The sequence below is a fragment of the Ascaphus truei genome, chromosome 4 (genome assembly GCF_040206685.1).
Source record: "Ascaphus truei isolate aAscTru1 chromosome 4, aAscTru1.hap1, whole genome shotgun sequence".
In the NCBI taxonomy this organism is placed as follows: Eukaryota; Metazoa; Chordata; class Amphibia; order Anura; family Ascaphidae; genus Ascaphus; species Ascaphus truei.
Window position 1 is genome coordinate 111967172 of NC_134486.1, and position 144179 is coordinate 112111350.

At 42.6% G+C, this 144179-nt stretch overlaps 2 protein-coding genes across 11 annotated transcripts in view; both read right to left on the bottom strand.

Moving 5' to 3' along the window:
• Positions 1-1652: 1652 nt before the first annotated feature.
• On the bottom strand, positions 1653-49084 carry FEZ2 (fasciculation and elongation protein zeta 2). Of its 3 annotated transcripts, XM_075596455.1 has the most exons (10): positions 48433-49084; positions 28710-28818; positions 20720-20836; positions 19429-19573; positions 17180-17448; positions 13070-13150; positions 10620-10695; positions 9129-9194; positions 7020-7048; positions 1653-6075 (listed from the first exon to the last, which is right to left on the bottom strand). In XM_075596455.1, exons 1-9 carry the CDS (start codon positions 48792-48794, stop codon positions 7038-7040), a joined length of 1236 nt encoding a protein of 411 aa, XP_075452570.1. In that variant the 5' UTR covers positions 48795-49084; the 3' UTR covers positions 1653-6075; positions 7020-7037. The 3 variants fall into 3 exon arrangements, with proteins under 3 accessions (XP_075452570.1, XP_075452569.1, XP_075452571.1); XM_075596454.1 differs by lacking the exon at positions 7020-7048 and having other exon boundaries at positions 48433-49083; XM_075596456.1 differs by lacking the exons at positions 7020-7048; positions 13070-13150 and having other exon boundaries at positions 48433-49081.
• Positions 49085-132499: 83415 nt separating this feature from the next.
• MAP4K3 (mitogen-activated protein kinase kinase kinase kinase 3) overlaps positions 132500-144179 on the bottom strand; it is a 264180-nt gene continuing 252500 nt past the window's right edge. For all 8 annotated transcript variants that reach the window (XM_075596465.1, XM_075596462.1, XM_075596466.1 and 5 more), the window contains 5 exons: positions 141330-141398; positions 140701-140793; positions 139262-139332; positions 138177-138232; positions 132500-134970 (listed from right to left, as the gene is read on the bottom strand). In XM_075596465.1, coding sequence (XP_075452580.1) covers positions 134883-134970; positions 138177-138232; positions 139262-139332; positions 140701-140793; positions 141330-141398 — 377 coding nt within the window. In that variant the 3' untranslated portion in view covers positions 132500-134882. The remainder of the gene's footprint in view (positions 134971-138176; positions 138233-139261; positions 139333-140700; positions 140794-141329; positions 141399-144179) is intronic.

The window sequence follows — 144179 nt, forward strand, 5'->3', positions numbered from 1 at the left end:
TCGAAATTAAATGTTTATAAACGGATAGGGCAGCTCAGCAGATGGATCACAAGTATGGGTTACTTATAAGAAACAAAGAAAGAAAAATAACGTTTTACCTATTGCTGCTATTTATTTGTATACTTGCCGTGTCAATTAATATGCTTTTGCTTCTAAATTGTTACACAGAGCTACTTAGCATGATGTCTCACAACACAGATGGTCCCACGAAGATGGTCTTTAAATAGTCAGTTTAACTTCTGGACACCATTCTAGATCTGTGTGTTGTTGGACCGGTTACAATTATAGCAGTATAGGAATTTATTATATCTACAAACACAGTAATTATATGTACAATGTAGTAAAACATACACTTGCAAATGTAAACCATAATAATGATTAAGCATTTCATTCTAGTTTCAAACAAGCTCTAACCAGGAATATTAATTAAGCTAACTAAGCTAATGTGTTACTGCAACAGTAGGGTCACATAAATAGGGGGTTCTTATGGAAAATGGGCATAACAAACCCTTTGATAATAATCATTAAATTGGCAATAGTTCAGTTTTACAGTTGTAAGGATTACACAGAGAAGGAAGAACTATTTGCCACATTCCATGATGTACAATGTTGATAATAAATGAGACACGTACATTGTATTTAAACTTCTCTGCCAACTTTGTATAGCTGTTCAAAAAACTATAGACTACTTGTCAAATGCTTTGAATTAGATTTTTTTTATTTTTTAAATGTAATCAACGTCGTGCCCATTTTGTACATGGTGACACGCGACATGTAATTTTTCATGCAATGCTCAACCAAGGGTCTTAACTAACACCTCCATCAACTCTACATAATTTAAGCCTAAAGAGGGATTTGAATTTTAAGGAAAAAAAAAATAGCTGTAGCCAATAAAGATTTAGCAAGTACACCAGATGGACAGCAGCAAAGGGGCCCCCATTAAAGAACAACTTACTGATGATCTGTGATGATGGATTTATTGTGAAATACATTAGAAGGGAAGTTATCCTGAGCTGAGGTCTTCTCATCAGCCGCGCTGCTGGTCCCCAGACCCCAAGACACAAACAGAAACAGTCCCAAATGTAACAGCAGTTTCTTCATAGTTTTCTCCATGATATACTGATTGTGAGTGTGTGTGTGCGCGCACACAGCTCTGTTGAGGTGGTGTTTAAGACAGCTGTTGAATTTCACACAGGATCTTATAGCACCTGGAAATTGCCTTGTACAGGATTATGGTTAATCATCTAACGGATTAGATCAACCAGAAACTCCTGTTTTACATCATAAACTGCATTTTCAGATGTATATACAAACAAGAAATACAATTGTAAATGTTTCCAAAAATAAATGAGAAATAGGATATTTAGAAAACGTCACATGAATGTCATAAATTCATGTTAGAACGTGAAATATTGTCTTCGTTATTGAAACCATATGGGATGTTTTAGTCTATTAAATTTACTTTTGTTTTTATACGTATAGGCTGAAGCGGTGATACCTTTAACACCGGATCGAGTGCGATACTCTGCATCGGAGCTTGATTAATCGTCCCCCAAATCTCCTTCCCTATGTGTCTGAATTTATCTGCTATTCCTTACCTCCCTATACCTCTGTCATGACATCTTACAGGATCAAGAAAGAAAAAACAAACATTTATTAGTACTGCATTAAATCAGGATTTATTTTGGTTTGGCGTCAAGTTCCAGTATGAAAAAACAATAACCAATTAGTGATACAGATGTAATTCAGGTTACACAATGTAGTAATAAATTAAAAGGAAAAAAAAAAAAAAGAAACCTGACCAACCCTCCCCCCCTTAACACAGATTAATAAGTAAACAGCCGCATACAAAATACTTTCTATGTACAAACCTTCTGGAGGTATTTAACACTTAAAAAGTATGCTCACGCATTATTTATTCCCTTGGCGATTTAAAATCAGTTTGATAAAGTTAAAGGGAACCAGTTATACAGCGCAAATAATCTAAGATGTTGTGTGAGGCTTGAAACATATGTACAGATGTAGCAGCGGTTATTACTAATCGCTGGTGAGTTGCGGCTGGACAATGCGCCAATGGGATCAGCTGCCACTGAAAAATGAATTAGCCACGTCCAAAAAAAAAAAGGGGGGGGGGAGGGTACGGGATAATGCATTATTGCCCTTGCTGGCACGCACCAGCGGTAACAATAGCCCATGCTATATCTGTATGTATATAAAAGCACATGGGCTTGGTTTACAAACTCAAGAGCGGCAACCACTCATATTAGTTTTATTGTGCAGAAGAAATTTAACAGCATACATGGAGATTTTTTTTAGGCTCGTGCAATAAAATAACCCTGCTTAGTACCAACAGAAGAATGAAGGTCGCGTATCACGGGTAAAACCACTGAACAACATAAGCTTTATATGAGTATGCAGAGATAGCAGCAACACATTAATAATTCATAGAAATATTTAATACCTTTATATGAATGGAGCTCATTTGTCATGCACAGCTCTGTTTATCAGGGACACTGGGGTATAAATGCCTTATTGCACAATTCAAAGCTGTTTGTGGATGACCAAGCATCTTGAAGCCAATATACAAAGAATCAATCAGATCTGCTTATAAATTCTGCTCAGTTGAGGTTGTATAAAGTAAGGTAATTAAATAAAGCTATTAAGAAATACTTCTGCCATTGTCAAAAGCAAGCTGGCTTTCTAAACATATTTGCTGGTTTTTCATCAAGTGCTTTGTTTGATTTTATTTATTTTAATACAATAAAAATGATGCTTTCGCTAAATTCGCATCAAGGAAAGTTCTACTTTAACATTAAATAAATGCATTTCTCTGTAGTGTGTTCCCATTTACTCTTGCAGTTTTTATGTTCTCGTATTCGAGCTAAAGGAACTATAACCCCAATACCATATTAAGAATTTATTTGCAAAAAAAATGAATTGAAGTAGCAATTCATGAATGACTTTTCTAAAAAATACACCTGCTAATGCAGCGGTGTGCAAACTGGGGGGCGCGAGACTGAGTGCGATGGGTCGCTGGGTTAACAGAAGCCCCGCGCGCTTCACGAAGGCACTTAAATTAAGTGCCGGGGGAGCTGCAGGGCCTCTGTAAACCTAACTTACCTTGACACCGGCGGCCTCTCGCACGCGTCGCCATGGCAACGCAGTGAGGTCATGTGACATCATGACGCCGGTGAGAGGGGGGGGGGGGGCGCGCGCAGGGAAAAGAAGTTTGCACCCCCTGTGCTAATGTATAGCATGCAATACAACTCAAAATTGTGATTTTACTTTTACATAAATGTCTGTAATAAGGCAGCCAAAAAAAATAACACCTACATTTTACCACAGCTTGCCAACAGTGCTATAAACACTACTCTGATGTAATTATATATATCTATATCTATATCCATAGCATACAATAAATTGCAAATGAACAAACCCTATTCATCTTGTGTAATGGCTTTAGAAGTATGATTCATATATACTAAGCAGTGTTATGCTATAAAATACCACCTTGTACTGGAAGACCCTGTACAGTCCATTCAATGCACCATATGGGGTCTTGGAATGATGGAAGGGGTTTTATGGCATAGCACTATAAAGTAAATATGGCTCGCAGCAAGAGGGCCCCATAATGACTGCATAGAATTGCTGTGCAAGTCTCACTTATCAGTGAAAACGACTTAAAATGATTATTTGTATTGTATTTGTATTGTATTTATTGTAAACATTTACGCCCTTAGGAAGTTGTACATTAAAAAAACAAAAGTTTGTGGTGTTGCATACATTTGTTATATGTATCCAAGATCTGGAGTAAGTAGTGTTAAAATCTTATATGAACTCGGCATTGTGTTATGTCCAAGCAATTCAACAAAGGTGGTAAAGAAATATTTGGTGAATTTTCTATTCAATTTAAATCAGTTATTTTATGAAACAATAACGTATCTAGGAAAATACACATGTATTTGATGCCGCTAAACAGTTAACTTCACTGTGAATATACAGTGCTTACATGCTTTTGATGCAAAAATGTAATTATTAATTGGATTTAGGCAAAGATCTTGCCTTGCTCATTTACTCAGACAGACCAGAAAGCTCTGAAAAATGCATAAGTGCTTTGTGCAATGCTAAGGAACAAATTGTTCATCTAACACAGAGTATTTTAATAGTCTATAAGAACAAAAAAGTAATTAGATAGTTTGTTATGGGTGTTTCAGCTACAAAAAAGCTCTTTCAATTAGCTGATTTTTAGTAGTGAAGCTCAATCCAATTTTACCTACGGGCCTTCTACTGTTAGAGGAAACCATCAGTTGTTCAGCAGCCAGCTTTCTCCATTGTTTAGGGAGTGTTGAGGGGGAGGGGGGGAGAGGGGTGAGGGGGAATAGTTCCAACCAGCCCCATTAACTTTATTGGTTCTCTTTAAGGAGAGAGTGGGATAAGGGTAAATAAAACACTTGGATTGACAAAACTATCCTATTCAGAAGCCCCTAAAAAAAAATTAAACTGTCCGGCTTTGTGGGGTTGTACTTTTAAACGTCACTCATCCATCCCCCATAAAGCACAGTCATGCAGTGCATGAAACAGATTGTAGGAAATAATGGGAATACGTTAAATTGTTGCAAGATTTCCAGCAAATTATAACCTCAAGACTCATTTCTAGAAATGCCTCAAAATACTGTTAATTCATATTCAACTATTTTTTAACATAGTTTATACAATCCACTTTAACTACAGTATTGTTTCTTTATAATAGACTGGTACAGGTTTACTCTGAAACATGGCAGTGCAGGACATTCCCTTCTATTGGGTTTCAGACACAGTCAATTGTTTCCAACAGCTTGTCAAACTTCAATTGTTCGTCTAATATACCATTTCGGTGGCACAATTAATCACATGCCTTTTCCAACTAGCTACACACATTGTACTGACGATTATATTTGCAAGATTATAAATAAGGTAAAATAAAAGGTATTTAAAAAAAAGTAAACATTTTAAGTTGGTTATTTTTAGGACAACAATCTCAACTGGAGGTGCATTGTCAGGGTATGAGGCATACTCTATAACAAGGATCTGTCAGGTAGCCAATAAACCAATTTAGGCAGCTTAAAAACATGTGTCCTGCTTGAAGCAGAATTAACTCTTTATAGGCCAGTTGATACTTGAGCAGATCACCAATTAGTTTTCTTGTATGCCCGCTTTTCGAAAACCATTATAAAATAGGCAATAGCATTTCATTTTGGGTATAATTGTATCAAGCAAAAGCCAAACTGGCGTGTACAATATGAAATAACACTATTAAGCAAAACGAAAACAGCCACGTAAACATATGCAACGTACTCTGGTGCTTATTGTTGATAACCTGTTAAACATGTCACAAAACAAGCTACGCAAATTGAGAAGTTACGCTGTATGATAGATTCTTCCTTTGCAGGTTCCATTTCATCATTTCTGTTGCGTTTGTAAATCTGTTACTTTAAAAGTTTGCAATTTACGTGAAAATAATTTACCAGTGCAATTCGCATTTGATCCCTTTTACAAGTAGAAATTAAATAAAATAGACAGTATTACCGTCTGTTGGATAAAACTGCATGATTAATAGTTATATTACACATCGTTTCTCCATCATAAAAGCAGTTAAAGAAAAAAATTAGTGTTTATACTTGTATTTACTGTAAAAATAGATTTCAACAGATAAAAACAGGTTAAAACTGTACATTTGTTCTATACTCATAAATATAACATTATCCTATTTGCTGCTGGAGGAGCCTGCCATGCACTGCTGTGGCAAGCAATTGTATACACTTCATCTGCAATAGTGTTAACTAGTCTTATAATACTTTGCTATCACAGACAGGATACAGCTGAATAATTCTAATCACCATGCTCAAAAATACACATTTTGTTAATATTTATGGGATGTTGATAAACACAGCTTCAGCTACAAGGCCTGTGGATATAGAGCACTTCTAAATGATCCATGAAAAATGCATCCTGTCAAAGAACACAGGAAATGTTGTCCCAAAGCGCGATAGTCTTGTGACCCAAAGGAGGGGTGAACTGCTCAAGTAGGACACAGAACTGCAACAAAAACAAACAATGCATTTTATCAACATGATAGGGGGGGATGAAAACACAGGGAAGAAAAATCTAGAGATACAGAGGAAACAAACTAGGCATTGCTACCTAAATAAAAGAAAAAAAGCAAGTCTATTACTACACAGAAATTAGCTTAATAAAGGACATGTCTTTGAAATGAGTAACTTCACTGTCAACTGTGCATAGTTTGTATAAAGGTCTTCCTCTTTTTTTCTGAAGCACCTACAATTTTATGTTTTTTTTAAAGGTTCTATGAGAATGAGGAATACATCATGAACTGAACAAGTGCACCATCCATTATTAATGGGGTCCAATAGCACTGCAGTGAATAAGTCGACTGTTGAACATTAGTCTCCCCCCCACCCCACCCACTAGTTTAACAGATATGGGGTATGGCCCAGTTACCAACTGAAGATTCAATAGCATATAGACATAAGATATCAAGACTTATGTCATGTCTAGCTCAACGAGCTCAGGCACATGGGCTCCCATCTCCATCATTCAGTTAAAAGTGACTATTTGTGCTAGCTGTCTTTCCCTCATGATAACAGGACAGGCATGTTTTGCTTGCCCTGGAAAACTGGAGACCCCTACCATGATTATATAAAAGCAGGAGCGCCCAACCCCCTCCAGGAGCCCCCATCCTCACCAGGTTTCCATGCATACCACCCATCATTCAATTAATATCAATTTTGGGGCTTTCACTCGTGTGCAATTGCATTGGTCTTCCTAAAACCTGGTGTGGATGGGGGTTACCAGGGAGAGGGGCTGGGAAACACTGTTTTTAAGTAATTATGACAGGTCACATATATAAAGGCATTTTGACAAATGCACTGGTATGTGAAGACACCATGTCGCACATACAACAGGTTTAAAGACATGATCTTCATAGTCTCATTTCTATTGCATCTCGATACTACACAAACCTCATAGCCTTCCAGCTTTTACACCAGTGCTAGCACAACACAAAAACAAAGAAGTCAGGTGAAACAAAGAACACAATAATACACTGAAAATAAATGGAACTAGTTTTATAGAGGTTGAACGGCCCTTGCTCTAGATCTTATTCAAAAATCACAATTCTGGAGGTATTTATTTTGACTTCCTAAACTAGGGGACAAACACTGATACAAAATTACTATACTCTAATTTAGTACTTAATCACAAATTAAAATCGGGATTTATTCATGGAGTATTACCTTACTAAGAACAGTAAAATAATTACAATAAATTGTGTAAAGATTAGTCATTTCGAAATTGCAGAGCAATTGAGCATCAGTATATTTTAGTCTATGCTCAAAACTTATGTTTTATGTTACTTTTTTTCCCCCCGATCTTCCTTGAACTCAAAATATTGAAGTAGCTGAAGTTAAAACACGGATACCGTGTTAACAGCCCGATCACCAATGCTTTGTTTTTCTGAAACGCAGACTGACATACTTATTCATTTCTAATACTCTTCCAAAAACAGGACATCTCCCAACACTGGGCACCTGAGAGGCAGGACTTTTTGATTGTCTAAAACAGGGTCGTGTAATATGTACGTCAACAAAAATGTGGAAGTGGCTATAATTAGATACAGCGATTTGCCACCTACCACTTCTATCCAGCAATAATGCTTTAACCAGAGGTCCTATTGACCTACCAGGTACGTTATGGATCAAATGATCATTTTCCAGGGGACGATCAGGGTAACCACTAATAATCTCCTGCGTTAAAGTGGGTTAAGAAGCAGCTACGCTGTGTGGTTTGCTCCTATAACACTTCCCCTGTTGGACAGACCTGCAGTACAATACAGCACCTTGCACTACACTTTCAAACCAGTTCCACTCAGAACTGTTCATTTTGTTTTCTTCAGGTAAAAAAACCAAAAGCTAAATCCCAGACTGCAAGCACAATTTCTACTGATCATGTGCTACTGTAAAATGCACCAGTAGCTATCTAAAAGAAATACTGAAGCAAGAACTGTTCCTGCAGGTCCTCTTAAATGGCAATTCCTCTCTCCTTTGTATACTGCTTTATAAGTTAACCATGGTCACTTCAACTTTCAATCTGCTGCACTATATCTTTATTTAGGTGTGAGTCCCCAAGTAATAGAGTAAAAATCCAAGTAGTAAATGTGGGTGCGTATTAAATCTTTGACATGTGCTATTGTTTTGTTCGTAGTTAGAATTTCATGAGAAAAACATTCAATTCAGAAACGGTTAAAATGGTATTCACTTTACTACACCTCCAATATACGCTAGGAAAATAAAGGGAAGTCCATATAGCAACAGATACTTACTAATGCTGCTAACAGATGCCAAGCTATACACGTAAAATGTTTTCTAATATCTAGCAAGGCCAATTATCATTTATTTATAACAGTACAATGGTGTCAAAAGGATATAACAATAAAATAGCAAACATTAACACACATTGGTAGAGTAGGTAAGGAGCTTACAATCTATAAGGAAGGGTGAGTGGAAGGCTACGGGTACAGGGGGAGACGGTGGTTGCTGTTTCGGATAGCTGCTTGTTATTTGCGGGAGTTGGCATTGGGGAAGAAGTAAACGGGATTGTACAGAGAAAGCCGAGAGCAGGGTAATGTGTGAGGGTAACCTTGTATAAAGAAAACTCACAGATCAATCCCTAGTGCCTGCAAATATATATTAGTTTAATTTATTATCATCAATAATGGACTACGGTGCAAAGGGACATAATTTGCCAAAAACTGAACTAATCTGTGAAGAGAGATCTCCACACCAAGGTCCCTACAAATTGCACTCAAAGTACATTGTTTTTAATGTGTGAGGGTGGAAGGGAATAATCAGCAGACATATGCCATCCATGACAGTTTGCCACGCTTTTGTCAACTTGTGTTATGAGTTTGTCAACTGTATTCAGTAATAATCTGGAGCATTTTATTTAAAAATGACAATAAACTCTCCAATGCCTTTACAAGTCACAATTTCATAACCATTAACAAAAAAGTAAGACAGGCTTCTGAGGTCTGGAAAACATTAGCTTCCCAGCCCGTAGTTTGGCATACTCACCCTTTAAAATGTAGTCTGTTAGCAAAGTTGGCACTTTCTCACTGTCGTCTTTCATTGCTCGAAGAACTAAATAACAAAGAGAGCATAGATGACGACTGCACATTTCTTGCAATAGAAGTTATGTTGAGGGAGCATTTCCATAACATTACAATGCGTTATTTCCAAACTGTATTTTTATTTCAAACCTTATAAATGTATACTAAAATAAAACCAATTTGAACTTTGTGCAAATAATACTTTCAGTAATTACAGTTAGCATGCCTGGGAGAGTTTCGTTACTATGGTGATGGAATAAAACTAAAAGCCTCTTTATACTGATGCAACAAGGTAAAAATGGGCCAGGAGTGGAGCATTAGGAGCAGCAATCCAACCAAAATCATTCATTTTACCCGGGACTACCCCAATGAAGAATTGCCATGGCTCTTATCTTCAAGAGCCCCTAGGATTAGGTTATACTGAATCAGTGAATGGTTATTACAAAGAATGGGTCAGTAGTGGATCTGCCGTGAAGAACGAAGACACATCTGCTGATTCACTGGCACAACTTTGTTCACAGCCATACTCCCCCACCCACCCACCAAGGGTTCTGGAAATGTTTCATTAAAAAAACAGGGGGGGGGGGGGAGGTAAAGGGAGTGAGAGAGAGAGAGAAATCCACTTGGTCAACAAAGTCTTGTGGGAATGAGCAGTGAGGATTCGTGTTTTGAGGCAATCTTTCTGTGATTGCAAAGGATGGTAATAAGGAACACAAGCTTAGTTACAGTGGATTTCAGGGAAGAGATGAAATTACAAGGAACTTTATAATAATTTTTTTTTTAAAGGCATTCCCATTTAGAGGTGTTCTGCATTGATTCTTGACCGAACTGTGCATTTTTTAATTCTTTAAAACCAAGGGGTTAAACTAAAAGCATAAATTGAGATTTACCTCAATTAAATCAAAGCATAGCAAATTCACAGCTTTCTAGCCATCTCCTAGAGCTTGCTTGGCAAGTAACCGAACAATCTTAGTGTTAGAAAAGGGACAAAAAGTGTTATGGGACGATATTATTATTATAGCATGTTCTTGTATAGCGCTGCTAGTTTTACGTAGCGCTTTCCAGAGACATTTTGCAGGCACAGGTCCCTGCCCCGTGGAGCTTACAATCTATGTTTTTGGTGCCTGAGGCACAGGGAGATAAAGTGACTTGCCCAAGGTCACAAGGAGCAGACACAAGGAACCAGTGCTTCAAACTCAGTAATCAGTGCCAGTCAGTGTCTTTACTCAATGAGCAGCTCCTTCTCCCATTTAATGCAATTATTACATTTTAAATATGACTGCAATAAAATTGGGGGGGCGGGGGGCAAGGAGGGGGGTTACAGTTTTTTTTTTAGTTTCCGACAACATGCCCACACTGAATGGACTGAAGGCTTGGTAAATATGAGCCTATAGATTTTAGGTCTGTAGTTTTGAGGATAGGTATAGGATAGATAGATATATACATACACACTTACTTTTTGTTAATATCTGGAGGTCTTCGACAGATGGGGGCCCATTTTTCTTTTCATAAGGAATAACTGTGGTCAAGTACTGTTGAATAAAACACACTGTTATGATGATGTAGATATTTGTAATTGTTTAACATACAGAAGCATTCATGCTGGGTTTTAAAATACAAAGAATGTCGGTTTTAACATTTGAACATATCCACTTCTTACACTTATTTTAAAACGAATTGTGGTTCATCAACAGTGGCTGTGTGTGATGCCTGAATTTGGGAAATACCATTAAACCTGATGTGTCTCATCAAATGCTCACACATGTGGCTCTATGGCAAATTTGAGCTTTTTGGTCACAAGAAATTTTGGAGAGGTCTAATCAAGCATGACCCATCTAAAAACATATGAACACACCACCCAGGACCTCCTCTTAAAGACAGAACTAGTCTTATTTAATGTATTCCTTTATTTTTTTTTACAATGAAACACACTGAACTGTACATCTTGTTTTGTTACATAGGTTCTGCAACAAATAAAAATGTTTAGTATTAAAATAATCTATTTTTGACACCAACTCAACTGTTCATGAACGAACAGAAACGCCAAACAAGATTGGCAGAAAATAATGCAGTTTGTAACCTCTGCACTTTATTTATGTAACCTGCCAAACAGGACTTGCATGTGGTCTATGCTTCAGCCAGACTTTACAAGGGGAATGAAATGTCACATACAACTCAAATAAAGCAGGTTATATAAAAGAAAGTATTCACACAGAAGAAACATGCACCAGTGGACATCATTGACTAATATTCACTTGAACAGGTTCACGAGGTTTGTCTTCCATACAAATGGCAAATATCGACCTGGGGCAAATTCTAAACTGGTCAAAACTTGTTACTAAAGCAGAATAAAATCTGTGATTACAAACAACCTCAATCTATAAAATGTTTTTTTTATAGCAATTATCACAGTGCAATAAAAATGTGTTTTAGTACCACATAGCAACGATCAAAAAGCATTTTTACCACCAAAACAGCAGATCTCACCTACACAATCAAAACAAGACCCTATACCAATGTCACTGTGACCACTTTCTCAATATAGTGCCTTATCAAGCATACATTTCTGAATGCGATTTGATTTTGTGTGCAAAAATACCCCACCATTACTTTGTGGTTCCAATAAACCAATTATGCAGGAAGTATACTTTAAGGTGTAAAGAATAGCCATCTTATCATGGTTAATGGATGAAAACATTCTAAATTAATTCTATTATTTAAACAAGTCTATTATTTCAGTCAGGGGACTCCAATTTCTATTAAAGTCCTGTAGTTGGGGAATTCATTATCGGTTACAACAGAACAAAAACAAAAATATAAAACAAGAAAACGATTCTAGGTGAGAAAGATTTGGCTTTGCTGGTCATTTCTAGGTTTTACCATGGCTTGAGGGCAAGACAGCATCCCAAAACAAATAGCACAGTTATTTGGTGCCATAAGCGAGAGTACAACTTCCTAGACGGATCTCTACTAAAACCCAATGTTGAATAGTAAGTAGCGTTATATTTGTACTATAATATCATATCATTTGATCAAATAGAGATAAGCCATCTAGAAAACAGAAGATCTGTCCATGAGCAGAAACTAAAGACTACTCTCTGAGGCCAAAGGGCAGTTAAGGTAGAATAAGATTGCTAGTTACAAATATATTCAGGCTCAGTACTATTTGGATTTTGCCCCCAAAGGGTTGCAGAATTAACATGGTGCGCACCCAATGTCTTTGGATGAAAGATTTGACCATCTTCTCCACTCCCACAAGTGCAAATGTACTTCCTTGATAATTGTGATAGAAGACACACCGGGTATGTTTAACAAGAGATATCTTCTCAGTAAGGAAATATATAAAGTTACATAAAACGTATGTTAAAAAATTGACCTTGCTTACTGGCATACATGTGAGAACGTACTTGTAAATATTGCACTGGGGAGGTACTCAATTTGCATACCTCTGAATCATATCAGTATAAAGAAATAAGCCAGTAGAGCTCTACATTTTACCCCCTAAATGTAATTTACTATTTAACCTAACAAAGCAATTAAATAACTTTTTTATAATAATTAGAATATGGGAAAATGGGCAGGTGGGAAAAGCATGTGTTTGTGAAAACTACAGAATTTACCCTAGTGCATTATTACAATAATACTTAAGTTGGTGACGTTCAACGTGGTTTCCATTTCCAGACATAATAATAATAATAATTCCGAAATGCTTTAAAACATGAACCTTCCTTATTAAGTGAATGGTAATGGCTTACTTGATGGACAATATTAGAAATATTACCCAACTTGCATTGCACCAAGAGCCATAACCATTCTAAGAACGTCAACAAAATGCCAGAGTACGAAAAAGAAAATCCCAGAAAAGAAATGACAGAGAAAAGGAGAAGAGAAAGGAAACCCCAGCACCTGTTTCTCTCCTCCCGAACTCCCAAACGTCTGGCGAAAGCTATTCTGTATGACGTTTGAGAAGCCTTCCATGCTGAAGCGCTATAGATATCAAGATACAGCAAGAACCAGACAGAGAAAGGAAGAGAAAATAAGCTGTTAGTAAGCATTTCTATAGAAGACATGAGTGAGATGAGCAAAGATGACTGACACACACACACACACACACACACACACACACACACACGCTGTACAAAGAAACAATGACAACAGGATAGAAATTGACCAGAAACTGGACAAGGTGAAAGATTCATTATTTTTGATATTGATAGCCCATAGAAGGCAGAAATCCACGAAAAGAAACAACTCAACGCGTTAAGCTTATCTGCATTTCTTTCATTGCAGAAACAGATTTCCATCAGTAGATAACCTTTTATGACTTTACAAGGTCTATGAAAATATTATATGGTCCCAAACAATGTGTTGAACGCTAGAAAATTCCTACACGTCCTCCTTTCAACCCTTTTCCTACTTGAGGGCAGTTCAGGACAACGTGCTACAGCAGTGCTCTTGAACCAGTTCTCCAAAGGGGCCAGATCAGAAAACATTTGGGAGTAGTAGGGCCACAAGCTTCTAGTAAATGTCACTTTTGATCCAACTCAAGATCTAAACATGGTTATATTTCAAAATTTTACCAGCATAACATCCGTCATATATATATTTACATTACCTTAACTTACAAGTGTGATTCAGTGTGGCAAATAGCACTTTGCTGCCTAAGCCACTAGTATGAAATTAGCAGAAGTAGAGAGTCCAGGAGCTACATGAATGCCCTTTGTGGGCTGCCAGTTGAAGAGCCCTGTGCTACAGGAAAATCAAGCAGCAAGACGGAAAATATTTGTATGATTAAACAGAAACCCCCCCTCCAAACCCTGTATCGTTTTCTTATTTTCACACAGAATGGGAAACGCAGACGTGAACAGCACTATTTTCAGTTCCAGAATTCCTCGGTTTCAAAGATAACTTGATTTAAAGCTGATACTTTCCAATTTCACTGAAGGAGAAAACAAAACTAATGCCAAATCTTGGGCCAATAGATCTATTGGATGACCATTTAAATTCCATTTAACAAACAGGAACACCCGTAACTGCACCTGTATGTCGAAGACCAATGGTGTCCTTGGAGCTAAAAAATAAAAGTGCTGTGTGGCTCCAGAGAAACCCAGAGTTAAAATCCTGTTTTTATATAAAAAACAGGGTGGAGGTGAGGGAAAGAGTTTGTTGCACTAAGGCCGCGATTATAGTGCTGGCTGCGGTGAGCGGTGCCAAAATCAAATACATGGTGTCCAATGTCGCTGCGCATAGTGGGTACGACCACGCGGAAGCGTGAAGGACCAGCTGTATCCAGAGACGACAAAATAATTTGTTTTAGACGTGACGGCCGCGTCACGTGACCGTCGTGCGCGCCACCTCCGTCACTATAATCGCAGCCTAAGCTTGCATATCTTATTCAGTGTTCTCATAATAATGAGAAGTTTTAAATACGGCTACGCCTATTCTAATATGGGGTTTATCTCACCTTTTAAAATGTATACATACGTGGGTTCTATATAAAATAATATTGAAGTGCACTCATTTTATAATTTGTTTGCCTTTTTTGTCCCTATGAACATAAAAAAAGTTTTTGCATTGTGTTTTAAAAATAAAGATTAAATGAGTTCTCTGTACCACCTTTTGCGGTGTACTGTGGCCATCCGCTTGTCAATGGTCATGTTAATCTAATATTGTTGAAATGAACACTGTAGAAATGGATGACATATGGATGAAATGGACTGGGGAGGGTCTCTGGAGATGAGGTTGTTGGTGTGCAGAATCCATTTTGTCTGTATTGTATGGTCTTGTGTGTCTCATGCTGTTTTCCTGCAATCATTTAATGTGAGAAAGTATGTGTATGTATCGGTTTTGTTACCAGGACTCAAGGCCAAGGCGGCCTATGGCTCAATGCCCAGAAATGAGGGAGAAGCACGTATTCTGCAGTTATACAAACTTAGAGATAAAAATGTATCCTAACACTTCTTGTTCATTGTATTAAGAATGTTTTAATACAGTTTTTACTCATTTTAGTGACCTTTATTATGATTGGTTTAGAATGGGGAGGAGATATTGTATTCTACCTAGCATCTTATTTTAGACAAAGAAACTCATGTGTATAAAAAGGCTGCATGGGCCCTCCCTTTGCAGAGTCTTGTGACACTCCTGTATGATCATTTCAGAATATTACCATAAACAAACTCATTATCTACGACCCGTGTTAGCTCTTATCTTCGTGCATTTGCAAACAACGACAGTCATTTTTAATTTGCGCACCAATCTACTAGCTCATGGAGCACCACTTTTTCTCAAAGTTCCAGAGTAAAATTTTTACTGTTTGGGATGTGTTTTGATATATTTACTATATCCATTTTAAAAATTCAACGTTCGTTAAAATCACGTTTGTACACGTTTTCCACATAGGCGGCTATGCCACATGTATGAAAAAGCTTGTAGGGGCTTTGCCTAAAAGTATGTACAAGCAGGGTGTTTTTTTATTTATTTTTTCTCTCAACAGTTTATTGATTAAGTTTGTATGGGGTACAGAAAGAAAAAATAAAGAGGGAGGAGTATGGGGAAATTACCCATAATATACACGCCACATGGACATACAGTACGTACATACAGCTGAGGGGAGGGGGGGAGAGAATAATGCAACAGTTGGCACTCACGTAAACCCCAAAAGGTCCTGATGCTTGTCCGATATAAATTAAATAGATATTATTACCGGACCTGCATTCGGTAACTATGAGACAGCACACAGATTTTTAGTATTCCATAATGCGTATTGTGAATACAAGGCACCGCAACCGACATTTTGGTCCAACGTAGAGGGACTTTCATCAGGGTTGTGCAGCTGGGGGTCACCCTTGTGCCGGCTAACAGCAATCAGCAATGTCATCAGGACATATTTTTTAGGTTTTTCGTGCGCCAGAAACCAGTCCCCAAAAAATAAAATATTCAGGAAAGTTGTGATATATACCTCTATATCTTCATCTCAGAAATCGGGATTTTATTCAAATCAAGGAAAATAAAAAAATACAAATAAAATATTTAATAAATAAAATATTTAATTAATTCCCCTGCTTGTACAGACTTTACACAAAGCCGTACAAACTTCAGACAAAGACCATACCAGCTGAGGAAATAAAGAAGGCTTTATTTACCAATTTTTCTGCCGGTTTGAACTTTTCTGTGTGTCCAAACAAAACTTATATGGATGGTGTGTACAATCCGTACACAAAACTAACTGTAACAAACAAGGCAACAATAGAACGTCATTCGATTTGGTTGCAATGAGCTTTCCGATGGTCTACAGTGCCACAAAAGCATTTCAGTTCCGATGTGGAGGTCCCCTTTAATCCTTGCAAGGTACAATGCTCACATTTTCACAACGACAAATCAATACTTTCCGAATTCCTCCTGTTCCTCTTATCACACGTCTTAAGCATTAGCTGCTTGATGAGGGAGTTGATACAAAAGGATGCTAGGTCAGGATGTCTTATATACCCAGATAATGTTAATTACATGTGGTCTGTTACAACCGCAATGTGCTCATTTTGAGTTGATTGTGCCATTGTGTTCTAACTCTTCATAAGCTGGGCTGGTCTGAGAACATTCTTATATTTCTGTGGTAGCAACCTACATGTGTATCACATTGAAACGGCTTCCTTTCTGATATTTCGGTTGTGTCACACATTTTTTCACAAATGCATTTCAGCTATCAAAGCACATCATCCTGCTATTGTATAAAACTACCATCTTTATTGTAACATCAATGTACAGAGATTATAGAAATTTTAATACATTGTTCACCAAGATACCATGTTTTCTACCAGTGTATATTTTGGTATGATAAAAAAAAAAAAAAGTATTTATTGGTAAACAATGTACTGTACATTTGACACTGTTACATGATGGCAACAAAATGACATTTTGAGTGAGAAGCCTGAATAATCATTTTAGAACGAATTTCAGAGCCCAATGTTTATCGTTCTGTGGGCCCCATCAGTAGCAAAGAGGCCAACTATTTATCCTTACCGTTCCTGGCATGTGACTTCTTTCTTGCTTGCCATTCTGAGGATTCACACTTTTCAGCTTTTTCTTCTTTTTCACATTCTCTTTGTGCTCTTTCTGCTTATTCTGTACTTCAATGAGAACAGAAATGAAGCTGTTTTTCACTTCCTTCTCAAACTCAAGCTCATCCCGCAAAGCCAGCTGTTGAACCAGATCTTCTGAGTAATCCTTAATAGCGGTCTCAATTTCTTCCAGCAGTTCATTTAACTCTGTAACAGACATCACCTTCACCCCTTTGGGAAAATAAAATTAAACAGTTTACTGAAAAAAAAGTGCAACAATATCAAACCAGACAAACATTTAATTATTCTTTATATGGCTTGGTATAGAAGTATGTAGTATGCGTCTGATAGGAGGGAGGTGATAGAAGATCTATATATTGTGCAAAGGCCCTAACGGAAGTAACACACTTTTGTCTGACAAAACATATGTATGTGTACAGACACGTAACAAGATTGCGATTTGTCTCAAATAGCCAAAAATCATGTTTTCAGAACCATGGGCCTCATGCAGAGAGCATCGTTATTTCAAAACTCGCCATTTTTTGTTCAATTTCCCTTAGAAAACGGCATAAAATGGCGAGTTGCGAAAAACGCGCCATTTTTTTATTTCTATGTTTAAAACTCGCCTCGCGGCTGGCGAGAACCTCAATCGCGCCATTTTTAAAACTCTCCGAATGCAGAGAGGTGCGAACGGCAAGTAGCGGCTGTTCGCGCCAAAAAAAGGCGCGATTCTCGCATTTTTGCCGCGCCACGAAAATATGGCAAGATGGCGCTCGCCGCCTATAGTAAAGGGGAAAAAAAAGGCGCGATTTTGTTTTTACACGTTTCTGAAGCGCGCATCTCGCCAATTTAAACTCGCCACACGCATCCATGTTAAACATAGCAGAATTCGCACTTTTCTGCATATGGAGAATAAAACTCTCCAAAAAAGCTACTTTTTATGAAATTCGCCATTTTTAAAATTCTATGCTCTCTGCATGAGGCCCCATGTTCCCAAACTAAAAATGTAAATGTTCGAATATTAAATAAAATAAATGTTATTGTATAAGCTACTATGCCACCGTTTACACAGCCTTCCCCTCCCCTTAACCCTTATTATTTTTTTATACATGATTTGAAAAGGGGGTCCCCCAGAGCTAAACGGCGCTCTTAGTTCTGAGGTCCCTGTCCCAGTTAGAGTTCTCCCTGGTTATCCGACAGGTTCACGGACACCTGAGATTTGGTGGCCATATTATAAAGGGGAGAACTCCAGTAAAGACACCAAAACGTATCTTGGGGACCATTGGGGCAAGGATCCCGGGAGCTAAAAATTGCACTCTTTAGGTCCAGAATATTTTCCGGTGTGGGAGAAAATTTTAACCCCAATAATTTGGATGGAGCTGAACGGTTTTTCAGCACTTGGAAGCAGCTTCTCATCATATGGAATATAGGCTTTTGAGAGATTTTTTCGAATACATGCTAATTTCTGCCCGTTTCAACTGAAAATACGCTGCTTACATACAACTGGTCATGTTTGCCACGAACACTGGAGTTGCTTCTAAAATTAGAGCACTTTGAAATCACATTTAGTACAGTAGCCCATGGCTGTTTCTCTCTGACACAGAGATACAGTAGTTCCAATCATGCCTGCATGTCTCTAGGCAGTTTATGCTCAAGAACTCAGTGGTTGCTGTAATCAAACTCTCAGAAGATTTGTAATTTTGCTTTCATATCTGAAATACCTTTGCTAAAATAAAAGTAATGTAGCAATTACAAATAAAAAATAAATAGAAAATAAATTTTTTTTATTATCTGACATTTAAAATTTTGGTTATTGATCATTTTAGGAATTTTTGAAGAAAGTTATCTGCTGGAATAAAATTTTTAATCACATGTAAATGTTTTAAATGTGTTTCCTTGTGGGTTCTTATTTTATTCAAAACAAAAATTTATAGAGAGTGAGAAAAGACATTCTGCAATAGTTTGACTCTATAGGTTTCCATCAGTGCAAAAATGTATGTGGAATAAAAAAGGTGTCAAGTGGTCGACACCCATATAAAAAAAAAGTCTATTTTTATGCACACAAGTCAAAGCGTACACAAATATTCAATGCTTTCATCGCATGGGGCCAACGTCGAATTACACAACTAGCAATAGTAGAGAAGCGTTTTTATACAGTAGAGGAGGTCTTCAGACAAATGAAATAGGCAAGAGGCTAAATACTGAACTTACTATCATCATAACTGCTATTTGTAGAGGACTTCTTGAGCGTCTGGATCTCCTGTGAAAGCATAGAGAGACGGTCTGACTGAGTAGGTGTTTCATCCTCTTCTGGATCAGGAGATTCCTGCATCATTTCCTCAATCTCTTCGATAACCTTCAAAGACATTGAAGCATGGCACTCAAAGTGGAACATTAAACAGAACCTATTGGTAAAGACGAAACCCCCTGTAGTATATTCTCAAGTCAAAAAGATCTACGCTCAGAAAAGATCATGGTATTTCCTGATCTACCAATGTTCTTAAGATATTGCTACAGAACATCAAATGTTGGGAAAGATTCTGTTTTAAACACCCAACAAATGAATATTGCAGCTGAAGTGTGGTCCTGTGTAGAAGGAAGCATATCGGCATGAATTAAGTCCCATGCACTATACTTGGTGCCACCACTGATTAAGGTGCTCATAACTGTGCCAAGTTACACACCTAAGCTAAGGAAAGGTGATGGGAAGCTGCTCAAGAACAGCACAGAGGTAATGTATTAGTTTTAGATTGGTAGTGGCTACTGCAATTTAGTAAACAGACCATACTCACAGCTACTGGTTACTGGAATAAAAGAAAGGAGGGCAACGTTTTTGAACCAAGTAATGACAGAAATCTATGTTGAACATAAAATGGCACTTGAGTTTCATATTTTTGAAAAGCAGAAAAGATTTTTCTAAATTGTGTCTGCATGTCTATGAAAACTATCCTGATATTATGTAAAACTACATTGTTAAAAACACATTTCTAACAATGTTAAACTAGTAGATCCTTATTCAAGTGTATAGGGATGCCACACAGAACTGGCTAATAAACTGATCCCAAGTACACAAGCATGTAAAACAGAAGAGTATATTCGAGTTGGGAAAAAACAAACTATAGTTTAATTAACATTTCAGAGCAACAATAATAATTCAGCTATATATTTTGCTACATTGGTTATGCCTGAATACATTTTATATGGGGGTGTGATTTTAAAAAAAAAATTTTTTTAACTACAATAACCTTATTGTATGGGCTGTAGCCTTCATTCAACAGCATTATAAAAACTAAACAAGTCTAACCATAAAAAGGCAAAATACTACAGCATGGGCGCTCATTTGAATGTCAATAACTAGAATAATCAGATTTGTTTGATGTCTGGGAGACACAGAATTAGAATTCCAAAGACATGAATAAACCTGAGTGAATGTTCAGTCGTTGCCATTATATACAGTATTTATGTTAATGAAAATTATAACTATTATGTACTTGTATTTTACCTGCTCAGCTGTGTAAAGTGGCTCCTCGTTGATGCAAGAAACAATGATTGAATGCATATCTAGCTGTTCCCTCAGCTCCTCATCATCTGACAGGTCAAGGTTCAACTTGTCATTTACCTAAAACCACAAAAAGCATGCTTGATATTGTGCTAATCAGCCAATCAGCACAGCATTTGTAAGCACAGTAATATATTCTTGCATCCAATGTCTTTACAGGGTACTAGTAATACAAATTGCAACAGAGGAATTTTCTTTACTTTAAATGCTACTGTTAATCCCAAAGATACACAAGTTTCATGTTTACTGCACAGTAATATACTGATTCTCTAATGTCCTTGATCTGTAAGAACAGGGCTAGAGTAGAAAAAAATACACCAACGTTTTTCTGGTAAGTACATATTCGGGCTGACTAGTGACCCAACTGTACCCACACCTACAAGAAAAAGGATTTCAAACTACTACAAAATACACCTGTACAATCCTCCACTCTGCGTTATGTTTTTCTTGCCATTTTCTCCTAGTTCATGAATGGTGGTGCCTGTATGTAGATGCATACTGTACAAATGGGGTGAGTTTCTTTGCCTCCCACCTTTCAAGCCATCAGCTAACTTCTGCAATCCATTCTCTTCACCTTGCCCCGTCTATCTTTCCTCCCGGACCTACATACTTTCCTTATTAATACAGATTAAAGGATGCCGATAGGCGTATTAGTCCCAGAAAGAGCAAGAGGTTGTAGGTTGTGATACCTTTCAATGGACCAACATATCAAATCATTCCAGAAAATCTTGCACGATTGATAGGTTGGTCCATTAAAAGATATCACAACCCACGAAGTAGCTTACTTTATTCATCTTCTCCAGTGTTATTAGTGATCCCACAGTGGCAAAGTTGGAAAGTGTGTGCCAGAGGACCTTTTGGTACCAAAAGAGTAAAAGGACATTTGAAGATATGCAAATCAGAACTACTTTTTGAAAGACGTTTCCCCCACCCCATCTAAATATTTTACGGTTGTATTGTAAAAAAAAAATATTTAAAAAACAAAAAATTAATGGTGATTGATTAAACATACAGGATTAATTTATTTCAAGGACATTAATGATGTGCAAATATGAAAATCAAACAACATGTGAAAGTCCCTGAAATGTTCCTGTGTCATCTGTATTCAGTGGGGACAGATGACCTATTTACGGTTGCACAACACATTTCACACTAATCCAGTGTAACATGGATAAGAACACGCCTCAAGTCTCTTCTGCATTTTGCAAATAAGGCACACTTGGTATCAGAAGACATTCAATTCTCAGGAATTGAGGGAAAACATGACCGGTTCACAAATGGTACAAAGACAATATCCTGTTCTCTACTGGTTATATATTAGAGTATATATTCAAGTACCAGTAATTCAAACAGTCTTAAAAATGTAACAAGCTTCACATTTTGTATTTATTTTTAATAGTAAACTTGTATATTAATAGGATGTGTAAAGGATTCACATAAGGTACCTTTAAAAGTATTGTCAGTTCTACAAGGTAAGATCAGGAAGATGGTAAAATTGTTTTTAGATATTAGGGGAACCACCAGTCAATTTATTTTAGGCATTTCTTTAGTATACCCATACAGGCAGTCCTCGGTTATCCGACACAATGCGTTACTCAAAATGGCGTTGGATAGCGAAACGTTGTAAAGCGAAACACGTTTTCCCATAGGAAGACTGTTAAAATGAAAGGTTCCGTTCCTGAAGGCATTTTTAATGCTAAAATACACAAAATATTTTACGCAGACAATAAGATATGCAGCACACACATAAATTATATATTGCATATACTGTATTATATATATAATATAACATAATATATCATAATATGAAAATATTATATATTATATAGTATAATATATATATATTATATACACATAAACAACTTTGCAAAGCATTGTAAGAGTGTTGGATAAGCCGTTTTGGCATTGTAAAAATGAACATAGGTATGTATTGCATAGCGTTGGATAAGCCAGTCGTTGTAAAACGAAGCGTTGTAAAACGAGGACTGCCTGTACTTCTGATTGTAACATGGGGTCCCAGCTCTGTTTACATTTGGGAGTTTTGTGCCTTGCAAGGAATGGCAATTTCAAACACACACAGACCAGAATGAACACATTGAGATTTGTTACGGCTAAGATAATACACCTATATCTTCTACATATGGGTACCACTGATCAATTGAGGGTATCCTCCGCCATTCAAGAGTATTTTGCTACATGTTGTGGTTATATTTGTGTGCACACTGAACACTTCCATTTTATAAGACACCACAGGCACATTTGTATTCCCACAAATATGACAATGGCAATGTATTCTTCTATTCAAAAGAGTACCTCAATATTTGTAAGAATAAATCACTGGGTGGAGCACAAAGGAAAAAATGCAGTCACCCAGTCTGCCTCCCCTTTACTAAGCCTGTTCTTATTGCTGGCATCTACCGCCCCCCTAAACACCCTGACTGATATCACCCAGTTTCTTGGCTCAATTTTCTCTGAATGAGAAGAGCTGCTAGTTCTTGGGGATTTCAACTACAATTGGCTCGACCCTAAAAACAAAATCCAGATACAACTCAAGTCACTTACCCCAACAACTAATTTCCCAACCCACACGGGCAAACCTGAAATCTCACAACCATTCCGTGCTAGACTATTCTCTCCTCTAGCTCCAGCAGAATTCAATCCCCTGGCATCCTCTCGTGACATTTTCAGTGACCATGCAATAGTGTACTGTGTAAGGAAAATCATATCACCCCAATCAAACCCTAAAGTTCTCCTCACTCGAATATTCAGAAACTTGAACCCAAAACAGTTTCTGGTTGATCTTACCAGCTGCCCATGGTAGAGAATCGACTTGATTCCTGACCCCGATTCCGCACTATTTCCAATCCGAGTTCTTAAAACTCGGAAATATCCCTGCTCCACTACGCAGAATAAGAGTACAGGGAGGCCCACCTTCTGTGGGTAACAACCAACCTTATATCGCTCTACCAGCTTCGGGATGGGTTGTGGAAAAGCTACAAAGTAACTGGCACTACCAACGATCTTAATAACTACAGATGCCTGCGAAATATGTGCACAAGGCAAACAAGGCATGCAAAAGCACAATATTACTCTGACAATCGTCACCAGAATACATCAAACCCAGCTAACTTCTGGAAGGTTAACAACATATTCCAGCCTTCTAGCCATCAACAACCATGTAATATCATTAAGGAGGATATTACTCTGTCAAATCTTACTGATATTGCAAATTGTGCTCTGGATAAGGGCACTACATAAAAGTTGTTATAAATAAATAAATGTATTCAATGAATACTTTGTGGGGTGTGCTACTAATTAGTGAAACGTAATCCGAACTACATACATGAACCTCATTCTGGGAGTACCTCTATAGCAGAATGATAAAATGCTGCACACTATTATAATCAGAATAAAGGGGATACAACTACCGGTGCTCCTGGTTCAGGATTCTCTGTATTAATCCAGGGTATAACGAAGGGAAGAAAATCAGTGCTCCACGGATTTGCTCAATAAACTAATTTATTGCCAATAGACTACGTTTCGGCCACACAGGCCTTTCTCAAAAGCAAAAATGGCACAGGCCATTTCTGCTTTTGAGAAAGGCCTGTGTGGCCGTAACGTAGTCTATTGGCAATAAATTAGTTTATTGAGCAAATCCGTGGAGCACTGATTGTCTTCCCTTCGTAGTACCTCTATAGCCCCACCCTCTCCCAACACTGCACACAATTTTACATTTGTCCCGGTATCTGAAGTGGAGATTACACAAGTGCTCCTCAAATTAAAACCAAGCAGCCAATGTGGACCTGTCCTACTGCAATCTAAGTTCATACGACTTGCTGTCCCAGCCATTGCCAAACCGCTTGCTTCCCTAATCAACTCTATTCGGTCTGCAGGCCATATCCCTAACACATGGAAAACTGCCAGAGTTGTCCCAATCTTCAAAAGTGGGGACAAAAACACTGTCTCAAACTACAGGCCAATCTCTCTTCTCCCAATACTATCCAAAGTCATGGAAAAAATGTGTTCACCACCAATGAAGCGATTACTAGACCAAGACAAATTTCCCTAGCCAATTCCAATCTGGCTTTCACCTCAAACACTCCATGGTAACTAACCTGCTAAAAGTTTGCAATGAGATACAGTGTAGAATGGAACAGGGACAACTTACTGGTGCAATATTCTTAGATTTTGCAAAGGCTTTTGATACTGTTGATCATGTTATCTTGCTAAACAAACTCCAGTGCTCTGGAATAGGTAAGCATGCTTTTAGCTAGTTTCATTCATACCCATCAGGTAGATCCCAACAGGTATCTCTTGGGCACTAACTACAACCCCTTGGATATCACCTGTGGTGTCCCGCAAGGCTCTGTTCTGGGGCCCCTACTCTTCCCAGTGTTCATCAATGATCTTCCTACAGCTTGTAAGGGAGCTTCAATACACATGTGTGCAGATGACAATCTTATATGCACACAGACCTAACCTCTCAGACCTTGGACACGTACTTCAATCTGACTTTTTGAGACTTGATAATTGGATTTCCCAAAACAAAACTGTTTTAAACACTGACAAGACTAACAATGGTATTTGGGACCTAGGTTACATTTCTAAAGGTTCCTATGAATGAGCTCCAGATCAGAACAAACTCTAATTCTATCCAAGCCCATTACTAGTTCCAAATATTTGGGCATATGGTTTGACTACCATTTAACATTTGGGTTGCACATTGATAAAAAAAAAAAAAAATTATATATATATATATATATATATATATATATATATATATATATATATATATATATATATATATATATATATATATATATATATATATATATATGAGAGAGAGAGAGAGAGAGAGAGAGAGATATATAGTAGAGTGCAAGGCTCATAGTAAAGTCTGTAATTTATTGACAATAAAATAACGATTAAAAAACACACAGACGCAATTAGATTTCGGACACAGAATTGCGTTAGAAAATGGCTGTGGGGTGTAGTCGGGCCATCAGAAGCATCCACGGTGCTCCGCTGGGTCTTCTCGTGCCTCCTGATTCTATCGCCCTACCGGCGGTTTACTTCCAGGTCACGTGACGTCATTGTAGCGTGTCGTCCTACTTCACAGAAGGGGCGGACTTCTCAGAAGTTTGTGATTAGCTCCCACACACCACCGCTACAGCCCTAGACCGTCCCTGTAAGCCTCACAGCTGACAGGCCGAGCAGAGATACAGCCCTATGCTTTACAAGGAAACTTGTTCCTCTTAGTCAGGGGTTCTGTATCAATATGGATCCCCATGGACTCTGTGTGATAGGGTTAGAACTGATTACAACTAATGTGAAAAGGGGGTGACAGGTTCGTTGAACTTCGTAGAAGGAAGACGTTTTGGATTCACAAAATTGGGGACATTGTCACCAGGGGGTCTCAACGAAGATATTGATCCAGCCTCGTTTTTATGAAATATCTTTCAGACTATAAGAATCCGTCAAACATATTTATATTTTATGATTCTTAAAAACACAATTTTATGATTTATAACAACTGTGTGCCTAAAATCTACTTGCGTCTATGAGTGTTTTAACCGTTATTTTATTGTAAATAAATTACAGACTTCACTATGAGCCTTGCGCTCTCTTCTATAGCTTACAATGGACCTTTGGGTTGGATCCACAAGGAGAGCTGCATCCTCATATATATGGACTAAGTTCACAGTTTGGACTTTGAGATATGTATCTATGCTGTGTGGGGATCACACTGTGAATATAATTTATCATTGGATTTATTTCAATATTTTTTGCTATCCCCGCAGTGGCATGAGCGCTTAGCTGATCTATATACAACTTGTATATTTATTTTGCAAAGGGCTTGCTCCTTCTGTTCAAGTTTTCCAATTTATTTTTTCTTCTCAGCAGGTTAAGTTGCACATTGATACCCCGATAGCCAAAACCTATGCCAAACTAGGAACAAACCCTCCCTTAGTCTGCTGGTCAGAAAGTGCATCGCACAGCAGATGCTGATACCAATTATAGACTATGGGGACATAGTATATGGCACAGCAACCCAAACACACCCTGGCAAACTTGACACCCTCTACAACTTGTTCTCCAATGCAACTACAACACACATCACTGCGAAATGCTCAAAGAACTAGATCATCACTTGAGTCTAGGCGCAAAGTTCATCTTTCATGTCTTGACTTCAAATACTTTCTGGGCAAGCTACAGTACCTGCCTATCTGAACAAGCCCCTCACCCTTACCATACTAGATATGACTCAAAAGACTGCTTATGGTCCCAAGTTTCAACAATGTATCCTGTCGCTCCTCTTACCGTGCACCCCAAAACGAGAACAATCTACCGGAGACTCATAGCCGCCACCAGTCTAAGTTCTTTCAAAACTAAAGCTGTCTCACATTTTAATCTGGTTTGTAACCGTTACATACACCTATACAATAATAATAAATATATATATATTTTTTTTAAACTGTGCATGCAATGTCTTGTATACAATATATACCCTGTTCACTTATATAACTAAGCCCAAGACATACTTGAAAATGAGAGGTAACTCTCAATGTATTACTTCCTTGTAAAGCATTTTATAAATAAATAGTTTCAAGGATTGTGTACAGACCGAGAGGTACATTTCTCAGTAATGAAATAGTATTTAAATCAGTAAGCAGGGCTATGACGAGGTTAAAACAGTACACAACAGTGACAAAAAGTTTAATAAGTAAAACACTATGCAGTGGGAACTGCACCTTTAAGGATTTGTATTTTACCTGCTAGTTTGCGAAAAGGAGCTCTTCATTAATGGATTTTAAAATACTACCGCAAACCCAATTAAACTGGTAATTACGTTCTTAATCAGATTACATTGAGCAAAACCGCACAAAGACCTACTTTTTACTAGGCATCAGGGGTTACAGCCTTTAATGCCATTAGTAGTATAGTAGTATTAGTAGCTGGTGTTCAGTACTGTAGTGACATGAAGATCTATCTACAGCATATTCAGCTGTGCACTGCAAATTATCCCATGTCAACTGTCTTCATCAAAATAATAAAAATAACACAAGTGCCAGCAACAGTTGTTACCAAAAAATGATTTAATCAATCTGAATACATAATGGAAACTTATTTTGTACAAAAGAGTTGACCCCAGGCCACACTATAATTTACACTGTGTGTAGTAGTTTTGCTCAGACCAAACAATTCAAAGTGAGCACATTTGACTCAAATACATACATTCACTGACACTTGATCATTGAGTTTCTAAAATATTGCTTCTAAATAAAAATCCAGCCACGATGTTCCAGGGAAACCATGAAGGCCATTGGCAAGCTGGCAATTAGAAATGTCACACCCTGAATGCAGACGGACTATGGACTACTCTTTACCTCGCCACACCAGAGATGGTTTCCTTCAAAAGCAAAGATAGCTATAGATTTAGAGACAATACAGGGTTGGACAAAAATATAAAATACTTAGGAGCCAGCCAGACACACACGTACTTCTCCCATGCTACTGTGCATGAAGAGCAGGAGGGCTCGGACTAGCTCCGCCTTTGTCTCCTGCTCTTCGATCTCCCCGCTCTACTCACTGAGCTTCGGGGTGGTGACTTGACCGGTCAATCACCACTGTTGCCAGTTTCAGCGTGTCAGATTTGGTTTTGATGAGGCTGGGGAGTGCTGTTGCCGGGTCACAGCTGTGATTGACAGGTCAGTCATCTCTGCGCACAGCACAGGCGCCAACGGGGAAATTTGAGGAGTCTGTGTTACCAGGCTTTCCATCCCTGAAATAATAGAATACATACTTGGAAATGACAAAAAGGACATGTGCCCACTTATCTTTACAAGCTTCCACAGCATCATACTTATACTCCTCATAAATGACATTCAAAGACCTTTCTGCAGCTAAATAACATATTCTACAGATAACTTACAGCTTTATCCAAAAGGTTCAGTGTTGGCAAGTGTAAGGCTCGGGTGTGAGACGACTTCCAATCAACAGGCATCACATTGCCATAGTTGTCCGTCAAAGCATTCCAAATTCTAGAGAGAAAGTCAGAGAATTAACTTCCATAAACTACATAGTAAATAAACATATCACTTGTGGTGCATTTGCATGTCTCAGAAATGTCTGCAACCCAGTCTTTCCCCATTATCACTTAGCAAACCGTGCTTCCGCTGCAGCAAGGTATTCTGGGTAATGACACAACCTTACTGCTCATCCATTTTGAAATGGACCCCTATGAGCTTATGCCAGCCGTATTACACATCTTTTCAGCACAGCCTGGGTTAAATAAGTGCACAGCCAGTAAACACATTGCAAAAATAATTTCTGTATCTATAAACACAAATTGTTTCAAACATCTGACATGAATTAAAATGTATTCCCATTTTGACTACCAATTCAACAATGTGTGTTACATCCTCCAATGAGATTACAAATGATCACATTTCCTGAATGAACGGTCAAACTGCTATAGGAGACTTTCCAGAAGAGAGATGTCATTACTGTTAAGTGGCTAATAAAACGGTTTGGAACCAATTCCGATCCTTTGTGCACGGTCAGCAAAGGGGCGGGAGCGGGGGTGGGAAACCACAAACCCCATTTAGAATTATTTTGGTTTCACAAACGTAATCTTCAGGTTAACAAACAATTCATTCAAGTGACAAATCAAGTGGTGGAAGAAACAAATGGCTAAAGAAGCCAGAGCCTAAATGTGTGCTACCTGTAAAAGGCTGCATGCTGAGCAAATCTACAGAGAGATAAAATAACTGAAAGTGCAGTGCTGGAAACAAAGTGGAAACTTAAACTAAAGATTGGCTGGAGCAGTGTGCCTTGGTGGGGTATCATCATTGCAATCAATTTGCTGGTGTCTGCACTGCAGGGGGATAATGACATTACTCATTACAATTGCTGGATGCAAGCATTTGACGACTGTATTTGCTACATTCCCAAGAGTTACCAAAAGAATACTAGGCAGCTATTGTAGGCAGGTTCCTGTGGAATTAAAAAAAGGTTCAAACAAATTTTTTTTTGGACATTTTGTACTAATCTCATGCCACCAACAAATTGTCACATCCACCACCTTAAGTAATGCCACTGCAGAAGTATTAAAGCTTGTGGATTCTGATGCTTGATCAATCATAAAGGACTCAAAGATATCCTCAGATAACCTTTTCTTCAGATTGAACACCATAAGCAGTTGTGTGTATGCTTGAGGACATTTCTGAGCTTCTGGAAATTTAATGAGGCCATTTTCTCTTCTCAATTTTGTCCATGTCAGTGCAGCCATCCAGCTCCAACACCTCTCCCTATCCCTGTTAATATTAGATTGATGAATCTTACCCAATTTAACTCCAGAAGTGCCAATATGAAGAGGTTAAAAACAAAGTGACCCTTCAGTGGCAGAGGGACTAGAAATGCATGACTCTGCATAGGCTTAATAACTTTCTCATTGACAAATTAACATGAGATGAGAAGAAATCCACTTTCCCTGTATTAATCACTTGGAATACATTTAGTACCACTTACAAATTAATATATGGCCAACACCTATAATAATAAAAAAATAAATAAAAAAAAAAAAACACGACTACAGTTTGGAGGTATTCCCTACAGCCATACAGTGGTTTACAGTATAGTGTCGATGAGGCCACATTTAAACTGCAGTCACAGGCAAATAAAATATTCCTCAAGTTTATATTGTAAACTTTTTTTGTTTGTTATAAAAAGGAACCAGGACCCGGTTGCACTTTAGAGAAAGAGAATCTTGGAAGGGTACCTTCAAAACAATCGGCTTCCATTACCAAAACCAGAAATTATTAAAACAAAAATTAGCTCCCTCATTTAAAATAAAACATTTTTTTTTTTAAAAAGGGAAGAATTATATTCATCCCCTAACCCAGCGGTGCGCAAACTGGGGGGCGCGAGACTGCCTGCGGGGGCCGCACGGTTTACAGAGGCCCTGCGCACTTAAACCAAGTGCCGGGGGAGCTGCAGGGCCTCTGTAAACCTTTACTTTCCTTGGCTGCACACGCGTCGCCACGGCAACGCGACGTCATGATGCCAGAGCCGAGGTAAGTGGGGTTGAGGGAGGGGGGGGGGGGGGGGGCGCAGTGACCGCCGGCAGGGGGGCACAGGGAAAAAAGTTTGCTCCCCTCCTGGCCCCCATGGGATACCATTTCCTGTACCTCGCCTGGGCTGAGAGCACGCGATTTTCGGGTACTCCAATCAACAAGTCGTGAGTAATTTTCATATATATTACATTCTCGGACTAGCTCATATTTTCCAGTGTCTAGCTCTAGGGGAGATAGAGAGAGATCAATGCCATACCGGCGGGTGCAATATATGTTAATTTCTCCTCATAGGAGCCCATTGACTGCTTTGGATTTCATTAGGAGCCCGATTTCATGGCATATTGTATAGAACTTGTACCTTTGATGAATGCATCATCTTAACTACTATCTTAAAATTTGCAAATATGAACTGACCTTTTTGCACTTTGATCACTGTTTTGGGGGAACACGTGCCCCGATTTTTTTCTATTATATTCAAAGAGATCAAATTATTACATCGGCTCATCAGGAATAACAGAGGAACAGTTAGGTATTTGCTGGTTGCAAAACAGGGTCAGTTGAGTTCCAGAAGGTCCATTGGTTATGGCAAGTTATACAGAACTGAAATTAATGGGATTCAGCAGCAGAGACCCCCTGATTCAATGTATATAAAAGAAATTGCAAAAAAAATGTGCCGTCTTGGATTGCTAATTTAATATGTTAAGACATTGATGCTTTATAACGACTACTGACTTTTTGCCCTTAACACTAGGGATACTCAAATAAGTATATGGTGATAAAAGGAAAAAAAGCGCAAACCTATAAATAGGATAATATATATATGGTGAAAAGTGAAAATTTAAATGTAAACCAATGTGGTACAATTAGAGTGCTTGCGTGCTCATATATCAGATGCTGCCAGATGTCTGCGGTCTCCCAACCGCAATACCACAAAATACAAATAATAAGTATCAGCGGCGCAATCTGAATAAATATGTAAATACGTGCAATAGTGAGAAAAACAATCCTGGGACTCCCAGAAGAAGTCAAAAATGGGCGCAACGCGCAGGGCTTTTTGGAAACTTGAGGCCACCGTACCGGCACGCAGACGTCCTGGAGCCCTGCTATTCTGATACTGTGAGATGCAGACTAGGGAAGCCATGTGCACACGGAGGACATGCGGCCGGAGTGACAAGAGCCAGGCTGGAGTGCGCCTCAAGTCACTCATCGCGTTTTACCAGTGGAGAGATTGTGAGTGTGTCCTTCGCCCTCTGTGTTGTTTGTGTATCCATAAGTAAAACGTTAATGCACCATATGTTTTTTCCCCATATGAGGTTCTCAACGGTTCATTACCTCATCAACATCCTGTTCCACGGAAGCATCCGTTTGCAACCAGTGCAAATTGTCACCCAGTAAATTTTGCACAGGATTGTTTTTCACACTATTGCACTTATTATTCACATATTTATTCAGATTGCACCGCCGATACCTATAGTTTGTATCAAATAAGTACATGACCTGATATCACATCTGTCAAATAATGCTTCATTTGTTCACACCATTAAGCATCAACTATATCAGCGGTGCGCAAACTGGGGGAGCGTGAGATTTTTTTGGGTGGGCGCAGGCGGTTGCAGAGGTCCTGTGCTCTTCCCCAAGGCATTTAAATTAAATCCCGGGGGACCACGCGAGGCCTCTGCAACCTCTCCTTACCGGGATTCAGACGGCTTCAGGACGTGTGAAGGATGCCGCGGGGTCATGTGACATCAGTTACCTTGGTAACGGGACGTCAAATTACGCCGCGGGTCACGTGACCCCAAGGTAAGGAGGGGGGCACACAATGGAGCAGAGCAGGGAGAGGGGGTACAGCAAAAAAAGTTTGCACGCCCCTGAACTATGTAATATTTTTTTCCTATTCCATGAAGTTTTAGTGAAAGGATAATTCTAGAAGACATCTTACTGCAGCTGTGATGTGTGTACTAGTGTGTTAAACCAGGGGCACGCAAACTTTTTTTTCTGCACCAACTCTGCCTGTGCTTGTCCGGTGGTATGCCGCACACCCCCCCCCCCCTTAACTTGCGCGGCATAAAATGACATCTGACCCGCGGCCTTATTTGACGTCACGTTACCGTAGCAACTGACATGACGCCGCGTTGCCATGGTCACGCGTCCTGAGGCCGGCTAAACCTTGGCAAGTAGAGGTTGCAGAGGCCTCGCGGTCCCCCGGCAACGGCCCACACCACTTCAGAAAAATCTGCCACCCCCCCTGGGGGGCGCACCCCCCAGTTTGCACACCGCTGTATTAAACCTAAGCAGGCATAGGGAATCAGCCCAAGACTGACAGTGATCCAGGTTTGGTAATTAAATTGGCAGGATACTTAATGTTCTCCTTCAGACTGCAGATGTGTTCGCTTTTTATGCTGTTTGGACTTAGGCCACCTCTTGGGCTTTATTAACTACTTGGCTGTCAAAAGGATAGCAACGTACTGCATAATAAAAAAACCTCTACCAAACAAACTGTATATTATTGTGATAGTGATGTCTGCCTTATACTTAGTTCTCTCAATTAAACAATAGAGTGAACAGTGTAATTGTGGTAAACGCCTGCATGTTTTTATAAAAGCACATAGAAAGAAGAAAATGTTTTGAGAGCACTTGAATTAGTAAACAGCATTACCTTGGCCTAGATCCTACATTTATTTCTTTATGTTAAAAACAAGTATACTGTAGATCTTTCTATGAAATAGAAACAGAGGAAAAATGTTACGCAAACATGTGCAAATTAGGAAATATCAGTTACTGTATGTAGAAATCATGCAGCATGTAACAAATGGTTACAAAAACATGTTGCAAAAAAAAAATATCAGATTTGCATCATTTTCAAAAGATTTATTACATGGTAAACTAGCCTCTCGGTCCTACTTGCAGATTTTGCAAGATTTGAAGGATTACTAAAAGCAACAAAATAAATGCGCCTTTGCAAAAATGGCCTGTGATGGATTATACAATAATTCTCACTTAGACCTTTGCTAGTCCGTGTTTTCTTTCGTCGAGCCTTGTTAGGGTTCACTTGTATAATCATCTTCAACAAGTCAGAAAGAACAAGAATATTTTTATACATACAGTGGTGTGAAAAAGTACAGCCTCGTTGAATTCTATGGTTTTACATATCAGGACATAACAATCATCTGTTCCTTAGCAGGTCTTAAAATTAGGTAAATACAACCTCAGATGAACAACAACACATGACATATTACACTATGTCATGATTTAATTAACAAAAATAAAGCCAAAATGGAGAAGCCATGTGTGAAAAACGAAGTATATCTTATGTTTCAATAGCTTGTAGAACCACCTTTTGCAGCAATAACTTGAAGTAATCGTTTTCTGTATGACTATATCAGTCTCTCACATCGTTGTGGAGAAATTTTGGCCCACTATTCTATACAATGTTGCTGCAGTTCATTGAGGTTTACGGGCATTTATTTATGCACAACTCTCCTAAGGTCCCGCCACAGCATTTCAATCAGGTTGAGGTCTGGACTTTGACTGGGCCATTGCAACACCTTGATTCTTTTCTTTTTCAGCCATTCTGTTGTAGATTTGCTGGTGTGCTTGGTATCATTGTCCTGTTGCATGACCCAATTTCAGACAAGCTTTAGCTGTCAGACAGATGGCCTAACATTTGACTCTAGAATACTTTTGTATACAGAGGAGTTCATAGTCGACTCAATGACTGCAAGGTTCCCAGGTCCTGTGGCTGCAAAACAAGCCCAAATCATCACCCCTCCACCACCGTGCTTGACAGTTGGTATGAGGTGTTTGTGCTGATATGCTGTGTTTGGTTTTCGCCAAACGTGGCGCTGTGCATTATGGCCAAACATCTCCACTTTGGTCTCGTCTGTCCAAAAGGACATTGTTCCAGAAGTCTTGTGGTTTGTTCAGATGCAACTTTGCAAACCTAAGCCGTGCTGCCATGTTCTTTTTAGAGAGAAGAGGCTTTCTCCTGGCAACCCTTCCAAAGAAAACATACTTGTTCAGTCTTTTTCTAATTGTACTGTCATGAACTTTAACATTTAACATGCTAACTGAAGCCTGTAGGCTTTTATAGAGGTGGTCACACTTGCTGATGATCAATTAATCAAGGGCATTTGATTAGCAGCACCTGACTGCTACTTAGCATCTTAATTCCTATGGAAGCAGTAAGGGTGTACTTAGTTTTGCACACATGGCTTCTCCATTTTGGCTTTAGTTTTGTTAAATAAATCATGACACAGTGTAATATGTCATGTGTTGTTTTTACCTAATTTTTAGACCTGCTAAGGAACAGATGATTGTTATTATGTCCTGATATATAAAACCATAGAATTCAACGAGGACACACACACACACACACACCCACCCACCACACACCCACGGGGATAGCAGGTTGCAATTTAAAAAAAAAGCAGGAGTTGGAAACAAATCTACACAATGCAGCAATTTCAATAGGGGCAATCCCTCCTAGGTCCAGAATGAACTAATTCCAGTGGCCTGTTTAAGGGGTCTCTTCTAGGTAATTGATTTTTTTTTTTTTAACCCAAATTAGACACCTATCACTACTATTTAAAAAGTTAGTCTTGGGAGGGGTTTGTTTGCCTCTAGAGGGGTGCACAAACTTTTCCCTGCGCCCCCCTGCTCGCGCCTCTATAAGCACCCCCCGACCCACAAAATCTCATGCCCCCCCCCCCAGTTTCCGCACCCCTGCTCTAGAGGGCTACTCTTGTGCCACAGAGTGATCAGCAAGTGCGTGTACAACCAGAGCCCCATATCCCCACCTCCCCTTACCTGGTTCTCTGAGGACAGGGGGAGATAATGGTAAAGAAACAATTGACTGAAACACTTCCACATTCAGAGGCCTAAAAGAAAGTCATCTACACCTTAAGTGCAAGGGGAGAATTCTATATCTGCCAAAAACGATGTTCGGGTTGGGTACAGAGTATATAGAATTTACGCCCAGGACTGCTGGCGCAAACAAACTAGTGACAGAATATATCAGTGCATTTATTATATACACTTCATTTCACACGATTGTCAACCATGTCATTTGAACAAAGTTTTCAATATTTTTTCGTCGAAAATTGTAATAAACATTGATAAGACAAAGTAGGTGTACATTTTGCAAAAGCAGTAACATCCCTGCCACTGAAACAGGTGAATCTGATTCACACACCAAATAACCTTTTAGAAGTCACCCCTCTCTTTACACAGGCACTAAATGTATTGGACTATAAGCACAAAAGGGCAGGGACCTGTGTCTGAAAAAAAAACCCATGTGCAACACAATGTATTCCGAATATACACATATACAAAAATGATAGACGATACCGTTCTGTGGCTAGCCACAGAACGGTATTGTCTATTCGTTTTTGATTATTACGCTCGGCTAACACGGTACAGATACACACACACACATACACACACTCTCCTTTAATGCCACGGTGGAGTAAAGTTCTGGATTACTCCTCCTCCCTTAATATCCATCTATACACACGTTGGTTCAATCCTGCAAAAGTACATGGAAAATTGATTAAAAGCAATTAAAAAGCATTTTTTTCAATTCAAAGCTGCACAACACATTTGTGTGAGTGTTTGGAAGAAAGTCACTTTCTGAATTAAATGCTTACGGATCCATCGGCATTAAAATAGTTCGATAAAATACCCCGTTTCATCTAAACCACAGTGGCATACTTCAGGGATTAATTAGGTTTTCCAATTTGCTGCGAGTTACATCTGCTTCTGTATTGCAGCTATTTCGTAACGTAACATTTCTTACAAAACAAAGTTGAAGGAGCCTAACCGACTCATCAACTCCCCATATTGCTGCTAGCCATGGGTTTAGAAATTAAGCCAAAGCATAAAATCCCAATGGGACAAGATGTTTGGTTTGATCGCTTATGAATTAAAACCATACCTTCACTGATAAAACTACTCTTAAACCTAACCAAAAAAAAAACCAAACAAGTCATGATGATATTTAAGATAAACATGATAAATTTATGGGGGGGGGGAAGGAAAATAAATAAATAAAAAGAAGTACTGTGCTTGCTCAGAAATCAGAATGGGCGTCTAAAAATAAACTTGTTACCCAGTCTTCAGAATAGGTACCAGTGTGCATGCTGTTTCTATTCAGCCAGTGGATTTCTCTCTGCAGAAAGATAATCTGAGAATAACTGCTTACGGATATACCTGCTTTAGTCTTTTGTAAAATACCGGTAATGATATGGAAGGCTTTTCAACCCATCCTTTGACAAGTAAGATGGCCCACCAGACAAGCATGGCAACTACCCCTGTGCCCCTGAAACATTGTATGCAAGATTTAAGCATTTATTAGATTTGCAGTGATCTAGAATAGATTTAATGCCCTTCACTAACTCAGACTAATTGGGCATAAATGGGTAACTTGCCAGCTTTGATTCCTAAAATAAAACAAACAACTCTACAAAGACAATAGCCTAAAAAGCTCATTGAGGATTTCTACTTTCTATTGCCAATATATTTGTTTTCTAGCTAGTGTTAAGTGCTATTCCCAAAATACCACAATTACGTTAAACAAAGCAAGTTATTTCAATAACATTTTTAAATGTTGCATATTTATGCTAGAATAAAAAAAGTGGGACGTCATATCAAAATTGACTCATTTTCTAGTAATTCAACTTTTTTTTTTTTACGTCAGTGGCAAGTAATATGGGTATGAGTGGGTGTTAAGGAGTGCTAAAGCTTGGCACCCTTTTATGGATCTGGGCCCAAAACGGAATACCATATTATGAGCAATGCTCATAGATCTTTTGCCATGTGATGGGACCACACCTATTTTTATTTACACACAGTTCCACTTTTTATTGAAATAAAAAGTGCATTATTTTAGGAAGCACCTCTTTCTGTAGGGCTAAAATGTTTGCTTGTTGGACTCAAATTCTTTATAGTATTTATTTCCCCCCCCACTATTGTGCTGTGCTGGTATTTTGGAACACAGTTGTAATCATTACAGACTTTAAGTATAAACAACTGGTTTTAAATTGTGGAGAAGCCAATAGAAAAATATTTTACAAATATTCATACAATGTGCATTGTGAAGTCAGGCACAGATCACTATATTTTGAAGCCATTTTAACCACTGCATATGCATATTTATATACAAACCACAAATCACCATGAAATTAACATATTGGCTGAAAGCACAGATTACCGTCGCTTTCTCTATAAGACGTATAAGCGATACAAACCAGGCAATAAACAGACATGATCTTCATTCCTCTGCATTAACATTAGAAAGCACAGATCACAAATCAGGTAATGAGTTGGATAATATGCCGCTTCAAACATAATTTCAAATGACAAAAAGGAATCATTCAAGAATAGGAGCACTTGCAGTTAATCCTTGAAGCCGCCACGGTGCTCAATCATCCAAAACAAGAGAGGATCGTATTGAATCCAAAAATAGATGGGCACTCAAACGGACTTATGGGGAGGGTTGAGAGAAAAAAAAAAAAAAGTTATTTTAACGTTTAATGAGATTGATTTTTCGGTCCCACTTTGGACCTTTATCAAAATGACAAAAAAAAAAAAAGTGTCAAACGATAACACACAAAAAAAGTCTACAATAGTGATCAGTGCAATGGCGTACCCAGATGTGTAACTTCCAAGACACGCCTTACAACAAAATACTGAAGACTATTAAAAACATTATTTTTGTAAGTATTCCTATCATAGGAACTTTAAATGCTCAAAAACCTAAAGAACGATTTATTTTCTGATACATTGACTGTCTATGGTATGATACACATTTTTCGCACCAGTTAAACAGTACCATTCAAGAGTAGAAGCTTGAGGAATAAGAAGAGGGGATGCGAGAAAAACAGCTAGTTCCCTGCAAAAAAGGTGGTCCATGTGAACGCGTTAGGGGTGGACAAAAACATAAATTAAATTACTTGGGTTCCGACACGCCCCTCCCCTTACCATTGTGTGACGAGAGCAGAGTCCAGGATCGCTCAGACTCTCTCCCAGCCCTCACACGCCTCTGCCACCCACTGTCTGCTCTTAATCCCCCACGCACTGCACACTAAGCAGCCCGGTGGTGATTGGATGGTGAAAGCGTTCGCAAGGCAGCATTAGGCATGGATGCTGGAGAGTGCTGTTGACTTTTGCAGGGGAGATTGACGGGTTTGAGTGGCACCAATCCAGGCGCTAAATTTTAGGCACCCAGGATTTCTCTGTGTGAAGAATTCATTTCTACAACAAAAGTCTAAAAAAGGTGCGTTTTCCATGCAGCCAAACTGAAAAGCAGCGTTTATGACATGATTCAATGGGCACTTATCTCCCAGGGGCTAAAATCGATGTCAACCACAATTCTCAGCATTGTACTGCAATCACAGCAAAGCAATCAAAAACAAAGTAATAATCAATTGTGCAGCTGCAACCACCCATTAACAGCCCAGAGCAGGAAAGCCATGTAGTACAAAGCAAAGCTACAGCAACTCTGAGCTACCGATCAGCAGCAAAGTCAAAACATGTGCTGAACGTCTCCAGAAAACAAGGAAAGCATAGTAAACTTTTGACATTACAAAATAATTCTGGCAATATCAGAGTTCAAACAATTCAGTTAATATTTTATTAATGGTGTTTTGGCCTCATGCTGCTAATTTCTAGAAAGATTCCGCTCTCAAACACCAGTGCATAGATGACCCTGTATCTGTTTGTGTACGAGTGTATTTCCGAGAGCTGTGAGTACTCCCGATCAGTTCATCTGCAACTCCAGAAATGTCAAGTCTCACAGGAGTTTCTGTATATCACTGTAATGCCGCTACCCACGGCGCCCGCTGCGGCTCTTACCTCCGCTGTCGGGGCGCAAGGCACCCGGTCCCGTGCTCTCTCCTTCCCTGCAGCTCCTGCTGCTCATGCGCGCCGCCGGGGCAGACCCCCGCGCGCGTCTACTGTTACTACTGTACTGTACTGTCTACTGTACTGCTGTAGGGCGGTGGTTTTCCTGTATCCCCAACTCGGTCTCGCGGTCCAGTCCGGTTTGTGGTGAGCACTCCTATATTCCCGTGACATTATGCTCAGCCCAACAGACCTGGACTCTGCCGAAGTGGGTCGACGCTTAGGCGAACACGATGGCCTGTTTAAGGAAGTAGAGGCTTGCCTCTCTCAAAATAACCAGCGTATGGAACTGCTCCAAAACTCCTTGGGTACCATTTCGGAACAACTCAAGTCTCTTCTGTCCTCTCCCAATACTGCTACCGCTCCTCCTGCTCCTATCTTCTCCCCGCCGGTACCTCCAACTCATCCTCCTGAACCTCGCCTACCTACTCCCAATCGCTATGCGGGAGAGCCTTCAGCATGTCGTGGCTTCCTGGGGCAGTGTTCTATCCAATTTGAGCTTCTACCCTCTCATTTTCCTAGTCCCCGTTCCAAGGTCGCGTACATTATCTCGCTGCTGACCGATGATGCCTTGGCCTGGGCTACACCCATATGGGAGCAACGACCGGATCTGACCTCCAGCCTGGACCGATTCTGTGCTGAATTCCGGAGGGTGTTCGATACACCAGGTAGGAGGGTAACTGCCGCATCTTCTCTCCTCAATGTTATGCAGGGAAATCGCTCTGTGGCTCGCTACGCACTGGAGTTTCGCACTATTGCGGCAGAAACAAGGTGGAATGACGAAGCACTCGCTGCAGTGTTCTGGCAGGGTTTGAATGACTCCCTCAAAGACGAACTGGCTGCTCTGGAGCGCCCTACATCATTGGAGGAACTCATCGCGCTCTGTATTCGTATGGACCAGCAGCTCCAGGAGCAAAGAGCAGAGAAGGGGAAGCGTCAAAAAGGTACTCAACCCACTTTCTCCTCACATACTGCTCCAGGGGAGCCCGTCGCCGTATCCTCCGAAGAACCCATGCAGCTGGGTGGGACTCGCCTTTCGTTGACGGAAAGACTACGCCGCCGTCGGGCGGGCCTCTGCCTTTACTGCGGAAATAGTGGACACCTGGTGAGTACCTGTCCTTCCAAGTCGGGAAACGCCAGCCCCCAGTGAGTACTGGGAGAACTACACTGGGCATGGTAACCTCTCCTTCTCCCAAACTATCATCCAAGATACTCCTTCCTATAACCCTATCAGGAGACTTTGGGGACATCACCACGAAGGCCTTCCTAGACTCCGGTTCTGGTGGGAACTTTGTCGATCAGGCTTTTGCGGAGAAGAACCAGATTCCACTGGTAGCCAAGGATTGGCCCGTAGGCCTAGAAGCCATTGACGGTAGGCCTTTGCAACCCGCATTTATCTCACAGCAGACCATTCCCCTCCGTCTTAAGATGACTGGACACCATTCCGAATACATTCAGTTGGATGCCATCCACACGCCGGCTGTAGACGTGATATTAGGTCTTCCCTGGCTCCAGCACCATAACCCCCAGATCGACTGGCTCCAGTCACAACCCCTCACCTGGAGAGACCGGTGTCAAGACATTTGCCTGGATTCGCCTAAAGCCCTAGTAGGTGCCACACATCCGGAATCTCCTCCTTCCGGACGCCTACTGGGAGTTCAGAGATGTCTTCGACAAAATTCAGGCGGAGGAATTACCACCCCATCGCGCCTACGATTGCCCTCCTTCCTGGTGCGATTCCCCCCAGAGGTTGTACCTACCCGCTTTTCCCCCCCCCCCCCCGAGACCAAGGCGATGAAACTTTACATACGAATGAAGCCTCTCTGGAGGTTCTCCTGTAAGTCTTCTTCTCCGGCAGGAGCAGGCTTCTTTTTTGTAAAGAAAAAGGATGGCACACTTCGCCCTTGCATTGATTATCGTGGTCTCAACAAGGTGACTGTCTAGAATCGGTATCCACTTCCCTTGATTGCCGAACTTTGACAGGTTACAAGGCGCCACTATCTTCTCCAAGCTGAATCTCCGTGGAGCCTACAATCTGGTTCGGATTCGTAAGGGAGATGAGTGGAAGACGGCCTTCAACACGCGTGATGGGCACTATGAGTACCTCGTGATGCCCTTCGGTCTCTGTAACGCGCCAGCCGTCTTCCAGGATTTCGTTAACGACGTCTTCAGAGATCTTCTGGATCAACACATGGTGGTCTACCTAGACGACATCCTTATATTCTCCCAGAATCCCCTGGAACATACTCGGCACGTCAAACAAGTACGTCAGAGGTTACGGGAGAACCGTCTGTTCGCCAAACTTGAAAAATGCCAGTTCCATCAGTCATCCATGTCATTTTTGGGTTACATAATCTCGGACACAGGACTCGCGATGGATCCTACCAAGGTGGAAGCTGTCTTGAATTGGCCCCGACCCATCTCTGAAAGCGGTACAGAGGTTCTTAGGGTTTGCCAATTATTACCGCAGGTTCATAAAGAATTTTTCCACGCTAGTCGCACCCATCACAGCCCTCACTCAGAAGCGCGCCAATCCCGCACTGTGGTCTCCCGAGGCCATCATGGCTTTTCAGGTTCTCAAGGAAGCCTTTGTCAAAGCACCTATCTTGGTGCATCCTGATCCCGCACAACCCTTCACTCTCGAGGTGGATGCTTCGGACATAGGGGCAGGGGCGATCTTATCCCAAAGGAAGAACCCACAGGCTAGATTGCATCCCTGTGCATTCTTTTCTAAAAAAAATCTCCGCAGCAGAACGGAATTGACGTGGGTAACCGTGAGCTCCTCGCGATCAAGATGGCTTTGGAGGAGTGGCGTTACCTACTGGAAGGTGCCGAGTACCCCGTCACCATCCTTACGGACCATAAAAACCTCTTATATATTGAGACTGCCTGCCGTCTGAGTGTCCGGCAGGCACGTTGGTCCCTCTTCTTCACCCGGTTCAACTTCCTTATTTCATACCTCCCTGGTTCTAAAAACACTAAAGCTGACGCACTGTCTCGTCAATTCTCTGTAGAAGACAAAACCGAGGATCCTCAAGAGACTATCCTTCCTCCTAAATGTGTCCTGTCTGCCAATACCTTTGACGCACTGACGGAGATCACCAAGGTTCAAGATCAAATCACTCAGGGTCTCAGGGTGCCAGTTGGACGACTCTTCACACCCCCTACCTTCTGCCAGAAGGTAATGCAATGGGGGAACGCCGCCAAAACAGCAGGTCATCCAGGGATCAAAAGGACTATTGACCTCTTGCAACGAACCTTTTGGTGGACAGGCATGCGCGCAAGGACATCCAACATTTTGTCTCAGCGTGTTCCACCTGCGCACAGAACAAGACCCCACGGAATAAACCTCCAGGACTCCTGCAACCCCTTCCCATTCCCGATCGTCCATGGGAACATCTCTCGATGGACTTTATTGTCGACCTCCCCAAATCTAAGGGTATGGACACTATACTAGTAGTGGTCGACCGCTTTTCTAAACAAGCGCATTTTATCCCACTCAAAGGCCTACCCAGCGCCCCTAAACTTGCCGAGGTATTTGTGAAGGAAGTCTTCAGGCTCCATGGATCACCCCAGACCATAGTCTCTGATCGGGGGTCGCAATTTGTTTCGAGATTTTAGAGGGCCTTCTGTAAGAAACTTAACGTGGCGCTTCACTTCTCCTCTGGATACCACCCACAGACCAATGGTCAAACTGAACGAACCAATCAGTCACTGGAGCAGTTCCTTCGTTGTTTCATATCGGACTCTCAGGACAATTGGTTCGACCTACTCCCCTGGGCAGAATTCGCTCATAATAATCTCAGGAATGAGTCCACACTACAGTCTCCATTCTTTTCTAATTTTGGCTTTCATCCCTCCGCCCTCCCTCAGTCTGGGCCTAGTACAGGAGTGCCGGCCGCAGAAGAGAGGATTCGGGATCTTCAAGCTTCCTGGTCTAGGATTCAGGATAATCTCAAGCGGTCCACGGCTATGCAGAAGAGGCAGGCTGATTGCCATCGTCGGAGACCACCCAATTATGCCCCAGGTCAGAAAGTATGGCTATCTACTAAGAACATACGGTTGAAAGTCACATCCCCAAAGCTGGCACCCCGATTTATCGGCCCATTTTCTATATTAGAGAGGATCAATCCGGTTACCTACCGACTGAAACTACCCGCTACTATGAAGATTCCCTCTACCTTTCATTGTTCTCTATTAAAACCGTTTATACCCAATCCTCAGATCCAACACAACGCACCTCCCCCCAGACTGGTCAATGGACAAGAAGAGTTTGAGGTACAGTCCATCTTAGATTCTCGTATCTCAAGAGGAGGGCTCCAGTATTTGGTGCATTGGAGGGGTTTTGGACCCGAAGAGAGGGCAAGGATTCCGCAAGTCCAGGTACACGCCCCCAGGCTGGTCCAGGCATTTCATCAAAAATTTCCACTTAAACCTGGTAGGGATCGTCCGGAGTCCGACCCTGAAGGGGGGGGGGGGGGGTACTGTAATGCCGCTGCGGCTCTTACCTCCGCTGTCGGGGCGCAAGGCACCCGGTCCTGTGCTCTCTCCTCCTTCCCTGCAGCTCCAGCGCGCCGCCGGGGCAGACCCCCGCGCGCGTCTACTGTTCTGCTTTTCCTCTCGGCAAACTCAACCCGCCCCTTCCGTCGCGCGCGCTACTATGTCCAACTCCACTACCGCCAATGTACTTGTTCCTTCCACACCTGTCCTGCATCCTGCCTCAGCCTATCAGCGCTCTACCTTCATCTGACATCACCGCTGGGGGTTCTGATTGGCTCCTGTCGGTATTTAGTGCTACCAGCCCTGAGCTGATTGCTGAGAATAGTCAGTCTCTAGTTGTGCTTGCTACAAGCTACTTCGCAGTCTGCTCTTGTCTTCCGTTACAGACCCTTGCTTGAACCTGGAACCCCGATCTCTGGCACCCTCGAACCCCGGCTCGCTCTACGGACTTCTACCTTCTCCTCTCCTCGACTTTGGACACCGACTACTCTTGATCTCTCCGATCCCGAATCTGGCAAGTACCTCTACCACTCTACACTCTCCTGTCCCGAACCAGGCTATCTACACGACTCTGCTAACCGGACCCGCTCACGCGGCTGTAGGGCGGTGGTTTTCCTGTATCCCCAACTCGGCCTCGCGGTCCAGTCCGGTTTGTGGTGAGCACTCCTATATTCCAGAGACACTCACCTATTTAAAAAGTTAGCCTCTGATTTTTGCAGAAGACGTGTCGGATGATTGGGGTTATTCATTAAAAACAGCAAAATTGCAGATCGGGGTACTATTGCACAGAAAATCCCACAGAATTAAAACCGAGTTTCTGTGAGAGAGCCTCGATTGGCACAATCACACGTCAAGGAGCAACGACCATAAACTGCAATGGAGTCACCCGAAAAGAAATGTAACTGGTCTATTTAAGAGCCATATTTTTGCCCTTGGAGATTAAAAGGGTCTTTAAATTGCATGTTATACAAAAGAGAGAAAAGAAGAGAGGCCAATTCCAGTTTGAGTAAAAAAAAAATATATATATTGTGGGCCACATGCCACAATTCTCACTTACATATTAGTATTGATTCTGCAGCATCAGAGGGTACAAGGGGATATGGAGGCCTCTCTTCCTTTCTCTCTTTTGTATATGTTGCTGGGGTCCCCTGGTTGGACCGTGAAGAGTCGAGGAACCCGGTTTTAAGGAGGACTGAGCATGAGACTTTATGTTTAAGTATTTTTGTTATATTTTTACATTCACTAAGGGAATTTCAGTAGCACACGGAAGTTTGTGTCGTTTTTAAATTGCATGTGCTTGGGTCTAAAGTGGCGTATGTATACAGGTGCCTATGTTTTTCTGTGCGTTCACCAAAGAGTTGCATATGACCATAATTAATTAATAAAAAATTTAAATAAACTATTGAATACAATTTACAATCAATCCCCTGCTCCCTACCATAAATACATCCATGTTTAATCACCAATAATAACATTACTCTTGCTGTCGACAGGCAATCATACCATTAATGAAGCTACAGTAATGTGACGAGGTGTATATGGAACGGCATGGCCTATCATTTTTTCACATGACAAAGCATTGGATGCCTCAAGGCCAACGCTATTGAAAAAGCAGCAGAGTTATACAGGATGGAGCAACAACCGTGTCAGTAAACCCTGAAGGTGTTTCAGGTCTTTTGTAATACCAGCGCCGCTTAAATATTCATGACGGGATAAGTACACAATTCCCAGTTCACTTTGGTTCTACCCTGGGTCACATTAAAAACGTGATATTTTTATGTAGTGAAAACCATGCAAGCAGCACTAAACATTAGACGCGTACAACTAAAACAAACATCAAATAGCAGTATTTATAAAGTACAGGAGTAAAAGCATTGAACATACACGTTGCATACATACAAGGAGAGATCGTCACTGACCAAGCAAGCGATTGGATTCTGAGACGTGGCTGCTCGGAACGTACTCTTCATAACCAGTGTTGCCGGCTTTGCTTTACTACTGGCAAAGAAGGGCGTTCCAAAAATGAGTCCTAATTCATCAAACACCCCCCCTAAAAAAATTTGGGCTTTGGGGCTCGACTCTCCAGGTGGTCATTGCTGTGGGTTAGAAGGCTCGAGTGGAAGAACAATGCACAAATCCAACATTTCAGGTATGACAACTCTTTAGATTACTATTATAATTTCTTTAGGAAGTTGCTGTGGGAGGATAGAAGCACGCATCAGACCGTTTGTCCCATTTATTATCAGAGTACAGACGTCGCTCGAAAACAAAACAATTGACCCCGTCGCCAGCACTTATAGTAAGCGCGACGGAGCGGAAAAAAAAAATTTGGTAGCGGGTTACATTTGATTTTTCAGAGACTGTCACCACATGTGACAGTCTCTGAACCAATCACCCTGTCGCTTGCAACGGCGCCAAAAGTTAAATTATAACTTTCGCGGGTGGCGATGGGTGATGTCATCCGTCGCGGGCACTATACGCGCGGCCCAAGGGTTAAAGCAGTTCTGTGTGCTCACTTTCTTTTTTTAGCCCACCTGAGCCGATGCTCTGGAGCCTATACATGGTTCCTTGACGTCTGGGATTCCCCAGTTCCAAAGTCATGAGACTGCTGCCAGCGGGCAAACTGGTGGACACAATATTGCTGCTCCGGTAGCCAATAGAAAAGCCAAGATATCATCAGGAGATCAGGAAGTTGCGGTTTTCTATTGGTGACCCTGTGGCCATGTGTCTTTTCTGTGTCAAAACCTACACATTTCGGGAGGATGGGGTATTCCTGAACAGTGGGTGCCCATGGATGACTCGCTAATTCAAATAGGCTATAACATTATTTATTTTTTTAAATAAAACCTTAGGCAGGATTGCTGCTTTCAGATGTTGAAAATACTTGCAACCAAATGTCATATTTCTCACAGATCTCTAGCCAAGTTGGTCATCACAATCATAGACCTGGTGGAGGTTGACGATTAGTTCCCAATTCAATACAATGTCTTTCCCAGCTCTGCTTCACAGGATATTAAATGGGGGCCTTAGAAAGAAATACTAATGACAGAGCAGACTGTGACACCTTCAAATATCGGCTTTAATTCTTATTAAACACTATTCAAACTGCACAATTCCTGGAGTAAAATATCTTTTACACTGTTTGGGATTTTTGTTTTCTTTCTTCCCAATCGTCTTCTGGATCAATATAACTATAAAGATTGGATAAATCTCTCACCCATTTAGAAATAAACAAAAAAGGTTGAACATGGACACTGGTCTTTTTTCAACCGAACCAACAATGTTACCAGGACTGGACAGGTACAAAGCTCTGTGAACACAGGATAGGAAGACATCAGCACAGGCAGTGTCAGCTTGTTGGGTACCAAAGCCAATATTCCCCCCCTCATCCTTTATCTGCAAATAGTAATGCAGGTCTATTCTGGCTGCCTACACTGGTACCGGGTATAAATAAACCCAGGGAAAACAAACACGTTGCATGAAAACAAGAGGACTTCTAGTAATGGACAGGCCTGCACATTGTGCCGCTAAAAACTGGGGTATGCTCCCGATAAAAAAAGGGAGATGTGGGGCCACGTCTAAAATGCTTGAGCAGGTCCCTCGCCATCAAATGCTCTTTAAGGCTGTCAGGCTAAGGTCGCTGGAAAAATCAAATTGAGATGACATCCTGCGATCGCAACTAAGTCGTCGCACTTGGTATAATCGCACGTGGCGGCAATGCATTTGTTTTAATGCAATGTCGCCGGCACTATAAGCGCAGCCTAATTAATGGCCAGCATACACTATATAGCACCTCTCCCCTCCCAACTCTATATACCAATATGTATGGCTATGTTTAATCATACAGCGTCCACAGCTATACTCCGCACCTTACAAAGACAGTACAGGGAATTATAAAACAACATGTGCAAACAAACAGACAATAGGAAAGAAAATACCTCCCCCGGAGACCTTACAGTTGAATTTATATAGCACCAACATTGACGCTGCACTGTACAGCATTATAATACAAGGTCAATAAATGACCATGGGGATAAGCGCAACAGGTAAGCGACAACATAAGGCAAAGGGAGACGCTGCCCCGCAGAGCTTACACTCGAATGCACCTCAATGCCACCCGTACACTCCCTCTATGCACACATGTCCTAGTAAACACCACCTCGCCCGCCTCTGTATACTCACTCGTCGTCCTTCATGATGCCCTCCTCGGTGATGGGCCGCACCGGGGCGATGTTGCCCGTGTCCGTGCTGTAGTTGCGGAAGCACACGGTCAGCTTCTCGTCGAAGCCGTTCACCAGGTCCTCCATGGACTGGAAACCTCCCATGATCTCCCCCGAGAAGCTGTTGTCCAGCTCGGCGAAGTCCCCCAGCGCCAGGCAGCCGGCAGAGACACCCGGGGGAGAAGCTCCCGACCGGGCAGGACCTCCTCCGGCACAAGAGTTGGAGTTGACCTTATCCAAGCGGTTCTTAGCTCCGGGGGGAGAGGGTCGGAACTCGTAGAAGTCCTGCCAGTCTTCGTCGAACTGGGCGAGCGGGGCTGCCATGTTCGCTGGCTCCGGCGGCGCCGTTTAACCGTTTTCCCGGTGGCGCGCCGCTAAGTTGTTCTCACTCTCGGGCGCGACCCCCTCCTCCCTACGGCTGCCCGTCAACCGGTCGCGCGCCAATGTGCACTTCCCGCGCGCTCCTTTACCCCTGCCAGGCGCGCGCCACTGTACACGTCTCGTGCTTCTGTGGACTACTACTCGATCAGAGTCTCTCTCCCGGGATATATATGCGGTGACTTGAGGACCATAGGGGGCAGGTCCTGATGACGTTTTCCCCGCAGCCCCTGTGCCGAGATGGTGATGGTGAAAAGGGGCGGGGAGGGGGGGGGTTAGTGCACGTGACGCCTGTGAAGCCGCAGTAGTTGTCCATCTTGGTTTCTGGCAAAACATTCAGTGACGTGATAAGGCACCTTCTCCGCTGATACTCTGCTGTGGGGGCATACTGTATGACACACGCAAGGAAGCTGCTCTTCATCCATCTTGGATTCGGGCAGAGCTGGCATTGTTGGTAAACAGTTTGTGGTGGATACTAGATAGCAAACAGCTCCAGTTTCCCAATTGTATTTTAATATATTTTCATGTAAAACGAAATAAAATAAATGCTATCAAAAGCTATGGGCACTCAACATATTTATTACAACATTGAATTTCACAAAAATAACAATACACAGTTTATGAATCCCACCTATCAAGAGAAAACAAATAATGCAAGGCTATTTTTAAGTCTCTGAAAATATATAATAGGAAGTCACTTCATAGAAAAATCTACATTGCCATTTTTTTACAGCAGACCCGTGAAACTCAGATTAACTTGGGGGCCATTTCTTAAATCCTTTTTTTCTTGAGATTTGCCTATTAAAAATATGTAAAGTCACATCTCTCTCCCCCATCCCCTCTCCCCACCGGCTGCGGCCAGGCAGGGAGCGAGTGCACTGGTGCTCGAGTGCCGTGACATCATGCGCACTGCTTGGCCGTGCTTTTCCTGGCCAGATAGTTGCGCGCGTGTCGGGGGGGTGCGGCTCGCCTGTCCTGCAATTTGCAAGCGGGGGACGTGGCATAAAGGGAGGGGGCATGTAATTGGCTGGCTCAAGGCGTGTTATTGAAGGAACTATCGCGATTTAATTTGGGTCATGTGACCCTTATGAAAGCTTGGAAATCAATTTTCCATGTCGCCCCAAGCGCTGAGCATTGCTGAGCGTACGTGTGCACGGAAGCGTTAGCATGGCCATGCTCATTAGATTTCATTAAAGTGAGCACACCAAGCATGAGCACGCTCAGCTGCAGCGTGGACGCAGCCTAAGGCCTCGGCCATGGTCAGCGCTTAGGCGCGCTGCTGCTCGGCACTGAGCCCCTGCAGCCGCAATGAGAGCGGCTTTAGCAGGGGCTCGCGCACGCATCCACACGCTTGCGGAAGCGTGTGTCTTAACAAATGTTAAGTTTCAGAGCTCGCCAGAGTGCAGGGCCGGTCACGTGAGCGGTTCGCCCAACGAGGGCGAACCAGCTCCGTGACGTCACTGGCCCGCCCCCAGACACGCCCACGGACGGCGCGCGCTATAAGGCCAGGGAAAGCACCGCTTTCCCTGAGCCTCAGCGCGCCTCCGCACGGGCGAAGTGTCTATGGACTAAGCCTAAAGAGGAAACAAAATCCCGGTAAGTGGTTCTTCGAGAGGGTGGGAGGGAGACTTTCTCTTCCACCCTCCCCTCTCTCTGTCGTACTCTCCCCCATCTCTTCCTCTCTCCCCCCCCCCAGAATACACACACAATACCCCCGCTCCCCCACAATACATATGCACATAATACCCCACCTCACCTAATATATATAATATATATATATATATATATATATATCCGTTAGCATATAGCCAATAAAGAATATCACTTGTGAGCACATTCACATATCTTAGGCCGAGTCCACGGTCCCTGCTGGCGTGCTGAGGCGCGCTGAGGCGCAGGGAAAACGGGTGCTTTCCCTGGCCTTGCGGTTGCTTACCGCAAGCGCTCTCAGCAGCCGTCAGGGGGCGGTCCGGGGGCGGTCCGGGGGCGGGCGCGTCACTGGCCGGGGGCGGGCCAGTGACGTCACGGAGCTGGTTCGCCCTCATTGGGCGAACCGCTCACGTGACCGGCCTGTCTCGCCGGCAAGCGGGGGAATTTTAAATTCCCCCAAGACCTGCGCTTCCGCAAGCGCGCGTAAGCGCAGGTGAGCCCCTACTAAAGCCGCTCTAATTGCGGCTGTAGGGGCTCAGTGCTGAGCGGGAGCGCGCCTCAGCGCGCTTCCGCCAGCAAGCACGTAACATGGCCGAGGCCTTAGACAGGTCTGCAACGCTGCCTTTCAACCATTATCACCTAGCATACAGTGCTCCCACACTGATGATATCCATCAAGGTTATTTTTGACCACACAATAATCCATTATCAGTCAAATCATTTACCCTTTGAGTGCCTCATTTTTGAGTGCTCACAGTATCAGTCTTTTGGTGCTGTATTTCTTTGTTTTTTTGCATTATCTTTGTTCAAGGTTGCACCACCTAATTCTATATATTAGGGATTAGGGTTTATTTCAAATATTTGGTAGTAGAGCTCTCCTCAGCCCCCTTTTTTGACAAGGTTGAAACATGTCTGTGAGTGTGTAACAGGGGACTTACCCCTGTTCACAAATGTGCCTCTAATCCAGCAGTGGGGTGGTTAACTGCTGGTAGGCAATTAACTAACACCACCTGGCTGATTACAGGGGTTAGAAAAAGCCTGCCTCTGAGACAGGAAGTGAGACTCCTTAGTCCACAACTGGGCTGACAACAAGACACAGGGGATAATACTTCTATACTTGGATCCTGACATTGCCTTATCACAGACGGGTGTGGACACCAGGAGAACAAAGAAGCCTTCCCCTACAGCAACCCAGCTAACAGATAAGACTTTTCTTTTAAGACTATTATCTATGTCTATCTAAGTGTAACGGGTATTCCCTATGAATACAACCGCTACTACCTGCTGTGCAACCTGTGTGGCTCTCAGGAGCCTAAGCCTCCGCTTGGGGAACCTGGGGTACATGCATGTTATACATCTCTGGGTGCAACGCCTCCACCTGGGAGGGATCCCAACGGAGTGGGAGGAGACCCTCACAGGAAACAACCACACAAAGCGAGCAAATATAAAACAGGACTGGCTTTACTGCATAGCAAAACATAATAACACACATCACATAACCATGACTCCTCTCTAGAGGAGCCACATGTGGCGTCACACAGGACGCTAACCACTATGCGCCTCGGCGGACGCTAACCACTCTGCGCCACGGCGGACACTATCACCTCTAGGCGTCACGGCGGACGCTATCACCTCTAGGCGTCACGGCGGACGCTAACCTCCCACAGAGTGACCCCACCCTGTGTCCAGTAACCCCCACCCAAATGTCTCACACTCCCAAATGTCAAACACCAATGTCTGTATATATGTGTGACTGCGCAGCCACTATGTCTGGTGATTAGGCCTTGTTGGTGCACGTGAATGGTAGGTTACCTGCCCGGGGCTCCAGCCACGGGTACCGCGATATCACTGGAGATCCGCCCGATCCGACGTTGTCCTCCACACCGCGTTGGGTGAATTCCAGCGCGGATAATATCACCTTAGTCCCAGGGTCATTGGTGGTGTTCTGAGCCCAGAACCCACCTCACAGGGCCGCACGGATTCAGCACTGTGTCCCTGACTAAGCTACCAATAAATGGGGCAGTGTCCCTATCTAGGGCCTGTCCCTATACTCCACAAGCTACTAGGTGGCTCAGGACCTAACGGGGACCTTGGGGGCTGCTGGCCTAATGCAGAGGGTCACTGACCCCTGCATCCACCTCTTAGCCCTAGCTGGTCCGGATCCTGACTGCCTGCGTGGCTGCAAAACCCCGCGAAATGTATCTATCTATTCCCAGGCAAATCCCTCAGCCCTATTGGCTCCCTGGCGTCAGGTGTCTCTGCCCCTATGCACCCTGGGGGCTGGCAGACTCATCTCGCGCATGCGCGAGCTATCTGGGGCCTCCCGCGCTGTGCTCTGCCACTGCGCATGCGCAACAGCCCTAACATGGCGGCGCCCTGCTCACCGGCCGCCGGGGACCCCAGCAATGCGATCGCGGCCTCGGCAACCGGCCCGATTGCGTCCCCGGCAACCGCCCGACCGCACCATAGTAACCGCCCGATCGCGTCATGGCAACCGGCCGCACATCCACACCGCGCGCTCGCAACGGGGAAGGAGGGGGTGAGTGCGCGAGGGGGGACCTGGCTACATAAGTATATGAATATCTCTATGATTTGGGCTGGTGAATCGCTGGGCTAACCATGCAGTTAGAGAGCTGGATCAAAAGTGTATATATACTCCAGAGTGGAGCGGATTTTGTTTGCTGATTTACATGTTTGCTATGTTTAAAGCAACAGGTGCAATAAAGCCTTATCTTAATTTCACCTTAAAACAGTCTCCACTGCATACCTCTGAACACGTCTCTTACATATGGTGTGAGAAGTGGGATGAGAGGTGGCCCTTGAAGTTAAAAGGGGCCCCGGAGATTGCCTGTGAAATTTTTTGTGCTTTTTGCCTGCATAGTTCCTGCAAACAGACTGAGCAACAAAGCAAAGAATCTCATGCAGCAGAGACCAGAATTAAAAGGGATACACATCCAGGCAGGAAATCTACACTGCACTGAAGAAAACCACAAAACCACAGATGGACTCTTTTCCCCAATCCCAAGAGGGGAGAGAGAGAGAGACTGCTGAAGCAGGTAAACCTTACTTGCCTATCACAATAAAGTGTAATATGGTCGTTGAAATAGGGGTTTTGCCTTCCAGCCATAGTCAGGGTTCAAGAAGTAAGTTAGCCATTAAAAAGGGATAGGCGTTTGTTGTTTTCAAATGTTTCGCTGAAGCAGTGAATACAGATGGTGACCCACGAGCGGTACTGATTCTGCAAGTAAAGGTTGTCACACCACATAGGACTACCAGCTGTGAATGGAGTATATGCAGAAAAGTGTGAAAATTGATGCAAGACTGTGCTGAAGCAGGGAAATTTTCAGCAAACAAGTGCTGAGTGTAAAATTGTATACCATACAAACGGGTGAATCATCTGATTAACCCTCCAGGCGCTCAGAATATAGCATAGTCCTGCTGGTGAAAGATAAAGTAAATCTTCTAGACCCAGGCTATGCACAACCTTAGTGTAATATGAAGAAACATATAATCATTCCCCCCAACCGGCTCGTCGCGAGCACTATGAGGTTGGGATATGGGACACTCACGTGTAAGTCCTTGTAGTGGTTAGTAAAGCCTCTGCGGGTCTTCTGCTGTGCGACGCATGTTTCTCTCCTTGAGAAGTTCCTTCACATGAGTGTAAAATTGCCCTACCGGGGAAAAGGGGATTGCTGAACTGTGTAAAAGGTATCCCAAAGCCAATTGCTGAGTGTTGAGTCGCCCTGCCGGGAGTGGAAAAAATATTCCACTGCAAAGAATATATTTTTTTTTTCTGCAAGTAAAGTCTGCCTATGTATCTTGGGAGTAAAACAGGCACCCAAAGTGTGAATAGTGAATGCCATAATACCCAAAGATGAGACTGAAAATTACAGAACTAAAGCAGAAAACCACATTATTTTGCTGAAGCAGAGGGATTGCACCTAGCAAGTAAATGGTGTAAAGCAAATAGAATTTTTTACTTAGCAACTGCACATCCAGTATACCTAATGAGAAAGAATGTGTGCACAGTACTGCTGATGTTTTAAAACTTACAAAAGGAAAGAAAAAGTCTACGGAGATGCCTGTGAGAGCTACGACCTTGTCACGGTAGCTTATGACAAGATATAATGAACACCAAATATCTGGGTTGAACTGAACGAGGCTTAGATATAATAAAATATAATTTATTCCTTAAATAAGGTGAACACATCAATATAGTACAATTAACAGACAAGAAGATAACACTTACTTAGGGTTGGGGGATGGAGAAGTATCCGCTAGCAATTCTCCAGCAGTCCAGTGACATTCAAGATGGTATCAGAAGCACAACTCCAGTACAACTCAAAACTGTAGGTTTGACACAGTTTATATACCGGTGCAACCCTATTCTTAACATTGAACACAGCCTATTGGTGAACAATTATCTGTATCCACTCTCTAATGTGGAGACAGACTAATCCATGCCCTCAGGTAACAATTAGACTGGCAGAATTTGTTGATTGATTAATACTTAATCCCTAGACATTGGGTAACAATCAAGGCAGTTAGCTTTTTGATCACCGTGCTTAGGCTACTCAGCCGTCTGCACTTCATGACCTATTAGCCTAGCAAATGGCGTCTGCATTTTCAGAACAGATCCAAAATAAAATACATATACACTTTAATATCTACACATATTAATAAGTTCCATTCTGGTGGGCTCAGTGGGTCAACCTTTGCCAGTTTTTAATGCCTACAGTGACTCCACATATTGGCCAAATATGAACTCTTTGCGACCTCCAGAACTGGAGATACAGAAATGCACTTTAAAACATTAAAATACATGCTTATAATGAAACATGGGAACAGGGGAACATACATTTTCAAGGTACAACAAGGTGCAAACCTCATCCCTGGACCGCAGTCCAGTTAACCCCTTGTCTCTCTGGTGAGGTCAGCGGATGGCCATATGGGGTGCAACCCAGTTAATACCGGGCCACCCCCTTTCTCCCTCTACAGACCTCTACAAGCAAACTATGCAAACCGGTAGGACTATCACAAGCTGGGGTTCTAGAAAATGCACTGGCAAAAGCTGCAATAGCGCCTCCAGAGGTCAGGAAGAAAAATACACCTGATAGCCCCAAAATGGAGGACAAGATGCGGCATTACTGTAATGAACCCTACCCCACGGAAGAGTGGCCCTTCCAGTTCGATGAGGAGGAAGACATCTCTTACAGGGAACCCAAACCAAGTCACACCCACAAAACACCCCAAGAATGGTGGGGGTGCCTGAACATGGTACGAACCGAAAAGACCACTTCCTATGATGACGAATATGATCGGCAGGAGAAAGAGCGGGAGCAGCGGATCACCGAATATTTCCATCAGCTAATCCAGTTGCAAGAAAAGCCGAGTGGATCCAGTGAAGCTGCTAAAATTTCAAATGAAGATGGAGACCCCAGTATCCCTTAGGGGACAGAGTTATCCAAAACAAAAAGGCGAAAAAAGAAAAACAAAAGCGGTTCTTCACTTACCGTGGAAGGAACAGACACGTCCGCAGATCCTGCGGAGAAAAAGGGGGGCCGAAATGCCCTGCAGCCTAGAGAAAATGGAGGATTCGTCATGCGAATGACCAAATATCCAGAGGGCCCAAGGCAGAAGTCGGGTGACCCAAAGAAGTGTCTGTCCGGTGCCAACAGTGAGGAACCCTCAATCAACCATCCCAGGGAAGCGGAGCCGGAACCAGTGAGTGACGATCCCTTGACCAGCTCTGAAGATGCCTTGAAAACTGCCAGGCGTGACTGTGATCTGCTCCGTGAACAATTGAAACTGAAGAAAGATGGTTACGCAGAGCTACTGAAAAATAACGTGGATCTACAGAAGAATGTGCTACGTGGATCTACAGAAGAATGTGCTCACGATGTACTCATTGGCCAGGACAGAATTGGACGATCTCAACACTGAGCTAGATATTGCAAATGCTACTTTTACCGCCATGGATGAAAAGCTTAGCCAAACTGATAAAATGATGGCTAAGCTGAAGCAGAAATATGAGGAGGCACTGAAGGAGATTACAGTCTTTCAGCAAGATGTTCACAATCTTCACGCAGCACTGGATGCCTCACAGCATGAGATCAACAGCGGCCACACAAAACTGGAAGTCTCCAGAAAGGAAGTACACAGTCTCGCTGAGGAGCTGGACAATTCTAAAGAAACTATTGTCAATCTTAATACAGATCTCAAAGTCTCTCGGAGGGAGCTTCAGACCCTCAACCTAGAGAAGGAAATCTCACGCCAGAAGATTGTCATTCTCAAAGCAGATGTGCGTAAATGGAAGGAGGACTACATGGAGGCCCTGAAAATTACAGAGACTGCAAAAAGAGAAAATTTAAGATTGAAAGAAGAGAATTCTCATTTGACAGACCACGTCAAGGCAAAGAATGAAAAGCTGCACGAGCTTAAAGAAATAAATAAACTTTTGGAAGAGGAAAAGTTTGAAGCAGAGCACCGACTGCAGAACCAACTGCAAGGTCTGCGTACGCACCTCCAGAATGTTGAAGAGAAGCAGCAAATTCTGCAGGAAGACAATCTGCAGGCTAAAAAACATAAAAGGGCTGCAGGAAAGTCTGATTACCCAGTATGTCCCCACAAAGCAGCATGAGAAACTGAAGGCTACCCTGAGTATCACCAAAGCATCGCTAGAGGCCAAGCTTAGAGCCCAGGTGACTCGACACAAGAGGGAGCACAAGAAGGTCCAGAAACTGAGACAAGTAACTGTGGCCCAAGCAAAGAAATTCACAGGGCTTCACAATACAATGAAAATGTGGAAGCAAACTCAGAGAAAGCAAAGTGCGCAGATAAATTTCCTGAGAAGAGACTTGCAAGACGCAGTCAAAAAACAGGGATCTCTCGCGGATGAGATTACAATACTACAAGGACAAGTATTGACCCTGACCAAGCATCAGTATTCCACAGCCACAAAAACCCAAAGGAAAAAGGGTACAGTGAGAGCTGGGAGCACCGCTCGCCTAAAAAACAAGATTGCAAAGTCTGAACCACCTAAACAAGCACTAGCTAAACCTTCAGCCACCGAACAGGCAACAAAAAAAGGTATACGTGCAGAATCAAAACCAGAAGAATCCTTAGCTGATGAAGCTGAAAAGATGGGACATTCTCTGGAAGTGGATGTGGAATTGCAACTCAATCCCAAAGAAGCTGAACTAGCAACTCCATTGAGTGGAAAAAGTGCAGAGAGACAGCTTCAAGAGCGGAAAACTCAAAGGGCTATTCTTAAACACTCTGCAACTGTTGCCATACAGTATGCCTACAATAAGAGGAACACCCGACGCAAGGGAAATCTCATGACCGCGCATGCAGTAAAAAGACTATTCTTGGAAAAAGTCCTCCTCGAGCGACTGAGGAGTGCTGATCTCAAGCACCTTCGGGAGGAGACACAAATAAACTGGAGAAAGGGCTCCAATCCCAGCGGGACTGAGGGTTCTCTTCCTCCATCCACTCTCATTCAAGTCACAGAAAGATCTCGAATGAGAGTGGAAGGATGGGCTTTGGCCGTGGCAAGCCCAAGCTTCCCACAAACAGGGGAGGTATGTAACAGGGGACTTATCCCTGTTCACAAATGTGCCTGTTCACAAATCTATTTTTTTGTACAGCTCACTCAACAGAGACTGTGCTCACTAAAGTAGCCAATGATCTACATAAAGCAAAACCCCATGGTCATTTTCCCCTACTTATCCTGCTGATCTCTCTGCTGCTTTTGATACTGTTGATCACCCTCTTCTCCTCCATATTCTAAACAGTCTTGGTATCAACAATACAATACCTCTCCCATTGCACATTTTCAGTCTCTGTTGCTAACATGTCTTCGTCCCCTGTTGATCTGTCCATTGGTACCTCAGGGCTCTTCTGGGACATCCTTTTCTCTCTCTCTACATAATATCACATGGTGACCTCATCAACTCGTTTGGCCTTAGGTATCAGCTCCATGCAGTGGATACAAAGTTATATTCATCCACCCCAACTCTCACACCTGCAATCCAGTCCCAAGTCTCCGATTGCCTCCTGGCTATATCCTCATGGATGGTGCTCCGCCGCCTTAAACTTAATGTCTAAAACTGAGCTCCTCATGTTTCCCCCTAAAGCTGGTGTAATATGCCATTTTTCTATCACAGTAAACGGTACTACCACCTATCCTGTCGCTAAAGCATGTTGCCTAAGAGTGACATGTGTCTCCTCCCTTTTCTTCTCCATTCACGGCATGGGTACAATGTGTTGCTTCTACCTCCGTTACAAGATCCGGCCTTTCCTCTGTCAATATCCTGCTAAAACGCTAGTGCATGCCCTTATCCTCTCCTGGATTATTGTAACATACTGCTAATAGGCCTCCCTGTCTCACAAGTTTCTCCTTTACAATCTATCCAAAATTCTGCTGCTAGAATAATTTCACTTTCTTCCCAAACAGTCTCTGCTCATCTACTCCTTTTAAATCCTTCTCCTAGCTTGCCATAAAATAAATCACCTACAAAGTTGTCCTCCTTACCTTTTTAAGGCGCTCCACTCATCTGCTCCACCCTACATATCGGCTTTGAACCCTCGTTATGTCCCTGCTCGTCTCCTGTATTCTACCCATAACTTTCTCCTCTCCTCCCCTTTCACCTATATTGCTCTCTCTCTCTCTCCTTAAAGGAACAATATAAGCCATCAATTTTTTTTGGCGATTTTGTTTTACCATATGTTTGAAGCAGAGGGTCTCCGAGCTGAACCCCATTAATTTCAGCTCCGGGACCCCCTGGTTCCAGAGTTACTTACTTTCAAAGGGGCCAATAGAAAGCCGCCCGATGACATCATGGCTTCCTATTGGCCCACAAGGCGTGGGAGCTTTGAAAAGTGACCATTACTTTAACCCCTGCTAGCCAAGCAGAGCGGCTACTGGCACCTACTACTGAGATGTGGAGTGTGGTCAGCGCAAGATGGTGAAAAGATGGTTAGTATTGTGTGTCTAAAATGTGTACACATGCATATAAATAGACAATACAAATCCACTGAACACACATGTGGTATGCACAGTGTATAGGGATGAGAGGGGATAGAATAATATGGCGTATATATGTATACTCACACAGCCACGTGTGAGTAGCTTTCGCAGTCATGGTATCTTTCAGGGTTCCCAGGACCTTTGTTACTTTTCTTCTCTGAAGACAGCCTTCTTCTGACAGTCCGTGTCGGGGCAGTGGGGAGGGGAGAGAGGGAGGGGGTGCGTCTGTCCCTAGTGCCTCTCTGTGAGCTCGTATTCCCCCAGCAATATGGATGACAATTGTACAAATTGTACACCTTTATTAGATAAAAAAATGAGTATCACAGACTCACATGTATTGAATAGTTTCAGCAGCTCCTTGCAGTCCACACAAGCTCCTGGTATCGGTAACTTCCCTCTTCCACGTCTGGTTGCGGGACCGATGATGTGGAACTCGCTGGACTACGATGGCTGCTTCACACACACTCAGTTCACGCACACTCAGTTCACGCACAAGGGCATTAAAGCTGTTGAATCTTTTTTAATTAATGGTCCTTAGCTTCACCATCTAAATAGGGAATTCATCCTTAGAGCAATACATTTTATATTGACTCATAATTATTTCCTTTTTCTATCAGAATTCTTCCTACAGGTTTGCGGAACCGCAATGGGGACACGCTTTGCCCCGAGTTTGGCAAACCTGTATATGGGAGAATGGGAATCTACCAACATTTGGACCAATAATCCCTTTAGTGATAACATTATCATGTGGTGTTGCTACCTAGACGATATCTTGATTGTATGGGAGGGGGACCTAGAATCAGTGGAAAGATTCTTACTATATATCAATATTAACGATAGGAATCTCATATTCACACATACAACTGACCCTGATGAGGTTAACTTTCTTGATCTAAAATTAAAAGCTTCTTCGGAAGGTAGCGTCATCACTCAGACGTTCTTTAAGGAAGTAGATGCTAATAACCTGTTACTTGCCTCCAGTAATCATAAAAACACCTGGATTAACAATATTCCTGGAGGCCAGTTTATGAGAATTAAGTGTAACTGTAGTAAAGATGACATTTTTGAAATTCAGGCTGATAAGTTGTTTCAGAGGTTCGTTGAAAGGGGTTATCCGGTTGAGAAGCTCCGCAAAGACCTTGACAGAGTAAGGAAAATGGACAGGGCCTTTATGCTAAAACCCAACCTTAAAAAGAAAAAAGATCTTCTGAAGAGAAAGGCCGATGTTGCATTTATTACCAACTATAACTCTGTCAATAAACAAATAGAGCATATTGTTAAACATCATTGGAACATCCTCTGTAATGACCCTATTCTCAGTGAACACATTCCTAAAAAAACAAGATTTATATATAGAATGGCGAAAAATCTTAAGAACCTGATGGCCCCTAGTGATATAGGACAAGTTACCATTAGTCTGAAAGATACCAGGTGGCTACAGTAGGTGTCAAACCCATGGGTAATTTTTCCTGTACAAAATGTTCAATCTGTAAATTTCTGCAACCAGCGAATGAGACATTTACGTCAAAAATCACGAAAGAAACATTTGAGATTAGTTATTTTATTACAGTAATTGCAATTCCACTCACGTGGTGTATATTGTGGAGTGTGCTTGTGGTTCCCAATATGTGGGCCAGACAAAACGTTGTCTTAAAATTCGAATCCAGGAACGTGTCAGGAACATCAGACATGGTCTTGATAAACATAGCCTGTCACGCCATTTTCTAATACATCTTAATAGAGACCCTTCGTCCCTTCTGTTTAAAGGTATTAAAATTATAATTTGCGACAGAAGGGGGGGAGACAGGCTAAAGTGTCTCTCAGCACAAGAGACTTACTGGATCCATAAATTAGATACCTCAGTCCCAAAAGGACTCAATGAGGATATTGATATTTGGTCCCTATACTAAACCATTGTCTTACTGATTGTTGAATTAGTATCTGATAAATCTCCTCTATGGCACCTATGCTTTGTTTTCATTGTGCCAACTATTCTACAAAAGACGTTTAGCAATGGATATGGTTGTCGTAATGCTTATTAATATATTAGGTAGTGTTGTTCCTTTACTGGTAACAATTTGATTGACTTTTCGCCCATTATTTGCAGCCGGTATGTCCTTCTAGTTTTTTGTCCTCTGCATCTAATGTCTAATAAACTATGTCTGGATACCTCCATTTGTTGTTAATGCCCTAACTGTTCTCCTTTTTTTCTTTATTTACAGCAAATATGCTATTGATTTTATGTTTTGTATTTGAGCATGTTATTTGTGTATTAAACAGATTAATTAGGCTGTCAGCTGTGAAGGTTCCCGTGAGGTACTGTGGATTGGCTGGTGTTGCAGGGTACATGCAACCACACACCCGGGTTCTTTGGATAAGGCTTATTTATTTGAGCCTTAAAACATACAGCACACCAAAAACAAATAGCTTCTCATCAGCAAACAAAATTTCCCTAGCCAATTCCAGTCTGGGTTTCGTCCCAAACACTCCACCGTAACTACCCTGCTAAAAGTTTGCAATGAAATCCAGTGTGGAATGGAACGGGGACAACTCACTGGTGCAGTATTCCTAGATTTTGCAAAGGCTTTTGATACAGCTGATCATGTTATCCTGCTTAACAAACTCCAGAGCTCTGGAATAGGGAAACATGCTTTAAACTGGTTTCAGTCCTACCTATCAGGAAGATCCCAACATGTGTCCATCTCAGGCTCTAACTCCAACACCCTGGATATCACCTGTGGTGTCCCGCAAGGCTCTGTTCTGGGGCCCCTACTCTTCTCAGTGTTCATTAATGATCTTCCCACAGCTTGTAAGGAAGCCTCAATACACATGTATGCAGATGACACAATCCTATATGCACACAGCCATAGCCTCTCTGACCTTCAACACATACTTCAGTCTGACTTTTTGAGACTCGAAAACTGGATTTCCCAAAACAAACTGTTTTTAAACACTGACAAAACTGTAACAATGGTATTTGGGACCAAGACTAAATTTGTAAAGATTCCAGTGACTGAGCTCCTGATTAGAACCAACGCTAACACCACCCTAACACCTGTCACTAGTTTTAAATACCTGGGCTTATGGTTTGACTCCAACTTAACATTCGGGATGCACATTGATACCCTGACAACCAAGACCTATGCCAAACTAGGGGTACTTTACAGGAACAAATCCTCCCTAAGTCTCCTGGTCAGAAAGCGTATTGCACAGCAGATGCTAATGCCAATTATTGACTATGGAGACATAGTATATGGCTCGGCTCCTCAAACCCACCTTAGCAAACTTGACACCCTCTACAATTCAATTTGTCGTTTTGTTCTCCAATGCAACTATAACACACATCACTGCGAAATGCTCAAAGAACTAGATTGGTCATCACTAGAGTCTAGGCGCAAAGTTCACCTTTCCTGTCTCACCCTCAAATACTTTCTGGGCAAGCTACCCAGCTACCTGAACAAGCTCCTCACCCCTACCACATACATCACCTATAACCTGAGATCAGACTCCAAAAGACTATTCATGGTCCCAAGGCTCAACAAAGTATCCGGACGTTCCTCCTTCTCCTTCCGTGCACCCCAAAACTGGAACAACCTACCAGAGACTCTGATATCCACCACCAGCTTAAGTTCTTTCAAATCTAAGGCTGTCTCACACTTTAATCTGGTCTGTTTCATACGCTCATAATATATATTTTCTTTAACTGTGCACGCAATGTCTCGTATATAATGTATACCTTGTTCATTTATGTAACTGTACTTGTAACCATGTATTATTTGTTTTACTCTGTGCCCAGGACATACTTGAAAACGAGAGGTAACTCTCAATGTATTACTTCCTGGTAAAATATTTTATAAATAAATAAAAGAAAATAGCTTCTTCTTCAGCAGACAAAACAAAATAGCTTATTTTTAGCAGACAGAACAAAATAGCTTCTTTTTAGTATGCAGGAGACAGACAGTTCATCACACATGTACTTTGCACCACAGACCTTACAGCAGTAATCTCTTCAGCACTTTCAGTCCTGTCTCCTCACCAGCCCTCCTGCATGTGTGTACAGCCTGGGGTTTTAACACCATGATTATGCCGCTGGGGTCAGACTAATTAAGCAGCCCTTCTCAACCTAACCTTGTCACTGCTGCACTGCAAGCCTAAACATAGGTTTTCCAGGCATATGGCTGGTGACGTTCATTCACCCTATCACAGCTGCCTACTGTTTTATTGCCGGACCTATCACCAGAGACCTCAGGGTACTTATTACATCTGTCAGCAACATTTTTTAATCCCTGATGAAGTGGCTTTCACGCTACGAAACATGTAGGATGGTCCTATTTTAGATTTGTACTAATTTTTAGTGTATTTGATTTATTTGCACTACTTTGACTGTGGTATCACCTGTGGATTTTCAACGACGCCTAGCAAGTGTCGTCTCGCCCCACAGCTTCAGCCCTAGTAGTGTTTTTGTGTCAGTCTCTTAGTATTGTGTATGATCCTTTTGGCGTGGTTATCTCCTGCTGTGTTTCCCGTGAGCTGTTCTATCCCCCCCCCCCCCCGCTTTCTTGCTACTAAGCAGATAAGGAGACTGTTTGGTGAGAATTTGCTCTTTGGGACTCAAACTAACTTACACTGAACTATATGGGACTCTGAGGGTTGATTGTGGTTCCCGAGTCACGCCAATCCCGCTTCCGATCTGATGAGACGAGAGGAGGCTTGATGACGCTATAGAATTGATGAACGTGACATCATCATCACCCTTCCCGCATGCAGTCGTAATTTAAAACCGTCGCCCTGTCTCTATGAACACTAATTAATGGCGGTTACAACTGGAAGTAGGTGGATGGACAAGGTATCCACCAGGAATTTAAAGTGAGCTGTTATGTGCTAATTCCCAGGCTTATGCTGCAGCAATCTAAATAGTTACTTTGGATACAATACGTGATAGGTCGATTGATAGAGCGTCCACTAGAAATCAAAGTGAGCAGTGGTGTGTGTGGCGGTAGGCGTAGCCGGCCTTCATTAATAAAGGTGGAGCCCGGCTGGCTGCCCCTGAAACCGTATGGCAAGGGCTGAGATTGTCAGCTCTTGGGTCTAATATTGTACCTTACTGTGTTGCCCTGTAACTTTGTTCCCCTTTTATACTGTCCCCCATAGGGTTATAAGCTAGGAACTGTGTGTGTGGGGTAACTGTGTAAGCCCAGTGGGCTAGTTAATGCAGTGTCTGTGTATTCCCTTTGACTTATGGGCCTGTAGCTGCCTGTACAAGCTTAGAAGTGGATTGCCTTGTATGGGTGGCCTCTTATGAGAAATAACTGCAGGGCAGAGACTTCTGGCACATGAGGGAAAAGGCGGGGAATATTTTAACCTGTCTTGCCTGCCAGCAAGGTATTCTTAGCTGGTGTCTTAGAGAAGAGAAGGTTTTAGAACCCCCACATTATAGGTGAAAATGGTGAAGTGTCAGCTCTTTGGTCTAAGTGGTAGTTATTCTGTTTTTTAAAACTACAATTCATGTTGTGTTTGTCCTGTGAGGAAACACCAGTCTGGTGACAAAAGGCAGCTACATGGTAATTAGCATTTCAAAGCAGGAGGCCCAAGTAATTGGATTCCCTGTGCAAAACCAGGTAGGTTTGTGCACATGGCCAAGGGGAGGGGAACCCTTTTGGTTTTAGAGGATATCTGCCTTTGTTTCCTCCAGACGTATAGGAGCCTTGACAGAAGGGTGTCTGGGACTAGCTAAAAACGTCCCTGTATGTCAAAACTCATAAGCACGTTTTCCATTGGCAAGTTTTGAATTTATCCCTCCTATCAGTGAATACGCAATCTCAATCCCTGCTGTAATTGGCTATCAGACCCCTCAATGATTTAGATATGAATCAACCCTATATAAGAGTGGTGCAGTAAAGCAGCTCTCTCTTTTTTTTTGCCTGCCTGTTTTCCTGATGTGAAGACACGCTGCTGCTGGGCCTCTCACCTGTGCTTCTGAATGAAAGAGCTATTCACACAGAGAAGCATGGGGGAGAAAAGGCCCAGCCAGCAGGCTGGATTTTGGTCCAGGACCAGGGTCCTATCAAGGTAAGCCTTGGCTGAAGCAGGCGCCTTGCCACTAGGAAAGGGCTAGATCTCATTCCCCAGACCCCAGTAAGTGTGTATATTCCCTGTTTTCTGTATTTCTGGGTGTTTCCGAGATCTTATCCGAATAAACCGCAATTTATTTTACTGCCTGTTTTGCCCTGTGACTAATCTCTTAAATATAAAGGTGTATTTGGCCTGGTCTCCTGTGACAGTGTGATCATTTGTAACAATTCTAATGTTGCATTGCAGTTTTACTTGGTAGCAACCTTAAACGCTATCTTGTTTCTGTTGATTAATGACAGCTATAACTGATAATATAGTATCTTCTGTATATGTCAGGCAGTAACAACACACTCTAACTACACAAGGTAATTATTACCTGTGTTTTAAAAGCTAATTAGGAAACATTTTTTGTAAGAAATTATATTTAATCTCCAACTATTTTGGATAGTGATTACCTCAGGCAATCATTAAGTAATATAACCCAACAGTGGGGCACATTGCCTGTTACTTGAAATCACTCTCTTTTTTCTGTCACAGCAATTCTCACTAACTGCAGACGTCACTATTGTTCTGCAGCACTCTTCTATATCCCTGCATTTAGGGATTCTTCTCACCATCACTTAATAAGTATGTTTGCACAGTTTCACTATATATGTGATATTAGCATATCCCTCCCAGTTGTGAGTATATACAAAATTGGTGGCTTTTTTAGTCACAAATTTGGATGCAATGTAGCAGATAAAATATAAAACAAGCTCACCAAGACACACGTGGTCAACTTGCTTTACAGCGCTAATTGTTGAAAAGGTTTTAATTTCAAATTTCTTTTGTAATAAAATTATTAAGATATGTTTTAGTGGAGATGGAATTCCATCTCTTTCCAGTATAAGGGCTCATCCAGGGTGGCGCTGAGCAGGCGCGCACGCTCACGGTAGACACGTTGCGACAATGCACGTGTCCTGTGTGAGCAGGCGCGCCTGCTTGATGCTCAGCCGCTTGCCGAGCGAGCAAATTTGAATTTGCCGCTCGCAAGCGCGTCACGTGAGCGGTTCAACCAATGAGGGCGAACCAGCTCCGTGATGTAGAAGCCGCGCCCCCAGCCGGCCATGAAAAGCACGGCAGACCAGGGCGCAGCACTGGAGCGGCCGCGCGCCTCTACATGGATGTCGAGGTTTCCTCAACCAATGTGACATACGTTTGAGTTAACCCCTTCCCACTTCTCTTCTGATAGATCTAAGGTAGCGTATATTATTGCTCTACTAACCGTAGACGCCTTGGCATAGGCATTCCCCATCTGGGAGCAGAGACCTGAGCTTATCCAAGACTTCCCACGCTTCAAGAAGGAATTTAAGCAAGTCTTCGAAACCCCTGGCCGTTAGATTACTGCTGTTTCTTCATTGTTTCACATTTCACAGGGTCACAGATCGGTTGCAAGATACGTTCTTGAATTTCGGACCATTGCTGCGGAAACGGGCTGGAATGATGAGGCTTTATCAGCAGCCTTCTGGCATGGTGTCTCTGAGACATTAAAGAATGAATTGGCTGTTCAAGAAAGACCCATGGTGCTTGAGGATCTTATTGCCGTATGTATTAGAATGGATCAACGCCTTCAGGAAAGGAGGCTTGAACGCCATCACTCACGTTCTCTCACTTCATTTGCTCCTATCTCTAATTTGTGTCCTGCCGTTCTCCCATCTCTTGAGGCTCCAGAACCTATGCAGTTAGGAAGTCCCCAGCTCTCCCCTTCAGAGAAACAACGCCGGAGGACTGAAGGACTATGTCTCTACTGCGGACTGTCGGGTCACCTGGTGCTTCACTGTCCCACGAAGCCGGGAAACGCCAACACCCAATTAGGTATGAGGGGCTCTCATTGGGTACTATTTCCTCTTCCCCTCCTACTAAGAAAGGTCCTGTCTACGAGGGTCATGCTTTCAATCTTCCTTGAGGGTCCTGGCTTTCTAACTCCTGCCTCTGCCTTCATCGATTCCGGGTCTGGGGGAAATTTTGTGGATCAAGATTTCGCTACTAAACATAAGATTCCTCTGGTCAAGAAGTCGGTGCCGGTGGGCCTGGAGGCTATCGACGGACGTCCTCTCCAGCCAGCCTTTATTTCAATGGAAACTCCTACACTTACTCTCTCCACTATAGACGGTCCCAAGGAGGAGATCTCACTGGATGTTATCCACTTACCCTCCGTACAGGTAATTCTGGGCCTCCCTTGGCTCAAACAATACAACCCGCTTATAGACTGGACAGACAAAAAACCTGTACAATGAGGTGTTGCCTCTGAAGTTATTCTTGTTTCTCCGGTACAACTTATCGCTGGTGTAGAGACCTGTACTCCTGCCAAACCATTGCTTCCTGAAGTATATGCAGATTTCATTGATTTGTTTGATAAGGTTCGTTCTGAAATTCTTTCCCCTCACCATCCTTATGATTGTCCCATCAACCTCCTGCCCGGTGCCATCCTTCCTAAAGGTAGATCTTATCCTTTGTCTCTTCCCGAAATTAAGGCTATGTCTGAGTATATTCAGGAGAACTTAAAGAGACGGTTCATCATGCCTTCTTCCTTTCCAGCTGGGGCTGGGTTCTTTTTTGTTAAAAAGAAAGATGGTTCTCTCTGCTCATGCATAGACTATAGAGGTCTTAACAAGATAAAAATTTAGTCTTGGTCCCAAATACCATTGTTACAGTCTTGTCAGTGTTTAAAAACAGTTTGTTGTGGGAAATCCAGTTTTCGAGTCTCAAAAAGTCAGACTGAAGTATGTGTTGAAGGTCAGAGAAGCTATGGCTGTGTGCATATAGGATTGTGTCATCTGCATACATGTGTATTGAGGCTTCCTTACAAGCTGTGGGAAGATCATTGATGAACACTGAGAAGAGTAGGGGCCCCAGAACAGAGCCTTGCGGGAAACCACAGGTGATATCCAGGGGGTTGGCGCTAGAGCCTGAGATGGACACATGTTGGGATCTACCTGATAGGTAGAACTGAAACCAGTTTAAAGCATGCTTCCCTATTCCAGAGCTCTGGAGTTTGTTAAGCAGGATAGCATGATCAACAGTATCAAAAGCCTTTGCAAAATCTAGGAATACTGCACCAGTGCACCAGTGAGTTGTCCCCGTTCCATTCCACACTGGATTTCATTGCAAACTTTTAGCAGGGTAGTTACGGTGGAGTGTTTGGGGCGAAAGCCAGATTGGAATTATCTAGGGAAATTTGTCTTGGTATAGTAATCGCTTAATTGGGAGTGGACACATTTTTTCCATGACTTTGGATAGAATTGGGAGAAGTGAGATTGGCCTGTAGTTTGAGACAGTGTTTTTGTCCCCACTTTTGAAGATTGGGACAACTATGGCAGTTTTCCAGGTCTTAGGGATATGGCCTGCAGACAGGATAGAGTTGACTATGGAAGCTATTGGTTTGGCAATGGCTGGGCCACCAAGTCATAGGAACCTAGATTGTAGTAAGTCAGGTCCACATTGGCTGCTTATTTTTAATTTGCAGTATCTTCGGATACTGGGTGTGGGCAGTGTTGGGAGGGGGTGGGGCTATGTGGGTACTCCCAGGATGAGATTCAGGTTTGTGGTTTGGGCTGCATTTCGCTAAGAAGTTAGTGGCACACCCCACAAAGTAATCATTGAATGCATTTGCAATGTCAGTGGGGTTTGTCAGAGTAATATGCCCCCTTGTGATATTATGTGGTTGTTGATGGTTAGAAGGCTGGAATATATTGTTGATAACCTTCCAGAAGTTATCTGGGTTTGATGTGTTCTGGAAGAGATTGTCAGAGTAATATTGTGCTTTTTCATGCCTTGTTTGCCTTGTGCACATGTTCTGCAGGCATCTGTAGTGATTGAGATCCTTGGTAGTGCCAGTTACTTTGTAGCTTTTCCACAAGTTATCCCTGAACTGGTAGAGTGCTATAAGGTCAGTTGTAACCCATGGATGGTGGGCCCCCCGTACCTTTATTTTGCGTAGTGTAGCATGGGTATTGTGACGGGGAGGAAAGGGTTAATACCTGATTTGCCATGCATTACTGTTGTTGCCCTGTCCCCCCCCATTTTTATTCCCCATTTGCAGGCCATTCCCTGTCTGCGAGGGTAAAAGACAAGATGCATTGCTTGCCATACTCTCTAACCGACACATGATGGCAGATCTTAAATGTAAGGCAGGAGGTATTTTTTTGTAAGTCCAAGCAGGAATTACTTGGACATCCAGCTGTGATATGGGTGAATGAGCTTCGGTATTTTTATGACCAAGCCTCAAAGGGCTGTAGTTATTTTTATGACTGGAGCCTCAAAAGGCTCTCACAGATTTAGAGTCCCCCTGTCTAAAAGAGTGTCAATTATGATAAGACCCAGAGACCCATAATGTATACAATACTGGCATACTGATGCACAGGTATGCTAAGTGGCTTGGGCGTCAACCTGACCCATGCGCCCTGCCCATCGGACAGCCCTTTTGACTGGTCTTATGAATTGTGGGTCACTTGGCTATTCGTGGTTTTTTTTGTTCCCACGAGGGGATTGGATCCACATGTTAAAGATAGCTTTGGGCAGTCTATAACTGTGGCTTCCCAATTATTCCCAGTGTGATTCCTGAATTTTAATCCATGATGTAAAGATGCAAAACTTTGTTCCAGTACAGCAGCAACCAGTCCAGGAGTGAAGGGGTTAATAACCACATAACCACAGGACTTTTAAAACCAAGGCTGCATTTCTTGCGCTTGCAAGCAGAGGACAATTTCTTTTGTTTCAACGGACAATTTCTTTCATTCCCTGATTCCCATAAGTGTTGTTTTCAAGTGTTTTCTGCAGATGTCGTGTGTTTGTGTATTAAGGAAATAAATCACAATTTATTTTGCAACTTGTTCTGTTCAATCAAGTACCCAGAAATATAAATGTGTTGATAAAAGTTGGTGTCATCGTGACAAGCTTTTAAAAAACTGGTGGCAGCTGGTGGGATACTGATTGAACCTATATTGCAGTTTCCTGTGGGCTCTGTAATATAGTGAGGACCTTGTAGCTTGCGAGCTCCTCAGACAAGTAGCAACTGACACACACTTCTAAAGAGCACGAGAGACTTCACTGTTCCCTTCACCCATACTCTGAAGGCACCATGAGCGATCAGTCAGGAAGGTTCAGGTCATGGACCAGGGAGAAAGTCGTGGAGAGATGAGCGGGGTATGGCTTACCGACAGATGGGCGGTCGAAGGCACAACTGGAGGAGGATTTGGAGCATCATGAGGACCGCAGGGTCCTACCAGAGGGGCAAGTCCCCGTAGCTGCTGTGTTGGCTGACGCTATTCAGCCCGGAGTGCAGGCTGAAGGTCCCTCCAGCTCCGGGGCTGCAAGGACATGAGGAGAGTGCTAGTGACCCCCCGGTCATGGGTGGCTTTGCGCCAGGGGTTGCGGATAAGGTAGCAGCTGTGGCTGTCGAGCGTGCCATCCCTGGACTCACTGCACTTCTGGCTACATGGGGAACGGGTGTTAACACTGCGGAGCGGGTACAGCTCCTGACAGCAGTGCTCGGAAGAACCCACAACTCCTACCTTGCAAACGGGGAACAAGGTCTTTCCCGGGCGGATCATCACAGCTTCAGCAAGTTCGTGGATGGCACAGATGACCTCGATGCGTTCCTGAATGACTTCGAGACGCAGTGTTCCCGGTTCCGAATTCCAAGAAGGGACTGGGTGGTCAGACTGTGACCGCTGTTATCTGGCAAAGCCAAACAGACTGTGATGGGTATTCCACGCGTGGATGTCGATGACTACGGTCATGTGAAAAGCAAGCTGCTAACCCAGTATGCCCTGACCCCAGAATCTTACAGGGGCAAGTTCCGGACGGGGGTAGTACTCCCCGGAGAGTCATTCAGCACCTATGCCAGTAGGATGGCTTTGCACGGGACTCAGTGGGTGGAGGGGAATGGGGTTACAACATTCCATACCCTGCTGGACTTATTCTTTCAAGAGCAGCTGCTGCAGCAGCTTCCCACAGATGTGAGGGGATGGGTCTATGACCATAAACCTCAGACCTATGAGGATGCAGCGAGAATGGCAGATGAGTATGTGGCCAGCCAAGTAGCAATGAAGGACCCTGTAGCACCCAAAGGAGCGGGCTGTGCGGCCCAGGGCGCTAAGACTACCCCTCCATGGACACACCAGCCTGCGGCAGCAAACAGCACACCCAAGGCTGCAGAGTTCAAGCATGAGAGGCGGTGTTACACTTGCAACAAGGTCTGGCATCTCAGGCCAGACTGTCCGGACCGGGACCGGTCCAAGGGACCCCATCAGGGGCAACGCTCACCAGCTGCGAGGCCGGTCGCCCGTGTGCGACTGGCACACACAGAGGAGCCAAGTACAGCCGTGGAACCAGCCCACAGAGGGATGCCCAGCGGAGAGACTGCACTTGCCACCTCAGGACCAGCAGCGGAGAGCGGGGGACATTAGGTTGCTCCAGTCGGGATGCAGCCCAACGATGTCCGGCAGAAGCATCTGTGGAAGGTGACCATCGGAGACCGGCAGGCGGACGGCTTGCTAGACTCCGGTGCCACCATGACTCTGGTTCGCCCTGATATGGTGCGGCCAGAGGATTTGCTCCCGGGCACCGAGTTGCAAGTGACCATGCCAGACAGAGGACCGCGGTCACTCCAGGTTGCCCGGGTCTTTTTGGACTGGGGTGCCGGACGTGGCATGAGGGAGGTGGGGGTTTTGCCTGGGTTAGATGCTGAGGTCTTGCTGGGTAACAACCTAGGACACGTTACCTGTGTTTTACCACTGAGCTGGCACCTGTTGCAGCGATCACCAGGAGCCAGTCAGCAAGGATCGCAGCAGAACCAGCCCCTGTCCCCCTGCATTTGGGACCTACAGTTCCAGTAGTCTCTGCAGAGACCAGACAGGTAAGCCAGACTCAGTTGCTTTCTGACACTGACTTACTGTTCCCTGTACCTGTTCCCTGTCCCCCTGACTCAGATGTGACCGGGGGGTGGCCAGAGTTAGGTGCCCAGTTTAGGGATGCGGTGCGATCTGATCCCAGCTTGGAGGGCATGAGACTGCGGGCGTCCGAGTCTAAGCCAAGCAAGGGGTCTGATTACTTCTTGTGGCACCGCGGGCTCCTATCCAGAGAGCAAGGGACCACCGGGTTAGATGAGGTATGGACGGGGAAGTGACAGCTAGTGGTACCCCGGGAATATAAGCAGCAGTTGTTGCGGGTAGCCCACTCCATTCACTAACAGGGTATCAGGGGGTCGCTAGGATGCGAGCCCGGCTGTTGCAGCGTTACTACTGGCCGGGGGCCTCCAGCGAGGTGGCAGAGTTCTGCCGATCCTGTGATGCCTGCCAGCGAGTAGGTAAGGCGGGTGACCGTGTGAAGGCACCCCTGAACCCGTTACCGGTAATAGGGGAACACTTTCAGCGGGTAGCTATGGACCTCGTGGGACCCCTCATGGTTCCCAGCTGGCCAGGAACGCGCTACATTCTTACGGTGGTGGATTTTGCCACCCGGTACCCTGAGGCGGTAGCGCTTGCCAGTATTGATGCTAGGGCAGTAGCTAAAGCTCTATTAGCCATTTTTTCTAGGGTAGGTTTCCCTAGTGAGATCCTAACCGATCAGGGGTCGCAGTTCATGAGTGAATTGCTCCAGTGTCTCTGGGAGGCGTGCGGGGTGAAGCACCAGCGCACGACCCCTTACCACCCCCAAACCAACGGACTATGGGCCTCATGCAGTAAGCGTTGATAAGGTATTTTTCGGCATTTTATAGCCAAAATTGGGTTTGAGATTCAGTAAGCGCCGATAAGTGCTTGATTTCGGCAGGTTTCGGAGCCGATAATTTTGTTATGGCCAATCGGCTGCCGATAAGCCTGTTTTCGCCACTGATCGCCACTTTTTTAAATCGGCTGGATTCAAGAAAAAAAATCAGCTTATCGGGGCTGATCGGCACTACGAAATTGAGATGTTATGGCCAATTTCTCCCGCCAACTAAAGTTGGCAGTTTGGAGGGGAGAACGATCGCTAAGGCTGCCGGAACGGCACTTAGAAAAAAAAAATCTTCATGGAGCGGGGACGTATAACAGTATAGTACTGTTTACGTTTCATTGCTCACAATACAAACGTCATTTGCATTACAGTGTGGGGGCATTCCCTGCATTGTGTCACAGCTGACGTGTATTATTTGCATAACATTGTACTTTTACATGTTTTCAGCATTTGCGGGTCACATTACTCATCATGTGATGATGTGTCAAGGGAAAATACTATACTCAACTCTTAAAGGAGAACCTCACATCATATCACACATTTTAATGAATTGAGCGACAATTGTTTACATGATGTCACACATGTCACACATACACCGTATATTCATGTTCCTTTACATTACACAATGCTTGTAATGTGTGACGCATCTTTAAACGTTCATGTACATCTTTATTCTCATATTTACATCTAGGTTTGCTCCTCCCTATTTTCATGACGTCACTTATTGGACGCTCAATCACATTGCATGTTTACATTATAACCGTTGCATTACAAGCACTTCAACCTAACTTATACACACATGTACAGTAATTCATCATTGTGACACCTTGTAAACTCATTCTATAGCAACTATCCTCATTACAGAAATGCATGCATATGCACACGACTATTCATTGTTGTCAACATGTGACAATAACATGGCTAATTACACATGTTACAGCAAACTTTTCCCACGTCAATCTCAGCCTTTTTGTCTAATTACATGACTGACTGTTGCGTTCACAAGTGTTACATGCATTGCACATTCAACTATTTATTTTCAAGCAATCTTTGTACAAAGCTTCACGTCACATCATTGGCAAATATCATCATTCCCTGCAGAATACACACAACAAATACTTCTAAGAACAACTGCACACAGCTTGCCACAGAAGTACTTTATTATGTTAATGTAACACCTTGCATTTTACTATGTCACCTGACATCATCACATACCTATTTAAAGGACGCCCATTACCTGCTCATTCACAGCTACTCATTTCAAAATGTTGCGATTGTTTAGGAGACGGAGGAACATTCTTTTCTATGACATGCTTGCTGATCAAGAGAATGATATAGGGCAAGGGAGGGACAGACCGAGGGACAGTGACAGGGACAGGCACGCGGATACGACAGGGACAGGGAGAGGGACAGGGAGAGGGACAGGCCGAGGGACAAGAGATCAGAGGAGAAGACAGAGGAGACAACTTGTGCCTCGTCCGCGTGTGTACAGGGAGAGAACCCTGTTAGATGGGATGAGTGAGGAGGAGATAGTAAGTCGCTATCGTTTGAGTTCAGCAGCAATCTTATCTCTTTATGAGGAGATAAGGGGAGATTTAGATTTTTTCACAGCCAGAGGTCGTGCAGTCCCTGGGCTTGTTAAAATGCTGTGCTCATTACATTATCTTGCTTCCGCGTCATACCAGACAACTGTGGGCATAGTGGGCGGGGTCTCGCAATATACATTCTCGCGGGCCTTTACCCAGTTTCTCTATGCACTCAATAGACGCGCTAGGAATTATATTCATTTTCCTACAGAGGCAACAGAGTGGCTGGAAGTCAGGACTGGCTTTTATAATATAGCAGGGATACCATGTGTGCTGGGTGCAATCGATTGCACACATGTTGCTTTGATTGCACCTAGTCAGAGTGAGCATGTGTACCGCAATCGTAAGCACTACCATTCACTCAATGTACAGGTGGTATGTGATGCCACGATGAGGATAATGCATGTGGTACCCAAATTCCCTGGTTCCAGTCACGATTCCTCTATCCTGAGGAACTCTTCAGTCTTCCATGCGTTCGAAGAGGGACATTTTGAACATGGTTGGCTGCTGGGTGAGTACAGATTTACATGTTCTAACACAAAACACATTTTTATTTAGGAATGTTGGCATTGTAGAATTTGATCACTAATGTCAGCTTATGTGTGCTCCATTCATTATAGGTGACTCAGGATACGGAATTAGGCCGTGGCTCTTGACTCCGGTGCTAAACCCTCAAACTGAAGCAGAGGAGAGGTACAATGCAGCCCATATATCTACAAGATCTGTTATAGAGAGGACATTTGGCCTACTCAAGACCAGATTTAGGTGTCTGGACAGAACTGGTGGGGCTCTTCTATACAAGCCTCAAAAAGTGTCTGATATTATCCTTGCCTGTTGCATTTTGCACAATGTTGCACTCAGGCACAATGTACAATCAGACCTAGCTGAGCCTTTGGTAGACGAGCATCCCACCCATGTAGCTGCTGAAAATGAACAAACAGCCAGTGGTGGCCAGACACGCCAGAATCTCATCAATTCATTTTTTTCTTGTAAGTAAAAACATATATGTTCCTAGTACTACTTTTATAGTTTAATTATGTTATATTAACAATAATGTTTCTTTATATAACCTTCTGTTAGGACACAGATGAATATGGGTTGCACACCTTTCTTTTCTCTGCTGTGTGCACAAAGGGATGTGGCACCGGTATGTTATTGTTGCACAGGTTATATAATCCCTCTTCAATTATACATTAGTTGTGTGTATGTGAATACAACTGGGGTAACAAAGCACTAATATTTTAGCATTGTGTTGTTCCTTATGCTAACACAATACACATATTATGCCCATAGGCATTCATGCTTCTAGTATGCTTACATACAATGTTATTGGTGCAGTGTAACATGTACATCCATATGATGTGTACACCAGGCTGATTTACATTTTGAATGTGATTAAATATACATGGTGTTGCACATTTAACACCAAATACACACTTTGCTGTGTTGCTTACGGTACTGAAGATGGCATGTCAATGTTTGCAATTTATATATTGTTCCTTTGCATTATAGGTATATCTCCAGTATGACTGATCATGGTATGTATATTTGCTGACATCTCTCATAAGATGTGCCTACCTCAATCTTCCTATAATTATTTGAAGTAAAAACCCAACATATTGGTTTAAACACAAATGTAACATACATGTACTTTCTGTATCATGTATATGCATTTAGCTACTCTTGAGGTTTCATGTGCAATGTATTAGAAAATGATTACTCACATTTCATCACATTTTTTGTATGTTTCCTTATAAATTCCATTAATGTAATATAGAGGTGTTTGGAGAAAAGGGGATAACTGTACTTATTTGTTTACTTACGGGAGCTCATTCATCACGGATGAAATTGACTGATCATAACACTCCATGCATGAATGCCTGTAATCACAACAATGCGTACTACATCTTATATTGAGCAATGTAGGTGTTTATTAATGCTAGGAATTAATAGTCAACATTAATTTAAATTTGTGACATGTGTATGTATAAGTCACACGTGTGTGGATGTGTCCTACATGTACCAAGTGTAAAACTGTTAACAGAAACCACAATTTTGTCGCAAATGTTACTGTAATTGTGCATTTCTAATTTCCCACTATGACAATGTTGGTAATATTTTTGGAATGTCAATCACGTCACTTCATCATTGTCATGATGATAATTATCAAGTATTCTGACAATTGTAACGTCAATCACGTGCACATTAGCATAGACACACTTTTTAAGACAACTGTTTGTGTCTGTATCAATTTGTGTAGGATCCATGTATAACACCGACAAATGATAACAGCAGCTTTATTATGGTAGCTTATATCATCATATTGACTGTACTATTTATTTTTAGAACGTTTAATAAACACAGTAAACTATAGTTAGTTAGGTTAATGAAATATACACAGAAACGTACTTCATTACATGATGTTGATGTAATATTCAGAACATCATGCATTGTAGGGGACCACAACATCTGGGCAATAACATTATTTGCTACAGTCCCAAACCATTTTATCAACATACCCATGTAACAAGAGATTTTTAACAATAAATGGCTAGTTGGTTGTAAGTGTCCTTTACATTGGGAGAAGGAGTGGCTCAGTGAGTAAAGACACACACTGGCACTGAGAGTTTGAAGCAGCGGAGTCTGGTTCAATTCCCGGTGTCGGCTCCTTGTGACCTTGGGCAAGTCACTTTATCTCCCTGTGCCTCAGGCGGCAAAAAATAAATTGTAAGTTCCACGGGCCAGGGACCTCAGCCTGAAAAATGTGTCTGTAAAGCGCTGCGTACAACTAGCAGCGCTATACATGAACATGCTCATATTATAATTATTATTATTGTTACATAGTTTCGACAGTCATACGTTCCATTACACAATAGAATACACAAATGTGTTAGCAGAGTGGGAATGGTTGTTATATATAAAACACACCATGCCATAAAATGTTATTAGTAATTAAAGAACACTCAAGAAAAATTCATGAGGCACTGTTTTTCAACATCATTATGTGAATTAAGTGCTTATGCAATATAGGCATAAGGGTATCACATTTTTAATTGTTTGTTAATAAGCGCTGCAAGCAATATAAAATTAGTTCCATATGTAGTATAGTAGTCGGTGGCTCCTCCTCACAATCATCTCATATAAAGGTAGACTCTTCTGAAATCATACATTGATCCGATTGTATCTTCCCCGACATCTCTGAAATACAGCAAACACATGATGGTCAAAGATGGCACCTTACTATATATGTATCCGTGACAACGCGTTACACAGCTCTATATGATTGTGTACATACACACGTCACTCACTTATATGTTAGAACTACAAGTGTACATCATTATGTAATCTGTCATTAAATTAGGAGCAGGCATAACTATGTATATGAAGTGAACGTTGCCTGTATACTGAAAAATGTGCGCGCACATCTTAGTGTGCGCATGCACTTCACGCTTGGGTCGACTAACTGTTAGCGCATGCGCAAAACAATGCGTACGTTGTGCGTTCAATACATGTTGAAAATACCAGTAAACATAAAATCTTTATTTCAAATACAATGAAGACGAAACTACATTCGTTCTGAACGAGTACATCTGTATTCTTTTTAAACAGACGTGTTTGGACAGAAAGCACGGCCGATAACAAAATGCGCAAATGCAATACGTGTGACGTCATGTTAAGCCAGCGTGAAACGCACGCTAACACTCCTCCCACTCAATTAACATTCGGCTAACGCCCAGTGTACGCCCCCACTGTATGACACAGTGCAGTTACCGTTACTATAACAAAACAAGACAGCCAATAGGCTTTGAGGCGCGCACGTCGCTTGGGGGCGGGACTTACATCCGTAATCCTTTTTAAGGACGCCTTGGCCCATGACAAGGGTCCCACGTCATACGTGGTGGACCCGGTTTTTTATTTTGTAGATGTTGCATGATAACAAAACAGGTATGTGTTAGAGTTATGGTAAAATGTTGCTAATATGTTTAAAGGGATAGGAAAGTACGTATATTTATTCCGTCAGCAATGTGTACTACTCTTTCAGGTTCTACTATATTGTATTAGGAAACAATTTGTTTGTGATCGCTACATGTTATGCAGTCTGCAATGTTACGCTGTATCCACGCATTGAAAGTGAAAATGGTGGTTCCAAAAAAAAAAAAATTTAAACGCAGAGTCAACGCATAACGATTGTTATATTTACCATTCTTCTAGAATTAACTCTTCGTCTGCCTGCAACTGTTCGCTCCAGAAATGCAAGGCATTTTCATCCACGCTTGACCCAAACGCTGAATCCAGTATGACACACATCTCCTCCATGAAGCGCTCATAGGAATCGCCACTGCTTTCTTCAAACAATTGGTCCGGAGGTAGGTTCATTTCTTCGGGTACCCATTCCAATGCATTTTCAGCTGAAAGGCTTGGTACATAATCATAGTAGTTATGTTCTTGTACAATGTGGGTTTCAGGAATGGAGGGTGCAGATATTGCAGCAGGTATCGATTCACACGGAACAGTAGTAGCGGATCCATTGCTATTGGCATTAGGAATAAATATGCCATTAAGCACAATATGTGTGCCCTCTTTCACGGTGAAATGTTTATCCTTGGCAATCTTCCAGAAACCATACCTGTCTTCTAGCTTATCCTGCACACGTTCAAAACAGTCATTAGTTGATAAAGTGAATCTTACTGAGGAATTAAAATTGCGCGCATGCCCACGTTCTTGGTAATAAGGATATTTGGCTCTAATCAAATCATAGATTTGACGTGTGTTAGCTTTGTGTCCGCAAGTGGACAAAATCGCTTCTGCTATCATGAATTTATACCCTCTGTGCGGATTCATATTCTTTACGAATTCATCAGCCATTGCAGATTAACACAAAAGATGTGTGCAGGTCTCTGTTCTTTGCTCATAAGAATGAAAGTGGTCAATACCTAACAATTTGCTGTGTTTCCTTTTCAAGGTCATAAAAAGTATCAACTGTTACTCCTTTTTTGAAGCACCAATTGGATATGTTGAATTAATTGGTTGAACGTTTGTGGTTTCTGATAGCCGTTTGTCTGACAAACATGTATCATTTTTTTATCTCGTTTCTCACAACATTCCGAGACTTTTAATTAAGTAACATTGTGGTTTCTTGAAAAATAAAATAGAGCACTGTGTGAAAATAGTGCTTACACAGCCATATAATGAAATACACAGACACCTGCAAAAGGAAATCTTTTTTTTCCGCATAAATTTCTGTGTGTATTTGAAAGTCTGGTTAACTCCCTGTCTGCATCAGTTGAAGTACGTCTGTATATATATCTATAAATATATCTCTCTCATAAATATATATATATATATATATATATATATAAAGTGTATATTGTACTATATGTATATTGTAGTATATATATATATATATATATATATATAATGCAGGAGTACACACAACATATTGATGGCAGTAAGTAGGCCTTGTATGAAACCTATTTAAATGGTGATAAACATCAGTGAATTAAGTAATAAACATTTGTTTGAGCCCAATACTGTTAGAGGCTCACAGTTAGTATAGTTCTCAAACATTAGGCCTGTATTATTAAAATAGTGTGTTTTCACAAGGAAGCATGAAGTGTATGTTTTTTGTAAATACATCTATACCAGTTTACATAGTACTATATATACATACATACACACACACACACACACACACACACACACACACACACACACACACACACACACAGTGTGTGTCTGTGTGTGTCTGTGTGCATATATCCATACATACTACATATATATTAGTATAAATTCAGAGATGTTCTTGAAACAAGAACACATAAATGATTAAAGGACAACATTACAATGGCCAGCAAAGGTAAGTAATATTTAACACAAAATCCTGCTGTACACGTACAAGAAAGATGTTTGCAGTTAAATAGGTGTTTTTTTAATTGCATGTGAATAATATGCACATGCAATGATTACATCAAGTAACACACCCAAATGCAATGTTTTGCTGCAAAGTCAATGGCAGCTTCTCTAAACTTAGCAACTGGCTCCTGGTGGACCATTACTGAATACACGATTCATACATCAATATTAATAACACTATTCATTAATTAGGACTGTTAACATTTCCAAAACTTCACGTGTACAAGAACATACTTGAAAGTTTGGAAACAACACAGTCTTCAGCATACATACAATATTAATTAGATAATCTGAAGTCAACAAAACAAGGCCAAAGACATATTTAGTGAATTATAACATTTATTATTTTTGTTCCTTTTGAGAGCGAGTAACAGGCCTGCTTGTTGTCTCTTGTATTTTCCTTTTTCGTTTTGCAACAACTTTAGCCACAACAGAGCCACTTTGAGTGGCCTCTGGCACTTCACGGGCAGGGCTTGTGGCCAGTGACTCACCTTCAGGGCTTTTGGGCAGTGACTCACCTACAGGGCTTTTGGGCAGTGACTCACCTACAGGGCTTTTGGGCAGTGACTCACCTACAGGGCTTTTGGGCAGTGACTCACCTACAGGGCTTTTGGGCAGAGACTCACCTACAGGGCTTTTGGGCAGTGACTGTTCACCTACAGGGCTTGTGGGCAGTGACTGTTCACCTACAGGGCTTTTGGCCAGTGACTCACCGACAGGGCTTGTGCCCACTGACACATGTGAGCAAGTTGGTAGACACTGCACAAGTGATGGTTGGTCTGTTTCATGTGTGTCTTTTTTTGTTTGTGTCCAAAAACTGGTCAGTAGTAACTGCTTGTGCTGTTTTGTTTTTGTCGCCTCCTTTGTAGGTGTCAGCTCCTGATTTTGTACAGATGGCAGCGGTAGGATGTCGTCAGGAACCTGCACAGCAATGTCTGCTACTTGAGCGGTAACATTCGGACCTGGGGAATGAAGCTCAGATGCATGTGGTGAAAAATTACCAGCATGTAAAGATCCTGCCTGTGAGGTGTTGAAGTTTAAATGTGGTACAGTAGTCATTCTCAAGTAATTTGCTTGGGTTTGCTGAACAACTAATGCTTCGAATGAGGTGTTGATTTTTTGCAACTGTTTAGGCACTTCAATGAAGACTCTGTGGAGATGTGCCAATTGTGATATCGTTTCTTCCTGCAGTGCAATCATCCTTTCCAGCACTGTCATCAGATCAGAATGGCGCAGATTTTCTGCTTCCACAATTTTTCCCTCAGAAGCTACAATTGCATCGTATGTGGTAGTTGATGGACGATTTGGCGGTAAAACTGTTTCAATTGGAACCTCTTCATGCTCACTTGATTGTATTTCTGTGTCTATGGCGGTGGCATCATCATCATCATCTTCATCATCATGTTCTACAAATAAATGTACACATTATTAAATGGCATGTTAATCTCTGCTGTGTTACTATGTAATTATACTGTGTCATAAGTAACAACTAACATGTTTCCATACGTTTTATAACCTCACATTAAAAACTACCTTGACTTACGAATAATGTTTGGACTCAGTATGAAATATGAATGAATGAAAACTTGCTGTAAACTCACAACTCCTACATGATAGTTAACATCACTAACACAATACATGTTGCCTTACACTTCATTTTCACTGACACTAAGTAATCCTATTTAAAGAACATGTGCAAAACAAATAATGAACATGACAACATAACATATAGAAGTGCACATATTATATGGCCACCAACTCATACACTCACCTTCTAGGTGTGTTGAGCTGCATGACCCAGGTGAAGACACTTGTTCCGTCTCAGGTGACACATGTCCTCCAGGGGCAACTATATATAACAATAACATAAGTTTTACATTTACATGTGTAAATATTGAACAAACAGTTATTGTATGTTCTGTATTTATGAGTACCTAACAGCATCAGTTCCTTAACCGAAAATGTGTGTGTGAAAGTGAACATAAATAGTTGTAATAACAATGTACATGCCTGTGTACTTAGAACTTTTGAGTTCCCTAACATACAACATACTATGTTTCTGCAGTAATGCGTGAGGATAAATAGATTAAAATTGTACATAAAAATCATATGTTGTGTAGTGATATCAGTATCATAATGTACATAAGTATCATGAGATGAACATTCACAATGGTTATCATGAAGGTGGTCATATTGCAAAAAGTTTTGTTTTTGGTACAGGATATGTGTGGTACATTAATAGAAGATGTGGCACACCTGAATGTGGCTGTCACTCAACAAGACAACACATGCAGTGTGTGATAATGTGTCGTTGCTAGTAGTTCAACTATAGATATGAGTGAACTAATGTGTGACGTACGCTTTGATAACTAATGAGTTGTTGGGGCATTTAGTAGCTAGAGTTACGCTTTCAAATGAGTGTGATTAACTTCAGTTGTGCTAGTCAGGTTGTAAGAACGGTATTCCCTTCCCCAAAAAGCCTAATCAGCCAGACCTTTCAATTACTTCAAACAGGTGAAAATGGTGTGAACTAAGTTGACCCTAAGATGAGCCTGTAATTTGTGTGTGTGCTGAACCCCACCCCCTCTGTTGAAGTGTATGCTGTGATGAGATATTAATTGCAGCTGCTTTAACACAATGGTAGAGGAGCTAAATAGTCGTCTGCAGTGTTTAAGTTATGAACACAATGACATAACATATGCTACGTGTGCCTCATTATGCTGTCTGTATATGACATTAAGCAAAAATGGACCTTTTCATAAACAACTATAGATGTGTTAGTGCAAGTGATGTTTGTAGGCCGTTGCATGCAATATATTTGATGCATGTTTAAAATAGGCAGTAATGTCGTGTTTGTAGGAGTAAAATAAATAAAATACACAATAATATTATACATATTTATGTTCTGTACCTGTAGGTAGTAATAATTTCTCATTATCATGTGTTACACATGTGTGCTACCCTGTTGTTCCCCATCTTCGCCCACCATAAATTGCTTCCAATGCAGCAAAGCATTGTGGTAATTCACATGCAAATGAGCACGCAATGCAACGTGGTATATTAGTTACTGCTTTTAGTAGGACTACAACAGATATGTCTAATTTGACACACACACACATATATATATATATATATATATATATATATATATATAAAGAGATATAAGAAAAAAAGCGCCAAATCCTAGTGCATTACTGTGCAAAAATCGATATATTTAATTCCCAAAAATCTCAATAAAAATGAACTCACAAACATAAAACATTTAAAAGCATTGTATGAGTAATACTCATGCTCCTAGGACCAGGAAACGCTGCTTTGCTGCTGTAGTCCCTCCGTGACTCCACTGGAACAGAATGCTGCCTCCGTTGTTCACTGCCTACAGGAACTGACGTATCAGGCGCTCCACGATCGTCTCTCACCCGGTACACACCACCAGATGATCTTTAGTTCCCACCGGGGACGGTAGATGCCGCGGACCAGCGGATGACGTCACGGGAATCGTCCAAGATACCGGACCGGTACAGATTCTCAGCAGTTCAATAGCAAGCGTTGGAAAGTCCACTGCACACCTTCCCTACGCGTTTCATCAGATTGACTGACTTCTTTGATCCCCTGAAGAAGTCAGTCAATCTGATGAAACGCGTAGGGAAGGTGTGCAGTGGACTTTCCAACGCTTGCTATTGAACTGCTGAGAATCTGTACCGGTCCGGTATCTTGGACGATTCCCGTGACGTCATCCGCTGGTCCGCGGCATCTACCGTCCCCGGTGGGAACTAAAGATCATCTGGTGGTGTGTACCGGGTGAGAGACGATCGTGGAGCGCCTGATACGTCAGTTCCTGCAGGCAGTGAACAACGGAGGCAGCATTCTGTTCCAGTGGAGTCACGGAGGGACTACAGCAGCAAAGCAGCGTTTCCTGGTCCTAGGAGCATGAGTATTACTCATACAATGCTTTTAAATGTTTTATGTTTGTGAGTTCATTTTTATTGAGATTTTTGGGAATTAAATATATCGATTTTTGCACAGTAATGCACTAGTATTTGGCGCTTTTTTTCTTATATCTTTCTATGCAGGTGGAGAGGGAAGTCGTTGTGCCCTTGTAAAGAAGCTGCCTGTTAGTCCTAATAGTGCTACTGTTACTCCCCCATTATTGGACTTATTTGTTGGACTCTAGAGGACTATCTGCATTGAGCAGATTAAGGAAAGTTCACAGCACCACACATTTTTTTGTTTAAATTGTATTTTTTAGTTGCTTTGATTAGACATTCATTATGCACTATTGGTATATTAATTAATCTCATTATTTAAGGATATATTGTATTATTTTATCATATATTAATTCATTAATATTGTGTTTATATATTTATAATCCACTAATAGTCTATTTATAGATACCCTATATTTCTGGCTATTCACACACGAGCGCAGACCTACATTGTATATATTGTTATATATATATATATATATATATATATATATATATATATATATATATATATATATATATATATATATATATATATATATATATATGAGAGACAGAGAGAAACAGACATATACATATATAGATGTAGATATGTTTATATTGGGAAGACACTATAAAAAGCTGCGTAAATATGCAAAATAACTGTAAACAACGACACGCCTAGTACAGTAATATTTTTCACCTGGTGGAAATTGTGAGGGATAAATTCCAATATCACGGTCACCAGCCAATCCCTCCACGACGACGGGAAGTAATTTTGCCCGAAGCAGCTCCTCCAATGGAGTTAATATCAGACGTTGTGGTGTCGGCCCACCTCCAGTGCCAGTAGCATGCACGCGTTGGTCTTGTATTTTCCTTTTTAATTTTGACCTAATATCGTCAAATCTCTTGTGACAATTCCGCTTGTCCCTGACATGATTCCCACACGCATTGACACCAATGACTATTGTGTCCCACATTTCTTTTCTGCTTGATGCACTTGTCCGCCCTTGAAAAACATATAAAATATATGAGGTCAATTAATAATAATACAAGCACCAGTTTCCTACACTGCTAGCTGTTCCAAGAGATAGCAAACATGCTGTTTTAGGTGTAATATGTGAAGCACATGAGCATTCACTACTAAACCTATACATGTAAGCAAGCTTGCATTCATATTGTATGCAGTTATGGCAAATTGACCGCCTGTGTTTAGTTGTCCTTGTAACGCATGATAAAAAGCTGTGTTTCCACACTAATTAACATAGAAAGATATTCTGAACCCATATTTGCATATGAACAAAACTCAGATGACCTAGGATCACATGTATTTGAATAATAAATGTAAAGGTACACTTACCTAGTAAATGTCCATAGATACTGTCATAGTGCTCCAGAATCCCAGTGACAAGAGCTCTATTTTCCTGGTCATTGAAGCGAGGATTACGTGGCTTCTCCACACGTTTCTTCCGAGCAGGTTTAGGCTCAGAGCTTGGCTGGTGCTGACTGGACTCTCCTTCTTCCAATGGAAGAGCCTCCAAAAGCTGGCCACCAGCAAGCACGCCACCACCAGACACCCCATCAGCAACTGCGCCACCAGCAGCACTCCCAGCACCAGCACTCCCACTCCCAGCAACAGCACTCCCACTCCCAGCAACAGCACTCGCACTCCCAGCAACAGCACTCGCACTCCTAGCAACATCACTCCCCTGAACAGTACGTTCACTCCGACGCGTACTCGCACGAGTAGCACTCCCACTCCCACCAGCATCACTCTTCCCACGCTTTGCGGGCATACTTACAGCACTCACAAAAAACAGACAACAAATGTACAGCCAATCACACGAAACACTTCACACATATAAAACAAGACAAAGATGTAAACAAAACAACAAAGGACAAAGCTTTCCCAATACACAACAAGTCTCTCAGTCAATATGCAAATCTTAAATCACCAAGCTCTGTGCGTCTCTCTCTCTCTCACTCCCAACAACACAGAGAATGATTAGCAGTACACGTTGCCTTTAAATATGGCGCGCTATCCAATACATGCTTGGTTCGCCTGATTCAGCAAGATTTGTGATTGGGCAACTTAACAGCACCCCGCCACGCACGCCGATACACCTGTGTGTGATCGGCTAATCATCGTGAGAGTGGGCGGATTTGTTTTCGCCTTGATTTTGAATGTATTCGCCACTTACTGCATACGGAGAGGAAAAATCGCCAATAACATGACTAATCGGTAAGCTTGCCGATTTCACATATTCGTCGCTTACTGCATGAGTCCCTATGTGAGAGGTTCAATGGCACCCTGAAGCAGATGCTGCGAACATTTATAGAGGCAGAGGGAAAAGACTGGGAGATTCACCTGCAGCATTTGCTGTTTGCGTACCGAGATGTACCGCAAGAATCCACAGTCTTCTCTCCCTTTGAGCTGCTATATGGTCACAGGGTACGGGGACCTCTGGACCTATTCCGTGAGGGATGGGAAGGGGAGACTACCACTACTGATGCTTCTGTGCTTCAGTATGTGATAGATCTCAGAGACCGGTTAGAGATGCTCATGGGGTTGGCACAGGACAACCTGAGGACTGCTCAGACGAAGCAGAAGACTTGGTATGATCAGAATGCCGGTAGCAGAGAGTTCATCCCAGGACAGCAGGTACTTGTTCTCAAGCCCATTCGGGAGAACAAATTAATGGCTGCCTGGTCGGGACCGTATCCGGTACTGCGAAAGATGAACGAGTGCAACTATGTTGTACAGGTAGATGCTGAGACAGGGAGAAATAAGACTTATCACATCAACATGCTGAAGGAGTACATAGCACCGAGTGTGGCGTTGGTGCTGGCCATTTGCAGCCCACCGATGGGGGATCCGGCGAGCAATGCTCTGCCTGATCTCCTGGGGGAGGCTAGGCAGGGAGGTACCATAGAGCAGGTGGAGATAGGGGCTCAGCTGAGTGTCAGGCAGAGAGCAGAAGCCAGGGCTATGCTAGAGAAGTATAGGGCTCTGTTTTCAGACAAGCCAGGGAAGACACACATTGCAGAACACCCAGTGCTGACAGGGGATCTGAGACCTCTGCATAAGCACGCTTATAGAGTGTCAGCAGAGGTGAAGGGCAGTATAGAGAGGGAGGTAGAAGAGAAGCTGGCCCTAGGGGTAATTGTACGGTCCCAGAGCGCTTGGGCTTGTCCGGTAGTCCTGGTGCCTAAGAAGGACGGAACCACCCGGTTCTGTATGGACTACTGGCAGGTCAATGCGGGTACAGTGTCAGATGCCTACCCCATGCCCCGCATGGATGAGTTGTTAGATGAACTCGCGGGGGCAAGGTATCTGACGACTATGGATCTCAGTAACGGGTACTGGCAGATCCCTTTGACCCAGGAGGCTAGAGAGAAGTCTGCATTTATTACCCAAAGTGCCCTCTATGAATCTCTAGTGATGCCATTCGGGATGAAAAATGCACCGGCTACCTTTCAACGGCTGATCAATCGCTTGCTGGAGGGTATGCAAGGGTTTGCAAGGGCATACCTGGCCAACATTGCTGTCTTTAGTAATTCGTGGGACTCACGCATGTAGCTGCGGTGCTAGCCAGGATTAGGGAAGCGGGACTCACATTGAAACCCACCAAGTGCTTAGTAGGGATGGCAGAGGTATTGTACCTAGGGCACAGAGTGGGTGGCGGACATCTTAAGCCAGGACCAGCTAAGGTGGAAGCTATAGTGCAGTGGCCCGTTCCCAAAACCAAGAAGCAAGTCATGGCTTTCCTAGGCACCGCAGGCTACTACAGAAAGTTTGTCCCTCAGTATAGCGCCATTGCCAAACCCCTGACTGACTTGACCCAGAAGCGACAGTCTTTGCTGATAGTCTGGTCTCCTGCCTGTGAGGTCTCGTTTCAGGCATTAAAGACTGCACTAGCCAGCGCTCCTATACTTGCTGCAACAGACTATGCAAAAAAGTTCCTGGTGCAGACTGATGCCTCAGAACTTACTAACTTCAAGAGCTGGCAGGTCAGCCCAGCCACCGGACGGGGTGGTCAGGGCAGTCCCTGCGTCTTGAGTGGGGGAGGTGTGATGGGGAGAAAAGGGTTAATACCTGATTTGCTATGCATTACTGTTGTTGCCCTGTCCCCGCCATTTTTATTCCCCATTTGCAGGCCATTCCCTGTCTGCGAGGGTAAAAGACAAGATGCATTGCTTGCCATACCCTCTAACCGACACATGATGGCAGATCTTAAATGTAAGGCAGGAGGTATTTTTTTGTAAGTCCAAGCAGGAATTACTTGGACATCCAGCTGTGATATGGGTGAATGAGCTTCGGTATTTTTATGAACAAGCCTCAAAGGGCTGTAGTTATTTTTATGACTGGAGCCTCAAAAGGCTCTCACAGATTTAGAGTCCCCCTGTCTAAAAGAGTGTCAATTATGATAAGACCCAGAGACCCATAATGTATACAATACTGGCATACTGATGCACAGCAGATGTCAGGCTAGTGACACCTTTGAGTCAGAGACCAGACACAGTGGCCCCAAGTTATGGGTGTAGCCCAGGTATGCTAAGTGGCCTGGGCATCAACCTGACCCATGCGCCCTGCCCACCGGACAGCCCTTTTGACCAGTCTTATGAATTGTGGGTCACTTTGCTATTCGTGGTTTTTTTTGTTCCCACGAGGGGATTGGATCCACATGTTAAAGATAGCTTTGGGCAGTCTATAACTGTGGCTTCCCAATTATTCCCAGTGTGATTCCTGAATTTTAATCCATGATGTAAAGATGCAAAACTTTGTTCCAGTACAGCAGCAACCAGTCGAGGAGTGAAGGGGTTAATAACCACATAACCACAGGACTTTTAAAACCAAGGCTGCATTTCTTGCGCTTGCAAGCAGAGGACAATTTCTTTTGTTTCAACGGACAATTTCTTTCATTCCCTGATTCCCGTAAGTATTGTTTTCAAGTGTATTCTGCAGATGTCGTGTGTTTGCCTAATAAGGAAATAAATCACAATTTATTTTGCAACTTGTTCTGTTCAATCAAGTACCCAGAAATATAAATGTGTTGATAAAAGTTGGTGTCATCGTGACAGGTATCGCAGAGTTTTAAGAACTCGGATTGGAAATAGTCGAGCGCAGAATCAGGGTCGGGAATTAAATCGATTCTGTGCCATGGGCAGTTGGTAAGGTCATCCAGAAACTGTTGTGGGTTAAAGTTTCTAAATGTTCTAGTGAGGAGAACTTTAGGGCTTGAATGGGGCAGTTTAATTTTCCTTACACAGTACACTATTGCATGGTCACTGAAAATATCAGGAAGGATGCTAGAGGATTGGATTCTGCTGGGGTTTGAGGAGAGAATCCAGTCTAGCAAGTTATGGTTATGCGATTTCAGGTTTATCCGTGTGTGTTGGGAAATGAGTTGCGATAGGTTAAATAACTTGATTTGTATCTGGATTTTGTGGTTTTTAGAGTCAAGTCAATTGAAGTTGAAATCCCCAAGAACTAGCAGCTCACTCTTCTCATTCAGAGAGGAAATGGAGCCAAGAAACAGGGTGATATCAGTCAGGGATTGTAGAGGGGCTTTAGGGGGGCGGTAGATGCCAGCAAGCAAGATGGGCTTAGAAAAGGGGAGGCAGATTTTGCCAACTAGAGTTTCAAAAGAGGGTGTGCTTGGGGGGCAATTTAACAGTGTGAATTGTAAGGTGTCTGCAATATAAAATAACACCCCTCCTCCTCTCTTTGACCTATCTCTCCTAGAAATGGAGTATCCCTGAATGGCGATATTTGCATCAGGAGTTTTAGGGGTTAGCCATGTTTCTGTAAGAACGATGGCTTTGGGTTTATGCATAAGGCCCCATGCCCTTAGTTCGTCCAGTTTGGGCAGCAGGCTCCGGATATTTATATGGGCGACAGATAGCACTTTTTGGGAATTTAAAGGTGGAATTCTCAGGGGTATGGGACAGAGCTGAAATGGGAGGACCTGGGTTAGGTTCAATATCCCCTGCTAAAGAGAGTAATAGTATGAGTAGAAATTTGGGTAGTTGTTTGCAAGTTGTACATTTGTGGTGTTTGCCATTAGAGTGAGCGGTGGTTGGTGTGCTGGTTTTTCATCTCGGCTAACTCTTTTGATGTACTGAACAAGATCCTGGAGACTCAGACGCTCATTCCCGAGGGTATGGAGGTGCCAGAGGGCTGTTTGTATGCTGCAACTCAATTTCAGCAGAAAATCCTTGAGTGGGATCACTCCTCTAAATCTGCCGGTCCCCCTGGTACAAAGAGAACTTCCAATCTAATCAGACGCACCTTTTGGTGGCCCAATATGTTTAAGGATCTCAAAGAATTCACCAACTCATGTTGCCCGAAACAAGTCCGCCTGCAATAAGCCATCTGGTCTGCTTCGCCCCTTACCCATACCGGACCGACCATGGACCCACCTCTCAATGGACTTTATTGTCGAGCTTCCTGTCTCTAGTGGGATTAATACTATTCTCGTTATTGCTGATAGGGTTTCCAAACAGGCCCATTTCATTCCCCTCAAGGGTCTTCCTAATTCTGCCACTCGAGCAGACATTTATATCAAAGAAATTTTTCGTATTCACATAGTTCCACTCTCTATTGTATATGACCGAGGATCACAGTTCGTCTCTAAATTTTGGCGTGCCTTTGCTCAAAGGTTGGATATCACTCTTCTTTTTTTTCTTCTGGGTACCATCCCCAAACCAACGGACCGACCGAAAGAACAAACCAGTCATTAGAGCAATATCTGCAATGCTTTATCTCTGACCATAGGATAACTGGGTGGAACTTCTCCCATGGGCCAAATTCGCCCGTAACTCCCTCAGAAATGAGTCCACCCAAGAATCACCCTTTTTTTGATAAATTACGGGTTCCATCCAGCTCGTCTTCCTATTTCTTCCAATCCTTCCAGGTCTTCCAGCAGCAGATTCCAGAGTAAATTCACTCCAAAATTCTTGGAAGAAGATCCAAAAGACACAGGCAGATCGCCATCGCCGTAAGGCACCCAAATTTAGGCCAGGAGACAAAGTGTGGCTTTCATCCAAAAACATAAGATTGAAGACTCCTACACTGAAACTGGCTCCAAGATTCCTGTGTCCGTTTACCATTCTCGAACAGGTCAATCCCGTGGCTTACCGCTTGCAACTGCCTCAGTCTATGAGAATCCCGGCAGTCTTCCACGTCTCATTTTTAAAACCTGTTTGTCAAAGTTCTCAGTTTCCTGACATCTCTCCCAAACCTCCACCTGTCATCGTACAGGGTCAAGAAGAATTCGAAATCCAATCCATAATCGATTCCAGATACTCCAGAGGAGTTGTCCAATTCCTCGTACACTGGAAAGGTTTTGGACCGGAGGAACGCTCACGGAACCTCTTCATCAAATTCACGCTCCCGGCTTGTTGAGGCGGTTCCACGCCAGGTTCCCGCACAGGCCTTATGGGAATCGTCCTGAGGATGATCCTCAAAGGGGGGGTACTGTAAGGAATCGGGAACACGTCCTTTGCGACGTGTTCCCTCCTTACCTGTTTCCGCACAGACCTCCGCTCTGGCACTAGCGCATGCGTGCACCCCTGCTCTGCTTACGGAGCGCACACACAGCTCTTCTACGCTGCCACAGAGCTTAGCTTTGCCCCCTCTGATGCGCGGCTTCTCTAGCATGCGGCACGCTCACGTGACATCGTGCACCACTCCCCAGCTGCGAGGCAACTAATCGGGTGCCACTTGTCTCCTGCAGCCTATCGCGACTCCCGCTGGGGCCTCGCCTCCGCTCCACCTCCTGTTCTATTGACCCACCCCGGTACTTATAACCTGCTCATGCTCAGAGTCATTGCTGAGCATAACTAGTTGTAGCCTTGTGCTCCTGCATCTGTTGTGCCTTGCCCTTGTCTCGCTCTCTCTTGCAGTTTTTGGATTCTACGTGTTCTGACCCAACTTGACTACTGAACCCATCTGGATATCGACCCCAGCTTACCCTCGACTACGTGTACCTCTCCAACCCAGACCACGGCTATACGGACTTTCACTATTCTGACCTCTCCATCCCAAGACCTTGGCAAGTATCTGGACTAACCCGCTCTCTCCAACCCAGATCCGGCTACGTTGACAATCTGCCTGTCAGGCACGTTTCCGCTGCTGTGTGTGCGTGGTTCTATACTTCCCCACCTCAGTACCGGGGTCCTGTCTTGCTCGTGGGTAGCGCAAGCGTTACAGTGTCACCTTTAACAGGCCTGCAACGTGACTAGACTACACGCCATTTTGCTAACATGAGCTCCAACGCAGTGCTGGCAATAAAATTAGCACTGGGACTGTTATAATAGGCAATAGCTGTGTCCTTGTTTATAGTGACAATACCCCTGACGAAGAGAACAGGTGTTTTTGAAACGCGTAGGGGAGTGTACATGTGCGGGAAGAACACTAAACTGATTGCATCAGCCTGGAGCTGGTAAGGAGAGAAGTTCCCTCAGCGAAATCCGCATCATAGCAGACATACCCAGACGGAGCGGAGGGGAATAGAAGGCGGAACCTAGGAGCGTGCACGTGGACCACGTGATGACGTCATAGCGGTCCAAGCACGAGCACAAACGCGGAAGTAGAGGGTGCATACTCCACCGCCAGTATACTACCATCCCCAAAGCTGCACCTGGTGAGACGGATGAGAGGGGACGCCTGGCAGAGGGTTCTTACCGCCCGGAGAGTAGAAAGAAAAGGGGCTGGTGACGGCCTGAATGTTCACACTCTTCAATTGTATAGGGAATTCGTGAGTGATATTCCAATTGTTTTTTTAAATATGTTTAAATAGTAAAGTTGTTCATACGTTATTGCCCTACGGTCTTTTCTATTGCTTTTTGCATATGGTTTGTGAGGTTGCTGTATTCCTTCAGAAGAGGATCTGATCAATTTAGAAGTTAAGGTATATCCATTGTTTACCTTTTGTAGCCAATCCTCTGCACTGTTGTGTAGTTATACACATTGGTCTCATTAGATGCATGGGATCTTATAGGGGTTAAACACCTTCCCTTTCAGTGGTTGTATTCCATTGGTGTATATAAAGTGTGGATACATCACACCTAGAATGGCACATAGAGGTGACTACACTCATAGACGGGTCACATTCATTTATTGATAGACATGCACTTTTGTTGTTGTTTTTTCCATATACCAATCGGAGAATAACGCCAGCAACACCAGGATTCCAGCGCCAAGGAGGACTTTTTTCTATATCGTATTCAAGGAGGTCACTTTTGAACTGACCTTCAAGTCGTCTGGGCAGCAGGACTCTGGACAATATATCTAGTTGGTATTGTATCTAGGTTATGTGATATACTGCAAGGAATTCACTTTTGAGTGCTAAGGTTGTGTTTAATATCATACTTGTTTATAGTGAGTTTCATATTGTATACAGGGCCACGGACAGATTTCCTGGGGCTTAGAGTTGGCGGCTTGCGAGCCCTCTCCTTTCACACCTGTATTTTTCTTACCCCCCTCTCTGCCTCACTCTCTCTGCGCTCACTGTCCCCCCTCCACTATCACTCAATTACCCCTCCCACTAAATCCTGATCCCTCAATCCCCCCCTTTCTCCCCTAGCCACACACAACCCCCCCCACACAATACATACACTAATTAGCCCCGACAATACACACACAATACCCCCCAGATACAAACACCACCACTACCTCCAGATGCAACTATCACTATCCGCCTGATGCAATTGTCACCTATTTACCCCCCCCCCCTCCCGCCCTCCGATACAATTCACTTACCTCAAACTCTCCCCAGCTGCTGTCTGCCTGTTCCCACGCTGGGCCTGCCTCCCCTGTCAGCAGCCCTGATTTGTGTGTGTGTAATATATATATATATATATATATATCAAAACAAAACAGAAATAATAAAGGAGCGCCTAATGCAACAACCTGCCTAACTGTGAATAAGTAGCCAACTGCGTTGATACAACCTATGGGGTGGCTAAAGTGAAATAATATAATTGAAAAACCCTATGTGATTCTAAGATAAAATGTGTAATAACTTTAATACAAAGTGTACATAACAAAATTGTTAAAAAATGCTTCTGGAAAAAAAAAAAAAAAAATTTATGTTGTAATACAAAAAATATATAGAATAAAATAAAAAATATAAAAAATATGAAAAAATGAAAATAAAAACTTTTTTCCAAAAAACTTTTAAAAAACCTTAAAAGTCACAGAGTCCTGTTCCAAGTGAATGCATCCAGGTATAGGCAGCCCGTTTATAAGGGATCACAACTCCCTAGGAATACCTATGAAAGAAAAAAGAAAAGAAAACAGGCGCACACCTAGTGCATTAAAGTTTAACAATAATTTTATGGAACATTTAAAACCAGACAAATGCCCACTCACAAGTAAAGCGTTATTTGAAAGCAGTTATGAGATTGGCCCTCATACGCCAGTGGTGCCGTTCGAGCCTGTAATGGTGTCCTCTCGTGCGCGGTCTCCTTCTACCGGAAGTGACGCTCACCCGGTCTGGTGTCCCGCACAAAACGGAAGTCCCTCCAGGAAACCGAGGCCTCTCCTGACTGCCTCTAGCTGCTGCACCACCAATCAAGCCAAACGATGTGTCCACTGATCTGCTTTGCTGAGCCTCCCACAAGCTGCGTTCCTCTCAGTCTGCTCTCAGTGGGACAAATGTCTGCTCTGCTCTAGCCACGCCCTACGCGTTTCGTCATCGATGATGACTTCTTCAGGGGATACCCATTGGTTGTATCCCCACAGTATTTATAGTGAGGTTCATTTGCAAACATAATTAAAAACAATTAATCAATTACAACATTAATAAAACACTTTAAACTAGTCCATTGGTACAATTACTAATACTACACTGATCACAATGGACAAGTTCTAAGGACCATACTGTACTATTGGAGAATTTTATAGCTCATAAGATGTTAACAAATATATATGGGTAGAAAAAATGAATATTGTACTGAAACTACCTATTTGTGCAATAGAGATAATTGATAAATGTATTAAATCAACATGTAGTGCCATATAGATGTGTGGCTACTAATTGAATTACCAAGTACTTACTAGTTGGATAGAGTTAACCATACTTCATGACAATAGATGACAATTAGTTGTGATTCTATTCACAAAACATGATTGGCAATTTGGAACAAGATTTAATTGAGAGATCCCAAGAATTGGAGAATACTATCAAAACTGAATACCATCAATTAACCCCTTTATAGTATGTTCAGCAAACAATGTGCTACATAAATTAAACAAATCAGGTCTTAGGGCATGGTATAATACCTGTTGAATGATCCATCTGTGATTGATTGCAATTGGAGTCAGAGGTGGAGCAAAGTAGATGGTTTAAGCAAGAACAGAAGAATGCTCAGAAAGGCTAGCAATGAAGTGATGAAGTGACTATGTATAAATGGTGTATAATATATGTGATATTAAATAATAATGTGTTTGTGATGTATTGATAAAGTGAAATGGAAAAATTGTAATGATAAAATATTTTATAAAGAATAGATATTAAAGTGATTGGATAATGTGTATGTGTAGGTGATTATCCAAATATTTTAATAATGAAATATAAATGTGAAGTTAATGATATGAATGAATGTATAACCTCTATTGGTAATGACGTGTAAAATGTATAAAAATGTAAACATATATGTTGAGACCTGTTCTGGACTCAAACAGACACATCCGCAGTACAATGCATTATTGGGAATATATATAGCCATAATGGAATGCAATGCAATAAATGCCTCAAAAAATTCCTCAAAAAATTCTGTGAAGGATGAATATTTTAGAGAGTTGACATGTCACCATAGTTCAGAGGGAGTGCCGAAGCACTCAAACCAGACCTCCGAAGGATCACCCACCTGGAGTGATCACACTATGGTGCTAATGTCTATGTGATCATTATGTCCACTTGGGTGCAAAGTATCTAGAATATACATCCAATAGGTCTCCCTCATACACAATCTTTTGAAACGATCACCACCCATAAATGTAGGGGGAATGAACTCGATGCCCATAACTCGTAAGGACCTAGGATCTTTCGAATGTTCATTACAATAGTGGCGGGAGAGATTGTGTGTTAGACACCCATTGATTATATTTCTTCGATGCTCTAAAAACCTCGTGCTTAGGGCTCTTGATGTGCGGCCTACATATTGTAGACCGCACTCACATGATATAAGATAGATCACATAGTCACTAAGGCAGTTGATATATTCTGCTATATCATGTGATGTCCCATTGGAATAAGATTTAAATTTATTGTTTTTTATCAAATGTTTGCACGTTAAGCATCTACTTCTCCCGCATCCAAAGTTTCCCTTAACCCTAATGGGAACAGATCCATCCACTCTACAATTGTTGACTAGCTTAGATGTTTTTAATTTGCTCGGAGCAATTATTGTTTTTATACTCCTTGCTTTCCTGAAGATCACAGGAGCATGTGTTGGCAACAGGTGACCAATCTCTGGATCGCTAACCAAGATGTTCCAATGGTCATTTATTATTTTCTTAATTTGTTTGGCAGACTGATTGAACTGTGTAATAAACTGAGGTACAGAACCTGTAGAGTTAACCTTATTTTTTGATATTGTTTTACTTTTGGATTTCTCCAATAAAGACGCGCGATCCAGTAAACTGGCATCTGAAAACGATTTGTTAACAACTGCCATATCATAGCCTTTTTCCTGGAACTTCATTGAAAGATCTGTACCCTGGGTATAAAAGTCTATGTCCATTGAACAGTTGCGTCTTAATCTGTAGAACTGACTTTTTGGCACATTGTCTAACCATTTTTTATAATGATTGCTACCATATTGTAGGTAGCTGTTCGCAGCCACTGTTTTAAAGTGTGTTTTGGTATGAATGACATCTTGAGGACCCACAAATAGTTCTAAATCCAAAAATACTATGGTATCTGGGTGTGTAATATATGTGAATTTTAACCCCATATTGTTATCATTAAAGGCTTCCAAAATCTCCTCCAGGGACCCCCTCTCACCATCCCAAATAATAAGGATATCATCTATGAAGCGGCCATAGTAGACCAAACCCGCCCCCAGCGCAGCGTTCCCCCAAACATGTGTACTCTCCCACAGTCCCATGTAGAGGTTAGCATAGCTGGGAGCAAATTTGGCCCCCATGGCCGTTCCACAGATTTGCAAATAATACGTGTTTCCAAATAGAAAATAATTGTGATTCAACATAAATTTAATGCATGCTAATAGGAAAAGCCTGTGTGAAGAGTGCAACTCGGGATCTGACTCTAAAAAGTGACTAATTGCCTCGATACCTTTTAAGTGCTCAATACAGGTGTAAAGTGAGGATACATCACATGTAGCCCAGTGATAGGTATCCTTCCACTTGATGTCAGAGATGGAGTCAATGACATGCAACGTGTCCCGTATGTAAGAACGCAATTTGATGACATGGGGTTGTAAATAATAATCCACATATTGGGACACGCTGGATGTCATTGAGCCAATCCCCGACACAATAGGCCTCCCAGGTGGTTTAACTATATCTTTGTGCAATTTAGGAATGTGATAGAAAATAGGGGTTCTAGGGTGTTTAATGTATAGAAATTTGTGTTCCAATTTTGAAATAATCCCTTCAGTGAATGCGCCCCGGAGAAGATCTCGGAACTCCACCTGATAACCCTCTAAAGGGTCCTCAATAAGAGTCTGATACGATGTTGTATCAAGGAGGAGGCGATGGGCCTCACAGAGGTAGTCTGCCCTATCCTGCAGGACAATCGCCCCCCCCTTGTCAGCTTGGCGAACAATTAAATCACCATTACTTTTTATGTTTTGCAATGCCAAATTTTCTTCTTTTGTAAGGTTGTTGTATTTCAGTTCCACATTATCAAGACACAACTGTTCTAAGTCCCTCAGGACTACTGTATAGAATGTTTCAATGAAGTTGCCCTTTGATTGATAAGGGAAGTATGTTGATTTAGGGACAAATGGTGACGATTTACATTTCAGTGAAGTATCCTGATCTAGATCAATTGGGGTTAGATAGGAGTCTAAACATATATTTGAACCTTCCTCATGTATAGTGATGTCCAATAATGAGTTATTGGCTAGATCCTGGTTATCAAGTGCAGATCTTTTTATGGATGGACCCATTAGTTTTCCAGTAACACTACCATATTGTGAGTTGTTTATTTGGTCTGATTCTACTAAGAATGATGTCAGGGCATTTATACATTCTTTTTCTTGTGTATTAAATTGCAATTCCGAATGGTCATCTCCTTTCAGGGTGAAATGTCGCATCAATGTTAACTTGCGGATGTATCTATTCAGATCCACGAACAGGTCAAACCTATTGGGTGTACTATTTGGAGCATATGAAAGTCCTTTAGAAAGAAGTGATAAATGATGTGTAGTGAGTATGTGTGACGAAAGGTTGTAAATACCGTGTTTATGTGGTGTAGCTGCCAACATCTTTATTTTCTTCTGTCCTTGCTTCTTCGCTCCTCCTCTGACTCCCCTGAATCTCTTTTTCTTCGGGGTAATTGTGAATTCTGTTTCTCCCAAAGTGGATATCTCTTTTCTTTTTCTCTCTGTTCTAAAAAAGAAGAAGTGGATTGATGTGATTTGTCAGGTGAAACATGATTTATTAAATTAGAAACCTTACTGGTAGTTTTTGATCTAGCTCCTTCCCTATGTTCCACTGCAATTTGTTCATGGGATTCCCCATTATCCTCACAACCGTCCCCCAAAACAGAGTACCGATTGGAGGTGGAACAACTTGCAGTGGAAGCTGTAGGAGTGACCTTATCCTTCCTATCCATCCTAGCTTCTTTAATTAAAGTGATGATTTCATTTTTTTCTTTCTCATTGGATGTAGGTTTCTTGTTTATTTTGGAATCTCTATTCTCCTGTCTATAACCTGAGTTTGATCTACCATACCTACGGTGTTGGAAAGAATCACCCTTCCTTCTCCAATTCCTTACTCTATCATTTGCATAATCATCTTTATCACGTTTGAGTTTGTTTGTTTTTCTATCTATGATTTCTTTCTCAAATGATATTACCCTCTTGTGTACTGTTTCATCCAATCTAATAAATTCCTCCGTACCTTCAAATGGTTTAATAATCTCTTGTACTTGAGCTATCTCCTTCCCTACTTTCTCCAATCTTTCTTTTCTGTAGGAGATCAAGAGGTTAATGAGGGACACTGAGCATGTTTCCAAAATGGCATTCCATTCTTTTGTAAATGTTTCAGGTGCCTCAAATGTTGGTTTTTTTGTTATTCTTAAACCTCTTGGAACTAACTTAATATCTATATAGTTCTGAAGAGAAAGTAGGTCCAACCAATTTCTTGTTTCATCTTTAGTAAAATTCTCCAATTCCTGAAAATAGTTTTTGAGATTTATATTGTTCTCCACAGTATCAGTGGTGTCCTCATTTACAATGTTTGCAAGTTTATTCCTTCTAGCTAAACGTTCTTCACAGTTTTGCATCATTTTAGTGAGTGTAATCTAACACTTTTATAAAAACTAACAATTTACACTAAATAGTCACTAACTAAAGTGAGTGAAATACTTGAGTTTAAACAGATAATTCCAACAATTCAAGGTTATAGCAATGGCAGCTACCTTTTGAAGTGATATATAACAAAACAAAACAGAAATAATAAAGGAGCGCCTAATGCAACAACCTGCCTAACTGTGAATAAGTAGCCAAATTACAATTTTTCCATTTCACTTTATCAATACATCACAAACACATTATTATTTAATATCACATATATTATACACCATTTATACATAGTCACTTCATCACTTCATTGCTAGCCTTTCTGAGCATTCTTCTGTTCTTGCTTAAACCATCTACTTTGCTCCACCTCTGACTCCAATTGCAATCAATCACAGATGGATCATTCAACAGGTATTATACCATGCCCTAAGACCTGATTTGTTTAATTTATGTAGCACATTGTTTGCTGAACATACTATAAAGGGGTTAATTGATGGTATTCAGTTTTGATAGTATTCTCCAATTCTTGGGATCTCTCAATTAAATCTTGTTCCAAATTGCCAATCATGTTTTGTGAATAGAATCACAACTAATTGTCATCTATTGTCATGAAGTATGGTTAACTCTATCCAACTAGTAAGTACTTGGTAATTCAATTAGTAGCCACACATCTATATGGCACTACATGTTGATTTAATACATTTATCAATTATCTCTATTGCACAAATAGGTAGTTTCAGTACAATATTCATTTTTTCTACCCATATATATTTGTTAACATCTTATGAGCTATAAAATTCTCCAATAGTACAGTATGGTCCTTAGAACTTGTCCATTGTGATCAGTGTAGTATTAGTAATTGTACCAATGGACTAGTTTAAAGTGTTTTATTAATGTTGTAATTGATTAATTGTTTTTAATTATGTTTGCAAATGAACCTCACTATAAATACTGTGGGGATACAACCAATGGGTATCCCCTGAAGAAGTCATCATCGATGACGAAACGCGTAGGGCGTGGCTAGAGCAGAGCAGACATTTGTCCCACTGAGAGCAGACTGAGAGGAACGCAGCTTGTGGGAGGCTCAGCAAAGCAGATCAGTGGACACATCGTTTGGCTTGATTGGTGGTGCAGCAGCTAGAGGCAGTCAGGAGAGGCCTCGGTTTCCTGGAGGGACTTCCGTTTTGTGCGGGACACCAGACCGGGTGAGCGTCACTTCCGGTAGAAGGAGACCGCGCACGAGAGGACACCATTACAGGCTCGAACGGCACCACTGGCTTATGAGGGCCAATCTCATAACTGCTTTCAAATAACGCTTTACTTGTGAGTGGGCATTTGTCTGGTTTTAAATGTTCCATAAAATTATTGTTAAACTTTAATGCACTAGGTGTGCGCCTGTTTTCTTTTCTTTTTTCTTTCATAGGTATTCCTAGGGAGTTGTGATCCCTTATAAACGGGCTGCCTATACCTGGATGCATTCACTTGGAACAGGACTCTGTGACTTTTAAGGTTTTTTAAAAGTTTTTTGGAAAAAAGTTTTTATTTTCATTTTTTCATATTTTTTATATTTTTTATTTTATTCTATATATTTTTTGTATTACAACATAAAAAAAAAAAATTTTTTTTTTTTTTCCAGAAGCATTTTTTAACAATTTTGTTATGTACACTTTGTATTAAAGTTATTACACATTTTATCTTAGAATCACATAGGGTTTTTCAATTATATTATTTCACTTTAGCCACCCCATAGGTTGTATCAACGCAGTTGGCTACTTATTCACAGTTAGGCAGGTTGTTGCATTAGGCGCTCCTTTATTATTTCTGTTTTGTTTTGTTATATATCACTTCAAAAGGTAGCTGCCATTGCTATAACCTTGAATTGTTGGAATTATCTGTTTAAACTCAAGTATTTCACTCACTTTAGTTAGTGACTATTTAGTGTAAATTGTTAGTTTTTATAAAAGTGTTAGATTACACTCACTAAAATGATGCAAAACTGTGAAGAACGTTTAGCTAGAAGGAATAAACTTGCAAACATTGTAAATGAGGACACCACTGATACTGTGGAGAACAATATAAATCTCAAAAACTATTTTCAGGAATTGGAGAATTTTACTAAAGATGAAACAAGAAATTGGTTGGACCTACTTTCTCTTCAGAACTATATAGATATTAAGTTAGTTCCAAGAGGTTTAAGAATAACAAAAAAACCAACATTTGAGGCACCTGAAACATTTACAAAAGAATGGAATGCCATTTTGGAAACATGCTCAGTGTCCCTCATTAACCTCTTGATCTCCTACAGAAAAGAAAGATTGGAGAAAGTAGGGAAGGAGATAGCTCAAGTACAAGAGATTATTAAACCATTTGAAGGTACGGAGGAATTTATTAGATTGGATGAAACAGTACACAAGAGGGTAATATCATTTGAGAAAGAAATCATAGATAGAAAAACAAACAAACTCAAACGTGATAAAGATGATTATGCAAATGATAGAGTAAGGAATTGGAGAAGGAAGGGTGATTCTTTCCAACACCGTAGGTATGGTAGATCAAACTCAGGTTATAGACAGGAGAATAGAGATTCCAAAATAAACAAGAAACCTACATCCAATGAGAAAGAAAAAAATGAAATCATCACTTTAATTAAAGAAGCTAGGATGGATAGGAAGGATAAGGTCACTCCTACAGCTTCCACTGCAAGTTGTTCCACCTCCAATCGGTACTCTGTTTTGGGGGACGGTTGTGAGGATAATGGGGAATCCCATGAACAAATTGCAGTGGAACATAGGGAAGGAGCTAGATCAAAAACTACCAGTAAGGTTTCTAATTTAATAAATCATGTTTCACCTGACAAATCACATCAATCCACTTCTTCTTTTTTAGAACAGAGAGAAAAAGAAAAGAGATATCCACTTTGGGAGAAACAGAATTCACAATTACCCCGAAGAAAAAGAGATTCAGGGGAGTCAGAGGAGGAGCGAAGAAGCAAGGACAGAAGAAAATAAAGATGTTGGCAGCTACACCACATAAACACGGTATTTACAACCTTTCGTCACACATACTCACTACACATCATTTATCACTTCTTTCTAAAGGACTTTCATATGCTCCAAATAGTACACCCAATAGGTTTGACCTGTTCGTGGATCTGAATAGATACATCCGCAAGTTAACATTGATGCGACATTTCACCCTGAAAGGAGATGACCATTCGGAATTGCAATTTAATACACAAGAAAAAGAATGTATAAATGCCCTGACATCATTCTTAGTAGAATCAGACCAAATAAACAACTCACAATATGGTAGTGTTACTGGAAAACTAATGGGTCCATCCATAAAAAGATCTGCACTTGATAACCAGGATCTAGCCAATAACTCATTATTGGACATCACTATACATGAGGAAGGTTCAAATATATGTTTAGACTCCTATCTAACCCCAATTGATCTAGATCAGGATACTTCACTGAAATGTAAATCGTCACCATTTGTCCCTAAATCAACATACTTCCCTTATCAATCAAAGGGCAACTTCATTGAAACATTCTATACAGTAGTCCTGAGGGACTTAGAACAGTTGTGTCTTGATAATGTGGAACTGAAATACAACAACCTTACAAAAGAAGAAAATTTGGCATTGCAAAACATAAAAAGTAATGGTGATTTAATTGTTCGCCAAGCTGACAAGGGGGGGGCGATTGTCCTGCAGGATAGGGCAGACTACCTCTGTGAGGCCCATCGCCTCCTCCTTGATACAACATCGTATCAGACTCTTATTGAGGACCCTTTAGAGGGTTATCAGGTGGAGTTCCGAGATCTTCTCCGGGGCGCATTCACTGAAGGGATTATTTCAAAATTGGAACACAAATTTCTATACATTAAACACCCTAGAACCCCTATTTTCTATCACATTCCTAAATTGCACAAAGATATAGTTAAACCACCTGGGAGGCCTATTGTGTCGGGGATTGGCTCAATGACATCCAGCGTGTCCCAATATGTGGATTATTATTTACAACCCCATGTCATCAAATTGCGTTCTTACATACGGGACACGTTGCATGTCATTGACTCCATCTCTGACATCAAGTGGAAGGATACCTATCACTGGGCTACATGTGATGTATCCTCACTTTACACCTGTATTGAGCACTTAAAAGGTATCGAGGCAATTAGTCACTTTTTAGAGTCAGATCCCGAGTTGCACTCTTCACACAGGCTTTTCCTATTAGCATGCATTAAATTTATGTTGAATCACAATTATTTTCTATTTGGAAACACGTATTATTTGCAAATCTGTGGAACGGCCATGGGGGCCAAATTTGCTCCCAGCTATGCTAACCTCTACATGGGACTGTGGGAGAGTACACATGTTTGGGGGAACGCTGCGCTGGGGGCGGGTTTGGTCTACTATGGCCGCTTCATAGATGATATCCTTATTATTTGGGATGGTGAGAGGGGGTCCCTGGAGGAGATTTTGGAAGCCTTTAATGATAACAATATGGGGTTAAAATTCACATATATTACACACCCAGATACCATAGTATTTTTGGATTTAGAACTATTTGTGGGTCCTCAAGATGTCATTCATACCAAAACACACTTTAAAACAGTGGCTGCGAACAGCTACCTACAATATGGTAGCAATCATTATAAAAAATGGTTAGACAATGTGCCAAAAAGTCAGTTCTACAGATTAAGACGCAACTGTTCAATGGACATAGACTTTTATACCCAGGGTACAGATCTTTCAATGAAGTTCCAGGAAAAAGGCTATGATATGGCAGTTGTTAACAAATCGTTTTCAGATGCCAGTTTACTGGATCGCGCGTCTTTATTGGAGAAATCCAAAAGTAAAACAATATCAAAAAATAAGGTTAACTCTACAGGTTCTGTACCTCAGTTTATTACACAGTTCAATCAGTCTGCCAAACAAATTAAGAAAATAATAAATGACCATTGGAACATCTTGGTTAGCGATCCAGAGATTGGTCACCTGTTGCCAACACATGCTCCTGTGATCTTCAGGAAAGCAAGGAGTATAAAAACAATAATTGCTCCGAGCAAATTAAAAACATCTAAGCTAGTCAACAATTGTAGAGTGGATGGATCTGTTCCCATTAGGGTTAAGGGAAACTTTGGATGCGGGAGAAGTAGATGCTTAACGTGCAAACATTTGATAAAAAACAATAAATTTAAATCTTATTCCAATGGGACATCACATGATATAGCAGAATATATCAACTGCCTTAGTGACTATGTGATCTATCTTATATCATGTGAGTGCGGTCTACAATATGTAGGCCGCACATCAAGAGCCCTAAGCACGAGGTTTTTAGAGCATCGAAGAAATATAATCAATGGGTGTCTAACACACAATCTCTCCCGCCACTATTGTAATGAACATTCGAAAGATCCTAGGTCCTTACGAGTTATGGGCATCGAGTTCATTCCCCCTACATTTATGGGTGGTGATCGTTTCAAAAGATTGTGTATGAGGGAGACCTATTGGATGTATATTCTAGATACTTTGCACCCAAGTGGACATAATGATCACATAGACATTAGCACCATAGTGTGATCACTCCAGGTGGGTGATCCTTCGGAGGTCTGGTTTGAGTGCTTCGGCACTCCCTCTGAACTATGGTGACATGTCAACTCTCTAAAATATTCATCCTTCACAGAATTTTTTGAGGAATTTTTTGAGGCATTTATTGCATTGCATTCCATTATGGCTATATATATTCCCAATAATGCATTGTACTGCGGATGTGTCTGTTTGAGTCCAGAACAGGTCTCAACATATATGTTTACATTTTTATACATTTTACACGTCATTACCAATAGAGGTTATACATTCATTCATATCATTAACTTCACATTTATATTTCATTATTAAAATATTTGGATAATCACCTACACATACACATTATCCAATCACTTTAATATCTATTCTTTATAAAATATTTTATCATTACAATTTTTCCATTTCACTTTATCAATACATCACAAACACATTATTATTTAATATCACATATATTATACACCATTTATACATAGTCACTTCATCACTTCATTGCTAGCCTTTCTGAGCATTCTTCTGTTCTTGCTTAAACCATCTACTTTGCTCCACCTCTGACTCCAATTGCAATCAATCACAGATGGATCATTCAACAGGTATTATACCATGCCCTAAGACCTGATTTGTTTAATTTATGTAGCACATTGTTTGCTGAACATACTATAAAGGGGTTAATTGATGGTATTCAGTTTTGATAGTATTCTCCAATTCTTGGGATCTCTCAATTAAATCTTGTTCCAAATTGCCAATCATGTTTTGTGAATAGAATCACAACTAATTGTCATCTATTGTCATGAAGTATGGTTAACTCTATCCAACTAGTAAGTACTTGGTAATTCAATTAGTAGCCACACATCTATATGGCACTACATGTTGATTTAATACATTTATCAATTATCTCTATTGCACAAATAGGTAGTTTCAGTACAATATTCATTTTTTCTACCCATATATATTTGTTAACATCTTATGAGCTATAAAATTCTCCAATAGTACAGTATGGTCCTTAGAACTTGTCCATTGTGATCAGTGTAGTATTAGTAATTGTACCAATGGACTAGTTTAAAGTGTTTTATTAATGTTGTAATTGATTAATTGTTTTTAATTATGTTTGCAAATGAACCTCACTATAAATACTGTGGGGATACAACCAATGGGTATCCCCTGAAGAAGTCATCATCGATGACGAAACGCGTAGGGCGTGGCTAGAGCAGAGCAGACATTTGTCCCACTGAGAGCAGACTGAGAGGAACGCAGCTTGTGGGAGGCTCAGCAAAGCAGATCAGTGGACACACCGTTTGGCTTGATTGGTGGTGCAGCAGCTAGAGGCAGTCAGGAGAGGCCTCGGTTTCCTGGAGGGACTTCCGTTTTGTGCGGGACACCAGACCGGGTGAGCGTCACTTCCGGTAGAAGGAGACCGCGCACGAGAGGACACCATTACAGGCTCGAACGGCACCACTGGCTTATGAGGGCCAATCTCATAACTGCTTTCAAATAACGCTTTACTTGTGAGTGGGCATTTGTCTGGTTTTAAATGTTCCATAAAATTATTGTTAAACTTTAATGCACTAGGTGTGCGCCTGTTTTCTTTTCTTTTTTCTTTCATATATATATATATATATATATATATATATATATATATATATATACAGTGGTTGACAAATCAATAAAAAATCTACTCGCCACACAAAAAAATCTACTCGCCACCTAGTACCAAACGTGTGCTGCTTGGGCCAATATTTACTCGCCCGGGGGTTAAATCCACTCGCCCGAGCAAATGTATAGGTTTGTCGAACACTGTGTGTGTGTGTGTGTGTGTGTGTGTGTGTGTGTGTGTGTGTGTGTGTGTATGTATTGTGACAAACGGCTTACTCCGGGGCTCCGTCGTTTGTCCGGGACTGTTTAGAACACGGTCTTTTAGGGTAGGTTAAAATGATGAGGCGTCACGTACTGTTCCTTTAAACAGGCTATGCCTGGTTTATTCAGTCCCAGGCACTGAGACTGCCACAGTGCATACAACAGAAAACAGATCAAAACAAAAGCTGCTCACCTGAGCGATAACTTAACTTAGATATCCCTGACTCAGGGTTGGAAGTGGCTTTTCCACTCCCAACAACAAAACAAGGTACTTTTGCAGTCTTACACAAATGAACAGAAAGATTGAACCTGTTTGGGGAAGAGGCTTCTCCCCTCTGTAGTTCAGCAGCCTTCCAGCCTCCTGGCTCTTGTGGAGAGCCCAGAGCAAACAGGAAATCAGTCTTTCATACCTGATTCCTAATTAGCATGACAGGTGACAGAAATCAGGCAGCAGACAAACTCTGGTCTGGATCTCTCATCCCTCAGTTCCAGCGCTTGCCAAACTGTGGGATGGAGTGTATGTATTATAAGGCTGCACTCCCAGGCCAAACAGGATAGAAACTGTCTAGTATCCTGGGAGCCCTATATACGGAATTTATTACCATCCCCTGGTTTCTGTCACATATCCTCCCCCCCAGCTCAGACCTCGAGGGATGAGCGACCATGGATATTAGGGAGTGCATCCTTGACAACCCGTCAGCATTGCCATGTTTGTGCCCTGACCTGTGTTCCACAGAAAATTTAAAGGGTTGTAGGCTTAGGAACCACCTGGTCACTCTAGCATTCTTTTCCCTGTTTTGACACATCCAGGTAAGGGGTGCATGATCTGTGACCAACCGGAATTTTCTCCCCAACAGATAGTATTTGAGCGTCTCTACAGCCCACTTTATTGCGAGACACTCTTTCTCTACTATGGAGTAATTTTTCTCCTGGGGATTTAGTTTCCTACTTAAATAAAGGATGGGGTGCTCCTCACCTTGAGACTCCTGGGAGAGTACCGCCCCCAGCCCTACCTCAGATGCGTCGGTTTGGACTACGAACTCTTTGGAGAAGTCAGGTGTGACCAACACTGGTTGGGCACAGAGAGCTTCTTTCAGGCTTCTAAAGGCCTGTTCGGTTTCCGGGGACCACTTTACCATTAGCGGTCCTCTTGCTTTTGTGAGGTCAGTTAGTGGGGTTGCCTTAGTTGCAAAATTGGGAATAAACCTTCTATAGTACCCAATTAACCCCAAAAAGGTCCTTACTTGTTTTTTTGTAACTGGCCTTGGCCAATTTTGTATCGCCTCCACTTTGAGTGTTTGGGGTTTGAGTAAACCTCTGCCAATAGAATATCCCAGATACTTGGCCTCCTCCAGACCAATAGTGCATTTAGCGGGGTTAGCAGTTAGTCCAGCAGACCGGACTGCGTCAAGCACAGCTTGGACCTTTGGAAGGTGGGATTGCCAATCTTCACTATGGATTACCACATCATCCAGGTAGGCGGCAGCATACCGAGCATGTGGTTTTAAAATTTTATCCATCATTCTTTGGAATGTGGCGGGAGCTCCATGTAAGCCAAAAGGCAACACCTTATACTGAAAGAGGCCGTCTGGGGTTGAGAAGGCTGTCTTTTCTTTTGCCCTTTCTGTGAGGGGAACCTGCCAGTACCCTTTTGTTAGGTCTAGGGTTGTGAGATATCGGGCTTTGCCCAGTCTCTCTACAAGTTCATCTACCCTGGGCATAGGATAAGTATCAAATTTTGACACCGCGTTTAGTTTCCGGTAGTCATTACAAAACCTTGTTGTACCATCTGGCTTTGGGACTAAGACTATAGGGCTGTTCCACCCACTTTGGGATTCCTCAATTACACCTAGTTTTAGCATTTTTTTAACCTCTAAACTTATAGCCTTTCTTTTGGCCTCTGGGATTCGGTACGGTTTAAGGTTAACTCGGACCCCCGGTTCAGAGACTAGGTCATGTTCAATTACGCTAGTTCTACCTGGCCGTATAGAGAAGATTTCTTTGTTTCTTCTCACTAAATTCTGAACCTCTCATTTCTGATGAACAGACAGGGTTTCAGCTATGCTAACCTCTGGGTCAGTTTCTTGATTCTCTGACGGACCTGGGGGTACTAGGGTTAACAAGACTTCTCTATCTTTCCAGGGCTTGAGTAGGTTTATATGGTAAATTTGCTCAGGTTTCCTCCTACCTGGCTGTCTTACCTTATAATTTACTTCTCCCACTCTTTCCAAGACCTCATATGGCCCATGCCATTTAGCAAGGAATTTACTCTCCACGGTGGGAACCAGAACTAGTACCCTATCACCTGGAGAAAAAATTCTGACCCTAGCACCCTTATTATATGTATTCCTCTGTGCTTCTTGAGCTTTCTCCATGTGTTCCCTCACTATGGGTAGGACTGCAGCAATGCGGTCCTGCATCTGGGCAACATGCTCTATTACACTTCTGTAAGGGGTAACCTCGTGTTCCCAAGTCTCTTTGGCTATATCCAGTAAGCCCCTTGGGTGTCGGCCATACAATAGTTCAAACGGGGAGAAGCCAGTGGATGATTGGGGAACTTCCCTAATGGCAAATAACAGGTACGGTAACAAACAATCCCAGTTTTTCCCATCTTTATCAACCGCCCGCCGTAACATGCTCTTTAAGGTTTTATTGAACCTTTCCACTAAACCATCTGTTTGTGGATGATAGACTGAGGTTCTGAGATGCTTGATTTTTAGGAGTTTACATAGCTCTTTCGTTACTTGGGACATAAATGGTGTTCCCTGGTCAGATAGAATCTCTTTAGGAATCCCGACCCGGGAAAACAGAACTACTAACTCTTTTGCTATGTTTTTAGCTGAGGTGCTACGTAGGGGAACTGCCTCCGGATATCGGGTGGCATAATCTAATATTACCAATATATGCTGATGTCCCCTAGCAGACTTTATTAGGGGTCCTACTAGATCCATAGCAATCCGGTCAAATGGTACCTCTATTATGGGAAGGGGTACCAATGGGCTGCGGTACGCCTTGAACGGGGCGGTGATCTGACATTCTGGGCATGAGGAACAATAATTCGTAATTTCTGCCAGAACCCCAGGCCAATAGAAGCTTCAGAGAACCTTTTCTTTTGTCTTTTCCACCCCTAGGTGTCCCCCCAATGGATGACTATGTGCGAGGTGTAATACTACGTTACGGAATGTCTGTGGTACCAACAATTGTTTAGTTGTAACTGATTTCCTTTTATCAACCCGATATACTAGGTCGTTCTCTACCTCGAAGTAGGGGTAAGCAAGTGACCTATCTGGTTGGCCAGGAGTACTATTCTGATCCCGTATATTTCCCCTTGCTACCGCTAATGTGGGGTCCTCCCACTGGGCCTTCTTAAAACTCCCAGGACTGACCTCTAGGTCAGCGAGGGTCTTATCCGGTTCTGGGGTGGTAAGTGTCTGCTCAACATCTTGATTTGGGGTATTCCCTACCAAAGTAGTGATGGGGAAGGGAATTTTACAGCACTCCTCCTTTTCCCCCTTCTTATTTGGGCCCTCGTCAACCTCCATTTCTGAAAAAGGGAAAGGATTTGTTTCTTCTAATACTTCGTTATGGTCCGCTATTGAACTCTGGGCGCTATTCTGAGCGGGGGACCACATTTTTAGAAAATGGGGAAAGTCGGTCCCTATTAACACATCATGTGCCAGTTTGGGTACAATACCCACCTTGAAATCTAAAGAACCAAACTCTGTTTCAAAAAAAACATCAACAGTGGAATATTCATGATTATCCCCATGTATACAACAAATTGCCACTCTTTGTGAACTGTTTCCCTGTTTCTTCTTAATGGGCAAGAGGTATTCGGACACTAGTGTGACCATGCTCCCAGAGTCAAGAAGTGCCCGAACCCTCTTACCATTAACCTTTACAAATGCCCACAGATGGTTATTCAAGGGGTCCTCTGGGCTAGGGCCCATACATTGGGACAACAGCGAATAAGGTTCCACGCTGTTGCATTGCATGGGCTCATCATTTAGTGGGCAGATTTTTGCTGTGTGGCCCCTCTCATGACAATTTACACATTTAGGTACATAGTCTGTGTCCCACTTAGAGCCATTTCCCGGCTCCCCATGTTGGCTATTGCCCTTAGTGTGCGAACCACTGTTGCTTGTGCTGCGTGAAGGGGGTCGCCGCTCTTCAGCGCCCCTTAACCCCGGTACCCTTTTACCGTCTCTGGAAGAGTCCTGGAACCTCGGGTAGTGGGGTTGCTCCACGACTGTGGGTTGCGGGTGCTCTTCTGCTGCATTGTACCTTTCTACGAGGGCCACAAGCTCATCCGCATTGTGGGGGTCACTCCGACTGACCCAACGGCGTAAGGCAGAGGGAAGTTTCCTCAAGAACTGGTCCATGACCAACCGTTCCACGATGTGGCTGGCTGAGTTGATCTCGGGTTGTAGCCACTTCCGGGCGAGGTGGATGAGGTCATACATCTGGCTTCGGGTGGCTTTATCCATCGTGAAGGACCATGCGTGAAACCTTTGGGCGCGAACAGCCGTGGTTACGCCGAGGCGGGCGAGGATCTCGAACTTCAATTTTGCATAGACGTTAGCTTCGGCTGGCTCTAGATCAAAGTAAGCCTTCTGGGGTTCGCCGCTTAGGAAGGGTGCGATTAGACCAGCCCACTCAGCTTCTGGCCATCCCTCTCTCTGTGCCGTGCGTTCAAACGTGAGAAGATAGGCTTCCACATCATCCGAGGGTCCCATCTTCTGAAGGTAGTGGCTTGCCCTGGTCATTTTCGGAACTGGGGCTGCCGCTGCCAGTGGAAGGTTACTGATAGTCCCCCTCAGGATCTCGAGTTCCTGCTGTAAGCCCTGAGCGAACCGCTGTTGCTCCTCTCTCAGCAAGCGGTTTGTCTCTTGCTGGTTTGCATTCGCGTTTTGCAGGGCTTCATTCGTCTTTTGCTGGTTTGCATTCGCCTGTTGCTGGTTGGCATTCGCCTGTTGCTGGTTGGCATTAATCTCTTGCTGGGCTATTAGCAGCTGTTGCTGGGCTGCATTCGTCTGCTGCTGGTTTGCATTAGTTTCTTGCTGGGCTATTAACAGCTGTTGCTGGGTTTCATTCGCGTCTTTCTGGGCAGCGACATTGCGTACCAGCGCACCCACCACGTCTTCCATCTTGTTTGCAGAGGATGAAAAAAACTTTTTTTTTTTTTTTTTTTTTCTTTCAAAGTTCTTCAACCCGCAGACCCCCTAGTGCTCTGCCCGCATTCTCCACCATATGTGACAAACAGCTTACTCCGGGGCTCCGTCGTTTGTCCGGGACTGTTTAGAACACGGTCTTTTAGGGTAGGTTAAAATGATGAGGCGTCACGTACTGTTCCTTTAAACAGGCTATGCCTGGTTTATTCAGTCCCAGGCACTGAGACTGCCACAGTGCATACAACAGAAAACAGATCAAAACAAAAGTTGCTCACCTGAGCGATAACTTAACTTAGATATCCCTGACTCAGGGTTGGAAGTGGCTTTTCCACTCCCAACAACAAAACAAGGTACTTTTGCAGTCTTACTCAAATGAACAGAAAGATTGAACCTGTTTGGGGAAGAGGCTTCTCCCCTCTGTAGTTCAGCAGCCTTCCAGCCTCCTGGCTCTTGTGGAGAGCCCAGAGCAAACAGGAAATCAGTCTTTCATACCTGATTCCTAATTAGCATGACAGGTGACAGAAATCAGGCAGCAGACAAACTCTGGTCTGGATCTCTCATCCCTCAGTTCCAGCGCTTGCCAAACTGTGGGATGGAGTGTATGTATTATAAGGCTGCACTCCCAGGCCAAACAGGATAGAAACTGTCTAGTATCCTGGGAGCCCTATATACGGAATTTATTACCATCCCCTGGTTTCTGTCACAGTATGTATATATATATATATATATATATATATATATATATATATATATATACAAATACAACTGTATGCTCATCTGCATGTCTTAGGCAGGTCTGCAACCCCGCCATTCCCCATTATCACGCAACATACAGCACTTCCACTGCAGCAAGGGATTCTGGGAAATGACATGCAAATGAGCACACAGTGTCACTTTTTGCCTCAAAAACCATTTTTAACATGGTTCCCTATAGGCTTAAGCTTGCTGCATGGTCACAGCTTTGAGCACAGCCTACCTAAGACATGCAGATGAGCATACAGTTGTATTTGCATATTTGCTTTCCTGTGGAGGGTTTTTGTCACTCAGTGCTCGACAAACCGGTCGCCCACTCGCCAGGTGCGAATGGAAATTAGCCGGTGACCAGTGACTTTTCCCCTGCTGTGAAAAAAAAATCCCCTGCTCTGCAAAAAAAAATGTAAAAAAACCCCTAGCTGATTGACCAAGAGGGCATGACGCGGAATGGAACCCTTCCTTCCCTGCAGGGGTAAGTAATGGGAGTAGTGCGGCTGCTCACGCGGTACCCCATCTCCTGCCCCCGGTCCCCGTAGCTGACTGGTGGTAGCGGTGGTGTTCCTCCTTCTCTCCCTGGTCCCCCCTTCTCTCCCTGGTCTCCGCTTCCCCCCGGCTGCCCGCGCGGGGCAGGAGATGGAAGCGGGGGTGTTCCCCCCTTCTCTTCCCGGTCCCCGCTTCCCCCGGCTTCCCGCGCTGGACGGAGGTGTTCCTCCTTACTCCCCGCTTCCCCCTTGTCCCCGCTTCCCCCCGGTCCCCGCGCGGGGCGGGAGATGGTAGCGGGGGTGTTCCCCCCTTACCCCCTTGGTCTCCACTTCCCCCCGGTCCCGTGGCTGCCCACGCGGGAGATGGTCACCCGGGGGGGAGGGTGGCGCGGGCGGGGCAGTGGTGGTGGTGCTCGGTCACGCGGCCTTTCCTCTTTTCTTCCCCCTGTCCTGTGTGTGTGTGTGTGTGTGCTTGGGAGAGTGGGTGCATGGGAGTGTGTATGTGTGTATGAGAGAGAGAGAGAGAGAGAGAGAGTGTGTGTGTGTGTGTGTGTGATACCAGAAGTGTCACCCCACCCAATCACCCCACCACCCAATCACGTCACCCATCAGTCACCCGCCTACCCCGGTCAGTCAGCCAACCCCCCCCCCCGGTCAGTCACCCCACCCAATCACCCCATCACCCCACCCAATCACCCCGTCACCCCACCCAGCCAATCACCCTCTGTCTCTCACCCTCTCTCTCTCTCGCCCTCTCTCTCTCTCTCACCTTCTCTCTCTGTCTCTCACCCTCTCTCTCTCTCCCTCTCTGTCTCTCACCCTCTCTGTCTCTCTCTCTCTGTCTGTCTCTTACCCTCTCTCTCCGTCTCTTACCCACTCTCTCCGTCTCTTACCCTCTCTCTCCGTCTCTTACCCTCTCTCTCCGTCTCTTACCCTCTCTCTCCGTCTCTTACCCTCACTCTCCGTCTCTTACCCTCTCTCTCCCTCTGTGTCTCTTACCCTCTCTCTCTCTCTGTGTCTCTGACCCTCTCTCTCTCTCTGTGTCTCTGACCCTCTCTCTGTGTCTCTGACTCTCTCTCTCTCTGACTCTCTCTCTCTCCCTCTGACTCTCTCTCTCTCCCTCTGACTCTCTCTCCCTCTGACTCTCTCTCACCCTCTCTCTCTCACACTCTCTCTCTCACCCTCTCTCTGTGTCTCTCACCCACACTCTCTGTCTGTCTCACACTCTGGATCTGGATCTCTTATTTACCCTATATATCCTAACTGCCCTATACTACACCAAAATAACCTATACTGCTTTCTTCCAGATCTGACTCAAGCTTCACACGGGAGACATCGGAACCCCCCCTAACCCAGAAGACAGGTAGGGAACACATCCAAATGTTGTTCTTACTAGGAATTTATTAAATTTATTTTATTTATATATTATATTTTAAAGCTGGGTTGGGGGCGGGACTAGGTGGCGAGTAGATTTTTTGGTTCGGCGAGTAGATTTTTGGGTGAATTGCCAAGCACTGTGAGGAAGTCGCATATCGCGACGAAACGCGTAGGGAAGGAGCTAGCATTGGACTTTTTAATACACCACTCATAATTTGAGAATATCTTGAGCTTATTAGCATCTCGATCGCTTTTGGAGCCGGTACATTTTCATTACGGTTGATGCAGGAAGTCTGACTGCCGCGTCAGCATCCTGTGACATTGGAGGACACACACTCTCGCGGGATGTACAACCAGGGGGAGACCGGGTGCGCGCGCACCCTCCTGGCACCCACGGCAGGAGTGTGTTGGACACCACACACGTCACTCATCCACGGAGGCTCCATCGGGTGATTGTAAAAGATTTTACATCTATGTCTTATTTTAACTTGCACATTGTAAGTGTCCGTGATTCATCTGCACGTATATTTTATTATTAAATCACAGTATTATGCTATGGGAGCCGCGCTGTTTTCTTTTCGTTCTTCATATGTATGTGTGTATGTGTGTGTGTGTATATGTGTGTGTACATATATATATATATATATATATATATATATATATATATATATATATATATATATATATATATTGAAGCAAAAAGTGGCACTGTGTGCTCATTTGCATGTCATTTCCCAGAATCCCTTGCTGCAGTGGAAGTGCTGTGTGCTGGGTGATAATGGGGAAAGGCGGGGTTGCAGACCTGCCTAAGACATGCAGATGAGCATACAGTTGTATTTACATTTATAAATATATATATTGTTTTTGTATAAGGGGTTAAGGTTGCCTAGGGGTCATAAATCACCAGTGTATATATATATATATATATATATATATATATATATTATATTTATAACTCTCGTCTGGTGTAATTGAAGGGGTCCAATTATCGTGTACAAACGGAGGAAGGACTGGAAATAGAGGGGTTAAACTAGTTTACCAAGATTTTTCTCTTGTTGTACCCTGCCATCTAGTGGAGGTATATGGTGGCGATTTCTTTTTCTAGTTTAGGTGGGTTCTAGGACCAAAGCAAACTAATGGGAGAAATGCATGGGTTGAGCAGCCCCACTTTGTATTCAATGAAAGTTAACGTCAGATCGCAGTGTTTTAACCCGCACCAGAGGTTAGTGAATCTCCCCTTTGATATGTAACCCTCCTTTGCACATATGCCCGGCTCTTAAGGAGTTTACATCATTAGTTTATGTACCTGGCAGTGCTCATTCGTGGTTACCCTTATCAGGGTGCTGAATTCGTGCAGACTGGGCATTGGTAAGCAATGATAGGCGACAGAACTTTTATTGTACAAATATTCTCCTTAAGTGAAAAAGAGAAACTATACTACAACCAAGCGCTCAACCTATTGTGAAATATGTGTACAATAAATTTTAGTGAACAAGTATAAGATAAATTAAATAAATGTGACAATTAGTGTGTCCAAACTGTTAAGGATAACCACTAAACACAATAGTCCACAAACCACCAAATTAGGGGAGGGTATGGGAATGGGCTGCCTAGGACTATAAACAAGCTATTCCATATAGCTATAAACAGAAGTGTTAGTACAGAGAGCAAAGTCCTTGGCGCAATATCAAGTGCGTGAACCTGATAAAATAGTCCTGTTGTTGAAGAACTAGTTGGAAAATGTCCACAGTCTGACCTCCCGGTTTTCCTTCTGATATTTCTTTATCTGCAATCAAAGAGAACAGGAGACCATTGCGCAGTATCTCATGTGAATTGAAGCCTCATCCACACAGCTGCTAGATACTTACATCTAGATGTGTATATGCAGGCCTTGAAAGGTATCTTTAGACCGGAGGTTGGTATCTCTCACCGGGTTCCCCACTGGTGATGCTCCCGCTCCACAGATGGCCGATTCGCCCAATGGTACACAAAAGATAAAAGGCCAAATAGTGTGGTACAGTACAATTTAATAAAACAATAAAAAGACCAACATTCGATGCACTCACATGCTAGATGATCTAACTGCACGATTTACAATGTGCCGTCCGCAAGCATGAGGGGCTGAACCGTGGTGTGTGTGGAGGCTGGATCCTGCGTGTATCCCTTCCTCGCAGCCGCAAATCGGAGCGCCAGGTCCACCTCAGATGACGTCACCTCCAACAGCAACCTCCTCAGCTGGTACTGGCACGTAGCAATGCGTGCAGCTAAGCTCCACCCTACGCGCGTTTCGTGACCTCTGACGTCACTTCCTCAGGGGTAATGGAGCATTGATGCTGTAGGGTGCTATTTAAGCACAACTAATTGGCCCTAAACTTGCCCTAATAGGATAATTACTCCCAGAGGGGTGTTGGGCTAATTGACTGGAGTGCTGATGTTAGCATTGCAAACTCCTGTCATTCACAGTGACTGTATCACAAACTTGCTATAATAAGACTGTAACACAACATTTCTAAAATACAATTCTCACACAGTACTACATATGGTATATCAAAAAGCACAAATAATACAATTGATAAACTTTGATACATTAAAATAAATAAATAAATATATATATATATATATATATATATATATATATATATATATATATATATATATATATAAACATTCATGTCTGGGACCATTAATACAGTGATATTTAATTATATAACTATAATGAGCTTTATTTAAAAATAATGGAACTACAAAAAGTATCCATATAGTGTATATGGGACAAAATGAGCAGAGGACTTAGAGGAAATTAATGATGTTGGCTGACAGATTTTATATGTCTTTATATTTGATATCAATCAACTATCCCTCAGAAAGGATGCCAGGTCAAACTCGATGTTTAGACCTTTTGGGGTTAATGTTTTTAGGGTGTATATCCAATAGCTTTCACGCCGTGATATTAGATTGATTTTATCTCCCCCTCTCCAATTTTGTTTGGGACAATCTTATACCCTTGCAGACCAATCCCTCGGGGTTTTGGTTATGTTTTATTTTAAAGTGATTCGAGACACTATGTGTCTCGAGACCCCTTTTGATATTATAGATATGCTCCGCAAAGCGTCTCTTTAATGGTCTACCTGTTCGCCCTACATATTGTAGCCCACAGGGGCATTCTAACATGTAGACCGTAAAAGGAGCTTTTACAATTTATAAAGGACTTAATTGGAAATACAACACCTGTTGTGTTTGATTTGAATTCCCTACATTTGGTACTGTATTTACAGCCAATACATTTTCCACATGTGAAGAACCCATTGAGTTCCCTTAGCCATGTGGTGTTGGATTTTTTTGCTATATCAAATGGACAGCTTGGAGATAGTTGCAGTTTGAGGTTATTTGCCCTTTTAAACACTATTTGTGGACTTTTTTGTAAAATAGTGTTTAATGTTTGGTCTCCCTGTAAGATTCCCCAATGTTTTTTAATTATTTGGGTAATTTTCGGAGCCATGGCATTATATTTGGTGATGAATGGAATAAACTCCCCTTCCTTGGATTTCTTTTTATTCGAATCCATTACTATTAAATCTTCCCTTGGGATATTTTTTACAGATTCCAATGCCCTTGTTACCTTAGTGTAATTATATTCCCTATCCATAAATTTATCCCTTAGTTCTTCTGCCTGTATATTAAATATCCCAGTTTTTGAGCAATTGCATTTGGTTCTTAAGAATTGGCCCTTGGGTATATTATTTATCCATCTTGGATTGTGATGACTTGATGCCAACAAATAAGTGTTGGCATCCACCTTCTTATAGAAGGTTTTTATCTCAATGGACCCTTCTTCTATATATAGGGTTAAATCTAAGAAGTCTATGGTTTGGGGACTGGTACTGAAGGTAAATTTTACATTTAATTGATTTTGATTCAGGTACTTTTGGAATTTAAGTAAATCCTCATCACTTCCCCCCCAGATACACAGCACATCGTCAATGTAGCGTTTCCATAGCACCAGGTCCTCCCCATATGGGTTGCGGGATAGGATATTGTCCTCTTCCCACATACCCATAAAGATGTTGGCATAACTGGGGGCAAACCTGGTGCCCATTGCGGTGCCGCATATCTGGAGGTAGAAGCTATCGTCATGATGGAAGAAATTATGAGTTAGAATGAATTTTATTCCTTCTATTACAAAATTCTTGAAATCTACCTCTAAACTGTCATCCCGATCCAAAACTCTCCTAATCGCCGCGACACCTAACTCATAGTCAATGACAGTATACAGTGAGGTCACGTCAATCTGTCAGCCAACATCATTAATTTCCTCTAAGTCCTCTGCTCATTTTGTCCCATATACACTATATGGATACTTTTTGTAGTTCCATTATTTTTAAATAAAGCTCATTATAGTTATATAATTAAATATCACTGTATTAATGGTCCCAGACATGAATGTTTATATATATATATATTTATTTTAATGTATCAAAGTTTATCAATTGTATTATTTGTGCTTTTTGATATACCATATGTAGTACTGTGTGAGAATTGTATTTTAGAAATGTTGTGTTACAGTCTTATTATAGCAAGTTTGTGATACAGTCACTGTGAATGACAGGAGTTTGCAATGCTAACATCAGCACTTCAGTCAATTAGCCCAACACCCCTCTGGGAGTAATTATCCTATTAGGGCAAGTTTAGGGCCAATTAGTTGTGCTTAAATAGCACCCTACAGCATCAATGCTCCATTACCCCTGAGGAAGTGACGTCAGAGGTCACGAAACGCGCGTAGGGTGGAGCTTAGCTGCACGCATTGCTACCAGCTGAGGAGGTTGCTGTTGGAGGTGACGTCATCTGAGGTGGACCTGGCGCTCCGATTTGCGGCCGCGAGGAAGGGATACACGCGGGATCCAGCCTCCACACACACCACAGTTCAGCCCCTCATGCTTGCGGACGGCACATTGTAAATCGTGCAGTTAGATCATCTAGCATGTGAGTGCATCGAATGTTGGTCTTTTTATTGTTTTATTAAATTGTACTGTACCACACTATTTGGCCTTTTATCTTTTGTGTACCATTGGGCGAATCGGCCATCTGTGGAGCGGGAGCATCACCAGTGGGGAACCCGGTGAGAGATACCAACCTCCGGTCTAAAGATACCTTTCAAGGCCTGCATATACCCATCTAGATGTAAGTATCTAGCAGCTGTGTGGATGAGGCTTCAATTCACATGAGATACTGCACAATGGTCTCCTGTTCTCTTTGATTGCAGATAAAGAAATATCAGAAGGAAACCAGGAGGTCAGACTGTGGACATTTTCCAACTAGTTCTTCAACAACAGGACTATTTTATCAGGTTCACGCACTTGATAGTGCGCCAAGGACTTTGCTCTCTGTACTAACAAACATTCTCCTTTATTTGACAGCATCCAGACAATATACAAAGCAGTGGAATCTTCAATGGGCTCGTACAAACTGTTACTTCCCTAGAGTACACCTTCACGTAACGCTCCTAGGGAGGTACTCCTAGTTGTTACTGGGTTCACCTTCTGTAATGGGCTCCCCCCGTATAGGATCCGTGCCACTGTGAATTCCTTGGGTTCCTCTTGGACTACCTTCACTAATATATTCCAGGGACCGCCATCCCACTTCACTGACTTGCCTCCCTTCACTCGTCCCTTCAATTTGGCGCAAACCTGGTCTTATGTTATATTGACGACATTGTCTTTATATGGAGAGGGGAAGATGAAACTCTTTTAAACTTTTTAACATATTTCAATACGAACAATTTGAATTTGAGCTTCAGCACCACGTTTAGCAAAAACTCGATTGCCTTTCTGGACCTGTGTATCTACATTCACAACAACCTTATGCATACAAACACACATTTTAAGCCTGTTGACTGTAACAATTTTCTTTTAAACTCAAGCTGTCACCACGAAAAGTGGTTAAACAATAAACAATATAAACAATATCCCTTACGGCCAATTTAAGAGAATAAGAAGGAATTGCTCAGACACACATGAATTCAATATGCAAGCTGAAATTCTAGAAAAAAGATTTATTGAAAAGAAATATAATACATCTATAATTGAAGCTGCAAAAGCTAAAGGAGAGAATTTAAACAGGGAACAACAGTTAATAACTAAAACCAACAAAAAAGAAATGGAGCCTAATTTTATTCCCTTCATTATGCGCTTTAATAGGGAAGCAGACAGTATACAACAGATTGTCCGAAAGCATTTCTCGTTATGCACCATCCAGACTCTTGCGTTCTTCTCAAGGATGTCTTCTTTCTGCCCCCTTTGTATCTAAAGCCCTCTCCTGCCTTAAACCTTTCTCACTTTCTGCCCCACACCTCTGGAATGCCCTTCCCCTCAGTACCCGACTAGCACCCTCTCTATCCACCTTTTAAGACCCACCTTAAGACACACTTGCTTAAAGAAGCATATGAATAGCTCTGTGAACATTCTGAACACGATACATAAAACTTGGCCCCCTGCAGACGCACTTACCAGAACTCCCTCCTACTGTCTCTGTACGTTCTACCTAACAATTAGACTGTAAGCTCCTCGGGGCAGGGACTCCTCTTCCGAAATGTTACTTTTATGTCTAAAGCACTTATTCCCATGATCTGTTATTTATATTATCTGTTAATTATTTGATTACCCCATGTATTACTACTGTGAATCGCTATGTACACTAATGGCGCTATATAAATAAAGACATACAATACAATACATTGGCACGTGCTAAAACAGGATCCAGTCTTGGGAGATTTTCTTCCAACTGTACCCAGGGCTGCCACCTTCAACTGATGGCCAACCCGGAGAAAAAAATCCCTTACTTGGCGGCGTTCTGCGGCGGCGGCGGCGTCGTCGTCTCCCGACATCCTGCTGCAACTCCCCCTCCAACTGCAGTGAACATGGCTGCGCGGTGTCATATGACGCCATGTTGCCATGGCAACGGGACACTACGTGATGTGATGAAGCTACGCAACGTTACAATGCCAAGGCAACGGAGGGTGAATTGCAGAAGAATGCCGGAGCCGCCGCCGCAGCACGCTAAAACCGCCACCACCCGCCGCAGCAGCTCGCCGCAGCACGCTAACACCCGCCGCAGCAGCACGCTAACACCCGCCGCAGCAGCACGCCGCCACCTGGAGACTGACAGGCGAAACCCGTAGCGTGGAGGTAAGTACCTGAAAACCCGGAGAGGTGGCAACCCTGACTGTGCTGCGAGTGATGTGCACAAAGGCACGCAGCATGAAGGGTAGTTTCGCTCCTAGTGCCTTAAGCAAAATCGAGTCAGAGAACAAAACCACATGCACACCTGACCGACCACCGAAAGGATTTCTTAAATGCAACACATGCAAAGCTTGCAAATTTGGTTACGACAAAACTGACACATTCATCTCAAACGTAACCGATAAAACATCAAAGATAATGTAAAAGCACCCACGTGGTATATGTCCTTACATGCCCACGTGGTGTATGTCCTTACATGCCCACGTGGTCTATGTCCTTACATGCCCACGTGGTCTATGTCCTTACATGCCCACGTGGTGTATGTCCTTACATGCCCACGTGGTGTATGTCCTTACATGCCCACGTGGTGTATGTCCTTACATGCCCACGTGGTGTATGTCCTTACATGCCCACGTGGTGTATGTCCTTACATGCCCACGTGGTGTATGTCCTTACATGCCCACGTGGTGTATGCCCTTACATGCCCACGTGGTGTATGCCCTTACATGCCCATGTGGACTGCACTATGTGGGCAGAACCACCCGCCCTGTGCGGGTGAGAATCCTTGAACATCTAAGAAATATCAGTTTAGGTTTAGAAAATCATAGTGTACCGTTACATTTAAAAAAAACTACACAATTCGGACCCTCAAGACCTAAAATATTTAGGCTTAGACCAGGTGTTAAACCATTGGAGAGGGGGCAACAAGACCCTACGTTTATCCCAAAGGGAATCCTTCTGGATCCATCGTCTCAACACTTTGCATCCAAAAGGCCTTAACACTGACTTTGATATAAATGCATTTATAGCATAAAAATGGCGTCTTTTAGCCCCAGTCCCTCAAACCGTAAGCACATACGGCCTCTCTTATAATGACACGCAGTCATTTCTATTTTACAAGCAATATTGGATGCATTTTATGTAAGGCCTGTTTCCTTACATTATTCTGACTCAGAAGCCTTATTTCTCTATATACTGTATATTCCTTATCGGTTGGCTTCCTTAAATTACACTCTTTGAGATCAATATATTTTATAAATAATAATCATCTAATATTAATCTTATATTGCAAATAATAATATGAAAGGCTTTTAGGATAATGTTTAAGTTGTACTAATTTTAAAAAAATGAATCTGGGCTTTTATACAGATCATAAATATCGAATTTTTAAGGGTTTAAGCGGTTAGCCGCTAAGGTAATGAAGTTGCCTGTAAATACATTTTTATTGCATGGGACTCATGCCGGGGGTCTCCGGTGCTGATATTAATGGGTATCAGCTCTGGAGACTCCCGGCATGAATCTGATACAGGAAAAATGCATTATTTTTTTTTCTAAGTCCCGTCTCGCCGCCTCTCAGCAGCTTCTCACCAGCCTCACGCCAACTTTTCCTGGTGTGAGGATTTTGGGAGAAACTCGCCATTCTAGAGCCACGATTAGCCTCAATAAGCTAATCATGGCTACTAGAATTGCACGAGTTTCAGAACCTGCCGATAAGTGGCTTATCGCCGCTCACCCGGCGATCTTTTTAATGACGACTGAAAATGTGGGCGATTTATGCCTTTATCGCCCACTTATCGAGGCTTACTGAATATCAGTAGGCATTTTGGCTGGTAAGTGCTCGATAAGTGGCTTAAGGAGGCTTATAGAACAGCGGTGCGCAAACTGTGGGGCGCGACCCCCAGGGGGGGCGCGACACTGCCGACGGGGGGCGCGGGGTTTACAGAGGCCCCGCGCGCTTCCCGAAGGCACTTAAATTAAGTGCCGGGGGAGCTGCAGGGCCTCTGTAAACCTAACTTACCGTGGCTCCGGCGGCTTCCTCCCTGCGGCGCCATGGCAACGCGGCGTCAAAATGACGCTGCGAGGTCATGTGACGTCACGTTGCTATGGCAACGTGACGTCATTACGCCGGAGCGCGGGTAAGTTGGGGTTGAGGGGGGCGCGGGAGTGAGGGGACAGCCGTCAGGGGGGCGCAGGGAAAAAAGTTTGCGCCCCCCTGTTATAGAATAGGCCCCCAAGTGTTTGTGTTAACTATTTTTTCAAGTTTGTATTTCAAGATGCACTTTGTCCAACCTGAAATTCACAAGAAACATGACAAAATAGCTTAAAAACCATGTTATGTGACATAAAAATGATGAGATTGAATTTTTTAATAAAATACTTTATATATTCCTATGGGTAGAGAAGTGTAATTATTAACGTGGCTGGCAAGAGGGGGGAAATTATACTTAATATTGTTCACAGTTCTTTCTGTTTATAGCAATTGTCACTGAGCCCTGCTTACTCCAAAGAGGTGCTCCATGCTCCCTTCTATTATTGGACTCTGTGTCTATTGCCCGTCTACAGGTCTGTCCTAAAGCCCCAACTTGTGTTTCCAATGTGTGCCCACCACTCCTGCCGCCCTAATTCTCCCTCCTCCCTGGACCAATAACCTAGTCGTCTTCGTCTTCCCGTAAAGTTGCATTTAAACTGTTTTCCCAATACCTACTTATTGAGGGTTGTTGAATGTTAAAACAGACTCTATAGAGTATCTAGACCCAATATTAGAAGGGAATAAAGATCAAACAGAACTGTAGGTGCGGACTGGATATACCCACACCTTCCGCCCCCTCCCCATTCCCTCGGCCCCATACCTTTCCCCCTCCCCTCGGCCCCATGCTTCCCCTCATCCCCCTCCTCTCTGTACCATACTTTCCCCCTCCTCCCTGGCCCCATACCTTTCCCCTGCTCCCCCCCTCCTCAGCCCCATACCTTTCCCCTGCTCCCCCCACTCCTCAGCCCCATACCTTTCCCCTGCTCCCCCCCTCCTCAGCCCCATATCGTTCCCCCCGCTCCCACTCTCCTCAGCCCCATACCTTTCCCCCCGCTCCCCTCTCTCCTCAGCCTAATACCTTTCCCCCACTCTCCCCTCTCCTCAGCCCCATACCTTTCCCCTGCTTCCCCCCTCCTCAGCCCCATACCTTTCCCCCACACCCACCCTCTCCTCAGCCCCATACCTTTCCCCTGCTCCCCCCTCTCCTCAGCCTCATACCTTTCCCACACCCACCATCCTCAGCCCCATACCTTTCCCCCACACCCACCCTCTCCTCAGCCCCATACCTTTCCCCTGCTCCCCCCTCTCCTCAGCCTCATACCTTTCCCACACCCACCATCCTCAGCCCCATACCTTTCCCCCACACCCACCCTCTCCTCAGCCCCATACCTTTCCCCCACACCCACCCTCCTCAGCCCCATACCTTTCCCCCGCTCCCACTCTCCTCAGCCCCATACCTTTCCCCCCGCTCCCCTCTCCTCAGCCTCATACCTTTCCCCCACTCTCCCCTCAGCCCCATACCTTTCCCCTGCTCTCCCCCTCCTCAGCCCCATACCTTTCCCCCACACCCACCTTCTCCTCAGCCCCATACCTTTCCCCCACACCCACCCTCTCCTCAGCCCCATACCTTTCCCCTGCTCCCCCCCTCCTCAGCCCCATACCTTTCCCCCCCACACCCACCCTCTCCTCAGCCCCATACCTTTCCCCTGCTCCCCCCCTCCTCAGCCCCATACCTTTCCCCCACACCCACCCTCTCCTCAGCCCCATACCTTTCCCCCACACCCACCCTCTCCTCAACCCCATACCTTTCCCCCACACCCACCCTCTCCTCAGCCCCATACCTTTCCCCCACACCCACCCTCCTCAGCCCCATACCTTTTCCCTGCTCCCCCCTCTCCTCCGCCCCATACCTTTCCCCTGCTCCCCCTCTCCTCAGCCCCATACCTTTCCCCTGCTCCCCCTCTCCTCAGCCCCATACCTTTCCCCCACTCTCCTCAGCCCCATACCTTTCCCCCACACCCACCCTCTCCTCAGCCCCATACCTTTCCCCTGCTCCCCCCCTCTTCAGCCCCATACCTTTCCCCTGCTCCCCCTCTCCTCAGCCCCATACCTTTTCCCTGCTCCCCCCCTCCTCAGCCCCATACCTTTCCCCCACACCCACCCTCTCCTCAGCCCCATACCTTTCCCCCACTCTCCCCTCTCCTCAGCCCCATACCTTTCCCCTGCTCTCACTCTCCTCAGCCCCATACCTTTCCCGCTGCTCCCCCCTCTCCTCAGCCTCATACCTTTCCCCCACTCTCCCCTCTCCTCAGCCCCATACCTTTCCCCTGCTCCCCCCCTCCTCAGCCTCATACCATTCCCCCACTCTCCCCAGCCCCATACCTTCCCCTGCTCCCCCTCTCCTCAGCCCCATACTTTTCCCCCACACCCACCCTCTCCTCAGCCCCATACCTTTCCCCTGCTCCCCCTTTCCTCAGCCCCATACATTTCCCCTGCTCCCCCTCTCCTCAGCCCCATACCTTTCCCCCACACCCACCCTCTCCTCAGCCCCATACCTTCCCCTGCTCCCCCCCATCTCAGCCCCATACCTTTCCCCCACACCCACCCTCTCCTCAGCCCCATACCTTTCCCCCACACCCACCCTCTCCTCAGCCCCATACCTTTCCCCCACACCCACCCTCTCCTCAGCCCCATACCTTTCCCCTGCTCCCCCCCTCCTCAGCCCCATACCTTTCCCCCCCACACCCACCCTCTCCTCAGCCCCATACCTTTCCCCTGCTCCCCCCCTCCTCAGCCCCATACCTTTCCCCCACACCCACCCTCCTCAGCCCCATACCTTTCCCGTGCTCCCCCTCTCCTCAGCCCCATACCTTTCCCCCACACCCACCCTCCTCAGCCCCATACCTTTCCCCCACACCCACCCTCCTCAGCCCCATACCTTTCCCCCACACCCACCCTCCTCAGCCCCATACCTTTCCCCCACACCCACCCTCCTCAGCCCCATACCTTTCCCCCAATCCCCTCCTCTCCTCAGCCCCATAGCTCATCCCCCCTCTTCTCAGCCCCACACCTTCCCCCCACTCCCCCCCCCCCTCTCCTCAGCCCCATACCTTCCCCAGCCCCAGTTCGCAAGTGGTTCGCCAAGCATTTAATTTTGTTTTATGATACTCCCATCCAGACCCTGAAGTAAAGCTTTTTCTGGAGGGAGCAAGTGAGAGAAATGCTGTGAAAAATACACACATTTTCGCATGGTCTGCAAACTTCGGTGAAAAGTTAACATTTCTGAGCCTCTGATAAATTGCCTAGCAGCAACTTTGCTTGATATATTAAATATAACAATTGTTACTCCTGAAACATTCACGGCAGACAAAAGCATTTCATGTAAATAGTAGAAGAAATCCTGCGGGAGGTAAGCGGAGCACAGCAGAGCAAATGCAGGGGCTAAACACCAAAATGAATAAAAGTCCTTTATTGCATGATCGACATCATGGTAAGTGGTGAGTAAAAATCTCTTAAGCGTTTCAGGCGTCTGCCCTTTATCAAAGAGAACTTTGATAAAGGGCAGACGCCTGAAACGCGTAAGAGATTTTTACTCACCACTTACCATGATGTCGATCATGCAATAAAGGACTTTTATTCATTTTGGTGTTTAGCCCCTGCATTTGCTCTGCTGTGCTCCGCTTACCTCCCGCAGGATTTCTTCTACTGTTTATCATCAGCGTGACGCACGCCTAAGGAACAGCTGATATCTGCTAACTGTGAGTACCCCAGTCCGCTTACCTGCGTTCTGGGGCTAATGTTCCTTGTACCCACATACCTCCTAAGGGGGACATTATACTGTTCTTAGGTAATCAGATATTTTACACTGATTTTACCGTTAGATACAGGTCCCGCCCGCCATAGAGGAGTAAGGGTTAACTGTATGGAACACACGGTTTACATGCTTCATAAGACAGCTTCTCCAACTTGTTATTGATCATATGACATATACCTACAATCATTTCTACAAGGAATACCACTTAGCTGAGCACGGTACTGGGGATCTTTTCCCTATTTTTTCACTTTCATGTAAATAGTGTGTGTGAAGTATTATGAAGTGTTAAAGTGAAGTAATAGTAAAGTACAGGCCCTTGGTATGATTTTTCATTTATAACATACCTATTTGAGCGTTTCCACCTAGGTATATATTTTGTTGTACTAGGTAGGAAGCAGTGGGCCGCCGGAGCAGAACCGCATCCATTTCAGCTCAGAGACCCTGTGCTTCCCGAGATACCTTCGTAGGTCATGCCAGTAGCAGCCCCAGCTGTGTGAGCAAAATGACGGTTTAATGGCCCCATGTCACATGGGTGCCATGTCATCCGTTGAGGCTTCCTATTTGCCCGTGGTTTGCAGGATCTGTAAACATCCATCAGATATCGGCAGCACCTACGGAGGTAAGTATATTGGGGTTCCCGGAGGTGAATATTGAGTTCCAGAGACCCCCCTTCTCACCAACACGGCCTTTTTGTTATATTTAATTGAAGTGAAACTTCTATGCTGGCACCTACCAAATGAAAATTTCCCTTGGGAGTAAATCACTTGGTTGGAGACGGAAGTGCAGGCCCGGAAGTGACGTCACTGCCGGCGGAAGAGGTCGATATGGCAGCTGGCGCGCATGCGGAGGCTTCCCATGCTCGGCGTGCATGCGCAGGAGTCGTTGCTGCCGGCTTGGCGCGCCTGCGCAGCCACAGGCCACGCACGCGCAGCCACAGGCCACGCACGCGCAGAAACACAGACACACGAGGAATTCACAGTTACTATACATATAGAAGTGAAAATGGGTAAAACGGGGGGAGGGGGTGTACCGCGCGCACGCGTTCTAAGTCACACTTCTTTGCGATTTGTCACTGAAATTGTGTTTTGATTTTTAATTAAAAACATCACCATCACAAATACAATTTCTGTGACAAAACACAAAGAAGTTTCACTTAAAATGCGCGCGCTTGGCACACACACTTTTTTTTTTTTTTAAACGGAAATGCTCCTTTTATTTGATATTACATTTGTGTGGGTAAGTTTCATAGTATACTCCAGGGGTGCGCAAACTGCGGGGCGCGGGGGAAAGATTGTCTGCGGGGGGCGCGGGGTTTACTTGGGCCCCGAGCGCTTCCCGAAGGCACTTAAATTAAGTTCCGGGGAAGAGGTGAAGGCCTCTGCACACTGCACTTACCTTGGCTCAGACGGCTTCTGGAGACGCGTCGCCATGGCAGCGCGGCGGCAAATGCCCAGACGCCAGAACCGAGGTAAGAGGAGGAGGGGGGGCAGCAGAGAAGGGGACAGGAGGCAGGGGGCACAGGGAAAAAAGTCTGCGCTCCCGTTATACTCTTATCAGCACATGGCTTGTGTTTTAGTATAATAGAGATTTTGCTTCTGTGGTGTGCTTCTCGTTTGGGGATTATATAGGTGTTAATTGACTGGATTGTTCAGTTCCTATTCGGGGAATAGTAGGAGCACATCTGGGCTGGATTTAGTATATGTTTAATGTTATTATTCATTTGGGTCCTTGGTGCTCAAAGTTCAGTCGTCGAGGGCAACATCGCATTGGGGTTTTAGGACTTTTCTAATTAATACATATACCACCTATTGGCCCAGTGTTAATTATCACTAAGACAACTTGCCTACTGACCTGAAAATCAGGTAGCCCTTGAGGTCAGAATTTGAGCACCCCTGGGCTAAACAAACACATTGCAATGCTAATCTACATAAACGGCTTCATAATCAACAAAAATAGTTAACATATATCATATTTAAATATGTATGTAGGAAATATTAGTATTTAATACTTTGGCTGACAGATAAGGCAGAAATGTCCGGCAGCGAATGGGTTTATCCCAAGATGTCCGGCATGCGTACATATTATAGCAGAGTTTATAGTGACCACACTGGGCAGAATTTGAGCAGCTACTGATTTAATACACAAGCACTAACCAAGCACAGCGACAGTCAGACTTTTATCTGACCAGGACTGAAAATGCACAAACGTCCCCCGTTCAAAGGACTGTCACTTTCTAGGAAAGGCGCTAGTGCCATCACGTGCATTACATACCAATTTTCAGTGAGATACTGAATTATTCTACTATTTCCCTATCCAGTCATTTTCTATTCTTTATTAAAATCAATGTTCAAATATTTAAAGTAGCCTTCACTGTGATTTTTTTTTTTTTTTTTTAAATCTTCTTTTTTAGAAATCTCTTTTAAATACGGGTACAAGTTCCAAAACTCCAACAAATTGCATGAACATTTTCTGCCTTTTTCTCTGCGCAATTTACGGAGGCTTTTCCTGTCATTTTATAGAGCAAGTTTTACACTCTGTACCTTTCTTATTACATGCAAATTAGCAAAATGGGGCATGTTTATGCATATTTTGTAGCCCTCCCCAGCACACTTAAGAGCAATTTATTTGAAATATGGGGCAGGGGTTTTGCTTGTAGAGATCGGACTCAGATTTTTTGTTTTTTTTACCACCAGGTATTTTGGTTGTCATCAAAGTAGCACAAACTTCTCTAATCTGCATCATTTGCAATTGGTAAATCCAGTCTTCCTAAAACCAGAGCAAACTTGAAAAACAATTAGCAAGAAAATGGACCGTGTATTTACTGTAGCATTAGTAAATGACCCTCAATGTATCTGGAGATAAGTGTGTATGCTTTAGAACAAACATCTTTTTATATTCCTAAATGTTAATCATACCTCAGTAAGATTTTGCCTCTTTAAATGACTTTGTTTCTTCAAAGCATTAAAGCTGCAGACCAAGCAATATTATACATGTGTTTAAAAAAATAAAAAGGCAGATCTGTACAATGAGAAAATACTTGCAGCATTCTTTTTTAAAAACAAATGACATTTTTTATGTATTATAATATAACAAGCATTTTTTGTTTCTATAGCAACCATTTACAAAGTCACATCATGTTCCTCTACTGAAACAGGCTCTGGCACACACATTTTTGAGCCCTGCCCTCTCTCTAGCAGTGCACCAATTCTACCTAGTGACTGCCTGGCCACATGATCTTCCCCATAGAACTTTGCATCTTTGGTCCTCTTCTGCTGCACTGCCATTTAGCGAATTCCTGAGCCAAATCTTAGCTGATCGATCACAGGAGAACGGATCGGTCGGCAACTTAGCTAATTATCATTTTGTGGATTGTATTCATGCACATATTAAAGGGGAGTTGAGGGGGGAAACCCGGCAGCTTGGACTGCTGCTTTAAAGTAGCAAACCCACAAAAGAACACTGTTTTCTTTATAATGAATCACAGCACTACTTTTTGAAGGCACGAGTGAAGACGTCTCGGCGTCCATATTGTTTCCCATGAGTGGTGAAAATATGCTAGTACCTCTGGGGCCCTACAGCTGTAAATGGCATTGTTCAGCTCTCGGGAACCTCCGGTTCAAATGAAGTAAATAAAACCCAAATTATATTTTAGATATGACTTTTTTTAAGTCAATTTGGTCACATAACGCAGTAAATCAAGCTGCTAGACTGTGGACAGAAGTGCTGCTTCAACAACCAATGGGAATTAAAGCAGCAATTCTACCAATTGGTCCCGGCTGACTTTGTGGTCATATATTGTCACTTAGAGCCAACTTTGGGGAGGGAAGATTATTTTCCAGGAAGTAATAACATCAACTCCTTTACTGCCAGAGGTGCCCGTAGCACTAATGAGAAAACTTACAGCTCTATTATGAATGTACTTTGTACACAGTCTTTCAAGGTCTCACTAGTCTTTCCTTCAACGTACATCTGTGCAGCCTTCTCAGGTTATATCACGGTAAGGCATCACATTCTTCTTAGCAGTCAAGTTCACTCCAGAAAATTGAATACAGGTAACAGCTACACAAGCTCAAAAAATGGAAAGCAACGTAAGATTGTTAAAAAAAAAAGATCTTGTTTATTTTACAGTATATACAAATCATTCACGTATCCAAAAGCATAACCACATCATGAATGTACACCATACATCACCTACAGCTGTTTTTTTCTTTTCTTCCTTTAATTAGTGTTTTGAACTCACAACAACGTATGCAGGAAACAAACAAAAACAAAAAAAGCGCAAAAGTGTTCATTTTACGCAACGTAGAATCTACCTGATACAGTGAAATATTATCCAAAGAACATCTGTTTTTGCACTAAATTCCTGTGATGCACAGGGCTGTATGGTTTCCATGGAGAAAAGCAATGGAGAAAACGAACTCTTAATAGTCTTATGGCTGCACCAAGAAGTCAATAAGGCCGCACTCCCGGTCTTCACTGTAGCACGCGCGCCCGGCGGGGTTGGGGCACGTGCACGCGTGGAAACCGTGATCTGGCGAGATGCAGGAGATTGCGACGGGGGAGAGGGGTGGGGGGCGTGGTGGTGTTTTTGCGTGGCCATGACCTCACGCGGCTGGCTCGCCCTCATTGGCTGAACTGCCAGGGGGTGTGGCCACCCCTCTGGCGCAAGTTGTAAATACAATTTTGATGTTTTAGGAAAAACAGGTCGCTGAGCGCGGCTGCCAAATGCGCGCCAAGGTGCATAGTGACCCCAGCCCCATTGAGGGGCGGTACTTGTACGTGCAGCGTGCGCTGTAGAATGTACTGGGGACCTAGCCTAAAGGTTTCAGCGATTTCTCAGGGTCTCCACTAAACCCATCAGTACTGAAGGGGTCAACAACACACTGCAGAGAAATAAGTTGCAGGCCCTTCTGACAGCAAAGGGGTTACACATTTGCCACCTCCATGAAAAAAAAAACCACACAGCTTCTTTGATGCGTAATCTCCCTTAGTCTATTCGCATGAGGTAGTAACTAAATTATTTTGGCCACACGTTCATAAGCATCCTAAGGATGAAAATAAGGCAAAAATGATAGGATGACGTAGAGCTGAAACAATAGTTTCCAGGGCGAGGAATGTCGGAGGTGCTCAGTGTGTGGTTGAAATGTTGAGCGCGGATTCATCTTACTACAGTGGACACATCTGTTGTAGTTCAGACAGATGATGTCGCTAAAGTTATTTGTTACATTTTCTGGCACATCAAAAGATGTATTTTATTTTCTAGACTGCATCAGTACAAGATGGGCCTGCAAAGCAATGCTGCACCCTTGTGTTTTGCAGGAGTATAGAAAATATAATCATTTTACATACACGTGTGTGTATATATATAAAATATATATATGTATATATAATATATATATATATATATATATATATATATATGCGCACATACTTGTGAATACCTATATCTTTGTGTGTGTGTGTGTTATAGCAAGCTGTTGTGTTGTCGAAGCAGGGGGGGGGGGGAACCTCACAAAGCACAGCGGCTCCAGTTTTCTGGGTGCCTGTGGCCGCTGACAGCAGTGGCTTTGGGAACACTGACGCTGGCTTAGTCTATATATTGATTCACATATGTGTGGCTATATATATGAATTGCAAACGGCGGCTTGTTCTCTTTCCCCTTACGAAACACAACCGAAGCAAGCAAACAAATCTCAGTATTGTGAAGCCAAGGCGTGTTCACAGCAGTCACCGCTAAACTCCGTGACGCGATACATCACGTAACAATACTTTGTGCAAATAGAAACACCAGTGTACTTGCATTAAAGTTAAGAGTATCATAAAAAAAAAAAATGCTTACAACCGCTCTACAGATTACAGTTTGCTTTTTGTTTTAAAACTTACAAAAATGCATATTGTTATTACTAAATGACACAGAATAAAAAATACAATAGTGTTAATAAATGCACTGTGTTGCTTGCCAAACAGTCACTATTACCTAGGTGATCCGCAGGGCAAATACAAAGAACAGATCTCGCACGGACGATGCTGCCCTCCCAACTACGTGTTCCAATTCACTGACAACCTTCACATCTGTACAGTTAAGACACTTGTACGTCATAAAAGGATCACTATCTACAGTAGGTCTGTGCGCATGACTTCAGCGATGTGAAGTTACAGCCACAAAGGGGGGGGGGGGGGGCGGGAGAGGAGGGGGGAGAAAGAAATACCACCTGTATGTACAAAGATTACATCATTGTGAATGTAGCACTTGTGTGGACGGGTTTTACTAAATGTATCCATACCACATCGTAGCAACATTTTCTTTATCATCTTTGTTTCATGCCACAATAAATTATTTATATATTTATGTATATATATCTATATAAAAAAAAAAGTGACCCCAAATTACTGCGGCCTTTGTCTGACTTGAAGCTTCGGATAACATTGCAAAGCGATAGTGTTCTCTCGGTAACATTCCGCCACGCACGTAGCTTCTCAGTAACTGTTTTCGTGGCCTGCCAGGATGTAAAGGTTGCTGTTGGCTGTGGGGTTATCGGTTGGCCGGCTCTCTAAGACAACAACCCTGCAACACAGGAGGAAACACATTGTTAGTGATGAGTATTTCTTGCTGTGTTAGACTTCCGCTGTTCATTTGTCATCAATGGAAGGAGCAGAGAGACGAGGCAAAAAAAAAAACACAGACAGAACTTTGTCCCAATGTTAGAGAGGAGGCCGTGTGGTCACGGTTTGTAGTAAAAAGGATTCAGACGTCAAGTCTCACGGACGTTAAGTGACTGACTGATTTTTAGCAGCAGTGGTCGTACAGTCCAGTATTTTTCCATCAAAATGTCATCTTACGGCCTAGGATCTAAAGGACTCTCATTAATTTGAGGAAGTCAATACATTTAGCATACCTCCCCCAAGAATTCACTTTTTTGGTTTCTTTAACAACCAAGATTTATATTTTCTGTAGGATGAAGCAGAATGCATGCTACTACAGTGCATCCTCTCTTCTTATATTTCCCATCTTCCACCCATTTTTTCCTTATCATATTCCTTGAACTACAGTCCTCCTGTTGAATGACTGCCAGTTTTACCAATAGAGTCCCCCCATTTCCAGAGATTTTACCCAACTATGTACCACCATTTTTGGGAGATAAAAATGGCTGCCTACAGGAAACCGTCTGCAGGCCTGATTGGCTCACACGCAGGATGCTGTCCAGCTGCCATCTCCGTAGCAACCTCTGCAACGGTTGACTCTCCTGGTGTAGAACTGCTGCAGTCCTAACCTAAGAGACTCGTTGATCCAGATCCTCCCCTCCCAAAAAAGAGTCCACAAAGGAGTTTGCAAATTTAAACCGATAGGCCGCTCACACTGTTTAATTTTGATTCTAGGAAGGACTCCATGTCTGATTAGTACAGCGGGAAACGTTACTTTTTACATCTTTTAGGTTGAACCGACAAGTCACTATGCTAACCAGGCAATGCTATATCCTTAAAATGCAACCTGTTAGCTCCGACATAATGGAGTATGCATTTGGATATTTACAACTCTAGAGTTCCTAGAGAACATTAGATTTTGCAGGTTGTGAGGCTTTCTTTTGGATGAACTTGAACGCTTTTTAAATGTTAGATATTCTTAAACAAAAGGCTTGGAGGCTTCACAATTTTTATATAACCGCCATGCAACATTCAAGGTCAATGGGCTTTATGTCCTATACACTATTTACAGGCTGAATACCAGGAATTGCTGATGGGAATACATGTTTTTAAGTAAATAGGTATAAAACAATTTCACAAATGTGAGCTACTTATAACATTATTCTGAATCTATTTAATATGGGTGCATAACAGAGACCCTCAAACCTTCCGAGCCACACAATATTATCCCATTTGTCATACAACTCTGTCAGTCACATGTGACTTCAGAAAAACAATGATGTCAATGTTGTATTTAAGGTTAGAACAATAGTGGAACCTGACGGGAAATTGTCACTCAATGGCAAATATGTTCATTTTGCAATACATGTGGAAAAATGTCTTTCTAAAAAACAAAAACAAGAATTTAGATGCCTCCTGTTACTACATTTTTATTTTCAGTGTGCCGCAGGGTCTACTATGTATGGTTTCTATTTGGATAATCAATAGATATTTTAATTGGGGGATCAATCAGGTGTGTGTTACTGATTGACCAAATTCTAATTCATAAATATTTTGTATGATGCATAGACTTGTCTTTTTAAATACTAAATTGTCAGATCTTAAAAAAAAATTAAAAAAAATATATATATATTTACAAACACACTCCCAGTTGAAGACCAGCCAGGTCGAAACGGGTAGGAGTGTAAGCTTGGCAGGGGGACTCTTTATCCTTTCTTCTGGTACTAGGGACCACCCACAGGATGAATCTTACTCCTGTTTATTGGTGATGTATTTGGACATTGTATAGCATTTGGACTATTTTCTTCTCATGCACAGCTACTGCAGGCTTTAGCCAAAGTCTCTGCACTTTCAGAGCCTCTTACGAACTGGTACTCATAGTTTCATCCAGTATTTTGGCAATCAGCCTCTTCTATTTCTTGCTCTTCCTCTGCATGTTGTGATGTGTTGCATGTTCTGTTTATATTGGCATTTAGGTTTGTTGTGGTATTAACTATTTGTTTTACATGTGTATCCACACCCCAACAGTTATTCATTTCCACTATTTCCTCCTTTTTTGCCCCCAGTCCATGCACACACCTGTCATTAGACCCCTATGTGGTTCTTGATTTTGTGTCTTTATTCCTAGACACTGTCTACAGTACAATTTTTGCTATTTCAGTCCCCTCCCTCCAGATTTCAGGTTAACGTCCCCCTCCATTTTATTTTCTTTCTCCCCTGTTTTTATGGATTATCAATAAACTTCATTATTTATTCAGTACCTCCCTATAGGGATTTTTTATTGTTGTGTATATATATATATATATGAATCTGTGTTTATTTATTTATAACGCAAGGCCCCCGAATCTTCAGATTTGTGCTGGAGGAGATATGGTCAACATGTGGTGGGAATGCCCAGCTATCCAAAATTACTGGATAGTTATCTAAAAGTTTATAAAAAGACACAACAGGACTAACAATACCTATAAACCCAGTAAATTATTTACTGGCAAAGCTGATCGAGGACGTGAGCAATTCCTTAAAATGTTTGATCTCACATATATTAACTGCAGCTAGATGTGCTATAGCGGCCGCATGGAAAAACCAGCTCCCCCCCCCCAACAGACGAATGGTGGAAAATAGGATCAACGAAGTTATGGTAATGGAAAAGCTCACGGCATTCCATAGACACACCACAAATACATTTTAGAAGACTTGGGAGTCATGGTTAAGAGAGCTGAACCGGCTAAGCTTCTGAGAAACGTAAGTCAATGAATAGATCCCTTTGGGGTGGCTCCGGACAGGAAACTGAAAACAAATATAATCTCGTTTCCCCCCTCACCTCAGCCGTTGCCAATTAAAGAATATAAAAGTAGGATGGAAGGAGTCCTGAGTAGACTAGGTGGTACCCCATCCCTTGTTATGTCCCTTTTATTACATTTGGTGATACATTACAGCACAGGACAACGTAATACCAGTTGGAGTTTAGTATAAATATTTAATCTGTGTTCATGAATGTATTTATTGGATGATGTACATCTGTGTATCTTTGTTTTTTGTTGTTTTCTTTCATGATGAAAAACCCAATAAAACTGTTCGAAACAAACAAAAAAAAATAAAAATAACGCAAGGCGAGACGATTTAAAGTACCTGTCAGAACCAAGCAGCCGGAATATCCGTGTACTGTCTGAGATTTCCTGTGTGATCTGTCGGGGAAAAGAAGTGACATCCTTAATATATGCACAATTTGAGCAAACAAATAAAAATATGTATAAAAGGTGCAATGCGCACCAATGTGTCCTGAATCTGAAGCAGGGAGTCCCCTGGTATATAATGTCATCATTATTCCTGGAACCCCCCTACCCCCACAGTTTCTGGTAATATCAACTGTTTTTATTACTTAGGGCAGAAAAACATTTATGAAAACATATGCATTTTACCAACATGTTCTAATGATGTTACTATCAATAAGTGAAATGCTGAAACAACTCTGAAGAAGGTCCCAGTTGGGATTGAAAGTCAGCTCAGTGCACTAATTGAAGGATTTTGATTAGATTTATGGAAGGGCCTGCTATTTACTATGCAATCTAATGTACTACTTAGGAGTTTACCCGTCACCACGGAAGCACCATAAGTACAACTTTAAGGTTGGATCGGCTCAGTTTAACAACGGCACGGAGTCACGGTGGCAGTTCCTTGTGACCTTACAGTAATTATTAAGGGGTGCTGCTTTCACATAATAACCGTGGACTGTAGTATATATCACGGTTCTGGGATAATTGTAAATAATCCCTTTTACTGGGACGCATATTAGACTAGCATAGAGTGACCAGACGTCCTGGTTGAGCCAGGACCGTTTGTTAGGCCTCCATCCCGACTTTTGGGCCATTCCGGTTTTCTATTGGTGCCGGCTGCGCATGCGCGGCCGACAATCTTCGATTGCGCATGCGCAGTCGGTAAGTGCCAATCGTGCATGCGCAGTCGTCGCTCGCCATTCACGCATGCACAGTCAGCACTCACGCATGCGCAATCACGAGCGTGACTGCGCAGTTGGCGCTCGTGACTGCGCGTGCATGACATTTGTTCCGGTTTTTGCCGGGACATATATGGTCACCCTAAACTAGCAGCAACAAAGTCTCAAAGGACACAATCATTAGAGACTATAAAAGATCAACGAGAGGGTTAAATATAGACACAATCTAAACTTAACCAAGAGTCAATTTTTTTGTACTCACTTCATTTGATCTGAAGCTTCTTCCTTGCATTCCGTGCTTCCAGAAAGCTAATACACTGTCCTGTAGGCAAACTAAAGCACACAAACATTTGCTGTAATGCAACTCCTACAGAAATGTTGATATAAAAGCTACATCGTTTTTGCAATGTTACTGTTCATGTTATGCTTATGAGGCTATTCTTATACACACGCTAACCAATGCACTCATATCTACGCCTACTGGTTCTCCCAACATGCCAATTAGATTGTAAGCTCTTCTGGACAGGGACTGCTTCCCCCCGATGTTACATGTATGTCTTGATGCACTTCCGCTAGCTGCATTCTAATTTATGTATTGTAATTGCATTTTAATGTATGTACAAATTGTAAATAGCCGTGTACCTGGTTGGCGCTATAAAATATACACGTGAACACTCTGGCACTGTAGGAGTTATTCTGACTAATACTTACACTCACTGGGATGAGTAGATAATAGAAAGCTCATTTAAATGTTTTTTTCTTCTTCAAAAAACGTAATATAGTATTAAGAAGGTGATTGAAGTCGCTTAACACAGGCTTCGAGTGGCTTGAGTTTGTGCGTTTCTGTTTCCGAACTCCCAAGTTAATGTGGGGTATTGCAAAATAAAATTGATTAAAAGGTCAGAGTTTGATTTGTCTCAGGCAATAATTCCATCGTACCATGAGTTTGTTACCGGAATAGGATATCAGCAATCGGATAAAAGAAGCCTGCATGTAATAATCCTTTTACACTGCACACTAATGTTTTAGGAGTAATATTAAGTAATAAAGTAATGAGGGGCACAATGTAGTTTTATCAAATGTTTTTTCTAACCTCGTGCCACTGTTATCGACATGATATATACCTAGATATATATTTATTGAACCATGTTGACCTGTCTCATTTAGAGCTGCAGGGCATACAACTGAGGGCTTCGATAGGATCACAGGCTGTCTAGTAAATATCACTGCTATACAGACACACTGCAATGTTTTACACCTTGTATTAAATCAATCTAGAATAGTTGATATCTTGGGATTCAAATACAATATTATATATATATAAAATTGACTTTTTGCGACGCATGCAGTGATAATAAGGTACGTAGACCATTTCAGATCAAACTTTTTGTGAATTCCCCCTGTAGTAGTTAAAATACCAGATAAGCGGATGGGAAAAGCAAGAGGCATCTATGGCAACCCACATTACAAAACATTTCTAAACCCTAATAAATATATTATATCTGATTGTATTATTACTACATCCTTTATAAAATGAAGTGCTAGCTTCAGCATTCCATTCAATGGTGTTTGCATGGCAAATTATTACTATTATTTACCTATGCTGGTTGAACCTATAAAATATTTGTTATTTATTCAATAACCACCCTGGGAATATTATCCTGAGACTTTGAACTCTAAAACGTCAAACGTTTCACTTACCTATGGACTCGATCTGGAAATCAAATGTTAGTTCTGAGGACAACTTTCGGCTCGATTTTAGTCGCCCTTGAAGATTTACAATCTTTATGCAGCCTAGAACGTGGTTGAAATAAAACATGGAGCATGTATGAATTGTTCTCCCATCATCATCATCATCATCACTATGTCTACCTGTTGTCAGATGTTATGCTTTACAGCAGTGGTAAGTCCCACTATATAGACAGCCAATTCCGCCATCCAATAACATGGGAGTAGCATATCACGCAATGAAGCATTTGTAGCTCTTACTTTATTCACGCCCCAAAATGGGTGAGCAAAACAGTTTGTGATATACATTTTGGCAATGTATTAGAGCCTGACCACTGCTTTCACTGCTCAAAACTAGAAGGCAACATCAATAAAGTGTGGTTGGTCATAGCAAGAAAAGGGAGGGTGTTGGGTCATTCCTACTCCTATTGGGTCACCACGGTTACTACAATACACAACAAATCTAATAACAAAGAGAGTACCCTGATTTAATGTGCGAGGGTTATAATCTCTTTGCGTTCAAACGCGCTGCTGTGCAGCGGGATGCAGGCTCTCTGACAGCAAAGAGTCTGAGTAAATGTATTTGTGATTAGGAAACTTACGATCCAGGCAGACGAGTATAGTGTCCCTTTCCAACTGCGTCACATGTATAATATTTGTTTGTGGCGTATCTGTGAAGAAAAAAAACAGCTCTGAGAAAGAAAAACAAATCTCTCTCTCTATATCTAGTATATACAGTGGCAAGAAAGTTTGCGAACACCGATGATAATTCCGGAAATTCTATAGTTTTTTCATGATAACCTTCTTGAATCAAAACTAGTCTGTTCTTAAATATCCAAAAGCATTTATATTAACCAATTTAATGTATTTTCAAATAAAATGATGTTTGAATTAGACAAAGAAGGACTTTTTAAGAGTTGGGGATGTGCAAAAATAAGTGAAAGCCTGGTTTTATCAGCGAAATTAAAGGGGATAATTGGAACCAGGTGTTTAAATAATTAGTTAGATCTTCAGGGGTGAGTTTGGGAGCCACCACCCTATATAAAGATCAGAAACGTTGTGAGTTTGGTCTTCACCATACAGGTGTGTGGAAACACGTCATGCCAGTCAAAAGAAATCTCTGTGGGCCTCAGAATAGCAGTTATTTGTGCTTAGCAGTCTAGAAAGGGTTATAAAACCATTTCTAAGTATTTGGGTTTCCACCAATCCACTGTCAGACAGTCTACAAATGGAGAAAGTTCAAGGCCACAGTCACTCTACCCAGAAGCGGTCGTCCGACTAAAATCTCTTCAAGAACAAACCGGCAATCATCCAGGAAGTCACAAAGAACCCCAGAGTAACATCCAAGGATCTGCAGGCCACTCTCGCCTTGGTTAATGTTCATGACAATTATCAGAAAAAGACTGAACAAGAATGGCGTTCATGAAAGGATAGCCAGGAGGAAATCACTGCTCTCTAAAAAGAAGTTCGCCAAAGAGCACATAGATGATCCACAAGACTTCTGGAACAATGTTCTCTGGACAGACGAGTCAAAGGTAGAACTTTTTGGCCTTAATGAGAAACGTTATGTTTGGCAACAAATGTAGGAATTACAGTTCAGTTTCATTGGTTTGAATCGGTATATAGACAAAATGCCAAGCATACAGTATGACATTGGCAGATTTGCAACGATTCTTTCTTTGATACATATTATAGTGCACATATAATATTATATCATATGTAATGGTGGTTAATTGATATATTTTGATAGATTCAGTTACATTGGGATAGTGTTTTAAGTTATAATGGGATTGCAGCTGTGTTGAATTGTCTGAACGAGGGATGGCCTGTGTGTGACATTTGAGTGACCATCGACAACTGTGGTTAGAGCTGATGCAATCGTGGGAGTGTAGGACATATTGGATTGACAGAAGATCTGAAATCTTTCCAGAAGACATGTCATATTTGGTTATAAACTTGTATGGAGGGTGGGCAGTTCTTTATCAGATATGACATCAGTTTCAAGTTATCTGGTAATAGAGTTAGTAGTAGCAAAGGCGTTTGTAGCTAGTGTGAGGACAGAGGGATTACACCAGAAGTATGTGAGAGGGTTAACATCATGATAACGAAGGAGAGACGGGTTAACATCATGATATCAAGATGAGAAACATAATCATAAAATTAGAAAGTATTTTTCTCAGGAACAGAATAATATGCAACCATCTTTGAGGATATTCTAACTTATTTGATATCACTGCCATTTTGTACTGTTTGTGTATGTGAGTATTTATCCTCAAAATAAATATTCCTTTTTATGTGCAAAGTGATCTAGAAAGTATCCTAGTTTGTGCTTCCCAGTGCTTAAATATTAAATATATTAAAGTTACAGTAAAATATATATATATAAATACATATATATATATATATATATATATATATATATATATACACACACACACACACACACACACACACACACACACACACACACACACACACACACACACACACACACACACACACACACACACACACACACACACAGGCAGTCCTCGTTTTACAACGCTTCGCTTTACAACGAATGGCTTATCCAACGCTATGTAATGCATACCTATATTCATTTTTACAAGGCCAAAATGGCTTATCCAACACTCATACGACGCTTTGCAACATTGTGTATGTGTATATATATATATATATATATATATATACACATTCACATAAACAACGTTGCAAAGCGTCGTAAGAGCGCATATATATATAATATTATACTATGTAATATTATACTATATAATATATTAATTATGTTATATTATATATATAATACCGTATATACACTATATAATTTATGTGTGTGCTGCATATCTTATTGCCTGCATAAAATATTTGGTGTATTTTAGTGTTAAAAATGCCTTCAGGAACGGAACCTTTCATTTAAACAGTGTTCCTATGGGAAAACGTGTTTCGCTTTGCAACGCCATTTTGAGTAACGCATTGTGTCGGATAACCGAGGACTGCCTGGGTGTATATATATATATATATATATATATATATATATATATATATATATATACATACATATAACCACGTGCAAATAGAAGTGCAATGGCACACTAATAGACAGTGAATAAATATATACAATCAGTGACAATGAAAATGTGCTAAGGTACTGTGGATAGACAAAAAAAATCCCTGACTCAACCCCCAAAAAGTACCGTCACCTTGGTACCAAACATATGTAGAATCTCAAAAGGTTTAGAGGAGCAGTGGATGTAGTCCAATATGTGGGAGAGAAAAAATAAAAAACAGTGGCGTAATATCGTCCCACTAGGTATGTTGTCTGCCAATTCATGTTAAGTGTTTACTCACATGTAATTGGAATAAATAAGCATGTCCCATGACTCGCAGACCACATACCTAGTGGGACGATATTGCGCCATTGGTTTTTCTTGTTTTCTTCTCTCCCACATATT

Coding starts and splice junctions, on each gene's coding strand:
- FEZ2 (XM_075596454.1), bottom strand. CDS start 48,794: ATGGCAGCCCCGCTCGCCCAGTTCGACGAAGACTGGCAGGACTTCTAC. Junction 13,151..17,179: donor GAAGTCACATGCCAGGAACG/GTAAGGATAAAT, acceptor TGATATCTATAG/CGCTTCAGCATGGAAGGCTT. Junction 10,696..13,069: donor GTTCGGGAGGAGAGAAACAG/GTGCTGGGGTTT, acceptor TTTATTCAACAG/TACTTGACCACAGTTATTCC.